At 34.7% G+C, this 144,179-nt stretch overlaps 8 protein-coding genes, 2 long non-coding RNA genes and 2 pseudogenes across 19 annotated transcripts; 7 read left to right on the top strand and 5 right to left on the bottom strand.

Annotated features, from left to right (window-relative positions):
* Window positions 1–20,923: 20,923 nt before the first annotated feature.
* Window positions 20,924–23,227, top strand: LOC145974176 (uncharacterized). The gene is made up of 2 exons (XM_083103999.1): window positions 20,924–22,353; window positions 22,555–23,227. Exons 1-2 carry the CDS (start codon window positions 20,924–20,926, stop codon window positions 23,225–23,227), a joined length of 2,103 nt encoding a protein of 700 aa, XP_082960125.1.
* A 21,931-nt stretch (window positions 23,228–45,158) lies between these two features.
* Window positions 45,159–47,250, top strand: LOC145974175 (uncharacterized; annotated as a pseudogene).
* Window positions 47,251–47,271: 21 nt separating this feature from the next.
* LOC145974174 (uncharacterized) lies at window positions 47,272–75,666 on the top strand. Its single transcript, XM_083103998.1, has 6 exons — window positions 47,272–47,473; window positions 47,650–47,898; window positions 48,687–48,800; window positions 50,090–50,322; window positions 75,162–75,321; window positions 75,563–75,666. The coding sequence occupies exons 1-6, from the start codon at window positions 47,272–47,274 to the stop codon at window positions 75,664–75,666; spliced, it is 1,062 nt and encodes a 353-aa protein (XP_082960124.1).
* Window positions 61,344–64,820, top strand: LOC145974567 (uncharacterized). Its single transcript, XM_083104465.1, has 5 exons — window positions 61,344–61,811; window positions 62,614–62,664; window positions 63,433–63,468; window positions 63,738–64,025; window positions 64,421–64,820. Exons 1-5 carry the CDS (start codon window positions 61,795–61,797, stop codon window positions 64,443–64,445), a joined length of 417 nt encoding a protein of 138 aa, XP_082960591.1. The 5' UTR covers window positions 61,344–61,794; the 3' UTR covers window positions 64,446–64,820.
* Window positions 65,688–67,138, bottom strand: LOC145974568 (SNAPIN protein homolog). Its single transcript, XM_083104466.1, has 3 exons — window positions 66,833–67,138; window positions 66,506–66,753; window positions 65,688–66,133 (listed from the first exon to the last, which is right to left on the bottom strand). The coding sequence occupies exons 2-3, from the start codon at window positions 66,655–66,657 to the stop codon at window positions 66,091–66,093; spliced, it is 195 nt and encodes a 64-aa protein (XP_082960592.1). The 5' UTR covers window positions 66,658–66,753; window positions 66,833–67,138; the 3' UTR covers window positions 65,688–66,090.
* Window positions 75,667–77,252: 1,586 nt separating the features above from the next.
* On the bottom strand, window positions 77,253–79,493 carry LOC145974173 (uncharacterized; annotated as a pseudogene). Its single transcript, XR_014439640.1, has 4 exons — window positions 79,286–79,493; window positions 78,708–78,940; window positions 78,291–78,457; window positions 77,253–77,648 (listed from the first exon to the last, which is right to left on the bottom strand). The product of XR_014439640.1 is annotated as an uncharacterized LOC145974173 (transcript).
* A 671-nt stretch (window positions 79,494–80,164) lies between these two features.
* LOC145974664 (uncharacterized) lies at window positions 80,165–86,753 on the top strand. Of its 2 annotated transcripts, XM_083104642.1 has the most exons (10): window positions 80,165–80,279; window positions 81,151–81,256; window positions 83,543–83,757; window positions 83,971–84,150; window positions 84,427–84,606; window positions 84,700–84,879; window positions 85,038–85,163; window positions 85,241–85,467; window positions 85,644–85,803; window positions 86,176–86,753. In XM_083104642.1, the coding sequence occupies exons 3-10, from the start codon at window positions 83,556–83,558 to the stop codon at window positions 86,307–86,309; spliced, it is 1,389 nt and encodes a 462-aa protein (XP_082960768.1). In that variant the 5' UTR covers window positions 80,165–80,279; window positions 81,151–81,256; window positions 83,543–83,555; the 3' UTR covers window positions 86,310–86,753. The 2 variants fall into 2 exon arrangements, with proteins under 2 accessions (XP_082960768.1, XP_082960769.1); XM_083104643.1 differs by lacking the exons at window positions 80,165–80,279; window positions 81,151–81,256 and having other exon boundaries at window positions 82,930–83,757.
* Window positions 86,754–94,037: 7,284 nt separating this feature from the next.
* LOC145974401 (uncharacterized) lies at window positions 94,038–103,827 on the bottom strand. Of its 7 annotated transcripts, XM_083104222.1 has the most exons (10): window positions 101,935–102,005; window positions 101,537–101,655; window positions 97,919–98,096; window positions 97,196–97,372; window positions 96,702–96,764; window positions 96,297–96,631; window positions 95,783–95,942; window positions 95,501–95,544; window positions 94,924–95,045; window positions 94,038–94,072 (listed from the first exon to the last, which is right to left on the bottom strand). In XM_083104222.1, exons 2-9 carry the CDS (start codon window positions 101,579–101,581, stop codon window positions 94,989–94,991), a joined length of 1,059 nt encoding a protein of 352 aa, XP_082960348.1. In that variant the 5' UTR covers window positions 101,582–101,655; window positions 101,935–102,005; the 3' UTR covers window positions 94,038–94,072; window positions 94,924–94,988. The 7 variants fall into 7 exon arrangements, with proteins under 7 accessions (XP_082960348.1, XP_082960346.1, XP_082960347.1 ...); XM_083104220.1 differs by lacking the exons at window positions 95,501–95,544; window positions 101,935–102,005 and adding an exon at window positions 102,524–103,827; XM_083104221.1 differs by lacking the exons at window positions 95,501–95,544; window positions 101,935–102,005 and adding an exon at window positions 102,632–103,827.
* On the top strand, window positions 102,520–104,402 carry LOC145974402 (uncharacterized). Of its 2 annotated transcripts, none has more exons than XM_083104225.1 (3): window positions 102,520–102,828; window positions 103,110–103,174; window positions 103,454–104,402. In XM_083104225.1, exons 1-3 carry the CDS (start codon window positions 102,563–102,565, stop codon window positions 103,510–103,512), a joined length of 390 nt encoding a protein of 129 aa, XP_082960351.1. In that variant the 5' UTR covers window positions 102,520–102,562; the 3' UTR covers window positions 103,513–104,402. The 2 variants fall into 2 exon arrangements, 1 of the variants encoding a protein (XP_082960351.1); XR_014439659.1 differs by having other exon boundaries at window positions 102,541–102,833.
* Window positions 104,403–106,059: 1,657 nt separating this feature from the next.
* Window positions 106,060–107,081, bottom strand: LOC145974729 (uncharacterized). Its single transcript, XR_014439777.1, has 4 exons — window positions 106,837–107,081; window positions 106,615–106,774; window positions 106,358–106,459; window positions 106,060–106,213 (listed from the first exon to the last, which is right to left on the bottom strand). It is a non-coding gene; the product is annotated as an uncharacterized LOC145974729 (long non-coding RNA).
* A 5,412-nt stretch (window positions 107,082–112,493) lies between these two features.
* LOC145974480 (uncharacterized) lies at window positions 112,494–114,294 on the bottom strand. Its single transcript, XR_014439703.1, has 3 exons — window positions 114,009–114,294; window positions 113,589–113,762; window positions 112,494–113,488 (listed from the first exon to the last, which is right to left on the bottom strand). It is a non-coding gene; the product is annotated as an uncharacterized LOC145974480 (long non-coding RNA).
* Window positions 114,295–124,198: 9,904 nt separating this feature from the next.
* On the top strand, window positions 124,199–125,869 carry LOC145974172 (uncharacterized). The gene has a single exon (XM_083103997.1). The coding sequence runs from the start codon at window positions 124,199–124,201 to the stop codon at window positions 125,867–125,869; it is 1,671 nt and encodes a 556-aa protein (XP_082960123.1).
* The last annotated feature ends 18,310 nt before the right edge of the window (window positions 125,870–144,179 follow it).

Here is a 144,179-nt window from a genome sequence, read left to right as displayed (position 1 = left end):
CCTCAACACTTTTATGCACAAAATAATGAGAAGAATCAATTGGTGTAAAGAAAACACGTGTTGTTTTCAAGAAAAAGTATATAAATTGCAACTAGCAGTTACATATTTTTTCTGGAAAAAAACTATGTTTTCTTTACATCAATTGATTCTTTCCATTATTTTATGCATAAAAATATTGAGATAAGATTATTGGAAAATGAATATTTTGAGAGATATTTTATTGTTTATATAAGATTATTATGTCATATTAAAGTACAAAATATCTATTCACTTTTTGATCATATACTATTCTTATTCTTTATGCTAAATATTGCAAGAAATCGATTTATATAAAAAAATTATAGTAGTTCTATTTAAGAAAAATAAAAGGAAAGTTTCCCTTTTGTTCCTTAAAAACTCCAAACATTATTTTTTTTGATCCATCAAATTTTCAGGTATCTTGTTCCATTTAATAAAAAAATTCAAGTTAATCTTTAGTACTGGCAAAGAAAACAACTTGCAACACTTTATGTAATACTCTGTATTATATATATATATATATATATATATATATATATATATATATATATATATATACAGGGTGACCCATTTTAACTTAGGCAGCCAAATAACTCGAAAAATAAGCAAGATAGAGAAAAATGTTTTAGACAAAAGTTGTATGGTTTCGAGGGGGCCATAAGATGGTATCATTGGTTTGACCTTGAAGAGTTATTTGAAGGTCACATAAAGGTCACCTTCAATTTCTTAAATGGAACCTACTATTTGTCATTGCATATTCTTGTAGCTTATCTCGATAGCTTTCCAAAACACTATAATTAAGTACCTTTTCGTTAAGTACTTTTTGAGTTATGAGGCTAATTTCTTAATTTTACATAAACCGTAAAATATCTTGTAAAATATTCATTTTTCGATTATCTTACCTTAATACTTTTACGTACAAAATAATGAGAGGAATCAATTGGTGTAAAGAAAACACATAGTTGTTTTTAAGAAAAAATATGTAATTTGCAATTAACAATTCCATATTTTTTCTTAAAAACAACTATGTGTTTTCTTTACACCAATTGATTCCTCTCATTATTTTGTACATAAAACTATTAAGGTAAGGTAATCGAAAAATGAATATTTTACAAGATATTTTACGGTTTATGTAAAATTAAGAAATTATTTCAACCCTCATAACTCAAAAAGTACTTAACGAAAAGGTACTTAATTATAGTGTTTTGGAAAGCTCTCGAGATGAGCTACAAGAATGTACAAAAATATATAGGATGTTCCATTTAAAAAAATTGAAGTGACCTTCACGTGACCTTCAAATGACTTTTCAAGGTCAAACCAATGATACCATCTTATGGCCCCCTCGAAACCATACAACTTTTGTCTAAAACATTTTTCTCTATCTTGCTTATTTTTCGAGTTATTTGGCTGCCTAAGTTAAAATGGGTCACCCTGTATATATATATATATATATATATATATATATATATATATATATAATTTAATCTATTTTTTGTTTTATTATATATTATAAATCAATAATTAACTTGTGCAATTTAATTTTTAGATGTAATCTAATTTTCTTATTGCTTACTTTAAAATGGATTTTAATATTTTATTTTCTTTTAAAATTTAAAACATGTTTGCAGTTTTTTTATTGTTTAAATTTTTAAATCAATTAAATTAATTTGTGCAATTTTTTATTTTTACATGTTAAATAATTTTCTTTTTGCTTAAATAATAATAGATTTTAATATTTGTAGTTTCTTCTTGTTTACATTTTTTATTATATTACAATAATTATATAACTACAATAACAAGATGTATTAATTAATAAAATAGCCTATAATTTCCAAAAATATCAAAAAATAATTTTTTTATCCATTTTCGAGATTACATGTATGGATAATATTGTATTCAATATTATATATTCAAGAAAAATTTATGTTTTTATAAAGACATAAATAATTGTATCCGAAGTTACATATGCAATATATGTGTGGTTTATTTAAGTCTGTTTTTTCTTTAGTAGTGTTGTTTCCCTTTTACATGATTTTTATGTATATGTATATATAATAATAGTATAGTATAATATAGTATATATATAATATAGGTAGATTAGTAAAAGCATAAAATATATAGTAGAATTGCTTCTCTTCTACATGACTGTACACACATACACACACACACACACACACACACACACACACACACACACACACACACACACACACACACACACACACACACACACACACACACACACACACACACACACACACACACACACACACACACACACACACACACACACACACACACACACACACACACACACACAGAGAGAGAGAGAGAGAGAGAGAGAGAGAGAGAGAGAGAGAGAGAGAGAGAGAGAGAGAGAGAGAGAGAGAGAGAGAGAGAGAGAGAGAGAGAGAGAGAGAGAGAGAGAGAGAGAGAGAGAGAGAGAGAGAGAGAGAGAGAGAGAGAGAGAGAGAGAGAGAGAGAGAGATACCATGGATCTTCTATGTATATACAGAGTAAAGATTACATTTGCACATACATATCATATGTCAATGTATGTCTATTCGATTAATGAAGTATATACATGAAATATATAAATGTATATACGATGTATATACTAAGTATATTATTTTAATGTTTATTTGATATGTAATTTATATACAGATGTACATACACAGTATGTACATACTAAATGTAAAATGTATATACAGAATGTATATACATAGATTGTACTAATCATGTGCATATGTATATACTATGGATCTATTATGTACATAGTTCCGGTTACATTTGCATATACTTTTCACATACATTGTATGTGTATTTGCTAAATGAGGTATATACATGGAATATACAATATACATAAATGTATATATACCGCATATACTATGTATATTTTAATGTTTTATGGGAAGTAAGATATTTGAGAAGGTATTAGTCGATAGATTGACAAACTGGATGGAAGAACACTCAGAGGCTAATCTAAGCCCGAATCAATATGGGTTTCGAAGGCAGAAATCAACTATTGACGCGATAATCGAATTGAGAGAGTTAATCGAACTCACACACAAACGAGACGGAGGAGTAGTTATAGCAATAGGCTTAGACATCTCTAATGCCTTTAACTCTCTCCAATGGGCTGACATTTGCTCGGCTATGAGAGAGAAGAGGTTCCCAGAATACTTACAACTAATTATCTATAACTACTTATCTAATAGGGAATTAATATATGTAAATAAGGACGGGAACATTGACTAGATCAGTGGAAGCAGGAGTACCCCAAGGATCAGTCCTAGGGCCCCTGTTCTGGAATTTAACCTTCGATAAGGTTTTAAGAGCTAATACAGAAAGTGGATGCCGATTGATGGCATATGCCGACGATACAATGATCGTAGCAATAGGTAGATCTGTAGAAAGCGCTAAGAGAAAAGCTACATTACAAATAGCACGCACAATAACACAGATAAAAGAGCTCAAATTATAAATATCTAGTTCTAAAATAGAAATAGTGATTTTCACTCCTACTAGGAAAATACCACCGGAGATAACTATCACGGTCGATAATGAAGCAGTCAAATCTAAGAGAGTTATGAAGTATTTAAGCGTGATACTGAATGACAAGCTCACCTTCAGGAAACACATGGAATACGTCGACAATAAGGTCACAAAGGTCACCAGATCGTTATGGCGCCTTATGCCTAACCTCCGTGGATCCACAGAAAAGAAGCGACATTTGTACGCTAATGTATTGGCATCTATTATTCTGTATGCCGCCCCTGTGTGGGCCTACAGGGCAATAGTTAAAGGCAAAGTACAGGATACACTTAGAAGACTACATAGAAATATATCCCAACGTATGATAGCCGCGTATAAGACGGTATCCCTAGATGCAGCGGCGATGCTATCGAGAATTCCGCCCTACCACCTGATGATAGAAGCTAGACAACGAGCTTTTGAAAAAATAAGAGATACTAAAATGGAAAATATGAGGAGTAAGAAAGAAGATAGAGAGATTATGAACAAAGAGAAACAAAGATTACTAGATAAGTGGAAGAAGTACCTGCAAGCAAGGCAGGAGCGCGCACGCGCGAAGCCATACTACCGATATGGGAACAATAGATTAACAGAAGACACGGGAACATGAGCTTTCGGCTTACCCAATTGTTCACGGGACATGGAATCTTCTACGCCTTTTTGAATAGGATTGGAAAGGCGAATACAGATATTTGCTCTCATTGCACCAGTAACGAAAGAGATACAGCAGAGCATACTCTTATAGAGTGCGAGGCATGGACCGAAGAGAGGAGAGAACTTTTAGAAAGAATCAACATCTCAATAGATAAACTTACCTTGAAGTCCCTGGCAAAAGAAATGGTAACGAGTAAGGATAACTGATCAGCGGCACACCGGTTTGCCGAAAAGGTCATACTAAAAAAAGAAAAACAAGAACGACAGTTCGAAGCAGAAGCGGAACCTTCTTCAGAAGAAGCTGAAATAGGAAGCGATTAACTTAAAATAAACTAATTAAAACATTCGTTCAATCATTCATTCATTCATTCATTCATTTATTCACTCATACATACATTCATACATCCATTCATTCATTCATTCATTCACTCACTCACTCACTCACTCACTCACTCACCCACTCACTCACTCACCCACTTACCCACTCACCCAACCAACCCACTCACCCAACCAACCCACCCAACCAAAGACCCACCCACCCACCCATCCATTCATTCACTCATCCATCCATTCATTCATACAAGCGTTCATTCATTTATTCACTCGATCATTCACTCATTCTTACATTCATTTAACATTCATTCACGCATACATTCACACATTCATACATTCACCTACCCACCCACTCATTCATACCTACACTTATCTCATACTTATCGGATAGACTTATCTATGATCCAAGATCATATGATCCTGAAGAGAGACAATATAAAACAAAGACATAAGGGTGGAGAGTAGGGTATAGAAGAAAGAGGAGACAGCGCATATACATGCGCTAGCCGGTTCAGCGGCTAGGTAGAATGCGCAGCGGTTCCCGAACTGGACAATAAGCGGCCAAGACGGTTCCGAAGGGTTTTAGCTGGTAGGCCTGGCCGGTCTGGATGGGCAGGCCGGGAAAGCCCAGCATAACCCGTTAGACACGAAGGGTCAGCTTGCCTTGAACGGCCGGCTGGCCCGTCGGACGGGGTATCCATAAGATGGATTTCCCCTCGAAAAAAAAGAAAGGATTAAACGGGTATGTGTTACATTCTGTAGGACAATTCACTACAGAGGTTTCTCTCGCAAAACCGATAGAATCGCGTGTAACGAATGCAAATTCTTCTCTCGATAACGGTATAATTTAATTAATTTCGAAAACCCATATTATGTACACCTTTCTATGACTTTCTTTAAATATTTTTTTGACATGCAAACCATAAACATCGATCGCATTCTCGTGAACTTGAAAAATCAATTCGAAAGAGATACATGTTGCATAGAAGTCGCGGAAGAGAAAGAATTCACGAGAAATATTTACACTGTATGTACAGAATACAGCTCCATTTGCGCTCTATCCGCGCGACGCGAGATAATTTGACTTTCCGTCTCTCCTACCGACGTTTCTCCCGTCGATGTGTTTTATTGCGGCAATAAAGGACGGATCGATATTCCGGTATATCAAGCGACGCGGTAGCGTCGCGACGCCAAGTACATAAAAAACAGGATCCGAGCATTGAGAGTCACTGCTCTCGACGCGGCGCTACCAAGTACCTTATCCGGAATTTCACGTCATGTAAACTTTCGATTAAGATATTTCTGAAACTAAGACCTTAAGCAAAAATCTAACTGCACTTTTATTATATAATGTGGATACAAGCTTTCGATTGCGACCAGTTTGAATAAAATCGGTGCAATCAATCCTGAGAAATGATGATCGCATATCAAAATTGTGACATTTTACGTTCTCCCGGATTTTCTTCAGTCTCATGTACGTATGCTCGCACGCACACAAGCAAAGCGAGTTTGTCAAGCGGCGTTCACATCGTGCGTATACGATTATACGGTGTGTAAAATGCTTTAACAAGATACAAATTATATGTTGTGTGAAGACGTGTGAAATTATTAAAGTATAGCGGAATAGTGTAACAAGGAAGAGGAGTGACACGTTAAGCAGTTAGGTTACTATTGTTTAAAAACACAGATTAATAATAAATAAATAAAAATGATAAAAATAAAAAAAACTAATCAATAAATAAGTAAATAAATAAAAGTATAGTACGGAACAAAAAAGAGAAGTGACATATTAAAAGTTATTATCAAGCGACACGGTAGCGTTGCAACGCCAAGTACATTTATTAGTATTATATAATAAAAACACAGATTTGTGTGTGTAACATTTAACAACAACCAAGTAGATTGTGAATTTTGTAATATTCATCAAAACGTAAATATGACGTGAAACATTAATCTGTTTAGACATAATATATTTTGACATAATATTATATATTAATCATGATAAAGAGAATAGACAGCTATCATTTTATGGAAAGTCTAGAAGAGAGTGGGATGAAACTCTTTTCCATCTTTAAGTGAACTGCAAATGAAAATGAATACTGAAAATAAACTTTCTCAAAAGAGATTGAGAGGATACTATAAATATTTATATCTAATTATCAAACTGTAAAGGGTATCGCATAAACTTTTTCATAACATGTTTTATTATATTAAGTACTGATCGCAACTTAGATTCATACATAATTTTAAATTTCAATCAACACTAAAGAAAATTGTAATGTAATAAGAATTGGACGTAACGTATAAACTTTATATATATACATATATATATATATATATACATATATATATATATATATATTTAACTGCGCAACCATAATTATAGTTACGTAGACATTCGTTACATTTGTCTGCGTAGACATAAATATAGTTACGCAGAAATATTCCCTACATGTATAATTATATATCAATATATATATTATATATATAATTATACATGTAGGGAATATTTTTCTGCGTAACTATATTTATGTCTACGCAGGCAAATGTAACGAATGTCTACGTAACTATAATTATGACTGCGCAGTCAAATATATAAATTTCTACACACACACATATGTATATATATATATATACATATATATATATATATGTGTATAATTATTGATATACAGGGTGGCCCACGTAAAGTGTTACAAATTTATATCTCGGAAATGAAGCAATTTAGAGAAAAATGTTTCAGATAAAAGTTGTATGGTTTCAAGGAGGACATAAGATGGTGCCATCAGTTTGACCTTGAAGAGTCACCTGAAGGCCACGTAAAGGTGACCTCCAACTTTTTAAATGGGACACCCTATATACTTTTACATATTCTTATAGCTCATCTCGGGAGCTTTACAAAACACTACAATTAAGTTAGTTTTCATTAAGTACTTTCCGAGTTATGAGGCTTGAAATCATTTCTTAATTTTACATAAACCGTAAAATATCTTGTAAAATATTCATTTTTCGATTATCTTACCTTGATACTTTTATGTACAAAATAATAAGAGGAATCAATTGATGTAATGAAAACACATAATTGTTTCGAAAGAAAAAATGTAATTTGCAATTAACAATTACATTTTTTTTTAAACTTTTATTATTATCTTAAATAAATATTTAATATTAATATTTTATATGATAATAGTAAAAGTAATAAATATTTTAAAAACACTTATTTAATCTAATTAATTTTTAAATAGATATACGATGTATGAATATCACACTCATTCATGATAATAATAATATTAATATGTTAAATGTTTATTATGTTTACCGCATTCTTCAATCGAACACATGATCGCGTTCGATAGCGCCAGTAGTACCTTACCCTACCGCAACCTACCATGACAAAAAACTGCTTGCAGTCGCCGAGTAATCGTCGCATTGTCGCGTCGTCGCTTCGTGTAGTAACGTGTCCGCGCGTGTTTCTATCATCGAGTGATTTTTAATCGCCAACAGTTATTATTCGACAGTGATTAATAGTGATTAGTGATAGAGTAATTAGTAAATTTCTCGTCTCATCGAGTGAGTAAATAAATGTGATTACGTTAAAGTTTATAAAAGAATACAGTTCATGAAAGAAGAAAAACTTTCAGTTAATAATTTAGTGTGGATTTCTTGTCTTTTGCAACGTGATATCTACGTTAAATTTGAGAACGTACGATCTATCGGAAAATTCATTTCTCCTTCAAGCAATTACAGTGATACATCAAAAGTCATCAAACAAGGTAATAATATCTATTTTTTGACGTTATGTGAAAACAGATCTCGGGAAGTCAGAGGGACAGTGTGTCAAAGGAAATTCGTGAAAAGAGAGGGGTTTTTAGTGGGTAGGGAGTACCGAGTTGGTAATTCGACTTGGTACTCGAGTCCCACATAACTCACTGGATCGACCGATGGGTATGCGTAAAATGCATTTTCCCCTCTCTCGTAAAAAAAAAAAAAAAAAATTACAGGTGAGTGAGCGAATGAGAGAGAGAGACAGACAGACAGAGAGAGAATGTATGTGTTCGCATGTGTGTCTGTATGTGTATAGCGACCAGCTGATCGCAGCAGGCGCCCCGCGTAAGCACCCGCGTCTGACGGTGAATCGCGCCACCCTTGCCTGCCTCTTGTATTCGACCCGTCATACTTTAACTACTTCCTTTAATAATTCAAAAACTAAGTTTCGGACGAAATTTTGCCAAAGGAAAAATTGTCTTAGAATGGTGTCAGGAATACGTCATTTTACAGACGAAAGGTTTTTCGGGATCACCCTGTATATCATTGTTTGGTTGTAAAGGGTATAGAATTCTTATCCTACGCTCCTGAAAAATAGGAGTAGGAAAGTAGGGATGAAACAGATTCGTCCTTGCCTTCCTGCGTGAGACACGACACAGTTGAGTCGGGAACACAATCTAGTCGAGATATATATATATATTGGAGTAATTGCAGAAATAAAGGGAGATCTTTTAGTTAAGCAAATATCAGGAGTAGTTTTCTGTAAGACCGTGCACCTATCTTCTCTATATCACTATTAAATATATAACAAATTGGCGACGAGGATGGGATCCTGATAAACAAATAGTGATTTGCGCGGGAGATAAGCGATACGCCACGTGGCCAAAAGAAAAGAGAAATAATCCATTTTTCTCTAATAAATTATGGCAACAAGTGGTGTTATCACTCGAGCAGGCAGTGTATCAGAAGCGAGTACCAGATTTATGAGTTGTGCAAAGGTGCAAAATGTAATGCAAATTGAAAATTTCAATCCGACTACACAAACATGGAAACGGTGGTTACAACGTCTAGAAGGTTCGTTCAAGGTCTTCAAAATAACGGTCTAAGAAGAGAAGGTGGCTTATTTGCTACATTATATTGGAGTAGAAGCGTTTGGAATTCTATGCGATCGTTTGGATCCGGACGATCCGTATGAGAAGACATTTGGAGAATTATGTAGAAAATTAGAAGAATTTTATGCGTCAGAACCGTTAGAAATTGCGGAAATATATACTTATCGCAAGCGTTTACAAAAGGATGGTGAGTCAGCACAGGAGTATATAGCGGCCTTGCAGAAACTTTCTTTACATTGTAAATTTGTAATTATTTAAAATTATTTAAAAACGGAGTTACACAATCAATTCGTTTTTGGGATAAAATACCCGCAGATTCAAGCTAGACTATTGGAAACTGTAGATCTGACAATGGAGTCAGCCCTTAATATTGCTTGCTCCATGGAAAAAGCAGATCAAGGGATTCATCAATTGAAAGAAGATCAAAAAGGATCAGGGCCCTTAGTGCCTGTGGACTACATTGGAACAAGAGCCAAATCCAAAAGGAAGGGGAAAGAGAAGGAACGCCAGAGGCCGGTGCCGTCCATGAAACCGGAAGCGAAGAAATCTTTTTCGTCGAAAGGAAATTTTAGGCACATGAAAAATAGTCATAAGTCTGATAAAATTGTTTGTTTTAAGTGCGGTAGAAATCATTTGGCGCCCTCCTGTTCTCTTCCTCGGAGTACTAAATGTTTGGAATGTGGCGGATTTGGTCATTTGAAAATAGTTTGCAAAAAGAAAGAACAAACGAATTATGTCGAGGACATAGCCACAGTGGACAAGGTATCCGAACATTTAAAGTTTAGGTCAAAATATACAGTTCCTCTCTTCGTAGAACAACGGAAGGTTTTGTTTGATGTAGATTGTGGAGCGGCGGTAACATTAGTAGGCTATAATTGGATAAATTCAAATTTTCCTAATTTAGAAATTTTTTAAACTGATTTAAAATTACGATCCTATTGTAAAAAGAATTTTGCGCCTATAGATTTTGTTGAAGTTAAGGTAAAAGATGTAAATGCAATTAGAAATTTAAATTTGTATGTAGTTAAATATGATAGGCAACCGATTTTGGGCCGGGAATGGATAAATCAACTACAAATTTTGAGTAAAGTGAAAGAAAGTTTAGAGGAAATTCAGACATTAAATTTAATAGAAGAGTCAGATAGTCGATTAAAGAATTTATTAGAGAAATATCCAAATTTAACAAGTGAGGAGTTTTCACCAATCAGGAAATGAAAGTCCATTTAAATTTGAAATCGAGTGTGCAACCAGTGTTTCTTAGAAGTAGACAAATTCCGTTCCAATTGCGAAGTAAAGTAGAAAATGAACTTGATCGAATGGAACAAGCTGGGATTTTAAAACGAGTAGAAGCCTCTAGTTGGGCAACTCCTATTGTTCCGGTATTGAAAGGAGATGGAAGCATGAGAATTTGTGGTGGCTTTAGTGTCACGGTAAATCCGTGTATTGTAGTTGATGAGCATCCATTACCGACCCATGATGAATTATTCGCCAAAATGGCGGGTTGTAACATATTTTCGAAAATAGATTTGAAGCAGGCTTACTTACAATTAGAATTATGCGAGGAAGATAGAGAGATTCTTACACTTAATACGCCTAAGGGCTTATATAAATGTAACCGGCTCATGTACGGGGTGGCATCAGCGCCTGCAATCTGGCAGAGAACTATTGAAAATATTTTAAAAGATATTCCGGATATTACTGTATTTTTGGATGATATTAAAATTGCAAGTATAAGTGAAGAAAAACATTTTGAAAGTTTAGAATTAGTTTTAAAACGTTTATCTGAATATAATGTCCGTATAAACTTAAAGAAATGCTCATTTTTGAAAGATCAAATATCATATTGTGGACATGTAATTGGCAAGTTTGGTATTAAGAAAGAAAAGGAAAAGATGGATGCGATAGATAAGTTATCGAGACCCTCGAATGTGTCGGAAGTTCGAGCTTTTGAAGGTTTAATAAATTATTATGGTCGATTTATAGAAAATTTAAGTGATATTATAAGACTGCTCAACGGATTATTAAAAAAGAATGTCCGTTTTAAGTGGACGCAGGAATGTGAAAAAGCTTTTAACTGGGCCAAGCAGGCTTTTTGTAGTGATAATATATCAATATCATTTAATCCAAAACTGCCAATTGTTGTAGCTACAGATGCCAATCCGTATGGAGTCGGCGCGGTTTTGTCACATAAATACCCGGATGGGTCAGAACGAGTAATACAATACGCTTCGCGTACTTTAAATTAAACGCAAAAGAAATACACGCAAATAAATAAAGAAGCGTATGCTATTGTTTTCGGAATAAAAAAATTCCATAATTTTTTATATGGTACTCATTTTACGTTGCTTACGGATAATAAACCGATTACACAAATTTTGAATCCACGTAAGGGTTTACCGGCGTATAGCGCAATGCGCATGCAGCATTACGCGGTTTTTCTTCAAGGTTTTGATTTTGATATCAAGTATAAGAAAACTGAAAATCATGGTAATGCTGATATGTTCTCTCGATTACCGATTAAAGAGAAAAGTTTATTAAATTATGATGCATTGGATATTTATACTATGGAAACTGTAAATATGTTGCCAGTTAAAGCTAGCGAAATTTGAATAGAAACGTCTAAGGATACTGATCTTGTGAAAATAAAAGAAGTATTAGAAACCGGAAAAAGTTTGAAAAAGTTAGGGTTACAGGATCACGAATTTGCTTTGTATAATAGAATATTATTGCGAAAAGATAGAGTAGTGATTCCAAAAACTTTAAGAGATAGAATTCTTAAAGAACTACATTCTGGACATGTAGGAATTGTTAAAATGAAAGGTTTAGGAAGAAATTATATTTGGTGGCGTGGTATTGATAAAGATATCGAAAATACGGTACAAAATTGTAAAGAATGTAGTCGTCACATGAATAATCCTAAACCAGTGTCATGACATCATTGGGAGCCTTTTTTTTTTTTTTTTGGTAACCCTGGGGAAATGCTTTATGCATACCCCCATCCTCGGGGGAGAGACGGAGATTATGCGGGACTCCCGGCTATGATCGCCAGTTTACCCGCTAAAACCCCAGGGGTGGCCTTCCGCGCGTCTGGAGGGGCAGGCGGGGACCCGGAACTAGCTGATGCAATTCATCAGCATCCCCGACTGGTCTCCCCTCCGCGCTTGGGACCCAGCGGTCTTTCAGTGTTGACCGCCGAGTCTCCATCCCGGGGGGAGGGCATTGCCCCTCCCTCTCCTTCCTGACTGTGGGCGGGTGGGGCAACGCCACCCGCCCACCTTCCTCGTGGACCCGCCTGGTCGCTTCGGGCCCCCGTCCTCGGCGACCGGGTCCAGAGGGAATCGCACGGAGGGACGCTCACGCGCGCCCCTCCATGCATTCCGCGGGGAGATTCTCGGTCCCTCCCATCAACTGCTAACTCCGCCCTTTGTTTTCGGGCTAGAGGGAGCCGTAGCTCCCTCACATCTCCCAACGCCGCTCTTATGACGCTGTGAGGAGGGGGAAGGGACTAGTCCTCTTCCCGCCTCCTCGCCATCCCTCTTATCATTGGGAGCCTGCGGAAGAACCGTTCCAAAGAATTCATATAGATTTTGCGGGACCATTTGAAGATTACAATTTCTTGGTTTGCGTAGATTCGTTTTCAAAATGACCCGAAATATATATAATGAAAAATATTACCGCGAAAGTACAATAGAAAAATGCCGGGAAATATTTTCGAGATTTGGTATACCGCGAATATTAGTAACGGATAATGGTAGAACGTTTATTTCGCAGGAGTTTCAAGACTTTATTGAAGCTAATGGAATTATTCATAAACGAACGGCTCCGTATCATCCAGCGACTAATGGTTTAGTAGAAAGATTCGTGCAAACACTTAAGCAAGGATTACGTAAAGTTAAATTAACGAAAAATATGATAGAAGAAAATGTTCAAAAATATCTTTTTCATTATCGCATCACTCCAATTCCAGAGTTAAAGAAATCGCCAGCGGAAATTATGTTTGGGCGAAAGTTGCGTAGTCGATTGGATTTGATTTTTCCTAAAGAATTAATAACAATGACAAATTTAAAATGCGATGATAAAACGAGGAATTTTCAGATTGGAGATAACATAGCCGCACGGAAATATTTAAATAAAAAAATTAAATGGCGTTTTGGCACGGTAGTTAGAAAGTTAGGAAAGATTCACTATTTAATAAAATTAGAAAATGGAAAAATATAGAAGCGACACATAAATCAGTTACGCAGTGATAAGTCTAAGAGTACAGAAATTGTTAAAGCGAGAGAGGAACTGGATGTAGCGTGTGACGGAGATAATGCTGTTAATATTTCAACCGAGGAAGAGACGGAGGAGAATGCGCCGAAAGAGATATTTGTAGAGCAAGAAAAAGAATCTAAGCAAAATGTAAATGTACGTCTTCGACGCAGAAGATTGGAATCAACTTATTTTAAAGATTAAATGGTTTCTTATTAGAGTAAGAATTTTTGTTTAAAAGAGGAAGAGCTGATATATATATCATTATGTTTAAGGGTGATATATATATCATTATGTTAAAGGGTGTAGAATTCTTATCCTACGCTCCTGAAAAATGGGAGTAGGAAAGTAGGGATGAAACAGATTTGTCCTTGCCTTCCTGCGTGAGACACGACACAGTTGAGTCGGGAACACAATCTAGTCTGTAACGATGCACCCCGTGCACCCCCTGAGATGCATCGTTTTCCCGGCATGCGATCCGCCGGAAGCTGCCGCCCGGCAGAACACCCGCCGGGCATAGGCAGGGGCGCGGTGCGCCCACATTTTTAAACAACCGCATACACGGCTTTAAGCCGTTAGGCTAAATTAGCCGGAAACCGCCGAGCGTCGCCGATGCGGCCCGAACCGCCGACCGGCGAAAACCCGCGTTCGGCGCACCTCCCGAACCCCTCCGAGCGGGCCCGACCGTACCGTTTCCCGAAATCCGTTCGGAAGGGGTAATATCGCCGCGCGTCGATGCGGGTAATTAGCCGATATAAAAAGGCCGCATTCGGCGAATTAAGTACATTTTCCTAGTCCGCTCACGCAAGTGAAGCATATCGAGGAAACCTAGACCGCTCCTAGAAAATAGCTTCAAGTCACGGAGGTAGAGCGAACTCTTCCTCCTTCGAGCTCTCTCGAAACTTGATTCGGCTTAATCCATCTAGACACTTTTTCTGACCGTATAAACGAACCCGAGCGCACTCCGGTTCGATCGAGGGATCTTGATAATCGGTCCAACATCCGACCGCCTAACGCCGGTGCATCAAATCTCGAGGTAGAGTGGAGAGCTACCTCGGACGAGTACTCTCGTCGGCACGGCGCTCCCGGAAATTTCCTATCTATACCAGGAATTATTTCTGCATTTCTAAGAAACACCTGTTCCGAAATTACCAGCTGATTCACGGAATCACACGTCTACGAAAGACGTATATAGAAAAACAGGGCTAGACCGACCGCCCAGACGCGTATATAGAAAAACGAGACGCGCTACGTCAAACGATCGTTGAACCCGCCGGATTGTAAACACGCGCGATACACGAAACATCTTGCATTGCGAACGCGACGTTATTACCGGATTATAAGAACACGAAACGTCTTGCATTACGAAAGCGACGTTATTATTGAATTATAAGAAACTCTCTCTGCATTCCCGAACAACGCGTTTCTTGCGTACAACCTCTCGTGCATTTATACCGTGCGATACAACCACGCATATATTCTTAACATATTCTTCGTCCAGCGAAAACCGTACAACACCACGCGTTTCGCACATTGTTATATACACCACGTGCAACACACATACACTCACATTGTAACACACACACACACACACATACATTGTACGAATTATAATAAACACCTATTCTTTTTTTTTACATTCATACACGCTCTCGCTTTTTTTTTTCTGCGACAACCGTACTCTGATCCCGACTCCGTCTATCCGACGGCGATTTAAGCGGAAATCGTCCGTGACAAGTCGATATATATATATTGTGACGTGACACTTGGCGGTCTGTCACAAGGATCGCGAGATCCGACCGGGAATGAGTTTGGGGCCTCGTTCTCCCCTGATTTAGGGAAAGAGCGGCTATTGGAGGCGAGATCAGACTCGCCTCCCTTGCGTAAAAATTTGTTTGTTGGCGTAATAATATTAGGTTTAAGCGCGGGCGCGATGGAAGACGCTGGTGGGATCTCATCCGGTGGCTCAACTTGAGGAAAAAGTCTAGGATGCAAGGAAACGGACGAGCGGAGGCGCCGACTAAAAGGAACACGCCAAGCTAAGTATTATTATCTAATTTCGTCAATAGGAAAGTCCACTTAAGACTGTCGCTGCCGCCCCTGTAAACATTCATATGCCCAGCAGGTACGGGGAACAATTGCGGGGAAGGCCAACCAGCGGATAAAAATTAACACTGGGACCCTGAGTCGGAACCGCCGGGACAGCGCTAAAGAAGAACATTATAAATAACGGCGAGCGGCTGCCGAAAATTATCCCTCCTGACGGGCCTCAACGAGAAGAATTATGAAAGATCAAAGAGAAAACGGGGTGCGACAAGCACATGTACGGTCCTGAAGGCCGCAGGATTAAATGGGCCACACGACGATCCTGAGGGTTGCGGAAGCGCCACAGGTGGCCTAGTTGCGCATTAATTCGCCGGCGTGATTCCGACGGGCCTTCCGCTCGTCACTGTTCGGCGGACCGGCGAAGGGAACGACGGCCCAAAAGAATCAATCCGAAAAGTGGATGCCGAGGGCACCGAGAACCGCGAGGAGTCACCGGTGAGACAAGCGACGACCCCATCTGGCCGTTTTTGTTGAATAATTCAGGTAGAATTAGCTCGAGCGACGTCGTTGCCGTATTGCTGCCGTCATTAAATTCATTGTGAGAATCTTTTTCTTGCGTTCTCGATATTTGCATCTTAAAGTACGACGGCCGGCCGGGAGACTTTGCTCGAGCTTTCGTAAAGTTAAGTGCCCTCTTTCCCAGTTGCGCGCCGACAGTCACTTTAATTGTTTGTAAATTGTTTGTACAATTATTACTACTGGCTGTAAATTTCTGTCCGTTAAAAGTATTGTAACCGAGCTCATACACACAAGGCGATCACGATATTCGATAGCTGGCAATTGCGTTGCGGCGTCGACTCGTGTATTCCCGAGTCTCGCATCCCATGTATTATATCATAGTGAGTAATCGTCCGCGTTTGATTTAGCGTGTCTTTTCTTAATTAATCGAGTCGTATCTAAATTCTTTTCGTTAACGTGTAACATACCGGTAATCGAATTCAATGTGCAAAGAATTCACTCATTCTGCATCCGGCTCTTTATTCTAATCTGATAATCCGTTATCCTCTTTCACGCAGGATAAATAAAATTAACAGGGCTAGTAGCGCGGTAATCATCATTAAAAATTTGTTTAAATTCCTGGCTGTCGAGACTCCGACAAGCCTCGCATAGCGCGGAATTCCAAAAACTTTCTCAACGCTTTTTGTCAACGCTTGGCGCGTGATACCGCGATGCTTGTGCCCGCATACCGGCCCGTTGCTGCCGGTGATAAAATAAAATCAATTGTATAATTTTTCTTCTCCATCTGGCCGCGCCGGCCTACTATCAAATATTAATGTCCCTATATATAATTATCCATGTCAAATATATTACAGCTTTTATTATTTTCATAATCTGTGTTATTTTCAGCGACCTTGCATTCTCGATCCTTCCTAATTAATTAAACATTAAACGGACCGCCCCTCTACCAGTTTCGATACGGGGCTAGCCGAGTGTCCGTCGCGATAGCTTTGAAACTCTTTTACTTTCTTTTGAGTGTCGTATATTATCGGAGGACTTTATTAGAGCGGTGCGTATTCCCGCACCTGGCGCCCATGCAAATGTAGAGTAGAAGTTTTGAAAGGAAATCGCGCCGAAAGTGTGCCGTGGGCCAATGTCACCGGCCACAATTGTCATCAGCCCAATATAAAAAAAGAAACGGTCGCAATATATATATATATATATATATATATATATATATATTGGAGTAATTGCGGAAATAAAGGGAGATCTTTTAGTTAAGCAAATATCAGCAGTAGTTTTCTGTAAGACCGTGCACCTATCTCCTCTATATCACTATTAAATATATAACAATTATATACTATAGAATTATTGTTTAGTAATCAAGCTCATTTTTCAAATCGTAAACTGACATAACGGTTTGCGATGTGATTGCTGGCGCGCGCGAGCTGGCTTTGTTGTATACATCTCTGAATTCGAGATTCGGCGATTCGGGGAAATAACAAAACACGATTGCCCGCTGACTTTCGAGAAGATTCTCTGTTTTCACCGTTTTAGTTCAAAAAGTGATATCTCACTGTCGGGAATCTTCTCGAAGGTTGAGGGTATATAATCTCGCGCCCTGAACGTTACCGGGCACTTCTCGTTCTTTCGCAGAGTTGATACGCATAGTGTATAATATCGATTTTCGCGCCGCGCGCTTTACAGATCCTTGCATCGTTATAGGAGCGGTTGCACTTCTTGCAACTTTTCCTTGCGCTTTCGGCAACGTTGTCTGACTGTGTGTCTTCTCGTGCATTGTTTTCTGTTATAATTGTAATTTTCGGACAATAAATATATACTTTGAGGGTGAATCCGTTTCTATTCGCCGGCAAACCGCGATTTTCTAACTCCGACTGCGGATTACGCGAGTGCATAATCGCACATTATTTGGTCCTTCGAGCCGGAGAGTTCTTTTCCGTCGCATTTTTTGGCATTGCGGCCGATTGTTCTCGCGATCTCTGTTAGTGAGTGGTGACGAGTGCCAGTGGAAGAAGAGGACAATGGAGAAATTGATCGATGCTCAACGGGAGCTTTACGGGCGCATCGCCCGCTCGATCGAGAACCTCCGCAAAGCCGGGGCCGCCAAGATGACGATCGCGCTCATTCAGTCAGCTATGCGGGTCCTCGATAGCAAGTGGGCCAAGGTTGAGGCCCAGCACGATCGCTTGAGAGCGGATTACGGCGATCGCTTAGAGGAGCACGACTACATGAAGGAAGATTTCATGGGAACGGTTGAAGCGGCGTATCTGCAGCAACGCGCGGAGCTTCTGGAGGCTGAGAGAGCGCTTGGCAAAGCGGCGGGCTGCGACGAGGTGAAATCGGCACGATCGGAGGCGTCGGCGCCTCGTAATGTGCTTCCACGGATCCAACTGCCACAATTTTCCGGGAGGTTTGAAGACTGGCCTGCCTTTCGTGATCTCTTTCGCTCAATCGTCACGGAGGAGGCTTCTCTGTCGAAGGTAGAGAAATTACACTACCTGAAGACCACCGTAAAAGGAGACGCCGAGAAACTCATTCGCGATCTGCCCTCGACGGAGGAAAATTTTGAGCGCGCCTGGCAAATCTTGACGGAGCAATTTGAAAATAAGAGACTCCTGGTGCGATCGTATCTGTGCGCTTTCACAGCGTTACCGCGGATGAAGTCCGATCCCGCTGCCGATCTTCGTCGCATCTTCCACGGCGTTTCTCTACGGTCGAAGCCCTAGAAGGTATCGGACGTCCTATAGCTAGCGGTACAGATCTTTTTGTACACTTGGTGGTCGAGCTCTTCGACGCCAAGACGCGCCGAGAATGGGAGAATTCTCTCGGAAAATCTTCCGAGCCGCCGTCGTACGAGGAGTTGCGTGAATTTTTACGAGAGCAACTGATGACTCAGGAGGTGCTCCAAGCCACCGTATGGGGATCGTCTGGGAAGTCCACCGAAAAGACTAGCCGCTCCGCTCGAGCAAACCATGTGAAAGGCCGAGGCACGGATTCCAGCCGTAATTGCCCGCTATGCAAAAAGGAACACTTCTTGGCCTTCTGCGAGCAGTATAAGCGGAAGAATCCTCAAGAGCGACGGGAGATAGTGACTACCCATCAGCGCTGCTGGAATTGTCTGGGACGGCATATGGTCGGTGAGTGCTCTTCTGCCAAAACTTGCAATAAATGCGCCAGTCGTCATCATACATCCTTGCACGAGGCGTTTTCAACCGTGATGACTGTAGCCTTACCGGCGGCCGCCTCGGAATCGACGCCGACGGTGCATGTCGCGAGGGAGCCTCTCGCGGAATGCTCTACGGTGTTGCTAGCGACCGCTCGCGTCTTGGTGGTGGATCGCGCTGGGGTCCGACATGCTGTCCGCGCGCTCGTCGATCCTGGCTCCGAGACGTCGCTTATAGCAGAATCATTAACTCAGTGGCTTCGTCTGCCGCGAACTCCCGCGTCCGTCGCGATCTTCGGTGTCGGTGGAGTCCAGACGGGATTCTCACGGGGGCGTGTCGCGGTCACGGTGGCCGCGCGAAACGGACAATTCTCGTTGGCGATTTCTCCGCTGGTGTTGCCAGCACTCTCCGTGTATAGCGGCGTCGTCGAGCATAAGTCGCGCTCCTGGCCGCACATGAAGGGCCTCGAACTTGCGGATCCGGATTTCTTCGCTCGGGACCCGGTGGAGCTGTTGCTTGGCGCGCACGCCTATGCTAGCATCGTGCAGCCTGACCTCCGTCAGGGTGGTCCTCTAGAGCCGATCGCGCAACGAACGCGACTCGGTTGGATATTGCTGGACGCTGTTGGAGCTGAGCACGCTGTTTCAGCCGTGACAGCATTGCAGTGCTTCCCTCTGGATGATCTATCTGCCGCTTCTGGGAGTGGGAAGAGCTCCCACGCGCCGACCAGCCTCTCTCTCAGGAAGAACAGGAGTGCGAGGACCATTTCAGGACGACTCATCGGCGTCTTCTCGATGGCCGATATCAAGTGCGGCTACCTGTCCGGCCGGAGTTACCGGATCTCTCATCAACACGAGTGACCACATCTCGAATGCTCGACGTGATGACTCGCCGTTTCGAACGCGACGGCGATCTCCGCACTTTGTATTGTCGTTTCATGAACGAATATCGTGCATTGGGTCATATGTCGTCTGCTTTGGCGGAGCTCTCCGCCGCGGGGACACGCGCTTGTTACCTCCCGCATCACGGAGTTCTGCGGGGTTCCGGAATCGAAGCGAAGATTCGTGTGGTGTTTAACGGGTCTTCGCGGTCAGCGGCGGGGACGTCCTTGAACGATTTCTTGCGCCCTGGCCCAAATCTCCTGCCGTCTCTTCCTGACATCCTAATGCGATGGCGGTGTCACCGATATGTGTTCGTCGCCGACGTGGAGAAAATGTACCGGCAGATACGAGTTCATCCGGACGATAGATGCCTACAGAGGATCCTGTGGAGGGAGGACAATCGAGTTACCGAATATTTACTGAACACCGTCACGTATGGACTGGCCAGCGCACCGTATCTCGCGATCCGAACGCTGCACCAGTTCGCGACCGATGAGGAGGAGCGATATCTTCTAGGAGCTGAGGTGTTGCGGCGGGACATATATATGGATGACGTACTTACTGGAGCAACGACCCTGGAATCCTGTTGTCACCGTCGGGAACAAGTGTCATCGCTGTGTATGGCGGGCGGTTTCCCCCTTAAAAAATGGGCGGCCAACCATGTGGCTCTCCTGGATGGCGTCCCTGCCGAGCACCAGTTGCGTCCTGCTTCGGACGCTCAGCTGCCTTCCGTCGATCATTCAGTGCTGGGCTTAAGGTGGAACCCGACGACTTCGCGCTAACAGTACGAAAGCCCTCGGGTGCTCCGCCGACCAAACGCTCAATATTATCACAGACTGCTCGGTTGTTCGACCCTCTGGGTTGGTTGGCGCTAATTATCGTCCGCGCTAAACTTTTGATTCAAGCAGCTTGGTTACAGCACTTGGAGTGGGACGCTCCGTTGGCCACTGAGGAGGCCGCCGCGTGGACGGAACTTGAGGAGGAGCTTCCACTACTGGAAAAGATTCGATTGCCACGGTGGTTCCGGAGCGAACTTCCAGAATGCTCCGTCGAGGTCCATGGCTTCTCGGATGCCTCAGAGCGAGCGTACGCAGCCGTCGTTTATCTGCGGGTGGAAACGGAGGGTCGGCCTTGTGTCTCTCTCGTGATGGCGAAAACGAAGGTCGCTCCGTTACGGCGGGTCTCTCTCCCGCGCTTAGAGTTGTGTGCTGCTGCGTTACTTTCCAGATTGGCGGAACATGTAAGAACGACGTTGGAATTGGAATCAGCCCCCGTCTATCTCTGGACGGATTCAACGGTGGCGCTCGCCTGGATCCGTGGACACCCCGCTAGATGGACGACTTTCGTGGCCAATCGAGTGACCGATATTCAACGGACTAGCCGTGAGGCTAAGTGGCACGTACCGGGCCGCGACAACCCGGCGGACTGCGCTTCTCGAGGAGTGTCCCCTCGGGAGCTTCTGGGACATACTCTCTGGTGGCGCGGACCGAGCTTTCTCGAGGGGAGCCCCGCTACCTGGCCGACTGAGACCGCAGTGAAGGGCGTCGCGGAGCTTCCAGAAAGGAGAACAACACGATGCTTTGCCGCAGCCGAACCGCGGGAACCGGAGGAGCTCGCCAGGTTCTCCTCTCTTCAACGGCTCCTCCGCGTGTCGGCCTGGATCTGGCGCTGGCGACGGCGGCGTACCTGCTGCGGAGGCGACGACCCTTCTTTATCGAGGAGTGCATGCCTGGATCCAGGGGAACTGGACGCAGCACTACTGAAATGGATCCAAGTTGTGCAATCCATCGCCTTCAGGGGAGAACTAGCTGATGTTCGCGCTGGACGACCGTTGGCGGGGCGAAGCTCCCTTCGCCGCTTTACCCCGGTGCTTGATGGCAAGGGCCTCCTTCGGGTGCAGGGCCGAATCGGCCACTCTCTTTTCGACCCTGATCAGCGGCGGCCGATAATCTTGCCACCGGAATCGCACTTGACCGGTCTGATCATCGACGCCAACCACCGACGCACTCTACACGGGGGAACCCAGGCCACCCTAGCGGCAATCCGCCAGCGATATTGGATACCCCGAGGTCGACAGTTGGTTCGCCATCATATCCACCGGTGCATTCCATGCGTTCGATGGCGGCGGCCTGCCCGCAACCGATGATGGGAGAGCTGCCGCGAGCCCGGGTCGTTCCTAGCCGGCGTGGATTTCGCCGGTCCTATTTGACTGCGGACTTCCAAAGAGCGCGGCCAGAAGGCCTACAAAGCCTTTCTGGCTGTATTTGTATGTTTCAGCTCCCGAGCCGTTCACCTGGAGGCAGTGAGTGACTACTCCGCCGAAGCCTTCCTCGCCGCTTTCCGCCGTTTTGTCTCCCAACGCGGGATGTGCCAGGTGGTGTATAGTGACTGTGGTACCAACTTTGTCGGCGCAGATGCCCAGCTTAGGGCCCTTTTTCGAGTAGCAGGCCGCGAGAACCAGAAGGTCATTAGTCACCTTTCCGACGACGGTAGCGTCCTCTGGTCCTTCAACCCACCTGCTGCACCCCACTTCGGAGGACTGTGGGAGGCCGCGGTCAAGGCGCTTAAGCATCATCTGCGTCGAATCGTCGGAGAAACGAAGCTCACGTTCGAGGAGATGAGCACCTTTCTTGCTGAGGTTGAGGCTTGCCTAAATTCGCGCCCGCTCCAGGCGCTGTCGGATGATCCTGAGGATTTTAGCGCCCTCACTCCCGGGCATTTCCTGATCGGGGGCCCCACTGACGTCTCTACCCGAGCCGTCTCTTCAGAGCGTCCCAGCGAACCGACTGACTCGCTGGAGGCTGCTGCAGCAAATGCGGGATCATCTGTGGCAGCGGTGGTCCCGCGAGTATCTCCAGGGTCTGACTCCGCGACCAAAGTGGTGGGCCGTCAAAGACAATCTAAAGGAAGGCCAGCTATGCCTCCTGAGAAACGAGGCGACACCGCCTAGCCGATGGCCTCTCGCCCGTATCGTGCATTTGCATACTGGAGAGGATGGTCACGTCCGCGTCGTGGATGTGCGGACAACCGGTGGGAGACTCACCCGTCCGGTCGTCAAGATCGTCCCATTGCCGACCGCAACGGCGGACGATCTGGAGTCGCGATAATTTAAGTTATCACCTCGCCGCAAAAAAAATGGGCCCTTTGCTGTCCATATCACGAGACATATTGTAAATATTGTAAATAGCATAAACCTGTAAATAATAGTTCCTCGACTTCATCGACGAGGCGGGCGGGATGTTTAGTAATCAAGCTCATTTTTTCAAATCGTAAACCGACATAACGGTTTGCGATGTGATTGCTGGCGCGCGCGAGCTGCCTTTGTTGTATACATCTCCGAATTCGAGATTCGGCGATTCGGGGAAATAACAAAACACGATTGCCCGCTGACTTTCGAGAAGATTCTCTGTTTTCACCGTTTTAGTTCAAAAAGTGATATCTCACTGTCGGGAATCTTCTCGAAGGTTGAGGGTATATAATCTCGCGCCCTGAACGTTACCGGGCACTTCTCGTTCTTTCGCAGAGTTGATACGCACAGTGTATAATATCGATTTTCGCGCCGCGCGCTTTACAGATCCTTGCATCGTTATAGGAGCGGTTGCACTTCTTGCAACTTTTCCTTGTACTTTCGGCAACGTTGTCTGACTGTGTGTCTTCTCGTGCATTGTTTTCTGTTATAATTGTAATTTTCGGACAATAAATATATACTTTGAAGGTGAATTCGTTTCTATTCGCTGGCAAACCGCGATTTTCTAACTCCGACTGCGGATTACGCGAGTGCATAATCGCACAATTATAGAACTATAGAATTATACACACTTATATATAATTATGTACATAGATAATCTTTCTCTGCATAACTTGTATGAATAGATTACTTGTAGGAATAATTTAGATGTTTTGTGGAAGTAGGAAAAGAGTAACATCATATTTGTAAAAACTGGAAATATATTTTGAGTTGTGGGAGGATGGACTATACAGGGTGACCCATTTTAACTTAGGCAGCCAAATAACTCGAAAAATAAGCAAGATAGAGAAAAATGTTTTAGACAAAAGTTGTATGGTTTCGAGGGGGCCATAAGATGGTATCATTGGTTTGACCTTGAAGAGTCATTTGAAGGTCACGTGAAGGTCACTTCAATTTTTTTAAATGGAATACCCTATATATTTTTGTACATTCTTGTAGCTTATTTCGAGAGCTTTCCAAAACACTATAATTAAGTACCTTTCCGTTAAGTACTTTTTGAGTTATGATGCTTGAAATAATTTCTTAATTTTACATAAACCGTAAAATATCTTGTAAAATATTCATTTTTCGATTATCTTACCTTAATACTTTTATGTACAAAATAATGAGAGGAATCAATTGGTGTAAAGAAAACACATAGTTGTTTTTAAGAAAAAATATGGAATTGTTAATTGCAAATTACATATTTTTTCTTCGAAACAACTATGTGTTTTCTTTACACCAATTGATTCCTCTCATTATTTTGTACATAAAACTATTAAGGTAAGGTAATCGAAAAATGAATATTTTACAAGATATTTTACGGTTTATGTAAAATTAAGAAATTATTTCAAGCCTCATAACTCAAAAAGTACTTAACGAAAATGTACTTAATTATAGTGTTTTGGAAAGCTCTCGAGATGAGCTACAAGAATGTACAAAAATATATAGGATGTTCCATTTAAAAAAATTGAAGTGACCTTCACGTGACCTTCAAATGACTCTTCAAGGTCAAACCAATGATACCATCTTATGGCCCCCTCGAAACCATACAACTTTTGTCTAAAACATTTTTCTCTATCTTGCTTATTTTTCGAGTTATTTGGCTGCCTAAGTTAAAATGGGTCACCCTGTATATGTATGTTGATAATGCTGCCTTATAAAATAATATTTGTTATGATACGCAACAAACTTTTATGATAATTATTATATTATTATTATTTACTTATTACATACATATCTGTTTAAGTTATTTCTAATTTATAACTTCTTTTTTTGCTTTTAGATCTAGTAATGGCTAAATTTCTATTTTGTTTAAGATGTAATACAATGACAGAATTGCAACATGTCTTATCATTCAATTACATCTGAACTTCTAAAACTTTCTTTTATTCTTTATACGTGAAACAAAATTTTATTTTATAATAAAGAATAATGCAATAATAATGAAATCTATAATAGTAAATATGTAATGATAAAAATTGTTAATTAAATCAATAATAATTTTGACTTGTATTATATAGTAATATAGTATACAGGAACTAAAAGGGACAAAATAATTTAATACCTACGGAAAAAATACGTATTGGTGCGAATACGTATAAAGTTATTAGTGGAATTTTTCATGAAAGTAAGAATATAATCGACATGGACATTACACAAACATTGTACGTACTAAAAATACCGAATGGCAATTAATAAATGATTTAGTAATATAAAAGTGTAGTTGGCCTCGAAATGCTAAAAATGCATATATATTTTTTGGAGAAAAGATATAAATTTTACAAAAAGGTGTGAAATCCCTCTTAAAAAAACCTTACAAAGGTAAAAAAAGTACGCCAAGTACATAAAAAATATTCCACCTTGTATGCAACAAAACGTTTATTAAAAAAATATCGCTAAAAATAATTTATAAAAATTTTTCCTCAAAAAATATATATAACTTTCCTAAAAAAGAAATCAAAACTAAATATGAAATCAATAATTAACTAGCCAAGTACATTAAAGCAATTGATAGGATTTGTAATTTGAAATAAATTTATCACAAATTCTATCTTGCATTTATGTATTATAGATTCTCGACAAAATGAAAAATATTTTCAAAATAAGTTCAATCACTTTGTATGATATACAAAAATACATTATTATGTGTGATCCAAATAAATATTTGTACAATATATGAAATAGCACTAATATATTGCGGGTTTTACATTAGATTACAAATAGTAAGTCATAAAATTATTTAACACTTACTGCAATAACATCAATTGTATTAATCGCCAATTTTGAATTTAAAAGAGAAAAACTAATTGACTTGTTTTAAGATCATAAGTTTTACTAAGTAGACCTGGAATTAAAAGATTTAAAAAAAGTTACATACAAAAATTTTACCCGAGTTGTATTACAATTGACACATTTTTATTATTATGAAATATTTAAATTTAAAAATTAATCATAAGCTTTGCCAAGTAAATTCGGAACTAAAAAAATTAAGACCAAAACGAAAAATTGACGTGCTCGGGTCACATTATAATATAAATAATTTTTTTTACAAATTTACAAATATACATAATTTTACAAAGTTTGCGAATTATATACATGTAATTAATTTCAATTATAAATTAATACGACCCGAGCATGCCAAGTTTTTGTAAGTCGTTTTGGTCTTAATTTTTTTAGTTCCAAATTTACTTGGCAAAGCTTATGATTAATTTCAAAATTAAATATTTCATAATAATAAAAATGTGTAAATTGTAATACAATTCAGGTAAAATTTTTGTATGTAACTTTTCTTAAATCCTTTTATTTTCCTAATTCCAGGTCTACTTAGTAAAACTTATGATCTTAAAACAGTCAATTAGTTTTTCTCTTTTAAATTCAAAATTGGCGATTAATACAATCGATGTTATTGCAGTAAGTGTTAAATAGTTTTATGACTTACTATTTGTAATCTAATATAAAACTCGCATTATATTAGTACTATTTCATATATTGTACAAATGTTTATTTGGATCACATATAATACTGTATTTTTATATATCATAAAAAGTATTGAACTTATTTTGAAAATATTTTTCATTTTGTCGAGAATCTATAATACATAAATGCAAGATAGAATTTGTGATAAATTTATTTCAAATTACAAATCTTATCATTTCATATTTAGTTTTGAATTTTTTTTTAGGAAAGATATTTTTTGAGGGAAAATTTTTATAAATTATTTCTAGCGATATTTTTTTATTAAACGTTTTGTTGCATACAAGGTGGAATATTTTTTATGTACTTGGCGTACTTTTTTTACCTTTGTAAGGTTTTTTTTAGAGGGATCCCATAAAACATTAAAATATAGTTAGTATATACAGTGTATGTACATTTATGTATATTGTATATTCCATGTATATACATTCTTGATAGAATTTACATACATAGGATGTGAAATATACGTGCGAATGTAACCGGAAAAATATACATAGAAGATCCATGGTACATACATATGTACATAATTAGTACATGCAATGTATATACACTTTGTCCATCCATTCTTTATACATGTAACGGGCGGTTTTTCGTGTACCGCGGAAACGTAATTATATGGATAGCCGTCGGATCCAGGTGGCGGAATCAATAACTCGGTAACGCGGAAATGTGTGTGCAATAAGTCTTTATTGTTGCCAATGTAAATGTACAAATGTGTTGTGTATGCGCGTGTATATGTGCGTGTATAATTGTATATGTACAGATGCGTTGTGTGGATGTGAATGTGTATGCGCGTGTATAAATGTATATGTACAGATGTGTCGAGTGTGTGTGTGTGTAAATGTACCGATTATTTCCGGGCGCGATGCACTCGTCCGTTTCCCGGTATCGGCGCGTTATCGCTTTCTTGCGACTCGTCGGGCGTGTTTTTGTCGCGGTTTTTATGCACGGTTCGTAGCGCTCAGCTGTTCGGCTTTAATTCGGTCGGCTTTAATCTTATTTACTATTCGGCTCGTCTCTTGTTAATTCCCGGATGGATTGCGGGTTTTTGGAAGGCGTCGCGACGCTAGCGAGCGTCGGAGGCGGCTCTCGTTCCACCTCGTGAAGGCGCGATGCCTGATAAGGATCTTGGTTCGGAGGCGATTTCACAGGCGCCGATATCGATCGGCGGAGGCAGCGTTCTCACTACCTTCTGGCCTTGTTATTCTCGCAAGGATTTCTCTGAGCTGCTTTGCTTGCCTTCGGACTAGCTAGGCGCTTGAGAGGATCGCAAGAATCTGTCCTGTTATGCCGTCGAGAGCCCGTTTTATACTCGGCTAATTACCCGCGCCGGCGTATTCGGTAATTACCCCCACCGAGCGGCGGTAAAAATCGGAGCGGTTCGGGTCCGCCCGGGGGAGTTCGGGGTGCCGAACGCGGGTTCTCAGCCGCCGGTAACGGCTCCCGACGGTAGTCTCTCAATAGTTGAGAGTCCCTGCCCGGTTGTTCTCTAAACGTTAAAAAATGGGCGCACTGCGCCTCTGCCATTGCCCGACCGATGTTCGTCGGGCGGCAGCTTCCGGCCGGTGTTCGCCGGGAAACGATGCATTCGGGGGTGCATCGTTACATACATATAAGTACATACTATGTATTCGCAGAAAGTATATATATGGTATGTACATATATGTATGAAGAGTGTATATACTTCTCTGTATATAGATGGTATGTACATATATGTATGAAGAATGTATATACTTTTTTGTATATAGATGGTATGTACATATACGTATGAAGAATGTATATACTTTCTGTACATACATTCTTCATACATATGTACATACCATGTATATATTTTCTACATATACATTCTTCGTATACATATGTACCTACCATGTATATACAGGGTGATTCTAAATAATTTTATGCTTTTGCAAAAACATAATCTTGACCGAATTCTAAGACGATTTTTCTTTTGGCAAAATTTCATCCGAAGCTTAATTTTTGAATTATTAAAGGAAGTAGTTAACGTATGACGGGTAGAATACAAGAGGCAGGCAAGGGTGATGCGATTCACCGTCAGACGCGGGTGCTTACGCGGGGCGCTGCGATCAGCTGGTCGCTATACACATACAGACACACATGCGAACACATACATTCTCGCTCTGTCTGTCTGTCTGTCTGTCTCTTTCTCTCTCTCTCCCCCCCCTCTCTCGCTCATTCGCCCACTCACCTGTTTTTTTTTTTTTTTTTTTTTTTTTTTTACGAGAGAGGGGAAAATGCATTTTATGCATACCCACCGGCCGATGCAGTGAGTTATGTGGGACTCGAGTACCAAGTCGAATTACCAACTCGGTACTCCCTACCCACTAAAAACCCCTCTCTTTTCACGAATTTCCTTTGACACACTGTCCCCCTGACTTCCCGAGATCTGTTTTCACATAACGTCAAAAAATAGTTATTATTACCTTGTTCGATGACTTTTGATGTATTGCTGTAATTGCTTGAAGGAGAAATGAATTTTCCGATAGATCGTACGTTCTCAAATTTAACGTAGATATCACGTTGCAAAAGACAAAAAATCCACACTAAATTATTAACTGAAAGTTTTTCTCCTTTCATGAACTGTATTCTTTTATAAACTTTAACGTAATCACATTTATTTACTCACTCGATGAGACGAGAAATCTAATGACTCTCACTAATCACTATTAATCACTGTCGAATAATAACTGTTGGCGATTAAAATTCACTCGATGAAAGAAACACGCGCGGACACGTTACTACACGACGCGACGACGCGACAATGCGACGATAACTACTCGGCGACTGCAAGCAGTTTTTTGTCATGGTAGGTTGCGGTAGGTTAAGGTACTACTGGCGCAATCGAACGCGATCATGTGTTCGATTGAAGAATGCGGTAAACATAATAAACATTTAACATATTAATATTATTATTATCATGAATGTGTGTGATATCCATACATCGTATGATATCTATTTAAAAATTAATTAGATTAAATAAGTGTTTTTAAAATATTTATTACTTTTACTATTATCTTAAATAAATATTTAATATTAATATTTTGTATGATAATAGTAAAAGTAATAAATATTTTAAAAACACTTATTTAATCTAATTAATTTTTAAATAGATATCATACGATGTATGGATATCACACACATTCATGATAATAATAATATTAATATGTTAAATGTTTATTATGTTTACCGCATTCTTCAATCGAACACATGATCGCGTTCGATTGCGCCAGTAGTACCTTAACCTACCGCAACCTACCATGACAAAAAACTGCTTGCAGTCGCCGAGTAATTATCGTCGCATTGTCGCGTCGTCGCGTCGTGTAGTAACGTGTGCGCGCGTGTTTCTTTTATCGAGTGATTTTTAATCGCCAACAGTTATTATTCGACAGTGATTAATAGCGATTAGTGATAGAGTCATTAGTAAATTTTTCGTCTCATCGAATGAGTAAATAAATGTGATTACGTTAAAGTTTTTATAAGAATACAGTTCATGAAAGAAGAAAAACTTTCAGTTAATAATTTAGTGTGGATTTCTTGTCTTTTGCAACGTGATATCTACGTTAAATTTGAGAACGTACGATCTATCGGAAAATTCATTTCTCCTTCAAGCAATTACAGCAATACATCAAAAGTCATCGAACAAGGTAATAATAACTATTTTTTGACGTTATGTGAAAACAGATCTCGGGAAGTCAGAGGGACAGTGTGTCAAAGGAAATTCGTGAAAAGAGAGGGGTTTTTAGTGGGTAGGGAGTACCGAGTTGGTAATTCGACTTGGTACTCGAGTCCCACATAACTCACTGCATCGGCCGGTGGGTATGCATAAAATGCATTTTCCCCTCTCTCGTAAAAAAAAAAAAAAAAAAAAAAAAAAAAAAAACAGGTGAGTGGGCGAATGAGCGAGAGAGGGGGGGGAGAGAGAGAGAGAGAGAAAGAGACAGACAGACAGAGAGAGAATGTATGTGTTCGCATGTGTGTCTGTATGTGTATAGCGATCAGCTGATCGCAGCAGCCGCCCCGCGTAAGCACCCACGTCTGACGGTGAATCGCGTCACCCTTGCCTGCCTCTTGTATTCGACCCGTCATACGTTAACTACTTCCTTTAATAATTCAAAAACTAAGCTTCGGACGAAATTTTGCCAAAGGAAAAATCGTCTTAGAATTCGGTCAAGATTATGTTTTTGCAAAAGCATAAAGTTATTTAGAATCACCCTGTATATTCTTCATACATATATGTACACTGCTCGTCATTAATTTATTCCATTTTTCTAGCGAGTTTATAGAATGTGTTACATATTCTATAGATTATTTCATAAAATAACAAAAGATTAATAACATAATTTGTACTTTTTTTTAATTATTTGCTTTTTTCATAAGACAAATATTTATTAAACATATATATATATATATATATATATATATATATATATATATATACAGGGTGACCCATTTTAACTTAGGCAGCCAAATAACTCGAAAAATAAGCAAGATAGAGAAAAATGTTTTAGACAAAAGTTGTATGGTTTCAAGGGGGCCATAAGATGGTATCATTGGTTTGACCTTGAAGAGTCATTTGAAGGTCACGTGAAGGTCACTTCAATTTTTTTAAATGGAACATCCTATATATTTTTGTACATTCTTGTAGCTCATCTCGAGAGCTTTCCAAAACACTATAATTAAGTACATTTTCGTTAAGTACTTTTTGAGTTATGAGGCTTGAAATAATTTCTTAATTTTACATAAACCGTAAAATATCTTGTAAAATATTCATTTTTCGATTACCTTACCTTAATAGTTTTATGTACAAAATAATGAGAGGAATCAATTGGTGTAAAGAAAACACATAGTTGTTTCGAAGAAAAAATATGTAATTTGCAATTAACAATTCCATATTTTTTCTTAAAAACAACTATGTGTTTTCTTTACACCAATTGATTCCTCTCATTATTTTGTACATAAAAGTATTAAGGTAAGATAATCGAAAAATGAATATTTTACAAGATATTTTACGGTTTATGTAAAATTAAGAAATTATTTCAAGCATCATAACTCAAAAAGTACTTAACGGAAAGGTACTTAATTATAGTGTTTTGGAAAGCTCTCGAAATAAGCTACAAGAATGTACAAAAATATATAGGGTATTCCATTTAAAAAAATTGAAGTGACCTTCACGTGACCTTCAAATGACTCTTCAAGGTCAAACCAATGATACCATCTTATGGCCCCCTCGAAACCATACAACTTTTGTCTAAAACATTTTTCTCTATCTTGCTTATTTTTCGAGTTATTTGGCTGCCTACGTTAAAATGGGTCACCCTGTATATATATATATATATATATATATATATATATTGTGACCGTTTATTTTTTTTTTATGTTGGGCTGATGTTAATTGTGGCCGGTGATATTGACCCACGGCACACCTTCGGCGCGATCTTCTCTCAAAATGTAAACTCTAAAATTGCCTGGGCGCCAGGTGCGGGGATACGCACCGCTTTAATAAAGTCTCTCAGTACATTATATAATTTTCGACACTCTACAGGGGACCAAAGAATTCGAAAGCTATCGCGACGGACACTCGGCTAGCCCCGTATCGAAATTGGTAGAGGGGCGGTCCGATTAATTTTTAATTAATTGGGAAGGATCGAGAATACAAGGTGGCTGCACATAAAACATAATATTCTAGTAACAAGGATTAATATATTTAACATGTAAATAAGTTTCAGTAACAGACAGATTCGCGTAGAGGTAGAATGATTTTATACAATTGATTTCAGATTATTAGCCGGCAGCGACGGGCCGGCGTTCGAGCGCGATCACCGCGGTATCACGTGTCACGCGACAGAAAGAAAGCGTAAAAGAAAAGTCCCGGAATTCCGCGCTAAACGAGACTTGTTAGAGCTTCGGCAGCTACGAATTCCACGAATAACTTTTGATAATGAGCACCGCGGTGTCGATTCCTTTAAGGACATCCGTCTTTCGTTAATAGAAATAATTAATTATAAAAATGGATCCACTCGCCGCGCACGCAGTTGACAGAATCGATTAAAGAGGCGAGTCGATTATACCGATCTACTACATTAATGCCAGGATCAAGCGACTGCGGACTGATATACAATAAATAACTACATCAAAACGCGAATAATTATGCACGGTAATAACGTGTCAAACGACGTGAGCCTCGGAAATATGCGAGCCGACGCCGCGACGTAGTTGCCGGCTATCGAATAGCGCAGTCGCCTTTATGTGTGTGAGTTCGCTCGCCGAAAATTATAACTAACAAATTTATGTTACAAGACAACGATAATTATACAATAAAAGACAATTACGCTGACTGTCGGCGCTGAACCGGGAGAGAGGGCACGTGCTTTAAGGAGAGCTCGAACAAAGTCTTTAGGCCGGCCGTCGTATTTTAAGACGCAAATATCGAGAACGCAGAAAAACGAAATTCACAATAAATTTAATGACGGCAACTATACGGCCCCGACGCTGTTCGAGCTATTTCTACCTGTACTCTAAACCTGAAGCGGCCAGCTACGGTCGACGCTCGTCTCACCAGTGACTCCTGGTGCGTCTCCGTCCCCTCGGCATCCACTCTCTCGGATCGATATTTTTTAGAGGGCCGTCGTCCTCTTCGCCGGTCCGCCGAACAGTGACGAGCGTGAGGCCCGTCGGGAGTACGCCGGCGAGTTAATCTCGACTCAGGCCACCTGTGGCGCTTCCGCTACCCTCAGGATCGTCGCGTGGCTCACTTAATTCTACGGCCTTTCGGGCCGTATTCATTTCCGTCGCGCCCTGTCTCTCTGCCGGATTCCTTTTAATTTTTATTTAGCGGCGCCCAGTGCGAGGGATTTCTTCGGCAGTCGCCCTCCGTTGATCTCTGATTGGATCCGTAGCGCTTTTACGGCCGATGCGACTCCGATTCGGGGTCCAGGGTTTAACGTCTTCCTCTGGAGTGGGATCCCTCCCCTCAGTTACTCCTCGTACCTGTTGGACATTCAAAATCTTACAGGGGCGGCAACAACGATTTTCGGGCGACTTCTTTACCCGGAGCATGGCTGAATCATGCAATGATACTTAACTCGATGCACTCCGGTAGCTCGGCACCTCAGTCCGTCTTGCTTCCTTCCTATCGGGACGTCTTCTTCCTTTTGAGTCACCGGATGAGATCACGCCCCCTATTGCCTCGCTTATACAAAATCGCAAAAATCCTTATCTCTAAAAAAATCGCAGGGAGGGCGAGTCTAATCTCGCCTCCAGTAGTCGCTCTCTCTCTCTCCCCAAATTACGGGAGGACGAGGGCCCAATATTTCCTCTCGGCCGGATATCACGATCCTTGTGACGGACCAAAAATGTCACGTCACAATATATATATATATATATATATATATATATATATATATATATACCCAGTCAGCAAAGTCTGTTCAAACAGATTTTGTCAATTTCTGCTACAAATTTTTATCGACAGTAAGATTGCAGATTGTATAAAAAATTTGTTATATCAAATAATGATAACAGAATGTCAGCAGAAATGTTACAAAACTTGCTGACATAATTTGATAGCAGAAACTGAACAGGATTTATTTAAAATTATCATAGCAGATTGGTGGCAGAAATCGAGCAAGATCTGCGCAGTTGACACAGTTTGATAACAGATTGGTTGCAGAAACCGAGCAGGATCTGCGCAATGAAATTTGATATCAAATTCTCGGCAGATATCGAGTAGAGCCTGCTGATATAACTGACGGCAGATTGATGGCAGAAATTGAACAGGATCTGTGCGACGCAATTTGACAACAGATTGTCGGCAGAAACCGAGCAGGATCTGCGCAATGAAATTTGATGTCAAATTATCGACAGAAATCGAGTAAAGCCTGCAGATATAACTGACGGCAAATTGATAGCAGAAATTTAACAAGATCTGTGAGGCGCAATTTGATAGCAAATTGATAACAAAAATCGAGCAGGATCTGCGCACACAATCTCTGATAGCAGATTGACGGCAGAAACGGAACAGAGTTTGCATGATTCGATAGTTCCTTCACTTACCGCTACGTAAGCTGTACTTTCTCGTAATCTAATTTCTGTCAGAAATATATATAAAGTCGCGAATATGAATAAAAGACTAAAAATATAGTAATTATCATTTTAATTTCTATCACTTTAATTTCTGATATCTGATACAAGCAGATGAGATTCAAAATATTAAACTGATTGAAATCAATATGATAAATGGAAAATTATTCATGTACTGCCTATTTGAGGCATAAAGCAAGAATTTAATTCTAAATAAATTACATCTCCAGTTTTACAAGTTACATTTACTTTTATCATTTGCTTTATTATTAATTTAATTAAATTAAATTAGTCCTTCGCTATATGAGATATAACTACAATATAACATCCCTAACAGCACATGATATCTTACGAATATTCTATATTCATACTGTGAATATACGTACTGTACGTAATATGTGGAGAACATCTCTATAATATCTCTCGTAGTATATTATTTCTCGTATATTCTCAGGATATAGTTTTACTATCTTTCATAGTATATTACTAGTCGTATATTCTCAGAATATACTTTTGATTTACGCACTTATTTATTAGCGGATATGTATAGCAATGCCATTTTGGATATGTAATTTCCGGAGCTGGCGCTGGTCTCTTCCCTCTTGCTAATGATAGCACGATAACGTGATACAGTTAAGCACGATAACGTGATCAGTTATACTTTAATCGCAGGTAATCCTTTTCATTTCTTTAAAAATATATCAAACATAATAGATATTTTATAAGAGATATTTCCGCATGAAAGATTTTTTAAATATTTCTTTTTCATATTTGATAATTGACACAATAAAATATTTTGTTGGAAATTAACCTCAAATTTGATAATCGCATATTTAAAACTTGTGTAATTTATCGTAAGTTTATATTTAATATATATTAAAATACTTGTTATATTATCTACACAATTTCTATACAATTCTTGTATTTTTGCAAATCGTTTTCTTTAAATAAAAATCTGCATACATAGTGGCATGCATATTCGCACACGCGCATACATACACACATATTAATACAGAGAAACTTAATAGAACACAAGAACAACAAGGACTCAACACGTGTTTAAAAAAATTTAGAGTTAAGAGGATGCCGGAGTCGCAGCCGAACTCCGACGGGTAGGCGCCCTCATTTTAACATAACTAAAAGTGTCGGTACATTACCAACACTTATAGTTATATTACCGACAGTATTTTCTAGAATAAAAAGACATGCATATTTTAGAAAGAGCAATGTGAAAGCTTTTCTTTACATTGTGTTTATTGGAACAAAAAATATGTTGCATTTTCACTGCTCTATCGTCTCGCACAAGCAACGATTTTAGAGCATAGATCTATCTTTATTGCGTACATATTTAAACATAATTCTAATATCATTGCTCTCATTTAGCTATGTTTCTTTATATATATAATAAAAATATATTGTGAAAATATTTATAAATATTATATACTTATAAATTTTATGAATACGATATTACATCAAACAATTTGCATAAAACATTTTATATTGTTAGCTTTTGATTATATCGATTTAACAAATGTCATGCATAAATTGTAATTTGTAGAAAGTTATATGCAAATATCCTTCTTATTGTATATACAGAGTGTCGCAGAGTACTATACATATATAAGCGCTTGTGAGGAGCGCAGTAAATTGAAGAAAAAAGTCCCATAGCATTTTACGATTTTCGCAATAATAGAAATTATAAAATAAATAAATTATATAATAATATTAAATAAAATCGAACGAATGTGTATCTACGTGTGTGTGTGTGTGTGTGTGTGTGAGAGAGAGAGAGAGAGAGAGAGAGAGAGAAACGCTCGACCGTTCGAGCTATTGCATGGTCCAGCGTGTTAGGCTTTTCGTGCGTCGGCACGTGACAAGGGGAAGAATAGCGGGACATGCCGTTGTCATTCGTTACGTCATCGCCACGCCGCGCTGTCCCTCCCCTTGCCGCGCGCCGACAAAATGCCTAACACACTGGATAATGCGACAGCTCGAACGGCCGAGCGCTTCTCTCTCTCTCTCTCTCTCACACACACACACACACACACATATACACACACACACGTAGATACACATTCGTTCGATTTTATTTAATATTATTATATAATTTATTTATTTTATAATTTCTATTATTGCGAAAATCGTAAAATGCCATGGGACTTGTTTCTTCAATTTACTGCGCTCCTCACAAGCGCTTATATATGTATAGTACTCTGCGACATTCTGTATATACAATAAAAAAGATATTTGCATATAACTTTCTGCAAATTACAATTTATGCACGACGTTTGTTAAATCGATATAATCAAAAGCTAACAATATAAAATGTTTTATGCAAATTGGTGTAATGTCGTAAAATTGATAAATAATATAAATATTTTCATAATACATTCTTTGTTTCAAAAGCATCGAAATGATAGATTTATATCGATAATATAATAGGTTTCATCGTCCATTTCCAGACGCAACCATAATATATATTTTTTTCGTCTCTCCGATATATGCAAATGAGATATTTGTACTGAGGCGTCTTTTTCTAACGATATTCATTAGAATATTGTGATCAGATATGATAAATGTAAGATATATGAATAATTTATCACTTTGGAAAAGGCAATTTACTTTCTGCTATAATTTAAAAAAAATGTTGCTTTGTACATTTCACATTATTGAAATATTTTTCTTTACAAGGATTTCCTTCTAAGACTATAGTTTATAGTAGTGTAGGGAAAGCCGCAGCATAAATTTCATAGCATATGCTATCAAGTTGAAACATTTCAAATATTATATTATTTGTAGGCAACGGCAATAAAAGTAATTTTTTTTAGGCACCAATAGACCACACAGCCGGGTAAGCTATCGTACATTCGAAGCTTGGTGTTATCAAAAAAATCGCCAGCGATCAGTATAATTTGCTCAATAATTTGTTAGCTTTTGTCGCTATATGACATGCTACAATTATATAAGAATTATCGCAATATAATATAGCACACTTTCAAAATAAGAATTCTCTTATAACGTGTAAAAATCGGTTCAATGATTCATTTTATCTGGATTTTTATTCTTATCAAATATGCCTTTTAGTTGAGGCAGTGTCTTTATGATCTCTGAATTAAATTTCGTTTAAATTTCGCTTCCAGAATGCACAGGCAAATCGTATCTGATGTAAAACATTTTTGAAAGTAACCAGCACACAAATTAAGATCGCTTTTCGAATTTTTTTTGAATAACCAACATACAAATTAGATCGCCTCTGGATTTTTTTTTCAATAATCAGCTCACGAATAGATCGCCTCTGAAATAAATATTTTAAATAACCAAAGCGCACATGCAAACCGCATCTGATATGAAATATTTCTAAAAACAACCAGCCTACGAATAAATTGCCTCTGGATTTTTTTTAATAACCGGCACACGAATTAAATCGCCTCTGGATTTTTTTTCAATAACCAGCACACGAATTAAATCGCCTCTGGGTTCTTTTAAACCAGCATACGAATTAGATCGCCTCTGAAATAAATATTTTAATAACCAGAGCGCACATGCAAACCGCATCTGGTATGAAATATTTCTAAAAACAACCAGCACACGAATTAAATCGCCTCTGGATTTTTTTTCAATAACCAGCACACGAATTAAATCGCCTCTGGGTTCTTTTAAACCAGCATACGTATTAGATCGCCTCTGGATTTTTTTTTAATAATCAGCTCACGAATAGATCGCCTCTGAAATAAATATTTTAATAACCAGAGCACACATGCAAACCGCATCTGGTAAAATATATAATCTGTACGTGTGTGTGTGTTTACATATATATATATATATATATATATATATATATATATATGTGTGTGTGTGTGTGTGTGTGTGTGTGTGTGTGTGTGTGTGCGCGCGCGCGCGCGCGCGTGCGTGTGCGTGCGTGCGTGTGTGGGTGGGTGGGTGGATGTGAGTGTGGATGTGTGTATGTATGGACGTATGTATGTATAAAAGTGACGCGAGAGTTACATGAGGAAGCGAGGTAATAAGAACGAGCGAAATAACAACAAAAGCGAACGAGGTAGAAATAGCAACAAGGATTCGAGCTCGAGAATCGGATCTTTCTTTCACACTATTATTTTCCTCTCGCTCGCATCTATTACTGTCTCGCTCGCTCCTATTATTGTCTCGCTCGCATCTATTACTGTCTCACTCGCTCTCGATTCTTGGGTCCGCTTATCTTTTCGAACTGTCTATCACGATTGTCAAGTGTGACGGAGAAAACAAGACCATGAGTAGAGAGCGAGCGAGATGACCTATCATCAAAGAGTTCCGAAGTCTTACAATCGGTTTCTTCGCTTCCTCTATCCATTCCGAATTCATGAAAATGTAAACATCTTATAAAATAAAAATTGAAACTTTTATTTTTAATTTCATCGGTTTGAAAATAATTTTAATGAATTAATGAGATTTTTGCGATTTTTGCGAAATGATATTAAACACGACGTAAATCGGATAATTTTTAATTAGTCTGATAATACAAGTTTTATAATTATATATTTAACTAAATTTATGCGATTTATATCGTGTTTGATATTATTTTAATCGCAACATTCTCATTATTCTTTTAAAATTACTTTCAAATGAATAAAAAATGCATTTTATTTTCTAACATGTATTCGTGAATATTATAAATAAAGTCTCATGTAAGAGACTTCGCAATGTTCAACATCGGAAACTTTTTCGTTATTTATAATAATTTACGACTTTAAATTGCCATAAAGTAAAAACTAAAACTTTTATATTTTATTTGATCTTTTTTGATAAAAAGGGATTAATGAAATTTTTCCGTTTAAAATGACATCAAATACAATATAATTCGGATAACTTTTACTTATTGTTATATAAGTAAAAGAATGTATCTAATTGAAAATTATTCGAATAAAATGTTGGGTTGTTTAATGTGATTTTAGTCGTAAAAACCATATTAATTCTAAAATATGTTCAGTAAGATAAATTAAGTAATGTAAAAATTTTAGTTTCTAATACATTTTCAATGTTATCAATTGTGATGTTCACATGACATCTTCTGGTACATTTAAATATGTGAAATAAATAAATAAATAATTTTAATATGTATAATAAATTAAAATAATTTGTTTCACTGCACAATATATAGATCATTTAATATTAATTATATCGACCATATTTAGACCAGGAGACGTCATGTGAACACCACAATTAATAACATTGAAAATGTATTTGAAACTAAAATTTTTACATTACTTAATTTATCTTACTGAATATAATTTTAGAATTAATATGATTTTTACGACTAAAATCACATTAAACAACCCAACATTTTATTCGAATAATTTTCAATTAGATACATTCTTTTACTTATATAACAATAAGTAAAAGTTATCCGAAATATATTATGTTCGATGTCATTTTAAACGCAAAAGTTTCATTAATCCCTTTTTATCAAAAAAGATCAAATAAAGTATAAAAGTTTTAGTTTTTATTTTATAGCAATTTAAAGTCGTAAATTATTATATTATAAATTATTATAAATTATCATAAATAACGAAAAAGTTTTCGATGTCGAACATTGCGAAGTCTCTTACATGAGACTTTATTTATAATATTCACGAATATATGTCAGAAAATGAAATGCATTTTTTATTCATTTGAAAGTAATTTTAATAGAATAATGAGAATGTTACGATTAAAATATCAAACACAATATAAGTGGCATAAATTAAAATATCAAACACAATATAAGTGGCATAAATTTAGTTAAATTTATAATTATAAAACTTGTATTATCAGACTAATTAAAAATTACCCGATTTACGTCGTGTTTGATATCATTTTAATCGCAAAAATCTCATTAATTCATTGAAATTATTTTCAAACCGATGAAATTAAAAATAAAAGTTTCAATTTTTATTTTATAAGATGTTTACATTTTCGTGAATTGCAAATGGATAGAGGAAGCGAAGAAACCGATTGTAAGAGACTTCGGAACTCTTTGATGATAGGTCATCTCGCTCGCTCTTTACTTATAGTCTTGCTTTCTCCGTCACACTTGACAATCGTGATAGACAGCTCGAAAAGATAAGCGGACCCAAGAATCGAGAGCGAGTGAGACAGTAATAGATGCAAGCGAGATAATAATAGGAGCGAGCGAAACAGTAATAGATGCGAGCGAGACAATAATAGGAGCGAGCGAGACAGTAATAGATGTGAGCGAGAGGAAAATAATAGTGTGAAAGAAAGATCAGATTCTCGAGTTCGAGTCCTCGTTGCTCGTGTTATTTCTCGTTCGCTCTTATTGTTATTTTGATCGTTCTTATTATCTTCTCGCTTCTTCACGTAATTCTCGCATCACTTTTGTACATACATACGTCTATACATACACACACTCACACACACCCACACTCTCACTCACACACACACACACACACACACACACACACACACACACACACACACACACACACATATATATATATATACAGGGTGACCCATTTTAACTTAGGCAGCCAAATAACTCGAAAAATAAGCAAGATAGAGAAAAATGTTTTAGACAAAAGTTGTATGGTTTCGAGGGGGCCATAAGATGGTATCATTGGTTTGACCTTGAAGAGTCATTTGAAGGTCACGTGAAGGTCACTTCAATTTTTTTAAATGGAATACCCTATATATTTTTGTACATTCTTGTAGCTTATTTCGAGAGCTTTCCAAAACACTATAATTAAGTACCTTTCCGTTAAGTACTTTTTGAGTTATGATGCTTGAAATAATTTCTTAATTTTACATAAACCGTAAAATATCTTGTAAAATATTCATTTTTCGATTATCTTACCTTAATACTTTTATGTACAAAATAATGAGAGGAATCAATTGGTGTAAAGAAAACACATAGTTGTTTTTAAGAAAAAATATGGAATTGTTAATTGCAAATTACATATTTTTTCTTCGAAACAACTATGTGTTTTCTTTACACCAATTGATTCCTCTCATTATTTTGTACATAAAACTATTAAGGTAAGGTAATCGAAAAATGAATATTTTACAAGATATTTTACGGTTTATGTAAAATTAAGAAATTATTTCAAGCCTCATAACTCAAAAAGTACTTAACGAAAATGTACTTAATTATAGTGTTTTGGAAAGCTCTCGAGATGAGCTACAAGAATGTACAAAAATATATAGGATGTTCCATTTAAAAAAATTGAAGTGACCTTCACGTGACCTTCAAATGACTCTTCAAGGTCAAACCAATGATACCATCTTATGGCCCCCTCGAAACCATACAACTTTTGTCTAAAACATTTTTCTCTATCTTGCTTATTTTTCGAGTTATTTGGCTGCCTAAGTTAAAATGGGTCACCCTGTATATTGTGTATATGTATAACTTACACAGAATATTTTCTACGTAACTCGTTGTAACGCTGTTTTCCCGCAGCTTGTTACGCGTACGATTGTTACGCCGCTGCGTGACAGCGAGTATCTATGACGCGGAATTCGAGAAAGAAAACAAGAATGTAATGCTTTAATGTGCGCGTACATGTATACTGAAGTAAACTATTACACGCAAGATGAAAGAGAATGATGGTACGAGATTGACTCTCCTTGTCACACAAACCGACTATAGCGCCGTCTGTCGCGATAGCGAGCAACTAATCTACTGCTCTGTTTTACTCTTGTATCGCAGTCTCACACTCAACAATATGCATGAAAATTTTGCGTACCGAAATTATTTTTACTACGATTCTAAACTCATTTCTAAAAGTTTATTTATATTCCTTCATGCAATCTCTAACAGAAAGCTATGTTATTTTGTACATATAAACTGCAACATTTTTATATTAAGCAAGTTTTGTTACGGGTTGACGTCAGAAGCTGATAAAAAAACTGTAATTTTTCAATTTTTTTTGTTTTTGACATAAAACTAGTAGGTTCCTGCTTTGTTTTTATATATACTTTAATCGTGGAGAAGGAATTATAATTCTGTGCAATCAATAAAAAAATTTCGGTATGGAAAAAAATAATCGTTTTGTCGGTAATCCGGCATCCTCTTAAATTATATACTTTATGTTGCAGCGTTGCCATAACAGTGAAAAGTTCTACTATCTGCAGAATTGGTAATAGGATTTTGTGCCCCATAGGCATACAAGCGCACATAGCTGGGACACACAACAAGGAGTAAGTAATATGATCCATAAAAAGATTTACATTTTTCATTCTTTATGTCTTTTGTCTTCTTTACATTCTTGTGTACTTTCGATACATTTCTATCGATTTGATTGCCTACCAATTTGGTACATCTTCGATTCATTATCAATATATAGAATGCATTTTATAGACATGAAATTATTTATAACGATTATTTATTGAAGTTACATTATATTTACAAACACATTTTTGAACATAATTGAAAATATTAATAGAAATGCTCTTATTTTTAAATTAGTTGAAAAGAATGATGATAAACATTTAACATGTAACATTGCTTTAAAAATCTAGTTAATATTTTGTCTTATATACGCGTTTTGTGTTTGAGTTGTTAAATATGTATTAAAGATTTATGTGTGATTTATTGAGTTGTTAATTATGTATTAAAGATTTGTGTGTGTGTGTGTGTTTATTTGCATGTGTATATATTCTTATAAAATTTTCATTATGTTTCAGCGTTGCCAACAGTGCGAAGTTCTGCTATTTGCAGAATTGGTAATAGGATTTTGTGCCCCATAGGCATACAAGCGCACATAGTTGGTGGCACACAAAACAAGAATATACATGTGTGTGAAATACATATGTATGAAATATATATGTATATATACACATATATATACAGGACACAAAGTGAGAAGATACATATTAATATTAATTGGATTCTGGAACAACCAAGTAAGTTTTATAATATGAATTATAAGTTTTATAATTAGATTAATTGTTAGTTTTTTATTTCTATTAGTTTTTTAGAACGGTTCAAAATTATTAAAAGTTTATTTATATAAATTTACGAGGGGTAAACCGCTGAGGGCATTGCGGTGTACAGATTTGAGGCATTACTGGGCATTGCTTGGGCATTACTTGGGCATTATTAGGTTTTATTGAAGTATTAATGCGTATTATATACGTTATTAAAGTATTATTAAGTCTTTTCTTCCAAATAATAATTTTAAATTTATTAAAATTTAAATTATTAAATTTTAAATATTTAGCAGTAATGCCCAGGAATTGGGCATTAGTAGGCATTAGTGTACATAATTTTGATCAGCGGTTTACCCCTCGTAAATTTATTATGACATGAAATTGTTTTATATTAGTATTATAATTCTACATATAAAATAATAAAAGAGAATACATACATATATATTTTCTCCTCCCTTTAAATAAAAACTTTTAAAGAATTAATAGTAAAAAAATTTTATGTAGCTCACAATTTTCTGAAAATCTATTTTTTAATTTTCTTAAAAAATATTTTATTTAAATAAAATATTTGAAAATTTTAATATTATTTCTAACTTGATTTTGTCTTTAAATTAAGCATTAATATAGCATATTTGTAAAATGTGCTACATTAATGCTTAGTTTAAAGAAAGAAACTTAGTTTAAAGAAAAAAATCAACTTAGAAATATTAAAAATTTTCAAATATTTTATTTAAATAAAATACTTTTTAAGAAGATTGAAAAATAAATTCTCAGAAAATTTTGAACTATATATAAAATTTTTTTACTATTACGTTTTTTTAAATTTTTATTTAAAAGGAGAAAAAAATATATATGTATTCTCTTTTATTATTTCTCTTTTATAGTATTTCTCTTTTATTATATATAGAATTATGTTAACAGAAATATTTTTGCAATGCTGCATCACAAAAATTTTTTATAAGAAAAAAAATTTTACAACAAAATTACATAAAAATAAATATTTAAAATTTATACATATAATAATTATAACAATATTAATAATATATATAACAGTACATATTATATTATAATATTAATAATATTCAATATAAAATTACACATAAAATTAATGTTTTAATATATTAATAAAGCAGAATAGTTAATACACACAGTAAAAATGGATAAAAAGCGGTCAAGGAAAGACGCTGCATGTGTATCAAAACGACATTTAAAAAGACTAGCTATACAAGAATCCGAAATTGTTTGTGATGCTTTATTAAGCGGGACTACAGCATTATCATATAATAATGTTAATTATCAATATACAGAACATTTAGAAAATGCTTCTACAGTTAATTCAGATATGATAAATCAAACTGCTGAGAATGTTGTAACTGAAGATTATATTGTTCAAAACAAAAATAATGATATACCAAATTGGCAACAATCTTCCGTTAGTGATTCTTCTGAATCGGAAACTTATTTAATATCTGAAAAGGAGAATATAACAGATGACAATTTTAAAAGTGATCTTGCTATCTGGGCTGTACAATATCAAATTTCGCATACGGCTCTGAGAGCATTACTTCAGAGACTAAGGAATCATTCATGTTTTTCATCATTATCTTTAGATGCCCGTTCACTTTTAAAAACTCCAAGAAAACAAGAGCTGCGTACGGTAATACCAGGAACATATTACCATTTTGGATTAAAAAAATCAATAGTTAATATATTTACCTTCATAAAAAACAATGAAACAGTTGATAGTATTAAAATAGCTATTAATATCGACGGATTGCCACTTTCAAAGTCATCACAACAACAATTTTGGCCTATACTTGGTTCAATTCTTCCATATAATACTGTATTTGTTATTGGAATTTATCATGGAATGGAAAAACCGGCAAATGTCAATGATTTTTTATCAGAATTTGTGAACGAGGCTACAGAAATGTGCGAAAATGGAATTTATATTAATAGTCATAATATACAATGCAGAATAGAAGCTATGTGATACACCGGCAAAAGCATTTGTTCTGTGCGTAAAAGGACATTCCGGATATTCTAGTTGTACTAAATGCACAACAGAAGGAGAATATATAGGAAATCGTATGTGCTTCCCACAAATAAATGCACTATCTAGATCAGATGAAGATTTTATTCAAAAGATTGATGACAATTATCATAAACCAGATATAACATGCAATTTATTAAAAATTCCTCATTTCAAGCCTGTTACAAATGTTCCACTGGATTATATGCATCTAGTGTGCTTGGGAATAATGCGTAAATTAATTTATTTATGGCTAGATGGAAAATCTTATTATTGGCTACAACATAGAGCCGTTGAAGAAATATCTACATGTTTAACAATTCAGTTGAAGCCATCAATACCTATGGAATTCGCAAGAAAGCCGCGAAAACTGGATTATGCAAAATTATGGAAAGCCACGGAATATAGATTAATACTGTTGTATATGGGTCCATTGGCTTTTCAATCTATATTAAAAAATAGTGTTTACATCAATTTTATGACACTACATGTAATTATTAGAATATTGTCTTCAATGGATTTAAATGATGAATATCTATCTTATGCATAAGATCTAGTTTCTTTTTTTATTAAAACATTTATCAAACTTTATGGAGTGCAAAACGTATCGCATAATATTCATAGTCTTATACATCTCATAGACGATGTCAAAAAATTTGGATCACTTGATAACTTCAGTGCATTCAAGTTTGAGAACTACATGCAAGTGTTGAAAAAGTATCTCAGAAAAGCGGAGAAACCTTTAGAACAAGTCATACGGAGATGTATTGAAAAAGAAATTAATTTAAATACATCATTGACTGATTTGTCAGATTCTGTTTTGATACACCCAAAATTAATTTCATTACATAATGATGGTCCACTTTTACCTGATTGCAATAATCCACAATATAAAATCCTCAAGTACAACGGACTTACATTTAAAGCTGGAATGCTGGCAGATAATTGTTGCGGTTTAAGATGTGGTGCTATTGTATGTATTCAAAATATTGCATACTGTATAAAAAGAAATATTCCTGTTATTATCGGATGCGAATTTTTGGAAAAAGAAGATTTATTCAGTGTTCCTTGTCCATCTTCGTTGCTTGGGATTTATTCTGTAAAATCATTCTCAGATTTAAAATCATGGCCATTGAAGAATATGATAAAAAAATATGTGAAATTGCAATGCGAAAATAAGTGTGCAGTTTTTCCATTATTACATAATGAAACATAATTGATATTTCTTACAAACAGAATGTCCGATAAATTTTATGCAATCGTCGAATTCGAAGATGGACTGCAATTAATACCAAATAATTGGTTAAGTGGAGACTTAACAAAAGCGTTCTGGCCAAACTTTACAAATAACAAGCGATATGATAAAGCGGTAAAACTTATGGAAAAACCGGAATGTACTTGGTTGGAACACCCCATTCGAAAAATATATGGAACATCTTGTAAGCAATGTTATATTTTTTTGGAATACATTATTGCAATTTTTTGCATGTAAATTTATTTTGATCTTTTAATAATATAAGAAAAAAATATGATTTATTAAAAAATGATTTGTTAAATATTATAAAATTTTTATTTATTAAATTACATTAAAAAAATAATATATTATTTATTTTAGATAACTATGCAATAGCAAGGAACAAGTTGAAAGAGGCCGAGGAATTATCAGACATTAACTCCGGCACTGAAAGAGAGGAAAATTTAAAAAAAACAAAAAAAGTTAGAGCCGTTAAAACAATTGACGAATCGAGTGAAGATGAATTGTCTGAGGAAATGGTAGCATTAGACATTCCGAAATTTCCAAAGCATTTTATAACTGCAGAAACCAACAAAAAAACGTTAAAAATTACAAATAATATACAAAAAGGTAAGCATGATTAAACAATAAAAATGACAATAGATTTAAACAAGATGACATTTTAATAAAACGCTGATTTATAAATTACAGATTTTAATTATTCTAAGATAAACTATATAAAGAAATCGCAAACAAAAAATAAATGTACTGAAGAAAAAGGAACAGATGATTCTTGTAAGTATGATGTCATCAATTTATTCAACTATATTGTAATATTATAATAATAAAATAGTATAATAATAAAAATATTTTATTTTAGATTATCTACATTGTGATGAAGCAGACGCAGAATCATTTGATGTTAATAACACTATCGAATTAAAAAATGTGACATCAAATCCAATATTGATTTATGAGCAAGGTATGCAAGTTTTATTATTTTATTTTAGTTATGACTATTTATGATGTATTTTGGAATTATATATATACATATTTTATTTTTAAAGATTTTTTAATTTAAGATTCTGATTTTTAATATTAAAATTATATTGAAATAGTACGACAGAAACATATGACAGAAACATTATTTTTAGATCTGAATTGCAATGAAAATTTATCTAATACGGAACAATCATTAGTTAAGGAAATTAATGGAAATGTGCCAACTCAAGTAAACAAAAACCCATTAAATTCATTTATTAATAAGCAAGGTACAATGCACATAATTTTATCTATTTTAGTTACTTTTATTTTGTATATATTTTATAATTACAATCTTTATAATTTTGGCTTAATATTTTTCAATATTAAAATTATATTGAAATAGTGAGACGAGATAAATCTTTTATTATATTTAGGTCTCCATTGCAGTGAAAATTTTGATGTATCTACAGAATCTACAGAATTCGAGAAAGATAATACAAATGTTCCGATCCGCCTAGAAAAATCAAATCCATTGATTAATAAACAAGGTACGATGCAAGTAATTTTATATTTGTTTAATTATGATTATTTATGATATATTTTACTTAATCATAGCATATATTTTACCTGATATTTTTCTGTTATTTTTATGTTAAATATATACATACAGAATTTTACAAACATTTTATATTTTATTTATACATATTTCCCACATATATGTGTGTGTATATATATATATATATATATATATATAGATAGATAAAATGTAAAAAATATGCATAAATAAAATATTAAATGTTTGTAAAATTTCATATATACAGGGTGACCCATTTTAACTTAGGCAGCCAAATAACTCGAAAAATAAGCAAGATAGAGAAAAATGTTTTAGACAAAAGTTGTATGGTTTCGAGGGGGCCATAAGATGGTATCATTGGTTTGACCTTGAAGAGTCATTTGAAGGTCACGTGAAGGTCACTTCAATTTTTTTAAATGGAACATCCTATATATTTTTGTACATTCTTGTAGCTCATCTCGAGAGCTTTCCAAAACACTATAATTAAGTACATTTTCGTTAAGTACTTTTTGAGTTATGAGGCTTGAAATAATTTCTTAATTTTACATAAACCGTAAAATATCTTGTAAAATATTCATTTTTCGATTACCTTACCTTAATAGTTTTATGTACAAAATAATGAGAGGAATCAATTGGTGTAAAGAAAACACATAGTTGTTTCGAAGAAAAAATATGTAATTTGCAATTAACAATTCCATATTTTTTCTTAAAAACAACTATGTGTTTTCTTTACACCAATTGATTCCTCTCATTATTTTGTACATAAAAGTATTAAGGTAAGATAATCGAAAAATGAATATTTTACAAGATATTTTACGGTTTATGTAAAATTAAGAAATTATTTCAAGCATCATAACTCAAAAAGTACTTAACGGAAAGGTACTTAATTATAGTGTTTTGGAAAGCTCTCGAAATAAGCTACAAGAATGTACAAAAATATATAGGGTATTCCATTTAAAAAAATTGAAGTGACCTTCACGTGACCTTCAAATGACTCTTCAAGGTCAAATGATACCATCTTATGGCCCCCTCGAAACCATACAACTTTTGTCTAAAACATTTTTCTCTATCTTGCTTATTTTTCGAGTTATTTGGCTGCCTAAGTTAAAATAGGTCACCCTGTATATTCCTAATATGTATATTTGAAAAACGTTCAGAAAACATAGACAAGATAACATTCTCTAGGTGATTTCTAGATTATTTTTTAAATATGTCTGTTGATATAATTATAATCATATAAAATATTTGAAATGTATTTTACAGACTTTGAAAGGTTTCAACGATTTGTTATTCACAAACTTATAAGCTTAGAACTAAAAATTAACTCTATTGAGAGATCTCAAAAACTTATTTTAGAAAAAGTTTCAATTAGAACTTTTGATACAGAAGAGAAGGAAATCATAGATATCTTTCAAGATTTACCATTGAAAAATGAAGATGATTTACAATCAATGGAAACCAAATTAAGCAATAATACACTTTATCGAAATCAGATGGTGAGTTGAATATATTGTGTCTCAAAATGCGTTTATTTAATAATTATTTAAAAATCAAATATTAAATTTTTGTTTAAAGATATTTCATAATTTTCAATAAACATTTTTTATTAAAATGTCTATGAACTTGTTTGTCTATTAAAATGTCTATCTTGTATTAACTTGTGTGTTTATTAAAATGTCTATTAAGATATCTATTAAATGTCTAATAACTTGTTTAGAATATTAAATAATATATGTATATTTAATAACATATGTGTATTTTCCGCATGTGTTTATAATTTTTTTACTTTGATATTTTGTTACATTTTTTTACATATGTAATTTTATTAAATAAAGTTTTTATAAGTAGTGATACTAGGAGAGTTCTAACCCAGGGGCTCCGAGGGGGGGTGAGGGGCGAGGGGGAACCGCGGCGCGGGAGTGACGTCACGCGGGGGGGGGGGTGACGTCGCGCGGGGAATGACGTCACGTGCGGTGGATGACGTCACGTGCGGGGGAGTGACGTCACGCGGGGGGGCATCACGTGCGGGGTGGGTGACGTCACGTGCGGGGAAGGGGGATCCGCGGCGCGAGCGATGGACGAGGTGGTCCGCGCGGGTAGGGGGGGATCCGCGGCGCGAGCGATGGATGAGGGGTTCCGCGCGGGTAGGGGGGATCCGCGGCGCGACCGATGGACGAGAGGGTCCGCGAGGAGAAGGGGGATCCGCGGAAAGAAGACGGTGGTGTGAGAAGAATAGCGCTACGTATGGGAAAAGGATAGCGCTAAGTGTGTGTGAAGAGGACAGTGTGACAAGGATGGCATCAATATGTGACAAGGATGACATCAACGTGTGACAAGGATGGCGTCAACGTGGGACAAGGACGACGCATTGTAAGATGCTGCATAGGTGGGAGAAGGACAACGCAAAGGTAAGTGAGTGAGTGAGTGATAGCGACGAGCATATGAATGAGAGAGAACGATAATATCGCGAACAACGCGTACGAAAGAGAACGATATTGCAAGAATAACGCGTGCGAGAGAGAACTATAATATCGCGAGACTTAGAACGATAATAGCGCGAGAACAACGCGTGCGAGAGAGAATCATAGCGCAAGACAACGCGCACGAAAGAGAGAATGATATCGCTATACTTACAACTAGCGCAAGAGAGAGAACGATAGCGCGTACAAAAGAGAGAACGATAATAGCGCGAGAACAACGCGTACGAGAGATATCGCTATACTTACAACTAGCACAAGAGAGACGCAAGGGATGGGAACGCAAGGAGAGGCGAGTAAATAATCACATTCTTTTTTTCAATCAAAATTTATTTTAAAATGTGTGTAATACAATTGTGTGTGTGTGTGTGTGTGTGTGTGTGTGTGTGTGTGTGTGCTTAATATGTAATATATAATAATAAAAGATAGATATAGAATTTAAAAAATATAATAATAATAATAATAAAATAAAAATTTAAAATATAAAAAAGATATATATAGGGGGGGGGGGTTGATGCGCCGGGCTAAAAGGGAGGTCGCTCCTAGAAGGCTAAGGGGTCGATGTGCCGGGCTGAGGGGGGCCGCTCCTGGAACAGAAAAAGACATTTGAATAGTTTTTTAATAATTTATTTTAGAACTTTTGATGTATTATAAATTGAAAGTTACTTACAATACTTTCCATGGCATTTTCCATTCACCGTTATACAATACACACAATTTATATTTTGATGCAGATTTGGATTCACATATCTGTTTATCCTCTCGTCGACCATTCATATCATCACGTAAACTCTAAAATCAAACATATTAATTTTAAGTGTTTTAAATTTATTACACATCGACAAAAATATTTTACCTTCAACGTTTCCAATTTCCGCCGTAGTATATTCTCATGATCATCTTCTTCCAATTTTTCAAAATCTTCTATTAATTCGAGATTTTCACGCAGTTTATTTCCAATACAATTTACTTTAGAATGATTAGGTTCTATATTGAAACATTTACATCCATGATATTTTGCAAAATCTCGCGCACATATTTCTCGAGCTAGAAGAAATGTCCTCAACGAATTTGTGCGAGGTTTTTCCAAGCCGAGCTCTTGATGTCTTATAAACTGAACGATTGGAGTTTCCAGATTCTTCTTTGAAAATTGTTCCCGCTCGTATTGAAGTAATTCTTCATCATCACTAGTCCGAAAATGGAAATCAGGTTTCCCATCGGATGATTCCTCCTCCATTCCTCTCTCCTCTCTCTCTCTCTCTCCATCTCATCCATTTCTCTCTCTCTTTCCATCCAATAATCATCATCATCCGTATCGTCATCGATGATAATAACGTCGTCTTCAGCCATTGCACTAACGTAACACAAGACTAACGAAACGCAAAGACTAACGAAAGAAATAATATTCTAATGTCGCAGGCTCCTCTTCATTATATATCTTTTAATATCTTTTGTCTCATTTCAACTAGAGCATCACGTCTCATCTACCTCAGCATTTCTCTACATCTTTAGCGGAGCGTGTTGAGAAAAGTATAACTATTCTTATTCGTATGGAAGGAAAGAATTAAAATCACAGATGGAATAAAAATAATTATTTATTGCACGCATCGTAAAGAATATCATTTACAGCGCATGTTAATAATTCGCAATCGATTAATGATTCGCTGTTAAAGACATCACTATCGCGTATCGTTTTTACAGCATCGCATACAGTAGTAATATTGTTACGTTGTAATACAGTTTCAAATTGTTTAAATTTTTCATTCACGAGATACGTATTCTCACATAACCAATTATGCATATGATCGATACAATTTTCAAAATTAAATAAATGTAATAATGTCGGTGGTTTCATGTACAAAGAATTGTCACATAATGTGAGTTTTACAATTTTCGATTGATACATTTCGATCGATAAATCTCCAATCCTTAATAGGAGAGCAGTCGATTGTAGAAATTGTTCAATGTCTGCTTGCTTCTGCATCAACAAATTCCACGTTGAAAAAGGTAACACTATTTGATTGCCTCGATTATCGCCGAGAATCAGTTCCACGTACGATACAGCTCCAACGCTTATTCCAATGTCCAAATACTTGTACGACGTTGGGGTTAGAGCGTATCTTCTTCCAAGTATGCGAGTCGCACGACAAGGCTGAATGCTATAAAAATATATAAATTAGATCAATATTTAAAAAAAATTAATAAATAAAATTTTTAAACGATCGAAACTTACGTGTTACATTTTTGCTTCTTACACGGTGGAGTTTCACCGTTTCGAATCGGAACGTAAAAATTCATGTTGATTTCTTCAGCGAACCTTTCACACGCGTGATTGATGCAATACTGATCGTATTAGAATTAATATCAATTCAAATAGTATCGCAAATTGCAATGTAGAGGGGATTATTGCTGACACGACATTTTAATTTCCTCTAAAATTTTGTCGCGCCGATGTACGGCTGCGATGACATCATCCCCAGAACAAAGATTTAGCTGAATTCGCTAAAATCGAGCGCCGATGTACGGCTGCTCCTGATGCAATCACGTTAGATTTTTCAAATGTACGTGACAAAACGCCAAAAAAAATAACCGTCAAGGTTAAAATGTGTATCACCCCTAGACAAAGATTTAGCTGGATGTGCTAAAATCGAGCGCCGATTTACGGCTGCTCCTGATGCAATCACGTTAGATTTTTTCAAATGTACGTGACAAAACGTAAAATTTTCAAGGTTAAATTGCACATCAGAACAAAGATTTAGCTGAATTCGCTAAAATCGAGCGCCGATTTATGGCTGCTCCTGATGCAATCACGTCAGATTTTTCAAATGTACGTGACAAAACGCGAAATTTTCAAGGTTAAATTGCAGATGCTATTCCGGGGAATTTTTTAAGATGAAATCATTCTAGAATGTTCGATGATATGCACGAGACAGTATATAAATCGTGATAAAGAGGCACACCCCGCCAGTATTTTTGCTAAAGTACATCCAGAACTATCATTAGGAAGCGCATTTCGCAAGTGTGTGTTACAATATGGAGGAACAAAATTTGCGAGAGCAATCCACATTGATTGATTCGCTGGAAGACTACATTGTGTGGGAGCAACGATGCGACCAATACATCGAGTCGTTGGAAGAGCAAAGTCGCATCAAGCGACCGCGATTATCGATCGGAAATCGACAATCGCTGATTGCTCGGATCGCGCGCCTCGAAGGGTTGAAAAATTCGGTACGTGGACGTTTCATACACGCGGGTGCCGGATGTAGCGCGCGTCAAAATGGACTTGTGTGGCGCGAGATTGATACGGCGTTCGGGAGTCGCGTATCGACTGGTGCGGTATAAACTATAATCACATCGAACCTCGCCAATTTCTCGATATTTAACGGTGAATTCGTGGCTGGGGATAAACGCGCCAACAAAAGTATCAATACGAGAAACTATGAACTCTTTCGCACATCCGATTTACGCGAGTGGTACGAACGGCGCGTTATCGAACCCACCCTAGCGTCGCTGGAAGAATTTCAGAAACGCGACAGCGGGTGGGCTTTGTCGCGAATACTAAATTTAACTGTAAATATAAATAAGTATAATCCTATGCGTGCGGGATGTCACATCAAATTACCGCGGAACATTATGATGAAAAGGGCGGTGATTAATGTACAATCCAGAGACAATGCATGTTTCGCGTGGGCAGTGGTCGCCGCCCTATACCCCGCCGAAAGAAAGGCGGAACGGGAATCATCGTACCCGCATTACACGACAGTGCTGAATCTCCAGAACATTGAGTTTCCAGTGACAGTGAACCAAATAAAAAATTTTGAACTTGCCAATGACATTTCTATAAATGTGTACAACATCGAAGACAAGAACAGCATTGTCCCGATGCGTCTTTCGCAGCAGAAGCGGGATAAGCATATCAACTTGCTGTACATTGAAGACGACAACAGCGTCGGACATTTTGCATGGATTAAAAATTTATCCCGGCTCGTGAGCTCACAACTGAGCAAACACAACGGTCAAAGATATATCTGCGATCGGTAAGTTTAATTTATATTATTTGAATAATTATAGGTTATACACTTTGTTATATAAATCTTTAAAAAATTTTTCTTTTACAGATGCCTGCATTATTTTAATTCAGACGCCAAGTTGCAGTCGCATACGGTCGACTGCGGAAAGATGAACGATTGCGCTGTCCGATTGCCGAGCGATAAGGACAAGTGGCTATCGTTCAACAATTTTAATTGGAAGGAGCGGCTTCCATTTGTGGTCTACGCCGACCTGGAATGCGTTCTGGTCAAGATGGATGAAGAACAGCGAAATTTGCGTCAACATCACCAAGTATTTAGTATAACCTATTATGTACATTGTTCGTACGACGAATCGTTATCGGCGTACCATTCGCGTCGTAGCGCCGATTGTATAGCATGGTTCGCCGAAGACCTCAAAAATTTAGCGTTACGTGTAAAAAATATTTTAAAAACAAATGTCCCCATGGTAAATTTGACGTCCGAAGAGTGGGAGAAATTCCATAGCACCACTCAATGTCATATATGCGAAAAACCGTTCGTGCAAGACGATACACGCGTTCGCGATCATTGCCATCTGACCGGGCGGTACAGAGGTCCAGCACACTCAAATTGTAATTTAAATTATAAAGAATCTTTTTGTATTCCCATAGTTTTTCATAATTTATCCGGTTACGATTCGCACTTTATTATCGAGGAAATAGCCACATCGTTCGAAGGGAAAATCGAGTTACTTCCGATAACTAAAGAGAAATATATTTCGTTTACTAAAAATGTTTGTATAGATGAAGAATCAAAAAATCATGTAAAATTACGTTTCATCGATTCATTCAAATTTCTCGCATCGAGTCTCGACAAATTGGCATCATTTTTGGACAAAGACAAACTCAAAATTTTAAAATCAGAATTTCAAAATTTATCAACCGAACATTTCAATTTGTTAACGCGAAAAGGTGTATTTCCGTACGAATACATCGATTCCGTTGACAAGTTGCAAGATACATGTTTACCACCGCGCAAATCGTTTTACAGTTCCTTGACCGGCGAAACTGTATCCGAGAGCGATTACGCGCACGCCGAGAACATCTGGACGCGATTCTCCATTCGGACGCTAGGCGAATATAGCGATTTATATCTTAAAATTGATGTCTTGTTATTAGCCGATATTTTCGAAAACTTTCGAGATAAATGTATCGAAAGTTACGGACTCGACCCCGCGTATTACTATACTCTCCCCGGATACACGTGGGACGCCATGTTGAAGCATACGAAAATTACGTTCGAGTTGCTTACTGACATCGACATGGTTATGTTCATCGAACGTGGTATACGCGGCGGTCTGAGTCAATGTTCGGGTAGATACGCTCGCGCTAATAACAAGTACATGGAGTCGTACGATCCATCAAAACCATCATCGTACCTGATGTACTTTGATGTAAATAATTTGTACGGAAAGGCAATGTGTCAACCGTTGCCCTATGCCGATTTTCAATGGGTCGATGACGTGTCCAATTTTGACGTATCATCCATCGCGCTAGATTCGCCTACAGGCTATGTCCTCGAAGTGGACCTCGAGTACCCGCAACATCTTCACGATGCGCACACTGACCTACCGTTTTGCCCGACACGCGACAAACCACCTGGCAAGCGGGAATTCAAACTGCTTGCAACGCTATACGATAAGAAGCGTTACGTGATACACTATCGCAACCTGCAGCAGTGTACGCGTCACGGTCTTCGCGTTACAATAATACATCGAATTTTACAGTTTTCACAATCTCCCTGGCTTCGAAATTACATAGAATTAAATACACATTTTAGAACATTGGCTAAAAATGATTTCGAAAAAAATTTATATAAATTAATGAATAATGCGGTGTTTGGTAAAACGATGGAAAATGTGCGCAATCGTGTCGATGTTAAGTTATTAACAAAGTGGGATGGTCGGTACGGCGCAGAGGCGATGATCGCGAAACCAAATTTCCACAGCAGAAGCGTTTTTTCAGAAAACTTAATCGCTGTGGAATTGCGTAAACTCGAGGTGAAATTCTACAAACCGATTTACGTGGGTATGTCCATACTCGACACATCCAAGACATGTTTGTACGAGTTTCATCACGAGTATATGACGCCAATGTATCGCGACAAATGCCGGGTAATGTACACCGATACGGATAGTCTCATATATCACATTGAGTGCGCGGATGTGTATGAGAATATGAAGTGTGATATCATCAGATTCGACACGAGTGATTATGCGGTGGATAATGTGTACGGTATACCGCTTGTAAATAAAAAGGTACCGGGTCTAATGAAGGACGAAAACAACGGTGCCATAATGACCGAATTCGTCGGGCTCAGAGCAAAGATGTACGCGTTACGAGTGAATGGGAAAAAGGACACAAAGAAAGTTAAAGGTGTCAAGAGTAACGTTGTCGCGAGAACGATAACGTTTGACGATTACACGCGGTGTTTAAACGAAGAAATTGAAATGACGCGTCAGCAGTCGTGTATACGATCTAAATTACATCAAGTATACACGATCTGCGAGACGAAAATTGCTCTGAGTCCGTACGACGATAAGCGGTATATACAAGCGGTACCCAAAACCACCGATACGTTACCGTGGGGACATTATAGAATACCATTGTAAATAAATGTATATTTTGTTTATTATTAATTGTATATTTTGTACATAACCATGTATATATTTTTATATTTTATACATTTTATATATTTCTATATTTTAATAAATTTTATATTTTTTATACACATATTTTATATATTTTAATAAATATTTATAATACATTATTTTTATGTATCCAAGAGTTGTATGATTTATCCATTCCCAACCATTTCACGTATACGTCATCACCCTTTTCCCGCAAAATTTTTTTCACGAGATATACGTCGGGATTAGCGACGCGTTGTAGTTCGTATTCGTAGAATCCTCCAGCGACGGGAATCTCCACGCGAATCTTCGAGTATGAATGTCGCGGGATTAGTTTTCTGCACCTCGACAATCTTAAAAACTTCGGTCGTCCAATTAGGCGTTAAACCTTTTTCAAAGATGGTCTTGTATTTGCTCACGCGTACAGAATCGCCTACTTTAAATTTTGTCGGAGCCGCAATTTTTACGTTGCTATACACCGTATTTAAAAGTTTTTCGGCGATCGCTGGAGTGACGTCGGCAGGTCTCATACCGATGGTGCGATGTTTTCGCGTATTGTACTCTGCAACGAGTCGAGATAGCTCGATCCATTTGTAATTTCCGTTGAGCGTAAACATTTTCCACATATTGTTTTTCAAAGTACGATTGAATCGTTCCACGACCGAGGCTTTCATAACGGAATATGTCGAGTAATGATTAATGTTGTGTTTCTTCATGAGTTTCTGCACACTCACATTGTAAAATTCTTTTCCTCTGTCGGTTTGAAAATTTTTCGGACACCTTTTATCATCTCCAATAATCTTTGCGATTGTTTCGGACATTTCGTTTCCGCTCTTACTCTTGAGCGGTACGGCCCACGCATACTTGCTCAACACATCGATAACTGTGAGTATATATTTATGACCCTTGTTGAGTCGAGAGTACGAACGCATGTCGACCACGTCCGCCTGCCACAGATCGTCGTATCCGCGTACAATGACGCGTCTTCGTGGAAAATTTCTTCTCGCCGGAGCATGTAATTCCTCGACTAGTTGCCGCTTTTCGGAGGTGTTTTTCTTCTTTCGCACGTTTGATCGAGGCATAATTACTATTGCAATATTAGTATGTCTCGTTTACTGTGTCGAGTCAGATGTTGCATATCTCAGCACATTCTTTATCTCGTCCATCACTATTTGTCGCGCCTGCACGTTTGTTTCGAGCGCGATAATTTTTTGCTCAATTTCTCCCTGTCGATCTCTCAAAAGTTTATCCACGTATCGTTTGTTGACGGCGTCAGTATCAGCTTCCGGTTGCGCTACGCGTTGAATCTTGCGCGACCTTGCATCAAAGCCTGTAGTAGTCTGGCAGAGAGCGTTATCGCGAACGTAATTTCTCAATAATCCATTCCATTGATAGTACAAATTATTCGACGTTCCGAGCGATAATCCAAATTTATTAATCGACATTTCGGTACCGAGAACATTGAACGAATGACACGTATCGTCGACGCATAGTTTAATTTATAATAATGTCGGCCTCGCGAAGTTCTTCGATAATTGACAAGATTTCATTGTCGTGAGCATTGTTGCCGGCTCGACGCGAGGTGTCCAGCAATCGCAAACGATCTACCAATTCGTTGGGATCGTTCCAATGCACGTAATCGATCATGTTGTCGCTTAGCGTCATGGTTCGCGATGCGTCTATACCTCTTCCCACCTTTCTATCGGGGAATAATGGTGCAATTATATATTTGTACTTGTATCCTTTATCCCTAAAAAAATTACCCTTTTAAAAAAAAGGTAAAAAAAGGTGCTAAGTCCGCGTAAAAAACAGTATATGTATTTGCAAAATAGTGTATTATTAACTGTAAAAAACTATTGTAAAAAACCTGTCTCCAAAATAGTGTTATTTTAAAACTGTAAAAAACCTATCTTCAAAATAGGATTATTTTAATCTACAAAATAGTTATTTTAATCTGCACAAAATAGTGTTATTTTAAACCGTAAAAAATTGTTCTACAAATTATTTTAATTTTGTGTAAAATTGTATATCCTACAAAAATAATGATATCAAAAAAATTGCGCTAAGTGAAAATAAAAACTTATAAAAATATTTTAACCAAAAGAAGTTATATAAAATGTTGTTTCAATTTTCTACATTATATCCTAGAAAAATGATGATATCCAAAAATTACGCTAATTGAAAATAAAAACTTAAAATATTTTAACTAAAAAAAATTGTACAAAATAATTGTTTTAATTTCCTACAAATAATATTAAAAAGTTGCGCCAACTGAATAAAAATTTTCACTATAAAATATACATTTCTTTTTTATTTCCAATATTAAAAGAAAAATGATATTAAATGAATTGTAATATATCTATTATAAAAAAATCGTTGAAAATATGAACAATCATATACATTGCAATAATCATATGCATATATCCTGAAAAGTTTAATTGAAAAAAAAAAAAGGAAATGATAATACAAAATACAAAATTAAAAATTATTAAAAAAATTAAAAATTAGAAATTAATAAAAAAAAAATAAAAATTTATATAAAAATTAAAAATTAATACATATAAAAAAATTTTAGTTAAAAAACTTAGCGCTGCTAATTTCATTAGCACATTATTCAACGTAGCAGCGCTAAGTTTTTTAACTAAAATTTTTTTATATGTATTAATTTTTAATTTTTATATAAATTTTTATTTTTTTTTTTATTAATTTCTAATTTTTAATTTTTTTAATAATTTTTAATTTTGTATTTTGTATTATCATTTCCTTTTTTTTTTTTCAATTAAACTTTTCAGGATATATGCATATGATTATTGCAATGTATATGATTGTTCATATTTTCAACGATTTTTTTATAATAGATATATTACAATTCATTTAATATCATTTTTCTTTTAATTTTGGAAATAAAAAAGAAATGTATATTTTATAGTGAAAATTTTTATTCAGTTGGCGCAACTTTTTAATATTATTTGTAGGAAATTAAAACAATTATTTTGTACAATTTTTTTTAGTTAAAATATTTTAAGTTTTTATTTTCAATTAGCGTAATTTTTGGATATCATCATTTTTCTAGGATATAATGTAGAAAATTAAAACAACATTTTATATAACTTCTTTTGGTTAAAATATTTTTATAAGTTTTTATTTTCACTTAGCGCAATTTTTTTGATATCATTATTTTTGTAGGATATACAATTTTACACAAAATTAAAATAATTTGTAGAACAATTTTTTACGGTTTAAAATAACACTATTTTGTGCAGATTAAAATAACTATTTTGTAGATTAAAATAATCCTATTTTGAAGATAGGTTTTTTACAGTTTTAAAATAACACTATTTTGGAGACAGGTTTTTTACAATAGTTTTTTACAGTTAATAATACACTATTTTGCAAATACATATACTGTTTTTTACGCGGACTTAGCACCTTTTTTTACCTTTTTTTTAAAAGGGTAATTTTTTTAGGGATATCACTCTTTTTTGTACTATATGTTAAACATCTTTAAATAAATGAGCAAAGAACCCGCCACCACCCCCGTCATATTTCATTAAAATTCGACGGTCCTCTTTGCTTACTATATAGATATTCAGATCCTTCAAACTTCTTTGCTATTCTTATTGCAAAAATAACGGATAATTACAAATCAATATGTCATTAGAAATCTACATTTATTATTCACAATTAATACTTATAAATCCATTAATGAATAATCGTTGCTTTGCTTATCTAATTTATCATTGAATATATAAATGGAACGGAGAAAAAGTGAGTTATTTTCCACTTTTTACAATGGCTAATCGCAAAAGGTAAGCATGAATATAAATACATTATATATATATATATATATATATATATATATATATATATATATAAATTTTATTAATATACAAATAATAGATAATATTGGTTAACCTTTATTTTAATCTTTTATCGTAATACACACATTATATGTTGCACGTGTGATACATATTATAAGAAAATATTAAAATAAAGATAAACCAAAACGTTATCTATCATTTTTATAAAAATATTTTATAATTTATATTATATATTTTCACTTCCAATAAAAGATAAAAACAAAAATTAATCACTTATCTATCATTTCTATAAAGGTATTTTATAATTTATTATTTTATTATTCTATTATCTTAATCTTTTATTATAATGCATATGTATTGCATGCACAATACTTGGCTAATCTTTATTTTAACCCTTTATTATAATACATAAAATATATGTTATACGCAGAAATACATATAGTTATTCATCGCAATAATTAATGATTATTTTAATCCTTTATTATAATACATTTGTATTGTGCACGCAACATATAGCAATATAAATGCATTACAATAAAAGTTAACTAAATATTGTGCACGCAACAAATATGCACAATAAAAGATTAAAAATATATAAAATAATAAAATATTATAAAAGATCTTTATAGAAATGAAATAGTTTATCTTTATTTTAATTCGTTATTGTAATATGTATATGTTGTGCATGCAATACATATGTATTACAATAAAAGAATAAAATAAAGATAAACCAATACGTTTTCTATCATTTTTATACAAATATTTTATAACTTATATTATACATTTACAGTTCCAGAAACGAAAAAGAACCAGCAATTAATGATAATGAAACTCACAAAAGGTAAGCAATGATTATTAATAATATCTATAAAGATATTTTATAATATAATTTATTATTTTATATATTTTATTTCAATCTTTTATTATAATCTTCTATTATATATGTTTCACGCATGATACTGTTTAACTTTTATTTAAATGTCTTATAATTCATATATGTATTATACATACAAATACATATAATTACTCATCGCAATAACTAATGATTGTTATAATACATATATATTACTATATGTTGCATGCGCAATACAAATACATTATAATAAAAGATTAAAATAGACCATTAAAATTAAAACTAACCATTAGTTGTTGCGATACGTAACTATATGTACTTCTGCGTATAACACATATATATGTATTACAATAAAAGATTAAAATAAAGGTTAACCAAGTATTGTGTGTGCAACTCATATGCATTACAATAAAGATTAAAATAATAAAATATATAAAATAATAAAATATTATAAAATTTTTTATAGAAATGATAGATAACAATCTATTATTTCATTATAAAAATGTTTTATAATCTATTTTAATATTTTATTATCTTAATCTTTTATTATAATGCATATGTATTGCACACACAATACTTGGTTAACTTTTATTTTAACACTTTATTGTAATACATATTGTAATACATATATATAATAAAAATATAGAAATATATAATAAAAATAGATGACAAAGAATTAATTTTTATTTTAATCTTTTATTGTAATACAAAAATATTTTATATTGTACAATATATTTTATACATTTCTATTTTCAGATCTAACGAAAAGGAAAATGAAGAAAATCCTAAAAAGTAAGTGTAACACATTATATTATTAATACATATGCGTAAGAAATGATAGATAACAAGGGAATAAAAATTTATTTTACTATTTTTATTGTAATTCACTTATTGTAATTACTTATTTTTTATTGTAATTCATATTTGTGTTGCACACACAATACATATATGCATTACAATAAAAGATTAAAATGAAGATTAATCATTTATTATCTATCATTTCTACTATCATTTCTAAACATATTTTATAATATATATTTTATATGTTTCCATTCTTTCAGAACCTACAATATGGAAGAAATGGAGCCAGAAATTGAATTGTCGTCCTTTTTACGTGTTGAGGCTGAAGCGGCTTTAAAAGAAAATGTAATACTTAAAAAAAAAAATACAAAAATTAATGGAAACACAAAAATTAATGGAAACACAAAAAGAATCGCCGCCACCAACGATGGCATCACTACCACCGCCACTGCCGCGGTCAACGTCGTCACCGCTGCCATCGCCGTCAGCGTCGTCACCGCTGCCACCGCCGCCGTCGTCACCGATAACGACAGCGGGGCAAGTAAGAGGTAAATAATTTTGAATTATATAATTGGCACGTTAATTATAAAGGAATCAGCTAAATGAATCAGCTATGTTAAAAGTTAATAAATCTATTACATTTTCAGATTTATGAATTTAACATTGCCCAAAGTATTTTTAGCCTTCTATAGAATTAAAATTTGTATTTTCATGAATTTTTGTGTCGTATAAATTATATTTTACAAAAAAAATTTTTAATTCACAAATAATTATTTTTATATTTTAAAAGGCTAAAAGTATTTTGCGTAATGTTAAATTCATGAATCTGAATGTACATATATTAAAATTAGATTTATTAACTTTCAATATAGTTAATCCGTGCAGTTCTTCTTTAAATATTATATTCAAATAAAATAACATTAAAATATTTCTTTTATTGTAGAACAACCGCGTGCACGATGGGCTAGAGCGGGACGGTCGAGAGGACGAGCCCGAGGCCGAAGTTCCAATCCAAGAACCTCAGCCCGTTATAGAAATAATATTTTTAATTTTTATTAATATTTAAATGTGTATGCGTGTGCGTGTGTGTGTGTGTGTGTATCATCATAACATAGAATATTTTTTATAAATGTGTCTTTTTGTTTTTTCTTTCTATGCTTTGCACAAACTACTTTTTATTTTTCATTTCCTTTTGCAAAGCATAAGCTATTTTTAATTTTAAAAATTTAAATATTCTACGTTATGATGATATAAAAATATGTTTGTATATGTGTACATGCGTGTGCGTGTGTGTATGTAATATCATCATAGCATAGAGTATTTATTTTTTCTTTCTATGCTTTTGCATAAACTACTTTTCATTTTTAATTTTCTTTCGCAAAGCATAAGTTATTTTTAATTTTGAAATTTTGAATTTCAATACTCTATGTTATGATGATATAAAAATATGTTTGTGTGTGTGTGTGCGTGTGTATATGTGTGTGTGTGTGTGTGTACATCATCATACATAGAATATTTTTTTTTATAAATGTGTTTTTTCGTTTTTTCTTTCTATGCTTTGCATAAACTACTTTTTATTTTTAATTTTCTTTTGCAAAGCATAAGCTACTTTTAATTTTGAAATTTAAAAATTCTATGTTATGATGATTTCTTTTAAAATCGCTTCAGCCTCAACATGTAACGATGACGATAATTCAATTACTGACTCCATTACTTCTTCCATGATTAGTTTGTGCGTGTGCGTTTGTGCGTGTGTGTGTGTGTATCATCATAACATAGAATATTTTTTATAAATGTGTCTTTGTTTTTTCTTTCTATGCTTTGCATAAACTACTTTTTATTTTTCATTTCCTTTTGCAAAGCATAAGCTATTTTTAATTTTGAAAATTTAAATATTCTACGTTATGATGATATAAAAATATGTTTGTATATGTGTACATGCGTGTGCGTGTGTGTATGTAATATCATCATAGCATAGAGTATTTATTTTTTCTTTCTATGCTTTTGCATAAACTACTTTTCATTTTTAATTTTCTTTCGCAAAGCATAAATTATTTTTAATTTTGAAATTTTGAATTTCAATATTCTATGTTATGATGATTTTTTCTTTCTATGCTTTTGCATAAACTACTTTTCATTTTTAATTTTCTTTCGCAAAGCATAAATTATTTTTAATTTTGAAATTTTGAATTTCAATATTCTACGTTATAATGATTTTTTCTTTCTATGCTTTTGCATAAACTATTTTTCATTTTTAATTTTCTTTCGCAAAGCATAAATTATTTTTAATTTTGAAATTTTGAATTTCAATATTCTATGTTATAATGATTATATCAATTGCAATAAAATGAGCATTATATTTTTTCAATGCCATTGCTAGAGCTGTGATGACTATACCAGAACCACTACCTATTTCTAAACAAATCACAGGTTTCATCGCATGCAGAATGTCTAAATCTTCTTCCAAATCATCTATTAAAAGATACGAATCCTCAGAAGGATCATAAACTGTCTTAAGTTCTTCATCTGATAAATTAACTACTGGAGTTTCCATAAAATTTACGGTGAAAATTGTAAGAAATTTCTTTTATAAAACTTGCAAAGTAATCAATGTTAAGTAATAACAATCCGCTGCTTCAGCTCTATTTGACATATCCTATAACAAAGAGAATAGTTATGCATAAAAAATAATACTCTTCGCAACTTTTGTACGCAACTTGTAGTACATGATAAAAGCACAATTTTTTATAACATTCCAATAATTATATATGAAAATTGAAAATGATTTTCAAAATGCTCAAGAATTCTTGTAAAATAGGTAACAATAAGATATATATGTCGCTTGTGTAAGTAAATCGCAATTTTTTATCGTTACAATTCGATGAATAAACATATATTTTGCAATAAATAGTACATACTGTGAAAGAAATATAAGAATAATAAATATACGTAAATTTGCAAGAAGAAACGCGAAAAATAAATGTTACTATTATTGCATGCGCGCTGAAAACAGAAAACTTGACGTCACCTTGTGGCGCGAATTCTCTCGTCCAGTTGATCCACCGTAAGTTTCAAGAGACTCATAAGACCTTCCGTTAATGCATCCCGCGTCGGATTTTCGCAAAAGTCATCTATCTTGTCGTCGATAGATGTATTGTCACTCGCTGTGTCCACGTCCATGTTATAGCTGTAGTGAAGTAGACACTACCGTGTCTCTTGATATATATATATATATATATATATATATATATATATATATATATATATATATATAATCTGAAATAATAATATAGATACAATCTAATCTAAATATATAAATGTTATATGTATATTATTAATTATTTTATATAATTACCTGAAGTGACACACTTAACCTTTTACAACATATTTATAAGCACCGTTAACGCCACAGAGCGCTACTAATGCTGCGTCGCGTGAATCACTGCTAGCGCATTCTTGTGGCAGACGTTGGAAACGTATTTCTGTATTTTCTTTGTTACGTTAAGAGGAGTTGATGACGACCATGACGACGTTTCTTAATCGAAATTTTCACATTTCAGACTTTGCATCATGATATCTCCGTTTACAGAGCACGTAGCGCAAAAATAAAAACACTTTTATTATTTAATTTAAACCCAAGCTATCGATTAATTCTACTAAGAACTCGATCCGTTGAGCGGTTATATGAGAAATAAAAATATCGAGTTATACTCTCAATCCGACTCGCGTAATAATACACGGAGTGCATTTTTTGCTTACGCTGGGACTTAGCAAAGACACTACCGTGTCTCTTGATTACTTTTAATAGGATTATTAACTTTGTTGTCACGTTTATGCGCATTTGTTGCTTTTAATATACTTTGATATTTATACAAATCGTCTTGAGTGTATTTTTTATGATTGGGAAATTTTCTAAAAATCAAATCGTAGATACCTTCGGTTCCCGTATATTTTATTCCATCGATAATTATATTATCTTCCATGTCCACATCGAAACGTTTATCACCGAGCATCATTCCTTCGCTGGTAAATTTAACACCGTAGACGTAATCCATACTCTTATTTTTATCAACACTCATGATAGCTCCTATATATTTTTGCGCTAGTGGACCAAAATGATCTCGGAACGTTTTCTGACCTTCGGACGTTTCTAATTCGTGTCGGACCGATGTTACAAACGAATCGGGCGTGGTCTCGTAAATTTCTTCGACGGACGGGGATGGCATTGTTTGACGCGGTTGTACTTTTATCGGAGTAGAAACAGTAGCCATATTAGAAAATTGTTTCCTTCGTTTTGATCGATTCGGTGTCGAATATATCGGCGAATCGTTTATCGGCATATTTATCCGTGCTCGCTTTATTCCTTGCTTTGACTCTTTTATTTTTTCCTCGTGCTTCTCTCCGAACGTCAAACTCAATGGCTCGATTTTCGGCGCATCAGATTCCACAGTATTTTCGACAAGCTGTTTTAAAAGTTCGGTAATTGGCTTAAATTGCCTTTCCAATACAACGTCTTCCTCCATTTTACCAGTTTTCAAAGCACGATATTTTTTGCGAATTGATTCGCTCATTTTTGCAATCTCTCTCGCAATCTTTTCACGATCACCGTTCATGATGCTCGATCGATGTGTCGATGACGACTGATCGCTTTACGGTATCGCGAAATCATTAAATCCTCTTCTATATCGTCCATTGATCAACATGCTGTCTTTATTAATGACTACGAAACCATATTTGCGTTGCCAACATTTCTGACACAATGCGCGGAAATCGTCGTAAGACATGTCGGTATTTACATGATCGTTGTACACATGTTTCAAGTTTGTGCCGTCTTGTTTAAATAAAATCAAAAGATTCGCATTGTCGCGTATAAAATGCTTAGGTATCTTGGCGTACGTTTGACAAAGATAGAAACAGTCGACGCTCGAGTGTCGACCCATTGCAAAGTACTCTCTTATCGTATCTTGCTTGTCACATGCCACGTCATCAAAGATAAAGATGGAATTCGGAAGCGCCTCGCTCGGTGGAATGACATCGCTGTTATTAGAGAATGTAAAATAACCAATTTCGTCTATAGGTGCTAATAAATTTTCCAAGTATCTATATTTCGGTTGTTGAAGCGATTTCGAGTATACGTATGTACACGTTCTCGAAACGTACACCGTACGGACTTTCTATCAAACTAATCAACATGTTTGTCTTACCGCAGTTGAAGGGCCGCAAACGATACTGCGTATAGTAGTCGGTAGCATGTTTCCATGCTTGCGTACTTTTTTCTCCGATATTAGTCTATCCTCGAAATTTGATATTTTGATTATCCGCGCTTGTTGCACGAACCGCATGTTTTCTCTTTCGAATCAATTTTGCGAATGATCACGAGGGGGGAGACCTATTTATAGAGGTGTCTCAACTCGAAACCGTTCAGTATCAAAATGTTTCTCCTTCTGTCGGATGAAAGAGACATTTTCCAGCTTACCGCCGAACAACTGCAGTATATCCCAAAGATTGTTTTACTGCAAAATTTTGATGATTACGTGGAACGATTGTGGGACAAGCTTCCAGAATATATAAAGACTGATTCGGAGGTTCGACAATATCGTTCGTACATGCGACATTACAATCAGCCGTGGCAACGAACACATATCGACGGTCCGCCACCGTTAATAAAAGATTGCTACGAATGTCAGCGAGAATCGTAAAAGGTAGCGGTCTCTTAAATCGTGCGATAAACGCGCTTCCCATCGAATTACATATTCCCGGTTATCAGTTTTGCGGCCCGGGAACTCGATTAGAGAAACGATTGGCTAGAGGCGATCGAGGCATCAATCCATTGGACGCCGCTTGTCGCGAGCACGACATTGCTTACTCGCGAAGCAACGACCTCGGTCAACGACACGTCGCGGATCGCATACTAGCTGCAAGAGCGCGAGAACGCATTACCGCGAGGGATTCGACTCTTGGCGAAAGAGCAGCCGCTACGACTGTTTGGACGGCAATGAAGGCAAAGACAAAACTCGGCATGGGGATGAAAAAGCCATCGACGACAAAGAGGAGGAAAAAACGAATACTTCCAGTAGCGAAACGCGGTGGTATTTTACCACTTTTACCGTTGTTGGGAGTTGTCGGTTCTTTGGCCAGCGGTGCGGCGGGAATCGCAAAGGCGGTAAACGATAGCAAGGCGACGCAACGTCAGCTGGAAGAGTTGCAGCGTCACAATCGCGCTATGGAAGGTCGCGGACTTTATCTCGCTCCGTACAAGCGTGGACAGGGATTCTCAACAAAGTCTAAGAGAAAAAAAAAACGTCGAAAAAACATTAAAAATGCCTACGGGTGCGACAACTAACGTGCAATTGGAACAATTGGCGAAACGTATGCACATATCTTTCTTTAGAGGTGTTTTCATGCGCAATAATTTACCGATAAGCGGTGTACGACGAAACGAGAGCGGTATCGTCAATTTGGATGACGTTGATGGTCCCGGTACTCATTGGGTAGCGTACGCAAAGAGGGGAGATCGTGTCGTATATTTCGACAGTTTTGGAAATCTTCGACCACCCAAGGAACTTGTGCGATATTTCGGACGAGTGAAAATTGAATACAATTACGCATCTTATCAAAGTTACAATCAGAGCATCTGTGGACAGTTGTGTTTAAAATTTCTTCAAACAGTCGACGATCAATTTAAAGCCTAACAATCCATCGTCACGACTCAGTATTCGTTCGACATGTCACTGACACTTACGTTGACTGGTAGAAGCAGCGTTCTCGCTGTAAGCTATTTTCCCGCTATAGATTTGACCGATGCCGATTACGAGCTCGGATTAACTGATTTTGAAACTTATCATACGATTCCGAATGTAAATTTTTCGAATAATAAATTTTACTTTGGCAACGTCGACAAGGAAATTACGATTCCCGAAGGATCGTACGAATTGCACGCTATAAATGACTATCTCAAACGCGCAATTTTGCAAGATGAACACCTTTCCAGAGATGTTGAAAACGATTATGATGAGGAATATCCAATAGCGCTCCGCGCCAATCATAGCACGCTAAAGAGCGAAATCAAATGCGCCTACAGAATAAACTTTACCAAACCCGACAATGTAGGATTCTTGCTTGGATTCTCGTCGAATCGTATATTGCAACCTCGCAAGTGGTACGAATCGGACGAACCAGTTAATATTATAAAAGTAAATATTATTCGTATAGAATGTAACGTGACTACTGATGCGTACAGCAATGGCATGCGCGTACACACGATACATGAATTTTCACCGAGCGTACCGCCAGGATATAAGATATCGGAAACGCCGGCACAGATCATTTATCTGCCGATCATCGTACGGAGCATTACGGATTTAACGATACGTATTGTGGATCAAAGAGGTCGATTGCTCGATTTTCGAGGAGAGGAAATTACCGTAAGATTGCATATACGGCGGCGACAAACATAGTATGCTCGTGCTGAACGAAACGGAGCACGCGAGAGACAATACCTTTACGAGGGACAATACTATTGCGGTATCGGGTGACAATAATAAGATAGCCGTTAAGAAGAAGCTGAGCGCGTTGAATCGTGAATTTTTAAAATCATTGGGATTCATCGTGCGAAAAGAATGATTGATATTTTGAATATCGCAGGTGAGCCAGTCTTTGACGATCGCATCGTCAAGATTGAGACTCATACATACAATCCGTACGCCAATACGACGCTTGGATACAGCGATGAGATACGAATACCTATACAACATCAGGATTTGTACACGTTACCGTGTGAAAGCTTTCTTTACATCGAGGGAAGGTTTAATGTGCGTAAAGCGAATGACGAAATGAAGGTTGTATTGGGAAACAATTGCGCCGCATTCATGTTTGATGAGCTTCGATATGAACTCGATGGAGTAGAGATTGATCGCAATAGAAATGTTAGAAATGTTGGAACTTCAACGCTCAAAAATTATGTCTCTCTAACGCACCAGAAAAGTATAAACTTGAAGAACGCTGCGTGGGATTTGACCTACAACGGTGACAAAAATTATTTCAACTATTGTGTACCGCTCAACATGTTGCTGGGATTTTGCGAAGATTATAAACGCGTTGTGATTAACGCTCGTCACGAATTGATTCTGATACGTTCGCGCAACGATAATAATTGTCTATTCGGACATCCATCGTCGGAAGCTGAGATTGAATTACTCAAGATACAGTGGCGTATGCCTCATGTAATATTGAATGAGATTAATAAATTGTCGATGTTGCGAATGTTGGAAAGCGGACGATACTTGAACATGAGTTTCCGATCTTGGGATCTATACGAATTTCCTCTGCTGCATAGCACGACTAAGCATTCGTGGACCGTGAAAGCCGCCTCCCAGCTAGAGAAACCACGATACGTGATCTTTGCACTGCAAACTGGTAAAAAGAATTCAGTGTCACAAGTTGTTACATTATTCGATGACTGCAAATTGACCAACGTTAAACTCTATTTAAACTCGGAATTTTATCCCTACGATGATTTAAATTTAGATTTTGAAAAAAATAGATTCGCCGTCCTATTCGATATGTACTCTCGTTTTCACAAATCTTATTACGGATGCGATAACAGCACCACGCTATTAACTATGTATTTCAAAGTTTCTACATTGCAGTCCTCTCGTCGGTCATTGATTGCTCGCGACAAAACGAGTCTGTCAAAACTGCTACCGTGGACGTGAGAATAGAGTTTGAATGCAGGGAAAATATACCGGCGAATACTACCGCCTATTGTCTCATCTTGCACGATCGGGTTGTCGAATATAATCCATTGACCAATGTAGTTCGCAAAATTACATAAGTCAGCAAATATCCCCTCCATTGCATATGAAAAAATATAAAAGATTGAGATGTTTGACGATCGACATCAGTCTGCGATCGGATCTTGTCATCATGGCTGTGCCAACGTTTGTGGATCTACAAGGATTTATCGTTGGGAAAAATTTTGTCGTGAAGGAAGCTGCGGTTCTGAGAAAGGGATCCGTACTTTCTCATTACATTTTTACATGTCCCGAACCATGGCACATGCTCACAAAATCTGAGAGATGTCAGGTTTTATGGCTGATGAAAAATCACCATGGATTATCGTGGAATGATGGACACGTTTTATATTGGAAGTCGAAATGTTTAATTACAACGGCGATGATGGGTGTAACGGGGGAGGATGATGATGCGTCATCTCTCGTGTACGTTAAAGGGCACGAAAAACGGCAATGGTTAACCGATATACTGGACAATGATGCGAGAAACGATGTGATTATCGAAACTTTGGATGTAGACTATGAGGATGTAGCTTCTTTAAATAAGTTAGATGTTAAGAATACTATGCGTTGTGAAAATCATGTAAAGAATTGCGCTTTACAAAATGTATTTAAGATTTATAATTGGTGGTTGAAAAACCATGATTCTTCGAATCCATATTTATAATAAATTGATGCGATATATTTTTATCGTCTTTCTTATTCTCTCCATTCTTTCCTTTTCCTTATCTATGTATGTGCGCAGTATCGTGTTTCCGAACGTGACACAGCTGCCACAGATATTGTATTTCGATACTACATTGTGGTACATAATAAAACATTTAAATATTTGTTTAATAATTGAATATAGTTTTGCGTTCAATTACCGTTCAATTCCGTTCTATTACCGTTCAATTCCGTTCGATGACCGTTCATTTCCGTTCGATGACCGTTCAATTACCGTTCGATGACCGTTCAACGAGCGTTCGTTTCCGTTCGACGGGCGTTCGATGACCGTTCATTTCCGTTCGACGGGCGTTCGTTTCCGTTCGACTGGCGTTCAATTACCGTTCAATTCCGTTCGATTACCGTTCAATTCCGTTCGATGACCATTCATTTCCGTTCGATGACCGTTCAATTACCGTTCGATGACCGTTCAACAGGCGTTCGTTTCCGTTCGACGATCGTTCGTTTCCGTTCGACGGGCGTTCGTTTCCGTTCGACGGGCGTTCAATTACCGTTCGATAGCCGTTCGACAGTCGTTCGTTTCCGTTCGATGACCGTTCAACGGGCGTTCGTTTCCGTTCGACGATCGTTCGTTTCCGTACGACGATCGTTCGTTTCCGTTCGATGACCGTTCAATTACCGTTCGATGACCGTTCAACGGGCGTTCGTTTCCGTTCGACGATCGTTCGTTTCCGTTCGACGGGCATTCGTTTCCGTTCGATGACTGTTCAACGGACGTTCGTTTCCGTTCGAAGATCGTTCGTTTCCGTTCGACGGGCGTTCGTTTCCGTTCGATGGGCGTTCAATTACCGTTCGATAGCCGTTCGCCAGTCGTTCGTTTCCGTTCGATGACCGTTCGACGGTCGTTCATTTCCGTTCGATGACCGTTCAATTACCGTTCGATAGCCGTTCGATGACCGTTCATTTCCGTTCGACGAGTGTTCGTTTCCGTTCGACAGTCGTTCGACAGTCGTTCGATTATTATATTTTTATTTTCTTATTATATACTTTTTCTCTTATATATATATTATTATTATATTATTATTAAATATTATTAAATATTATTTTATTAGACACACACACACACACACAATTGTATTACACACATTTTAAAATAAATTTTGATTGAAAAAAAGAATGTGATTATTTACTCGCCTCTCCTTGCGTTCCCATCCCTTGCGTCTCTCTTGTGCTAGTTGTAAGTATAGCGATATCGTTCTCTCTCGTACGCGTTGTTCTCGCGCTATTATCGTTCTCTCTTTCGTACGCGCTATCGTCCTCTCTCTTGCGCTAGTTGTAAGTATAGCGATATTGTTCTCTCTTTCGTGCGCGTTGTCTTGCACTATGATTCTCTCTCGCACGCGTTGTTCTCGCGCTATTATCGTTCTAAGTCTCGCGATATTATAGTTCTCTCTCGCACGCGTTATTCTTGCAATATCGTTCTCTTTCGTACGCGTTGTTCGCGATATTATCGTTCTCTCTCATTCATATGCTCGTCGCTATCACTCACTCACTCACTTACCTTTGCGTCGTCCTTCTCCCACCTATGCAGTATCTTACAATGCGTCGTCCTTGTCCCACGTTGACGCCATTCTTGTCACACGTTGATGTCATCCTTGTCACATATTGATGCCATCCTTGTCACACTGTCCTCTTCACACACACTTAGCGTTATCCTTTTCCCACACGTAGCGCTATTCTTCTCACACCACCGTCTTCTTTCCGCGGATCCCCCTTCTCCTCGCGGACCCCCTCGTCCATCGGTCGCGCCGCGGATCCCCCCTACCCGCGCGGAACCCCTCATCCATCGCTCGCGCCGCGGATCCCCCCCCTACCCGCGCGGACCCCCTCGTCCATCGCTCGCGCCGCGGATCCCCCTTCCTCGCACGTGACGTCACCCCCCCGCACGTGATGCCCCCCCGCGTGACGTCACCCCCCCGCACGTGACGTCATTCCCCGCACGTGACGTCATCCCCCGCGTGACGTGCCCCCCCGCGTGACGTCATCCCCCGCGCGTCGTCACCCCCCCCCCCCCGCGTGACGTCTCCCCGCGTGACGTCATCCCCCGCGTGACGTCACCCCCCGCCGCGGTTCCCCCTCGCCCCTCACCCCCCCCTCGGAGCCCCTGGGTTAGAACTCTCCTAGTATCACTACTTTTATATAGTCTTATCTTTGTAATAATTTCAGATTAAACAATTAGCCCGTGTCACATGCCAAGATCTGAGAACTTCCTGTGTACGTCTTATGAAAACAATGTGTACAAACGAACTGGCAGTGAATTATAGTTGGTACGGTGCAAAGAAAAAAGAAAATTTTTCTAAATTACACATATGCAAAGTTATTATGGGTAAGTAAAATAAATTTAAAAATCTTTTATTATTGAATACTAAATTATATATAATTTTTGTACAAATTGAAAAAGACAAATATTCATAATATTTATTTATTAAATTAGAATCTTTAACTAAAATGTTTCAAATGTTTATATTTTTAAAGATCATTTATATAAATTATAGAAATCGAGCGTGCACATTTTTAAAAAACAAAATTATTTTATTTATTAGTAAATAATGAAAACATTTTTTCAGCTGCAGCAAAGAAATTACATACAAATGCTACAGATGAAGAGATTTCAGCTCCCATAAAAATATGGTTGGCCAAGGAACATCTGCAGAGGCAAACATTAAATTAGTGAAAAATGAGTGCCAAAATGATCAAATGAATTTTCTTGAGTTTTCTTCTTTATATATACCTATATATGACTGATAAAGTTTTATAATTTACAATATAAAGTAGATAATATAAAGTATAATATAAAGTAAATAATATTCAAAAGATTATTAAAATAGAAAAGATTACTATATAAAAAGGTTATATATAAGTTTGTTATTTTACTTAAAAAGTTGCAATATATATTATGTAATATATAAAAATATGTGCAATAATATATATATATATATATATATATATATATAATAAACATTTAAATAAAAATATTTTATGAACAAAGTGTTGATATGTACCATTGATATACAGGGTGACCCATTTTAACTTAGGCAGCCAAATAACTCGAAAAATAAGCAAGATAGAGAAAAATGTTTTAGACAAAAGTTGTATGGTTTCGAGGGGGCCATAAGATGGTATCATTGGTTTGACCTTGAAGAGTCATTTGAAGGTCACGTGAAGGTCACTTCAATTTTTTTAAATGGAATACCCTATATATTTTTGTACATTCTTGTAGCTTATTTCGAGAGCTTTCCAAAACACTATAATTAAGTACCTTTCCGTTAAGTACTTTTTGAGTTATGATGCTTGAAATAATTTCTTAATTTTACATAAACCGTAAAATATCTTGTAAAATATTCATTTTTCGATTATCTTACCTTAATACTTTTATGTACAAAATAATGAGAGGAATCAATTGGTGTAAAGAAAACACATAGTTGTTTTTAAGAAAAAATATGGAATTGTTAATTGCAAATTACATATTTTTTCTTCGAAACAACTATGTGTTTTCTTTACACCAATTGATTCCTCTCATTATTTTGTACATAAAAGTATTAAGGTAAGATAATCGAAAAATGAATATTTTACAAGATATTTTACGGTTTATGTAAAATTAAGAAATTATTTCAAGCCTCATAACTCAAAAAGTACTTAACGAAAATGTACTTAATTATAGTGTTTTGGAAAGCTCTCGAGATGAGCTACAAGAATGTACAAAAATATATAGGATGTTCCATTTAAAAAAATTGAAGTGACCTTCACGTGACCTTCAAATGACTCTTCAAGGTCAAACCAATGATACCATCTTATGGCCCCCTCGAAACCATACAACTTTTGTCTAAAACATTTTTCTCTATCTTGCTTATTTTTCGAGTTATTTGGCTGCCTAAGTTAAAATGGGTCACCCTGTATATCTTTATATAATATCTATATTTCTATCTATATATATGTATGTATATCTATATTTATATCTATATATGTATATCTACTTAATAGTATTAAAAGGTATGATGACTGAACACAAAATTTAATTTTGAAAATAATGTTTGTTTATTGTAATACATAAAAATATATTTTTTTATGTTAAATATTTATATACATACATATGTTGTATGATCCCAGAATAGATGAAAAGAATTAATATATTTTTTTATCAATATATACCATATTTTATTTATTTTAATTATATAATTGCAATATTGCAACAAAAACTGCATATTTTTTAAATATTTTAAGAAAATTAGAAATTAAAAAATAAAAATGCATCATTATCTAAACAATAAGAGAATTATTAGATATAATAACTAAAAATCAAATTGCATAAGTTAATTCTGATTTATAGAATATATATATAAAGTAAAAAAAAACAAATTATATATACTGATAATTATATATACTGAAATAATAATACTTAGATATTATTATAGACATTATAATTTTTTTGTTAATAAATCAATTTTCGGTTCTTTCATTTGTTTGTGGAGGTCTTTCATCTGTTTGTGGAGTTCTTTCATCTGTTTGTGCTATATTTTTATTTTTATTATTATTATTGAAACGATCTTTGCTTATTATTATTGAAACGATCTTGCTTCACTAGCCATACTTTTATGAAACATATTATTTCCGAATCTGTGGCCTCTTGAGTCTTCTTGTTAAGTCGTACAGCAGCTATAAATATTTTTATAAATTATTATAAAAATTATATATATTATATATTGTATATGTGTGTGTGTGTGTGTGTGTGTGTGTGTGTGTGTGTGTGTGTGTGTGTGTGTGTGTGTACACATACAATATAATATATTACATATTAAAGAGTTTTATATATTTATATTTTTAAAATTCATATTCATTTGAACATATTTAAAGTGTAATTATACATTCAGACTAATACTTTGTTTTCTTCACTAATTTTATACACAATTTAAAACTATATTTTTTTATCTTAACTTAATTTGTATATAAAGTAAACTTTTATATAAACTGAATTAAAATTAGAGCCATATTTTAATAAGTATAATAATATATGAGATATAATGCCGATAAATAAAAGATATCAAAACATGTATGATGCTCGAAAATATATATGTTATGCTCTCAGTACGAAATTCTATTGCATAAAAGATATTTATTATGATACACAAAACATTTTACTACTACACGTTTTAGCTAATAGATATTAAAAATAAAAACTATATCGAATGTATAGTAACCTATTCTTAAGAGAGAATTATAATGCGTTAATAAGAATTACAATAAATTATAAGAGAATAAAAGAAAGACATTTTATAAAAGCAATTTAGTAAAACTTACAGAAAATACTCGACGCCACAGCTAAATTTTTAGCTTCTAAAAGCTTTCTTTTTTTTAGCTCCTTCCCATGAATAATCCATACCAACTTCGTTAGTAAAAACGTGATACATAATCCGTCGAATAACTTCTTTAACGTTGCATCCTCCTATACGACTTAAATTTTTAGCCTAACATAATATAAGAAGATGGTCATTTAATTATTTATTTACATTATTCAACATAGTGTATATAATTTTTACAGATATTTTTAAATATAAAAAGAGTTAAATATATAAAAATATCTTAAATATACAAAAATATCTTGAATATATTACAAATTACAGATATTCAAAAAATTATCAATATTCAAATATAATACTAATTTTTTGACACTATTTCTTTTTTTATTTACAAGATAAATATATTGATTTTTCTTACCAATATTGTTTTATTTTCTCCAGAATTCATTAGCCAATCTTCTAATCGAGCTACGGAATCTTCATTTACAGGAAATGATTGAATAATATCGGGAACATTATTATTACACGTAAATGATTTTTGTGATGATTTTTCATCTGCTGTAGCTTTTAGTAGAGCATTAACTGTTTCAGAAATATCATCCACTTTTAAATTGAATATGTGTAATTCTCTTAAAACACGTTTTTCAAATGCTAAAATAAAAATTATTATAAATATTGTAATATAGTATAATAATATTTTTTCCAAGATCTATAACTTTAAGATTATATATTTATGTGTATTGTATTACGTCTAAAGGTACGTCACGTAATTGGGAGCTCTAGTGAAAGAAACTCGATCAATATACAAAATAAAACATACATTGTTGTCTTAAAGAAAAAATATGATTTTGCGAGCAGTACAAATTTTTTCTTTAAGAGCTATTGTCTGAAATATTTTTTCTATCTTTAACACAATAAATGCTAGATCTCATCCCAATTTGTGTGTCGCACTTTGTATATTATGGTAAATTATTAAATGTAAAATATGAAATATACCTTTCTCACTATTTGGTTCACAAGTCGAATCAAGTTTACGATTTAATGCAGTTTTTAATGCAGTATTACTAAAAGCAAAACTAGAAGTAGTACCAGGAATAATTACATTATTAGTACAAGAAGTAGAACTAGTAGTATTAGAAGTAATTATATTAGTATTAGTTCTGTATTCTAGATTATTTTCATTAGTATTATTTTCTACTGTCATCCCTAGAAGAGAAAATGTAAATTAAATATATAATGCTATATAAATATTAAGTTAAAAGTATGTATTATCAACAAAAAATATATATACATTCTGTGTGTGTGTATATATATATATATATATATATATATATATATATATATATACCCAGATAGCACTGGACGTTCCAGAGATGTCCATTTTAAATCCAGTTTATATCCGCACGTCCACGAACATAAAATGGACATTTAAAGAATATCCGTTGTTGGAATTAAAATGGATGTCCTATTAGCAACATCTTTTAGATGTCCAATTTATGTTCGCATTTGGATTTCTTATTTATATGATTTTTTACTTAATATTTATTACGTTTATTATATATTTTATATTATTAAAGCAACTTTCTTAATATACATCAATTTTTAACACAGATAAAAAGATTGACTAATCGTTTTTTTACAATTAATATATAAATATAAGTTGTCCTTATTAATATATAAATAAAAGAGCACACCCAGATAGCATATATGACTAAAAGACGACTAAAAGATGTCTGTTGGTTTTTTCTACTATTTGAGAAACATTAAAAATTATCAATCAGCATTTTTATCTTATTTGATAAAGATATTAAATTGCGCATGTGCGTTGCGTCATCTTTATCATATTTGGCACCAAAACTTGGCGAAACGCAAGGCATGAGAGATGATACGTATCTCATATGTTCTTCGCACATGTGCGCACGTGTTGAGTGGTGTCTAGAATATTACAGAAAGATATTTTCGAAGAGTGATAATTGTCGATTAAAAATAGGTAGGTGCACTTTTATTAATATATAAAACTTCTCTGTGTAACGTATCTCAATATTGACATTATCACATTGCAGTTACATACTTATTACAAGGTTATGTTGCAAATTTGTGCTCCTAAAAAATCAGTTGTTCACCTCAAATATGCATTTCTCAGTAAATATGATATATATTTATTATAACAAATAATATTTATTAGAATTTTGCATTCATAAAAATGCATATTATACGTATATATATTTGTGATATATACACGGCAAATATATATTCCATATTCCATATAGCAAAAAAGAATTATTTTATGTTATAATTTGCTATCATATGATATAACCATATAAATTATATATTAAATTATAAATGTTATATCATGTATGAGTAGGAAATTGCAACGAATATACATATAATATACATGTTCATATAATATACTTGTGTTTACTAGGTTCTCAATTTTATTAAAGCATATAAGATTTATTAAACGAACATTTATAAACATAAAATATAAATATTTCAAAATTATGGAAAGAGGAATATTAATAAGTTTTAATTACATATATTGATTATTATTATTTATATTAATCTTATTGTGTAACATTTATATTGTTGATATTATTATCGTTTAAATTTTATGAATGTTTATAATTTAACAATTTATATCTAACTTTAAGATAAAGTGTCACAGTTTAATTTAACACAAATATTTACACAATAATTATAAAACATATATAATAGTTTTCAGATTCCGTTCAGAATACTGAATTTAACAAAAAACATAAATCTTTATAATAATTAAATAAATTCGTAATTATTAGAAATATTTTAAATGCTCAATTAAAAAAGATACATAATTAAAATAATATTTTGTAATTATTTTTCAGATTGATGAAAAAGAAGTAAAAAAGTATTTTGGCAATAGTTTCGAATATATTTGGCAAAAGTTTCGAATAGATAACAGAGAGAGAGAGATTAAACGTAATATTAAACGTAAGTAAGAATACAATAATATTATATTAGTATTAATAATTATAATATTATAGTAATTTTAAAAGAATGCCAAAAATAAAACGACATTATTATCGACGAGCTAAGGAGATGTCAGATTCAACAATTAATATTGTGCAGAACATTTGTAATTCGACTTCATTAGAATGCACATCCTCAATTTCAAGTAGTAATATTTCATTATGTAATAGTGTAAACTCTATATCAAATAATTTCTTATTAGAACAGAACATCCATAGCAATAATTATCAATTAAACGATCTAGATAACCTTGAACAAGTACATAGCAATTCTAATTATTCTGAAGATAGTAACAATGTTTTAGAAACTGAGAATATAAATGACAGCAGTTTTCACATTAATGAAGTTAATGCTCCTGCATCTAATAGTCTTGTTGATAATTCGTCTAGTTTTAGTTTATGGTTGCAAGAATGGGCTCTTAAAAATCGTATTTCTCATGTTGCGTTAAATGAATTAATGGCAGCTATAAAACCTAAATATCCGGAATTACCTTCAGATGCTCGTAGTTTATTAAAAACTCCTAGAAAAGTAAATATACAAAACGTAAAACTAGGACAGTATTATCATTTTGGCTTAAGTAATTGTGTCAAACAACTTTTGTCGCGGCATTCTGTTCAACATTTGCAATTTGTTCAAGTTAATATTAATATTGATGGTCTTCCTTTATTTAAAAGTTCAAATAGTCAAGTATATCCTATTTTGTGCAATTTAGTTGAAAATTTCAATGAAGTAAATATTGTTGGAATTTATTACGGAAATGAAAAGCCTGCAGATGCAAACGTTTTTCTAAAAGATTTCACGGAAGAGGCCATTAATTTGACTACTTATGGTATTACAATTAATGATCACACTTATCCATTTAAAATTAATGCTTTTATATGCGATGTACCTGCTAAATCTTTCATTAAATTTACAAAAGGCCATTCTGGTTATTACTCGTGTTCGAAATGTACAGCAGAAGGGGAATATATTCGTGATCGCGTGTGCTATCCATATTTAAATAGTTTTCCTTTAAGAACAGATAGTGATTTTAGATTAAAGTTACAAATAAATCATCATACAGGTACCTCTATCTTAGAATCAATTCCTAATATTGATATGATAAAAGATTTTCCATCAGATCCAATGCATTTGCTTTATCTAGGAGTTGTCAAAAAATTAGTTGTCAAATTATGGAGCTTTGGGACACCCCGATCTAAATTATCATTTAATGAAATGTCTGAAATTTCGAAAATGTTAGAAATGCAAAAGATTAATATACCATGTGAAATTAACCGGAAAACACGAACATTATTTGAATGTAAAAGATGGAAAGCAACAGAATTCAGGACATTTTTGTTGTATACAGGACCTGTTGTTTTGAAATCTATTCTTAATTATAATAAATATATTAACTTTTTAATTTTGCATGTAGCTGTTACAATTTTGTCAAATTCTAAGTACATGAATTGTTATTTAGATTATGTTAAATCATTATTAAAATACTTTGTCGAAACCTTCATTATTTTATATGGTAAAGAAAATGCATCAAGTAATATTCATAACTTATTACATCTTTGTGATGATGCAATAAAATTTGGAACTCTAGAGAAATTTAGTGCTTTTCCATTTAAAAATTATTTGCAATCAATTTTAAAAATGATTCGGAAAAATGATAAAGTATTGGAACAAATTGTTTGTCGAATAAGTGAACAGAATTTTTATCTTAATGATAGTCATAAGCTAAAAGTAATTAATGGTAAACTTCATAATCTGCATTTTAATGGGCCACTCATCAATAATTTAAATTTACATCCAGATTTTCAGACATGCAAACAATTCAATAAAGTTACATTTGAAAATTATACATTAAAAACGAATGAACCTGATAATTGTTGTTTTTTAACTAGTGGAGCTGTTATAATTATTAAAAATTTTGTTTCCAATGATAAAGATATTTTTGTAATTGGACATAAATATAATTCACTCATTGATTTTTATGTTGAACCTTGTAAATCATCTAAATTTGGTATTTATTTAGTCGATAATCTCGGAAACTTAGAAATGTGGAACTTAGAGCTAATTGCATATAAATATTTGAAATTAAAATATAAAAATCAGTATGTTGTATTTCCTCTTTTACATTCAAATTAATCTATAATTAATTATATACAGTACTCTCTCTCTCTCTCTTTCTCTCTCTCTCTTTCTCTCTCTCTCTTTCCCTCTTTCTCTCTCTCAATGCACTTGTATACTGCTTTTGTTAAGTTTTCTAGTAAAAATGCCGGGATCATCGTGGACTGTCGTAAAATTTAACGACGAAAATTCAGTCGAAGCCGTGCCAACTTCATGGATTAATAACAAATATTGTTATTGGCCACCTTTTCAACGTGACAAAGTAATATCAGCAATTCGTAAAAATGAAGAAGCGGATATACATTGGCCTTTATATAAAGTGACCATTTTTCGAAACAGCACTTATCGTAAGTTGGATCTACATTTGTTAAAATTGTGATCTTATTCAGGATTTTTTAATTGACTAAAAACGTGTTATATTACAGATCTAAAGCGATTTATAGTCAATACATATATATATATATATATATATATATATATATATATATATATGTATGTATGTATGTATGTATGTATATATATATATTGATATAAATTAAATATTTATTTCCATTTTTTAGACAATTACATGATGGCGAGGGAGAAATGCAAAAGAGCTGAAGATACGTCAGAATTGAATTCTGAAATTTCTGCTGGCGAAGAAAAGACAAAAAGGAAAATTAAAAGAAGGAAATTTTCTTCTTCAGAAGATGATGAATGCTGCAGTTATAGATTCTTGCCAACGCCTCCGCTTTTGAAAGGTAAATTATAGAGATTTAAGTTAAGGTTTATTTATGTATTAATAATTATAAACATTTATTTTTTAATAATAAATGTATATTGTATATTTTTAAATTTCCGGGAATGATTATTTAATTGTAGTCATGAAAATATTAAAAAAGATCTATTCTAATTTTTTGGAGATTTTATGTGTATATATTATGTGTATATATACGTATATTATCTTTTTCGTTTTTGTTATTTCTAAATAAATGTTTTACTTTGTAATAAAAATATGTATTTAAATGTTTATATAGATAATTACGAGGCAAAAGAAAATGAAATCGCACATCAAGAAATTGCAGAAGTAACACACGCAAATAACATGTTTGCAAAATCACATTTGGAAGAGTCTTTTCAACATAGTCCATCTCTAATTGTAAGAAAGTCCAATCCATTAAAAAGCCCAAACATAAAAAAAGCCCAATCTATAAAAGGTTACGTTATTAACAATTAATAATTTTATTAACAATTAGTAATTTGTAATATTAAAAATTTTAAATAATAAAAGTATATAAATGTTTATATAGATAATTACGAGGCAAAAGAAAATGAAATCGCACATCAAGAAATTGCAGAAGTAACACACGCAAATAACATGTTTGCAAAATCACATTTGGAAGAGTCTTTTCAACATAGTCCATCTCTAATTGTAAGAAAGTCCAATCCATTAAAAAGTCTAAATATGAAAAAAGCCCAACCAATAAAAGGTATATGCAATTATTAACAATTAATAATTTTATTAACAATTGGTAATTTTTAATTAAAAATATTAAATAATAAAAATATAAATATTAAAAAATAATTATGTATATTTTATGTATCCAATTTGTTAAAATAATTTCATTACTTTACACAAATATTATAGGCAAACTGGTCGCTGTGCAGCAGGACTTTGAGGATAATTTTGTTGAATCAGAAGAAAATAACTTGACTAATATGAAGTGCACATGTCAGCTTTGTCCAATACACGTTGAGATGCAGAATAAAAATGGTGTATATTTTAAATTATCATGTACGTGTTTATACAAAATTATTTATAATAATTATTTATATAATTTTATTTTCCAGAAATATATTTTAAAGAAATAATTCGTCAACAAAATTATTTTAAGGCGCAATTGTGGCAAACATCTGAAGACATACGAGATTTAAAAAATATTGGACTAAATCAAGCTCTTTACGACACTCAAAGGCAGGAATCAGATTTTTGCTCTTTCACACTTCCATTAGAAACGGAACAACAATTAGAAGAAGTTGAACAATTTTTAAAAAATCAAACCAATTTTGAGAAATCGGTAATTGTTTTTATATTGAATATTTTTATCATTTAAATATAAAAATTTTATTTATTTTACTGTATATTTACTATACATGTAATTTAAATACATGTAAATATGTGTGTATGTAAATTCAAACACATTATAAGGATTAAAATTAAGATAACATAAAAGATAATATAAATTTATTGCAGGTAACACAAGCATCGCGTACTGGTGGCAAACATTCTTACGAATTTGTGAAACGAAATTTGAGCCAACTTTTAAGTAATAAATTGGCAGAAAAATACAGTTGGTTTGGAAGAAAACATAAAAAAAAATTCCATGAACTAAAATTAGCGGAAATGTTAATTGGTAATTAATATTGTCTAAATAATTTAATTAATTTTAAAGTTTTCATATGATTTTCCTGTTTATATTTCTATATTTACGGATTTTTAGTAATATTTATTTATTACGTTTTATTAAGATTTGACAGATTGCTTTATCAAAGCTAGTCTTTCTGATACTATAGAATATATGTATATCAGAAAATTTACAAACAATTTACAATTTACAATTTACAAACTTACAAAATTTACAAACCTTGATAAAGTACATAATGTTTGCGAAATAGTAAATAACTTAAAACGCAATAAATCGGAGAAAATAAATCTTTAGAAGTATAATAATTTAAAAAAATAATTTAAATTTCTATTTTTACTCGATATATATTCTACGTTTCAGCTGCAGGAGAAGCATGTAATACGTCGTTTACAAGAAAGGACATAGAAGAGTCTACACAAAAATGGTTACGTAGAGCAAAGGAAAGATCCGATGCAAATGAAAAAAAATTGCTGAGTCGAACACGTAACGAATAATCGTTAAAAAATACGTTAAGATTATAAACAAATTTTATTTTTTACAATTTTAAATTTTCTTTTCTTTTGTATGATAGCATGTACGATATATTTTATTTTTTGTTGTTTAACCCGTGCGTATGTCGCACAAGTGATATAGCATATCAAAGACATATGTATTGTTATGATTAATACGTTAAGCCACTATTTTTGTTTCGAGAGTACATTATTAATATTAGCCACTTTCATATGCAATATTATTATATAATATTTAATATTTAATATATAATATCATATGTAGCATCAATATTTTTGCTAGAAAGTTGTTTTTCAGTTAATACCGAATTTTATCGTATAATAGTAATATGCAATATTATCATAAAAATTATGTATTTTATGTTACATATTTTTCAATATAAAAAATATTTCTCATAAAATAAAAATAAAGAATTTATACAAAGATAATTTAAATGTTATTATTTCATTAAAATTTATAATATTTAAATTTAAATTTATAATTTAAAAAAAGATCCAAAATCAGTCCAAAATTAGTCCAAAATCAGTCCAAAATAGATTCAAAATTGGATATATCTTGGATATTTTGTGGATGTACAAAGTTGTGACAAATGTACATCTAATGGACGTTAATCAAATGTCCGACGGGCCTTACTTGGACTTTATATGGATATCCTAATGTCTAGAAGCGGACATTTATTTGACATACATTGGACATCCTTGTGCTATCTGGGTATATATATATATATATATATATATATATATATATATATATACAGGGTGTCATGGAGATTTTAGCCCATACGAAGTAAGGAGGTAGATTGGCTCAAATTAAGAAAGGACTTGTACTGCTTTGTGATATTCGCAATAATTAACGAAAAATTAAATAAAGAATATCGGCCAATCTGCGTGAGTAGAAGCGCGCGGCGACGAGAGTCGTCCCACTGTAATCCTATATTAGGCGCGCGGCGAAGCGATGGACGGATCGCTCTCCGAGACATGATGGTGGCGTGCGATATATCGCAATACCGCGCCGAAAAATGACCCGTCCTTTTAGTGGCGAGAAAATGATGCGCTATCATTTCCACACCACCTTGCGGTAGATAGCATGGTACGCTTTTTTTATAGTGGTTTCCCCCATAGGCCTATTCCACTCTCAATTTAAATATTTGTGAAAATTGTTCAAAATTTTACTGTACGCTGAATGTATCGTAAATGTAAAAAATTGATGATGACAGTACCTTCACAAAAATTGATCCGTGGTTGAAAATCCCTCGATAAAATGTGTTGCACACGTTGGTAATGATACAGACGTAATCCATTACACGTAAAGCGTGATGTACTGCGTATCGCGAAAAATCAAATTCGTGTGCCACATGACGCACGCTAGTTCCAGGATTTTCATAAAATGCTTCCAGAATCCTTTCTTCATTTCGTACACGAAGACGCACTGCTGGACCGGTTATCCCGATATTATGCACGATACCCAGTTTCACATAATTATTGCACAACTTGTAAAACTGTACGTTCACTTGGCTCTCGTGCACGCCCGGAAAATCATTCCACGTAAATTACGGCCGCGCGATAAGTATTTTCTCCCGCTAGCCCGTATATTCCTGCAGAATACACTTCATTTTCACTATTAATTTACTACGCGAACATAAGATTTTTACTAAAACCGTCTGAGCTCTCGCAGGCTGTTGCCAGAGTGCATACGCCAGCAGCACGCAACTACAGCTGAGCGGACATGCGAGTGTAAGCGTACGTGTGAGCTCGGCGCCTGCGCATTATGATTACACTCACATGTCCGCTCAGCTGTAGTTGCATGCTGCTGGCGTATCCACTCTGGCAACAGCCTGCGAGAGCTGAGACAGTTTTAGTAAAAATCATGTGTTCACGTAGTAAATTAACAGTGAAAATGAAGTGTACTCTGCAGGAATATACGGATATGATTGTGGCATACGGGCTAGCCGGAGAAAATACTTATCGCGCGGCCGCAATTTACGTGGAATGATTTCCCGAGCGTGCACGAAAATTAAGTGGACGTACAATATTACGTGTTATGCAATAATTATGTGAAACTGGGTGTCGTGCATAATATCGGGATAACCGGTCCAGCAGTGCGTCTTCGTGTAGGAGATGAAGAAAGGATTCTGGAAGCATTTTATGAAAATCTTGGAATTAGCGTGCGTCATGTGGCACACGAATTTGGTTTTTCGCGATACGCAGTACATCACGCTTTACGTGTAATGGATTACGTCCGTATCATTACCAACGTGTGCTACACATTTTATCGAGGGATTTTCAACCACGGATCAATTTTTGTGAAGGTACTGTCATCATCAATTTTTTACATTTACGATACATTCAGCGTACAGTAAAATTTTGAACAATTTTCACAAATATTTAAATTGAGAGTGGAATAGGCCTATGGGGGAAGCCACTATAAAAAAAGCGCACCATGCTATCTACCGCAAGGTGGTGTGGAAATGATAGCGCATTATTTTCTCGCCACTAAAAGGACGGGTTATTTTTCGGCGCGGTATTGCGATATATCGCACGCCACCATCATGTCTCGGAGAGCGATCCGTCCATCGCTTCGCCGCGCGCCTAATATAGGATTACAGTGGGACGACTCTCGTCGCCGCGCGCTTCTACTCACGCAGATTGGCCGATATTCTTTATTTAATTTTTCGTTAATTATTGCGAATATCACAAAGCAGTACAAGTCCTTTCTTAATTTGAGCCAATCTACCTCCTTACTTCGTATGGGCTAAAATCTCCATGACACCCTGTATATATATATATATATATATATATATATATATATATATATATATATACACACAGAATGTATATATATTTATAATGTATAATATTATACAATTATTTTATTTTATAATGTATATATATATATATATATATATATATATATATATATATACATTATAAAATAAAATAATTGTGTAATATTATACTCATGTTTTGTAACAAAAAATTAAAACATTTTGAGGAAAATATAATAAAGTAATTAATATTAGAAAATACGAAAATGCATTTTCGTATTTTCTAATATTAATTACTTTATTATATTTTCCTCAAAATGTTTTAATTTTTTGTTACAAAACATGAGTATAATATTATACAATTATTATATTTTTACTTACTATCGCTTGATGTTGGGGGCTCAGGATACATTATGTCATCATCTGATGAAAATATTTCTGATGTTTCAGATGATACTTCATATTCGCTTTCAGATTTCTTACACCGTTTTCTTTGTTTTGTATTACTTTTCTTTTTAAATCTTCAGTGTTGGAAGAAAGATTGTTTGTCACTCTTGCTTTATTAGCTTTTCGTTGAGCTACTTTATAGGTGCCTACAAAATCATATTTTAAATAAATAATTTACAATTCAATTAAAATAATTATAAAAATGAAAAATTAATACAAAGTGTGTTTCTAGTTAAAAATAAATTATCATAATAAGAGCGATAAATATAATTATTACTTCTATAATATAGTTGCTACATAAAAATATATATAAAAAAATTGTAAAATATAATATATGTAAAAGTGTATATAGATATGTATTATATGTGTGTGTGTGTGTGTGCGCGCGCGCGCGCGCGCGTGTGCGTGTGCGTGTGTGTGTAAATGTGTACTTTACCATAAGTGCCCAAAATACTACCCGACAAAAACAGTTACGTCACGTCCACGTCGAATTCACGTATTTTACGTGGCTTACGTGGATGCAGATTTATCCACGAATTTTCTACATGGATACTTTCTTTTTTCATCATTACATCGAGATACTTTATTCTCGAAATATCAATGTAGATTCCATGTGGATATTTCTATTGAAATTATGATTGATCAATCAACATGTTTATATATTATATGAGATAAATATATTAATAATATATTGCTTTATAGAAAAAGGAAACATTGTATATATTGATAAGGATTTTATCAATTAGAGACAGAGTGAGATTTTAAATTATATATATTTTATTACTATGCCAAAAATATAAATATTACAATGCTATATTTCAACGCTTTGAATATGTTATTGAATATATTATAACGCTATAGAGTGATATGACAGCAGTGATATGTTACAATGTTTCAGAATGGGGCATTGGAAAACAAACACTCATATTTGTAACTATCCAATTATTTTCTGTGTCTTTTTTAGGAAAAGGTAGTAATACAACTTTTTTTTAATATCATTTAAACACCATCTATGTAAGGATCCAAGATTGTTAACAATATATATATTTATACAACTAGAAGGAAATGGATAAGAAAAAAGATCTGATTTTTCTTTAAATTTTCTGCCAATCAAATAGGTTTCTTCACCCTTTATAATATTCTCTATTTTAATAACTTCATTAGCTTTTGTAAGACAATATGCATCAGCAGATTTTAAAGAGAATTTTTTATCTGACGTTCGAACTTTGTTATATTGCTCTTCTTGACAATTTAGAGTTGGACTCCTATGATGAGGTTGTTCAAATGATAATTCATTTCTAGAATAAGAAAGATGAAATGAAGAAATGGCTGCCTTTTCTATTACACGGCAAACTATTTGAGAAAGTGTTTTCCTTGGTGCATGTAGGAAATTCTTCATTTGTCCCAAAAAGCTCTCAAATTTAAATGCACTAAATTCTTCAAGATGTCCATGTAACTGGCAATCCTTAACAATGTGTATTAAATGATGAACATTATATACTATAAAACCCAGTAAGCAAGAAACATTAAATCAATCTTTTGAAACATTAATTTTATGTAAATTTTTGTAACGTTTTGATATGATGTTTTATAAATATTTTAAACATATTATTTTATAATATAGTATTTTTGAATATTAAAGAAACATCCCAAAAACATTATTTTAAATATTTATCAGTATTATTGTAATATATTTATTAATATTAAATTCAATATAGTTGCAATAATTTTAATTTATTACAAATTTTATATTAAGAATAACGTAATTGCAATAAAGAATTTTGTGTTGTTATAAATGTTTCTTTTTTAATATTATTCTAATGTATTTATAACTTACAAAAAAGAAATATATATATAAATATACATTTTATAACGTGAGTTTTATTATACATAAAGTGAGAGTAAAATAATGTTTTTATTAGTGTGATAAAAAATCCAACAAATGCATAAACAATGCCAAATTCTTCAACAATAAAATTATTTAAATAATATATGTTTTATAATACATGTTTGATAAAAATTTTTTGTGAATCGGCCGCTAGCCGATGTACAACATTTGTAGTTGCGCGCGCAGCGGCTACTTGGTTAGCGAGTGATACTTGCGCTTACGTAAGCGAATACACTGCAATATCATGTCCTGATTGGCTCAGGGCATGCTGGGAAGTGGGACTGCCGGCACCGGTACACATCGACATTAGTCGAGCTTTATCTTCCGTACATCTCTCTCGTTTGAGGCCGTCCAGTGTCAACAAAGAAAAAGTTTTATCTTCCGGATTACACGGACAAAGGACTGCTAAGTCGTAAGGTACGATCTTTTCTAATAATTCTAGAGTATTAATTAGATCGCAGTCCAAAAATAAAATTAGTTAACGTTAGTTCAAAGTAACGTGTAATTGTAGTCCATTGTTCCGTCCATTTTTTATAACGCATAGTCGTGTTCCGTCCATTTTTCGTAATGCAATCCACGTGATGTAAACTATAGATTTTTAGTACTGGCAGTAAATTCGAAACACGGCCAATGTATGAAGCAAATTACAATTACAGATTGTGCTCTACTACCCAGTAAGCAAAATATCATTAACCTAACGTTATTACAATGATATTTTCTAATGTCTAACGTTTTCAAATATGTAGTTTTTAATGTTGTATACAACGTCACTCTGAACAAACTTTGACCCAGATTTCGAAATATCGACAATGTTTCTATAATGTTTTTGTAACATTCTAATAATACTAAATAAATGCTGATTTAAATTTAATTTGTAACTATATTTTATCGTTATATTAACGTTAAATAATATTAATTCTAATATTTATGTGAAAGTGTTAATTACATTTTTCTATAACAATATTAATATTAACAAAATGTTTTCTATGATATATATACATATATATTCTAACATTTATTTAAAATTGTCATTAATATTTTACTTCTATTATAATTAACATTTCATTAACTTTTCATTTTTAGGAAGAAAATGGAAACATCAATATTATTATTATTAATATATTTTATTTCTATTATAAGTAATATATTTCTTCCACTAATTTACAATTCTTGTACACTTTTTATTTTTCAAGAAGAAAATGAAAACGTTACAATTTTAGAAATTTCAAATATAAAAAATTGTTTATATTTGAAACTTCTAAAATTATAACGTTTCTATTTTCTTCTTGGAAAATAAAAAAATGTGAAATTGTAAATTATTGGAAGAAATATATTACTTACAATAGAAATAAAATATATTAATAATAATAATGTTGATGTTTCCATTTCCTTCCTAAAAATGGAAAATATATATATTACGTACTTCATATATTATTGTGTTTATTTATTTTTTATATATAATACAATATATTTATATTATGTGTATGTATGTAGGGAGAGAGAAAAATATGAATGATGATAAGAAAATATCTGTAGAAAAACCTGTATTTATTTATTTCTATATATTTATCTATTTTCATATATAAATATAAAATTAAATTATATAAAAATATAAAAAGAAACAAACATCATTTTATGATATCACATAAATATTACACATTTATGTACCTAAGAGTAATGAAAATAAAAACATCTTAAAGAACAGATATTATATTCATTTGAAATATTTTACACCATGACAAAATTGTTGCATATAATGTCGCATATAATATCACAATCAGCAGAGGAGAGAATAAAGTAAAAAAAATTTGGTTTGAAACAATGGAATGACACTTTCTGCGTTTTTTTCGAAAATATATATATGTATAACCCTCTGTTATATACTATATAACATTTCTAATAATATAAAATAAAATTCTCTACTTTGTATTTAATATCAAAGTTCTACCTTGTTTTTACACATTCAAGTAATCTCTCATTTTCTTTTAAAACATATATTATTGAAAAAGGGAAATTGCCTATGTTTCCGGCGAACGAGCCTGAATTCAAGAGCTGTGCGAAAAAGAATGGAAGAGACAAACTATCATCCGCAATGCACGTATTGATATCATCGTTGCCATGGGATGGTATGCTTTCCTTGAATTAAAAAAAAAACAAAAGCAAACAAACAAATTCAAACAAACCAATTCCCTATCCATTGATATATGTTCTAAGCGTTTTCTCGGGAACAAAAGAAAAAAAGAAAAAAGAAAAGATCAATATATCTAACAGATTTTAAATCACAATGTCTAGCGATCTTTATAACGCGAGATCTATTTGCTCACTTTTAAGTCATACTGTCTTTGGTTTCAATAATTAAAAAAATACATATATCTCTAGTTATATATCATAAGCTAATAACTATATCACAGAGCTTGGTCATGGGTGCAAGCATATTTTGTCACGTTTCAAAATTAGATAATTTTCGCAATATTATACGTTAGCGTTAATGGAAACAGAGTTTACATTATTACATCAATATCGTTGTTGTTGCCAATCCTTTATTTCGTCTTGCAAAATGTATATGTCGGTGATTTACACATTCCACTCTTTCAATCCGAAATAAAACTGATAAAAATCGCTTCATAAAAATAAAAATGATGATGTTTCTAAAAAAATAAAAGTAACATTTAGTTATTAAAAAAAATTGTATTAAATTTTAACTAATTTAATAAATAATACACTTTTAGTATATAAAATCATCAAAAAATAAATATAATTATATCATAAATATAACCATATATTCAATAACATACTTTATTTCATAAATATATGTTTAAAATTTAAAGATTAAATTATAAATGAAGAGTTCATATGTAGTTCATGTAGAGTGTAACTGAAAAAACATAGAAGCACACACTATTCTGTATCAGATACAGAAACAATCCAAATCGAAAAATCCTGACTCATTTTTTTACCTGAACTTTTTTTTCAATGTTGTACGTTGTTAAGTTAGCTAATTAGCGCTTGACTGCAGCGAAAAAATAGAAAAGATAAGATGGTTCGCTACTCTTCGATTTTTCGTCGTTCTATCTTTCCATCCTTCCATCTTTTCCATATAGGCACTGACTTTAACATTGTATAATAACGAAAAAAAGATCAAACAAATCGAGAAATGGCTCAGAACTTTTCAATTTGGAGTTTTTTTCGTATCTAATCATGTGCTTCATGTATGTTGTTATATTTACATATTCTATATAAACTTCTCATTTTTGTAATTTAATATTTAAATATTTGTTTTAAATATATATTTATGTGGCATACAAATATGTTATTAAATATAGATGTATTCGGTTATTTTATATTTTATTTTATATACTGAAAGTGTATTATCTATTAAATTGTGTGCTTTTATATATGTTTTTTCATTAACACTCTGTATATTGGAATTATTAGATATCACTAGATATTAACTTATATTTTACTTATATTGTTTTTTTACTTATTTACTTATACTTACTTAAATTGTTTTATTTTTTTCAGAGGCGTTTTTTTTACGAACGTTTGCAAATCTAAACCATTCCATTACGTAATTTTCGAATTCTTTTTCAGTATTACGGGGATATGCTGCTGTAAAAGCTTCTAAAATTAGAAAAAATCAATAGATAAAAACAAAAGAAAATAAATAAAAAATTTATTGTATTATTGTAAAATTAAATATATATCTAAATAATATGTCTAAAACAGTTTAGAACACATTGTTATTCATACTTAATTTGTTATGATTAGGGCATGGATGTTCAGACACGGAGACTGAGCACGGGTTGAGAAGAATTACGTGCAATTGCGTGAGTTGGTGTGAGTGCCGTCAGAAGCGGTTGTTGTTGACGCGTCGTTCATACCAACTCGCACACAGCGATTTTCGGCTTATGCTCGAATGTCCGAGCCTTAGTTATAATATGTTGAGTATAATATGTTATATGTAATTAAATAAGACAAGTTACACAACTGAAAAATTAGTAATTAAAAATAAAAATAAGTAATTAAAAGTAAGTAATTAAAAAATAGAAAAATCATATCGATAATTATAAACTAACTTTAAAATAAACTAATTTTTGATTTGTTTTTCTTCCTTTGATTTCTATAAAACAAATCATATATATTTTTTAATCTAGAGATTGATAGCAGAATATACATATATACAATAAATACTTTTATTGTGTAGTACAAAATTTATTATAGTTACTATAATTATATACAATAGATTTTAAAATGGAGCAATTATAAATATCACAAAAATATATAAATGCATATATATATATATATATATATATATATATATATATATATATTTTTTTTACATTGAGAAATATACTTACTTTTAATAGCCGTCATTGTATATGTATCTCCAATCTTGAAATTATTTTTTTGCCCCGTCCACGAACACATGGAGGCTACATCATCGGTAAATATTGTAGTCAGTGTCCTTTTAACGAAATTTCTCTCATTTTTTCCACCAATTAATAATACTCTATTTATCTGTTAAAAAGTTGTTTTTGTAAAGCAATGTATACAAAATATATAAAGCTTTAAATTTTTAAAAATTCAATTAACTTCAAAAAATATATTATAGTGTTCATTTAGTTATCATTATTATCGAAATATTTTTTTTTCTATCAATAAAATTCCTTTAAAGAAGAAGTAGCGAATAATCCTAAGCGATTAATTAGAAATATATATTTTGAATTATATAAATTGGAGTTACGCTTTTTTTTATATTAATATTTTTCTGTAATATGATATAATACATATATCATATTTTATTTCAAATAAATATATTGATTGTGTATAAAAGTTTTATTTCATCAAAAATGATTGATGAGCATTACTTACTACTTGCGTAAAGGCTTCTTGATCTTCTTTCAATACATCCTCAAGTTCAAGGAAGTATTCGATGGAAGTTAAAGGAAAGTATTTTCCGATCTTATCCCTTACTGTAGCATCTTCCTTATAGTATTGCGCACTATTTATTTTACTTAAAATAACAGTTGTGGTTTCTTGGATTTGCAATAATGATTTTTCCTGTTTATTTTTCATACTTTCTATTTCAGTTTGAATACTTTTCATCATTACTTTAAGATTATTCATTTGAATAAGTACATTATTATTTTCTTCTTCAATAATTATTGGTATATGGTTGATGTTATTGTCTGTTAAAGTTATACTATCTGAAAAATAAAAAAATTAAATTAATAAATACAACATATTTATATTAAAAAAGTACATTTATTTTATTACCATCAGTATCTTCTACATCGGATGTAACGGACATCGAAGTTTGACTGCTTTCTCCCGATGAGCCTAAAAATTAATTTCTTTAGATAAAGTAACTTTACTAAGCGAGATATCATTAAACTAACAATATAAGCTTTCATTAAACTATAGAAACTTCATCGATTTCATTTTTTGTGCTTTTATATGATATCTAATATTGATTGCAATATATGAGTAATTTTATTAATATCATGTAATTACATATCTATTTATTGCTTTATCAATCTGTTTAATTTTTCTTATCATTTTTATATATTGTTTCTTTTATAAAGTACAATTCAGAAAATCAAATTAAATTTACAAAATTAAAATTTAAATTACAATTATTCATAAGCAGAGAACATTATGTGACTTGTTGAATATTGTCATATTAATAATAAAAAAATGATAAACATCTGTTTTAAAAATACATGTACCTAAATGAATGTAAATAAATAATTTAAAAACACACAATTAACCTGCAATATTCGATGTATCGAATTTCTTTTGTGACAAGATCAGTTTTGGAGGGCCAGGATCAACATAATCCTCAAATTTATTGTATCTGATTTTTCTTTTTCCAATTCTTACTCCATGTTCAGATTCAGATGAAGCGACAGCTTCTTTTTCGGCTTTCAAAGCTGATTCATAAGTATCTTTAAAAAAAGCAAAATATAATCACCATATGTATAATATTTATAGCTAGACCACAAATAAAAAAGACAATAACGAAAAACTTCAATTGTGTACAAGTATAAAATTTAGGTAAAGAATGGGTTGATGGGAGCCAAGCGTAGAAAAAAGACTCAACAATCTTGTTTGGGATTTTCGAACTCCCTGAAACAGACTGCGAAAAATATGGTACATACCATATTTCTCGTTCTCTTTTTCTCGTCTTTGATTGATTGGAAAGCTCATAAAAAAAGGACCAAAAAACGTTTATTAAAATAATAATTCAAATATTGTTGCGTTTAATTTCCGTGCTTGGTTCCCTCCTATTAACCTATCCCTTACTTGGAAATTATAAAAAAAAAAACAACTGTAATTTTTTATAATTTCTAATCTAAAAAGTATGTATTGAAAATCAGTAATTAAGAAAGTTTTCCTATGACCACTTTTTTTAAAGCTATTTTCGGTAACTTATTAAAAAAATCTATAAAATTAATATATCTATTGCTTTGCAATTTTAATTTTTTACTTACCATGTTTACTAAAAATATGGCATTTATATTTATGCCAATGTTCTTTGACCGCTAATTCTCTAATTATTGCAGTTCTGATATTTTTCAGACCTTCAGGCCAATAACAATAATTTGGTTCTACCAACCAAATTATAGGAACTACTGAAAATTCTGAATTATCAAATTGAACCACAGCATACTGAAACATAAAACGTTAATAATATATTATTATACAATTATACATTGTTATAACAAATATAAAAATATAAAAATAGTGCCTTTTCTTTTCATTATATAAGAAAAAGTATATTTAATAAAAATATATTTAATTGCATCGATAAATATATTTCTTAGAATCAATATTCTTAGATATACAATTTTAATCTCAAACAAAGAATTCATTTAAATGAAAAATTATAGAAAATATTTCTAATATTTATAAATTTAACATAAATTAAAATAAGTAAAAATAAGTCAGCTTCTTACCTTAAAATCAATCCGCATGTAATATTGATAAAAAGCAATTTTCTATTTTGAAAGCTTTTCTTGATATATTATCAGCAGAAGTAATATTTTCTTCATCAATTTCTTCAACAAAAAATAGTACTGTCCATTGGATTTTCAAAATAAGGTTTTATCTTAAAATATTTGTATTTAATATAAAATGTGCTATTCATTTGAAAAATATCAGTTACTTTTATAGGTTTATTATTTTTTAGTAGAAAATTACAATTTGGCTCTTTATTTTCTATTCAGAAATTCTTATAATGAATTGCTGAAAAGTTTTCTACTAATTTATTATTAATCAAACGAAGACCATCTTGTTTAAGATAAATTGTTTGTTCTGTCGTATGAGAAGCATATTTGTCAAATTCTTTAACTCTTTTTATGAATTGTGATAAAGGTTTATTTGATGTTTTCAACATCATTTTAATGTTATGCATATAGTTTTCAAATGGAAAACAACTAAAATTGTCCAATGAACCAAATTTTTTTACATCTAATGTTAAGTGAATGAGATTATGAACATTATGATTAACAAATTCGCGTCCATATAAGTCGCCAAATTCTTTTGCAAAATATATTAATAATTCATTTGCATAATCGATATATTTGTCTATCAAATCGTCACATATTAGTATTCGAATTGCGCAATGCAAAGAGAGAAAATGAAGAAAATATTGTTTTTTCAAAAAAGGTTTCATGAGCCATGGGCCATAATATAACAAGAAAGTTCTAAATTCAACAGCTTTCCATCTTTCAAACTCTGTTATTGGTCTAGGTTTTCTTGCAAATTCATGCGGAGTTGATTTGTATATCAATTTCAGCTTTTCATTAATAGCATCAATATCCTCTTTTATCAGACGAGTTTCTTGGTTGCCTTTAATCCAGAAACCTAACAAGCGTTTCATAACTCCCAGTAATATCAAATGTATATAATCCAGAGGAATATTCGTAACAAGGCCAATTTTTAAATCACATAAAACAGATTTCTCTTTGTGATAATCTTGATCAATTTGAGAACGGAATTCTACATCTGTTCTTAGTTTTGAATTTAGTTCTGGGAAAGTCATTCTATTCTTTACAAATAATCCTTCGGCCCAACATTTGGTACAACTTTGATAAGAGTTGAAATTTTTTACACATAATATAAAGGCTTTTGCAGGAGCATCGCAAAGAATTTTACTAAGATTTACTTTTAATATTCGACCATTATTTAAATGTAAACCTTCTTGCAATATTTTCATTTCTTCGGTAAATTTTTGCAAAAAAAATATTACTATTACCAGGTTTATTTTCTCCATGATATACAGCAATTGGAAATGGTCTAAGTTGTTTTAATTCGTCGATTTTTACCAAAATAGGCCAAAATTGACTACCACTACTTTTCGTTAGAGGAAGTCCATCAATATTAATTGATATGTTTATTTCAACTCCTTCAAAATTATTCTGTATTAATTTCATTAATATTGTTGATTTTAATCCAAAGTGATAGTATTTTCCAGGAGGTAGATTACTTATATGTTTACTTATATCTTTAGTTTTTAAAATAGTGCGTGCATCTGAAGGCAATGAGTTCAATTTTAGATATAATTTTAAAATTTTTAATAAATCGCTAACAGCAGTTAAAGCGATATGATGTTCAATTGCCCAATATCTCAGATGGTTTAAAAATATCTCGGTTGATGATTCCAAATTATGTAATAATTTAGTATTTTCATCAAAAGCACAAGAATTATTACAATGAAATGACATATTGCGTGAAATATTATTGGTTTCTATATAATTTTCTACAGTTGGAAAATTATTGATATTTGATCGCTCCAATGTGACAGACGAAGGAGCAGCAAATATTTTTTTCTTTTGAAGAAGTATTTTTTTTTGCATATTTTTGCCAACACGTTTTGCAACATTTCTGTTAATAATTCTTTTTAAATATTCTTCATTATGATGTTTTTTGTAGAACTAAAAATTACAATTATGCATATGTAAAAAGTTTGTCTTTTCACTCTATTATATAATGATTTTATTTAATATAACGGTTTAATTTAATTTATTTATTTGATCTTTCTAGTACTTTATTGAGTTTGGTCTTTCTAGTACTTTATTTGAAATAATAAAACCATAGACTATTTAAAAGTTATAATAATGGCTTTTGAGTTTGTAACGTCAAACGTAAAAATGGCAATAAAAGCTCAAACAGCACCACGTCTAAAATTAGGATATAAGACGTCTTTAAGATGTCTTTATCATATTATAAGACGAATTAAAGATGTTTTAAAGACATCTTAAAAATGTCTTATGTTCCGATTTTGGACATGATGCTGTTGGGGAGCCAAACGTAGTATAGAGCGAGTAAATATAAAGCGCATATAATAACATATAATTATTAATAAAATATTAATAATTATATGTTATTATATTAAATATTATATTTATAAAATATTAATATAAACAGATCTATATCTCAAATAATCTATATCTCCAATAATTATTATCACAAAAAAGAAAAAAGGAAACATAGAAAGCAATTCGAAATTTGTCAATGGTTTTCTTAACATGCATTGTAGTATATTTCATTTCAATGATGTTTTGATTAATTGTTTCTAATCAAGTAAAGAATAATGCATTTTGAAGATATCATAAACAAATTTCAAATTATCTTCTTTGTTTTTTTTTCTTTTTTGTAACAATGTTTATTGAAGTGAGGTATGGTTTGGAACCTGCTCCAATGACTATTACCAATTATATTTCAATAATTTTATTATGACGATTAACTGCGCTCCTCGTTTATTTACTTATTTTTATTTTGTTATTGTTATCGTGTTCTAATTTACTTGTAATTTACTAAAAATGATCCAAAAAAAGAAACCAAAATGTTTGCTATATAATTAAGTAAGTAAAGTCTACATAAAATTTATATATATTATATTTAAAGAAAAGGTTATACGCGATCTATTACTAATATGCTCATTGCCATTTTTACCTTTGTTTTATAAATATTTCATTTATTTATATATTCTAATTGTTAAAAATTTATATAATTTATATTTAAAATTAAAATATAAATAAGAGCAAATAAAAAAAACATTTACAAATTTTTAAGTTTTTTTTATTTAAAATGAAAAGAAATTTTACCTTATATGATTGACTCTGTTCTTCTTCTTGGTCTTCTTGATCCATGATTAAAAAATTTAATTATTATGTATTGTATGTATTTTTTTGTCTCAACTTCCCTCGACAGTAGTATATACCACCTGAAACATTTTAACACAAGTTGATATGAGCGAAGCAAAATCTAAAAGAATATTACAAAATAGTTGGTATGTATGTATATATGTAAATATGTATGCATACTATTTTCTCTGTATGCATAATATTTTTTACTCACTTACATAACTAAAGGCATGTTCCGATAAATACTACCAGTGTACTAAAAATCTATAATTCATTTAACGCATAATATATAATTATTCATCTACACTGGTAGTGTATATCGGAACATATCCCAAATATTGACATGATCTAATAATTACCTTTTTCACACACAATGATAAAGATGATGGAAGCTTTTCTCCCTTGTTCCTTTCTTGCGTTATATCTGAAACATTTTGTCACAGAGATTACCCAGTAAGCAAGAAACATTAAATCAATCTTTTGAAACATTAATTTTATGTAAATTTTTGTAACGTTTTGACATGATGTTTTATAAATATTTTAAACATATTATTTTATAATATAGTATTTTTGAATATTAAAGAAACATCCCAAAAACATTATTTTAAATATTTATCAGTATTATTGTAATATATTTATTAATATTAAATTCAATATAGTTGCAATAATTTTAATTTATTACAAATTTTATATTAAGAATAACGTAATTGCAATAAAGAATTTTGTGTTGTTATAAATGTTTTTTTTTTAATATTATTCTAATGTATTTATAACTTACAAAAAAGAAATATATATATAAATATACATTTTATAACGTGAGTTTTATTATACATAAAGTGAGAGTAAAATAATGTTTTTATTAGTGTGATAAAAAATCCAACAAATGCATAAACAATGCCAAATTCTTCAACAATAAAATTATTTAAATAATATATGTTTTTATAATACATGTTTGATAAAAATTTTTTGTGAATCGGCCGCTAGCCGATGTACAACATTTGTAGTTGCGCGCGCAGCGGCTACTACGTCGATAATTGGTTAGCGAGTGATACTTGCGCTTACGTAAGCGAATACACTGCAATATCATGTCCTGATTGGCTCAGGGCATGCTGGGAAGTGGGACTGCCGGCACCGGTACACATCGACATTAGTCGAGCTTTATCTTCCGTACATCTCTCTCGTTTGAGGCCGTTCAGTGTCAACAAAGAAAAAGTTTTATCTTCCGGATTACACGGACAAAGGACTGCTAAGTCGTAAGGTACGATCTTTTTTAATAATTCTAGAGTATTAATTAGATCGCAGTCCAAAAATAAAATTAGTTAACGTTAGTTCAAAGTAACGTGTAATTGTAGTCCATTGTTCCGTCCATTTTTTATAACGCATAGTCGTGTTCCGTCCATTTTTCGTAACGCAATCCACGTGATGTAAACTATAGATTTTTAGTACTGGCAGTAAATTCGAAACACGGCCAATGTATGAAGCAAATTACAATTACAGATTGTGCTCTACTAATCTCTGTGACAAAATGTTTCAGATATAACGCAAGAAAGGAACAAGGGAGAAAAGCTTCCATCATCTTTATCATTGTGTGTGAAAAAGGTAATTATTAGATCATGTCAATATTTGGGATATGTTCCGATATACACTACCAGTGTAGATGAATAATTATATATTATGCGTTAAATGAATTATAGATTTTTAGTACACTGGTAGTATTTATCGGAACATGCCTTTAGTTATGTAAGTGAGTAAAAAATATTATGCATACAGAGAAAATAGTATGCATACATATTTACATATATACATACATACCAACTATTTTGTAATATTCTTTTAGATTTTGCTTCGCTCATATCAACTTGTGTTAAAATGTTTCAGGTGGTATATACTACTGTCGAGGGAAGTTGAGACAAAAAAATACATGCTTGCACCCATGACCAAGCTCTGTGATATAGTTATTAGCTTATGATATATAACTAGAGATATATGTATTTTTTTAATTATTGAAACCAAAGACAGTATGACTTAAAAGTGAGCAAATAGATCTCGCGTTATAAAGATCGCTAGACATTGTGATTTAAAATCTGTTAGATATATTGATCTTTTCTTTTTTCTTTTTTTCTTTTGTTCCCGAGAAAACGCTTAGAACATATATCAATGGATAGGGAATTGGTTTGTTTGAATTTGTTTGTTTGCTTTTGTTTTTTTTTTTAATTCAAGGAAAGCATACCATCCCATGGCAACGATGATATCAATACGTACATTGCGGATGATAGTTTGTCTCTTCCATTCTTTTTCGCACAGCTCTTGAATTCAGGCTCGTTCGCCGGAAACATAGGCAATTTCCCTTTTTCAATAATATATGTTTTAAAAGAAAATGAGAGATTACTTGAATGTGTAAAAACAAGGTAGAACTTTGATATTAAATACAAAGTAGAGAATTTTATTTTATATTATTAGAAATGTTATATAGTATATAACAGAGGGTTATACATATATATATTTTCGAAAAAAACGCAGAAAGTGTCATTCCATTGTTTCAAACCAAATTTTTTTTACTTTATTCTCTCCTCTGCTGATTGTGATATTATATGCGACATTATATGCAACAATTTTGTCATGGTGTAAAATATTTCAAATGAATATAATATCTGTTCTTTAAGATGTTTTTATTTTCATTACTCTTAGGTACATAAATGTGTAATATTTATGTGATATCATAAAATGATGTTTGTTTCTTTTTATATTTTTATATAATTTAATTTTATATTTATATATGAAAATAGATAAATATATAGAAATAAATAAATACAGGTTTTTCTACAGATATTTTCTTATCATCATTCATATTTTTCTCTCTCCCTACATACATACACATAATATAAATATATTGTATTATATATAAAAAATAAATAAACACAATAATATATGAAGTACGTAATATATATATTTTCCATTTTTAGGAAGGAAATGGAAACATCAACATTATTATTATTAATATATTTTATTTCTATTGTAAGTAATATATTTCTTCCAATAATTTACAATTTCACATTTTTTTATTTTCCAAGAAGAAAATAGAAACGTTATAATTTTAGAAGTTTCAAATATAAACAATTTTTTATATTTGAAATTTCTAAAATTGTAACGTTTTCATTTTCTTCTTGAAAAATAAAAAGTGTACAAGAATTGTAAATTAGTGGAAGAAATATATTACTTATAATAGAAATAAAATATATTAATAATAATAATATTGATGTTTCCATTTTCTTCCTAAAAATGAAAAGTTAATGAAATGTTAATTATAATAGAAGTAAAATATTAATGACAATTTTAAATAAATGTTAGAATATATATATATATATATCATAGAAAACATTTTGTTAATATTAATATTGTTATAGAAAAATGTAATTAACACTTTCACATAAATATTAGAATTAATATTATTTAACGTTAATATAACGATAAAATATAGTTACAAATTAAATTTAAATCAGCATTTATTTAGTATTATTAGAATGTTACAAAAACATTATAGAAACATTGTCGATATTTCGAAATCTGGGTCAAAGTTTGTTCAGAGTGACGTTGTATACAACATTAAAAACTACATATTTGAAAACGTTAGACATTAGAAAATATCATTGTAATAACGTTAGGTTAATGATATTTTGCTTACTGGGTAGGAGCCTTCTAAATTCTGTGCCTTTATAATACTTCCAATCACTCAATCTGCGCGGCCTACGAGCAAAATCAGATGGAAAGAAAGATTTAAAAAAATTAGACAAATTATCTATTTTAAGAACAATATCAGTAGGCACCCAGTAAGCAAAAAATTATTACCACAACATTATTATAATGATATTCACTAACATAGTAATGTTGTCAAGTATGTAGTTTTTAACATTGTATGCAACATCATTATGAACAAACTTTGACACCGATTTAGAGGTTTCGGTAATGTTGAAATAACATTTTCTATGTCGTTACAAGTAATATTGCATTAATGTTGTTTTAACATTCTGATAATGTTTCTCATAAAATTAAATCAATAATAAAATAACATTAGTATCAACATCTACATAACTTAATATTAATATCACAATAATATTAATTCTAACATTAATTTAATTGATTTTTATTATTTTATAAATATTATATATACCATGTTTTCAATAATTTTTCAATATTAATAGAATGTCTAAATATATATTGTATTTTTGTATTTCTAAATATTATTTTTATCGTTTAATAAGGAATAATAATACAAATATATATACATATAAAGTACAAGAAAATATTTTTTTTATTTCTATATAATTAAATACAAAAAATGTATTATAAAATGAGGTACTTTTTCGATACCTAAAAAAATACTGAGAAACAAAAGAAAATAAAAAATATATCAAACTAAAAAAATACTCAAAAACATAAGAAAATATTAACAAAATATATAAAATCTAATAAAATATTATAAATCAAACTTATATTTGCCTCATTGCACTGAAATCAAACTTATATTTATCTCATTGCACTTCTTTGTAAATATAATAATATAAAATATAATTTAAATTAAATATTTTAATTCTATATTTATATCTTATAATTATTACATTTCTTCTCACTTTTCTTTTCCTGGAAAATATAAAATTCAATTAGTGACAAACTTATAATAATTCAATTTTAGTTTATGTAGTATACATTTGTAAGAATATTTGAAGTAATTAATTAACACAGAGAAACTGTTAAGAGAAATGATAATGTCTGGATTCAACATACTTTCTTTCTTTTGCTTACGGACGTTTACAAAACGAAACCACTCCATCACCAATTGTTCTAAATCTTTTTCCGTACTTCAGGGAAATGTTGCCTTAAACGCTTCTGGAATAAGAAAAACTTTTATGTTATATATGTAGCATAAAGTTCTATAGGCTTTTCTCAATATATTCCATCCGTTAATTGTAAAAAATTTAGAAATATAAAAAACAATTATAGATTCTGATACCACAACCAATATGTATTATAAATTTATTTACTTTTTATACTTAGCATAATATGAGTATCTCCTATCTTGAAATTATTTTTCTGTCCCGTCCACGAACACATACAGGCCAAATTATCATCAAATGTTACAGCTAAAGCTCTTCTAACGAAGTCTTTTTCATTTTTCCCACCAATTTGTAATATTTTATTCACCTAAAAAATGTTTAAAATTAAAACTATGTTTATATAATTTATTGATAAACGAATTTACTTACTACTTGCATAAAAGCTTCTTGGTCATCTTTTAATATATCATCAAAATCGAGAAGATTTTGAATAGAAGTTAAGGGAAATTTTTGTTTTATTTTATCATCCTTTAGCATAGAATATTCTTTGCCATATTGTTCACTATTTATTTTAGCTAAAATCAATTTTGTGGTTTCTTTAATTTCTGAAAGTGATTGCTCTTGTAATGATTGCGTTTCCCTTATATTTTTTATTTCAGTTTCAATATTGTTCAGTATCGTTTTCAAGCTTGTGTAAAATCTAAGTCTGTATTAGTATTTTCATTGTAGATTGTAATTGGTACATTATCAATGTTATATTCTGTTAAGATATTATCTGAAAAATATAGACATTTTTATAGAAAGATAAACATTATATGAAAAATTAAATATATAAATGTTTCTATTAAAGATGTTTTTTTACATAAGTCGCTATTTTTATTACCATTAATATCTTGTGAATTATTTAATTTAGAATTTTCATTGTCCTTATTCGTGTGTGTTGAAACTAAAAATAAAAAATATTTATTTTAAACAGGTAAACTTTTTTTTAGTATTCAACTGTGAGAGATAAAATTTTAAGTGCAATAGTTAAATTCATGGGACAATAATATAATAGTATGGCGCCCAATTTGGCCAATATGAAAAGCCTTAAATTCAACTCTTATCTGAAATAAAACATTTTCCGCAATACATATAATTTACGCTAATTATAAGAATAGAAAAAATTTTGGCCGTATATCGCTTAAATGTGAAAAACTAAATTATTATTTTATGTAGATTTAATTATTTCCACGTAAAAATATAGCAGCGATTTTTACTAGTTTTACAAATTTTGTTGTTTTAAATTTTGTTTTATATCCTATTTTATTTTATTTTATTTCTCATTATAAATTTTCTCTTATGAGATTTTTTTAGAAAATAAATCTAGATTAATATTATTAAATACATTTACATTTATTATTAATAAATTATTGTATATAATAAATATTTTAAAAATTTCTATATATTGTCTTTTTTCAAATAAAGTCAAATTCAACAGAAGTTTTTTTAGAAGACAAAACTTAATTCAAGATTTAATTTAATTTAAAATATATACACAATTAAGGGTTGTAAACACTCTTGAAAAAATAATCTATTTATCAACATAATTTCGATCAAAGAATATAGAAGCATATAATTTTAAAATTCGTGAAACGTTAAGATTAAATTAGTACAAGCAGTAAAACAAGTAATTCATATTTCTGAAAATGGAAATATGTTTGCACAAAAAAAGACTTAAAAATTAACCTGCAATACCTGATTTATGTGATTCCTTGGATGATAACAATCTCGGAGAATTAGGAAAACTGACATAGTCGTCATATTTATTATTTTTTACTTTTCTTTTCCCCATTCTTGATTCAGCCTCCTCAGATTCCGATGTAGCTACAATCTGTTTTTCTGCCTCTAAGGCTGATTCATAAGTATCTAATAATAAAAAGGAATTATAAATTACAAAATTCATAAAATAATGTGCATATTTGGTATTAAATAATAATGCTATATACATATAAATAATTTCCATTATATACATATAGAGGTAAATATAAATTCATATGAATGCTATATGAAGTGTCATAAAAGTCAGAAACAGATTTTTTACAAGACAACTGACAATTTTTATTAAAAAGAAAAAACTATACGTTTCGACCAACAATCGTGGTCCTCCTCAGGAATACATTAATTACACAGGCCCACAAGAAAAAAAAAGTACCCTGTGCTGGCGATCTGACTAGGCTAGTCTTATGTATTTTGGCCCGCTGAATTCGAATCTGACGTCAGAATTGCTCCATCACGTCACAGTTTTTTTTAAATCTCAAAAATAGACGAAAATTTCGTAAAAATCGACATTCTAGGGTAATAAGACTGCGCTTCTTGAAGAAAAAATTACCAAAATCATATTTTAATGTATTTTCAGACATTATAAATCCAAATCCGACCTAGAATATAAACGTTGTGCTCAATTTTTTTTTGTGCTCATTTTTTATTTTTTTTATTTTTTCAGGTTGTAACACCTAAAATTTACTGCAAATTCTACAGATTCTATTTATCAAGATGCGAAGATATTAAGATAGGTTTTTACCTCCAGATAGCACAATCTTTTTTTTCATGTACCTCTAGCGCTTTAAAGACATGAAAAGAGGTTTGTGACCTATATAAAGAAATTTCTGCATCTTATACGAACTCAACAGCTAGAAGCTGTAAGTTTCGAAAAAGTTTTTCTCAAAATTTGGACTTGGAGAATATAAGATTAATTCTTTCCAATATAAGATTTATGAATGAACTAAAATCAAATATGGAATACGGAAGATTGCTGCTTTTTCATGACAAATGTTAATGGAATCGATGGTATAATTGATGTGACAAATCGGATTTGGATTTATAATGCCAGAAAATACATGGAAATATGATTTCGGTAACTTTTGCCTCAAGAAGCGCAGTCTTACTACCCTAGAATGTCGATTTTTACGAAATTTTCATCTTTCTCTTTTGAGATTTAAAAAAAACTGTGACGTGATGGAGCAATTCTGACGTCAGATTCGAATTCAGCGGGCCAAAATACATAAGACTAGCCTAGTCAGATCGCCAGCACAGGGTACTTTTTTTTTGTGGGCCTGTGTTATTATATAAACAGTTATGTATAAATTGTCAAAGCTCATTTAAAAATATATGCGCTAAATAGACGCGTTGGAAAGCACAGTCTAGTTAATAATAAAAATTTTTATTAACCGGCTTGTGATTTAGACGTGCTTTCTAACATATCTTTTTAGCGCATATATTTTTAAATGAACTTTGACAATTTATACATAACTGTTTATATAATAATTAATGTATTCCTGAGGAGGACCACGATTGTTGGTCGAAACGTGTAGTTTTTTCTTTTTAATAAAAATTGCCAGTTATGTCGTCTTGTAAGAAATTTGTTTTGTTCATTACTTACTGGCGACATATAATATTTTAATTTTTTATATACACGGTGAGTCATTTTAATCTATAATCCCAATTATCTCGTTGGCAAAGCATGACAGAGAAAAAATTTTCCCACAAAAGTTGTTTGTTTCTTTGGGGGCCATAAGATGGCACCATTGGTTTGACCTTGAAGAGTCATTTGAAGGTCACGTGAAGGTCACCTTCAATTTCTTAAATGGAACCTACATTTTCTCATTACATATTCTTGTAGCTTATCTCGAGAGCTTTCCAAAACATTATAATTACGTTAGTTTTCATTAAGTACTTTCCGAGTTATGAGGCTTGAAATCATTTCTTAATTTTACATAAACCATAAAATATCTAGTAAGATATTCATTTTTCGATTATCTTACCTTAATTCTTTTATGTACAAAATAATGAGAGGAATCGATTGGTGTAAAGAAAACACATAGTTGTTTTTGAGAAAAAATATGTAATTTGCAATTAACAATTACATATTTTTTCTCAAAACCAACTATGTGTTTTCTTTACACCAATCGATTCCTCTCATTATTTTGTACATAAAAGTATTAAGGTAAGATAATCGAAAAATGAATATCTTACTAGATATTTTATGGTTTATGCAAAATTAAGAAATGACTTCAAGCCTCATAACTCGGAAAGTACTTAATGAAAATTAACTTAATTATACTGTTTTGGAAAGCTCTCGAGATAAGCTACAAGAATATGTAATGAGAAAATGTAGGTTCCATTTAAGAAATTGAAGGTGATCTTCACGTGACCTTCAAATGACTCTTCAAGGTCAAACCAATGGTGCCATCTTATGGCCCCCAAAGAAACAAACAACTTTTGTGGGAAAATTTTTTCTCTGTCATGCTTTGCCAACGAGATAATTGGGATTATAGATTAAAATGACTCACCGTGTATATCTTAAATTATAAAATCTATTATAATACAAGTATATAAACATTTCTTTTCATTAGCATCACAATTAATAAAATAATATTAGTGCCATAAACATGTACATACAATACTTTCCTGACTTTGTCAAGCATAATAATCTAATTTTACTTACCATGTTTACTAAAGATCTGACATTTATATTTCATAAAATTGTCTTTAACGGACATTTCTTTCACAATTGCGGTTCTAACGTTTTTCATTCCTGTAGGCCAATAACAATGATGTGATTCATCCAACCAAATTACGGGAACCACCGAAAAGTCTAAATCGTCAAATTGTACAACTGCATACTAAAAAAAAAGATAACAGATTACCGAAATATATATTTGTTTTTTACTTATTTAATATGTATAATTATTTTTTAATAAAAGAAAGTTTGTTGCGTATTTTGCGTAAATCTTAGGCAGTTCCACAAACGATGCACCAGACCTCTGATTTCTTATATTGTGCGGTGAATTCTTGAGAGACACAGAGTGATTCATCGCGTGTACTTCTTAGGTTATCAATAGCAACATTTTATATTACAAATAATCGAATTCTCACGGTAATAATCCAAAGATTAAATTCATCATTTTGACTGCTACTGAGTAATGTGATATATAAATCATAGTCAATTAAAAAAAAAGAATAAGAACAATCAACAAATACTAAATTTATATTAAATAATAGTTGTATTATATTGCAACAAGTAATTAATTTCAACTTACAAATCAGTCCGTGTGTAATATCGACACGAAACAATCATTTATTTTGAAAGCTTTCCTTAATATATTGTCAGCAGATGTGATATGTTCTTCATCAGTCATTTCAACAGAACCATACCAAAATATAGTACTTTTCATCGGATTGTCAAAATAGGGTGTTATTTTATAATTTTTATATTTGATATAAAATATATTATCAATCCGTAAAATATCAATTATTTTTATAGGTTGATTATTTTGTAAAATAAAATTACAGTTGGGTTCTTTAACTTCCACTCTAAAATTTTTATAATATATAGCTGAAAAACCTTCTGCTGATTTATTGTTTATTAAACGAAGACCATCTTCTTTAATAAAATTTTCTTTTTCTTTATTAAAGGAAGAATATTTATCAAATTCGTTTACTCTTTTTATAAATTACGATAGTGGTTTATTTGACGTTTTAATCATCATTTTAATTGTATGCATATAATTTTCGAATGGAAAGCAGCTGAATTTATCTAATGGGCCAAATGTCTTCACGTCTAATGTTAAATGAATGAGATTGTGAACGTTATGATTAACAAATTCGTTGCCATATAAATTACCAAATTCGTTTACAAAATACATTAATAACTCGTTAGCATAATCAATATATTTTTCTAATAAGTCTTGACAAACCAAAATTCTAATTGCACAATGTAGAGAAAGAAAATGAAGAAAGTATTGGTTTCTTAAAAATGGTTTCATTAGCCATGGACCATAATATAATAAAAAAATTCTCAATTCAACAGCTTTCCATCTATCATATTCCGTTATTAATCTAGGCTTTCTGGAAAATTCACGGGGAGTTGATTTATATATTAATTTTATTCTTTTATTAATAGCATCAATATCTTCTTTGAACAGACGGACTTTTTTATTTCCTTTAAGCTAAAATCCCAATAAACGTTTCATTATGCCTAATAATACCAGATGCATATAATCCAATGGAACACTTTTAAGGCTCCGGAGTAGTCACCGCGGCCATCTTGAAATCGTGACGTCATAAGCGAGAAAGGACACCCATATTTATATTGCGACTGACATCTAAATAAAAACATATTTGAATGAAATAAGACTACCAATCTCTTCAGCACACCTGTAAAAATGGACGGATACTAATCCTTTCCTTTCACAATTTATAAATAGCCGTAAATTGAGTCCGAAATGAAGCCTTGAAAATGCGAAAAAACACGCGATTTGACAGCTGTCGAAAGGAGAGGAAAATGTTACTTTCTAAAGTTTATTCCTTATACAGCTTAGTATCCGTCCATTTTTATAAGTTTCCTTAATACATTGCACACCACAACACTAGCACAAAGCAAATAATTATGAAATGGGACGCAACGTAAATTGGGCTGTCATTACTCGCTTACGAGGCCATTTTTCACGCCTTATAGTTCACCGATTTATAGCAGTGAGGCGCTGCATGAGAATTTTGACATGTGGGTAACGTGTGGGTAATATGTCGATACCATGTAGGTAACGTAGAAATATTTCTACATAATGAGGCCCTTGCACAATGCCAAGCAAGAGAAATAGGAATAGGGAAGAATATAGGAAAGAGAGAGAGGAAAGATATTATTTATTATAATGAAAATAATTAATATTAAAATCTATGACTTCATAAATCTGAGATATTTTATTAATATTATTATTTTATGTATTATTATAATAAAACTTTTATATGTATATATATTTTTTAATATTTTTTAATATTTTAATAAGTATAATTAAAAATAAAAACAGGCCCAGAACCAGGACGAGAGTCTGAGTGACCCATCCTCCCAACGCGTCCTCGTCCTCTCCATCCTCCTCTTCCTCCTCTCCATCCTCCTCTTCCTCCTCTCCATCTTCCACCTCTCCATCCTCCTCTCCAGTCTCCTGTACTGTCTCCTCTCCAGTTTCCTCTCCATCCTCCTCTCCAGTCTCCTCTACTGTCTCCTCTCCATCCTCCTCTTTTCACTCTTGTTGAGTAATAACTATACGTACACAGAAAACGTAGCAATTAAAAAATTAAATTAAATTTACAAAATAGAAATAATTTTAAAACTTTTTGTATATATTTAAAATTTAACATACTTTTTATTTCTTTCCTTTAATTTTGTTCCTCCTCTTTTCTTCTTCTTTTCCTTCTCTTTTCTTTCATTTTCTTTATCTTCGTCTTCATTAGTCGTCTCTTCTTCTATACTCATCTCATTTTCTTCCTCGTCCTTTCTTCTTTCATCTTTTCTTCCACGCTCTTTTTCCAATCTCCTAATTCAATCATGTCGTTTATTAAATGTTTTATTTACAGGACTTTAATTTAAAGAATACTCTAACAAAAAAAAGAAAATAATCTAAAAAGAAAACAATACATGTTACACACACACACACACACGCACGCACACGCACGCACGCACGCACGCACACACACACACACACACACACACACGCACGCACGCACGCACGCACGCACGCACGCACACACACACACACACATATATATAATAACACACAAACCTTTTTTTTCTTATTTCTTGTTCCTTCTCTTCCTTCTTCTTTCTCTCTCTTCTCTCTTCCTCTTTCTTTCTCTCCAGTTCATTCCTTCTTCTATCTTCCTCATCTTTCTTCATCCTTCTCTCATCTTTCATCCTCTCGCCTTCTTTTCTCATCATTTCTTTTTTCTGTCGGCTGGATCTATTTATATAATAAATAAAATTAGTATATAAATATTACGTCACTGCTTCACGTTATTTTTTATTACAGTATATACTCTGAAAGATTTTCTATTATAATATTGAAAGAATTATAATTATTATCCCAGCAAACAGAATATTACAGCAATATTGCGGCAATATTATAACATTGTAACAATGTCGTGGCAATATTACAACATTGCAGCAATGTTGCTGCAATATTCTGTGTTTGCTGGGATATAATTATTTATTATATTTATTATTCTACTATTTACGTATATATTGCATACTCACATGTTGTTTGCACCGCAGTAAAGCATCGACTGGTTTACACCAGTGATGCCAGAATGCCCACGCGCACATACACACACACATACTCGCCGCTTCTCGCCGCCTTCTTCGCTAGTTGTTTGTTTTCGTCGCGCGCGATATCTTATTACATCTTTGTGCGCTAAGTACTTTAACAATCGAGCGATCTAATAGACAGCTCAAGTTTTCGTTACTTTCATAATATTATTGATATTATGGAAACGCGTGAAATTAGTGAGAAAATGTGCGACGAAGATAATGAACGAATTTATGGAAGGAGGCGCAATACAAAAAAGTACCGATTATCATGCAAGCGGCTAAGCAGACGAAAATCGTCAATAAATAAAAGGTAACATTATTTTATTAATAGAAAAGAAAATAGAAAAATTACCGTGCACACTGTTCGTCATATAACCAAAGTAATGAAAGCCAGTGTACATCAATCACGGTAATTAATCTTGGTATCACGGATTTTGATGAACTTTTCTTATAATGTAGTACTGTCAGTACCGTAACTAGGGCGGTACCCCCGCACCGGGCGCAAACTTTAGGTAGAAATGAGCAGTCATTATAATAAAATAAAAAAATAAATAATAAATGTATTTATTTACATCAAATAAATGTTCCTTTTTAGTTGAAAAGTTTGTTTTTTATTATAAATATTTGGCAAGAGAGACGTAAACTGTTAAACTCGCACCGGACGCAATAAATAAATGTTCTCAAAAACGGTTGAGCGTTTCATCTTTTTGCTACACTACAGTACTCCTATACTAAAGTACTATACTATAAAAAAAGCTCATTAAATTTATATATATATATATATATATATATATATATACACAGGGTGTCCCATTTTAAAGGACCCACTCAAATATCTCAGAAACACTGCGTTAAATCGAAAAATGTTTCAAACAAAAGTTGTGTGGCTTCAAGGGGGCCATAAGATGGTGACAATGATTTGTCCTTGGAAAATCATTTGAAGGTCATGTGAAGGTCACTTCAATTTTTTTAAACGGAATACCCTATATATTTTTGCAAATTCTTGTAGCTTATCTCGAGAGCTTTCCAAAACACTATAATTAAGTACCTTTTCGTTAAGTACTTTTTGAGTTATGAGGCTTGAAATAATTTCTTAATTTTACATAAACCATAAAATATCTTGTAAAATATTCATTTTTCGATTATCTTACCTTAATAGTTTTACGTACAAAATAATGAGGGGAATCAATTGGTGTAAAGAAAACACATAATTGTTTCGAAAAAAAAAATGTAATTGTTAATTGCAAATTACATATTTTTTCTTCAAAACAACTGTGTTTTTTTACACCAATTGATTCCTCTCATTATTTTGTACGTAAAAGTATTAAGGTAAGATAATCGAAAAATGAATATTTTACAAGATATTTTACGGTTTATGTAAAATTAAGAAATTATTTCAAGCCTCATAACTCAAAAAGTACTTAACGAAAAGGTACTTAATTATAGTGTTTTGGAAAGCTCTCGAGATAAGGTACAAGAATTTGCAAAAATATATAGGGTATTCCATTTAAAAAAATTGAAGTGACCTTCACATGACCTTCAAATGATTTTCCAAGGTCAAATCATTGTCACCATCTTATGGCCCCCTTGAAGCCACATAACTTTTGTTTGAAACATTTTTCGATTTAACGCAGTGTTTCTGAGATATTTGAGTGGGTCCTTTAAAATGGGACACCCTGTATATGCAGGGTATATCTGAAATGATGCACTAAACTTTAGGAGCGTATTAACGAGGTTAAAGTAAGACTTTTTTTTCTTATGAACATGGATCCGTAAATGTAAAACTATCTCTAAAAATATATAGTTAAACTCTCTGTTGAATAAAGAATATTAATTTCATACATCACGGATTACATGATAAAAATGTGTAATCACATGAAATAATATGTCTTTGATACACATATTTTATACATAATGGACATTCAAAACAATAAGGAAATGCCTTCTAATCTTTTATCGAGAAATAGCTTTCATATTTAAAAGAAATGTCTCATTTAAAATAACAATTTTACAAATACAACTTTATAATTACAATTGAAGCCATTCTTTCTTTAAATTGTCTTGATCGAAGCCGTTGAGAGTTTCCGCGATAAAAGAAACATCGTTAAAAGATGTTTCCCTGTTATATAAAGCTATATGTGATTGCAATACTTGTAATTTATATAAAAATACAGGGTGTTCTAGACCACCCGTACACCTCTTATCTTTCAAAAACTAAGCATTTTAGAGAAAAACGTTTTCGACAAAAATTGTATGGTTTTGAGGGGAACATAAGATGGTGTCATTGGTTTGACCTTGGATGGCATCGTTAAGGTGAGGTCAAGGACACCTCTAATTTCTTAAATGGAACCACCTATTTTTTATTGCATATTCTTATAGCTTATGTCGAGAACTTTCCAAAACACTATAATAAAATATTTTTTCATCAAGTACTTTTCGAGTTATAAGGCTTGAAATAATTTCTTAATTTTACATAAACCATAAAATATCTAGTAAAATATTCATTTTTCGATTATCTTACCTTAATACTTTTATGTACAAAATAATGAGAGGAATGGATTGGTGTAAAGAAAACACAAAATTCTTTCGAAAAACAAAATGTAATTTGCAATTAACACATTTTTTTTCGAAACAATTATGTGTTTTCTTTACACCAATCGATTCCTCTCATTATTTTGTACATAAAAGTATTAAGGTAAGATAATCGAAAAATGAATATTTTACTAGATACTTTATGGTTTATGTAAAATTAAGAAATTATTTCAAGCCTTATAACTCGAAAAGTACTTGATGAAAAAATACTTTATTATAGTGTTTTGGAAAGCTCTCGACATAAGCTATAAGAATATGCAATAAAAATAGGTGGTTCCATTTAAGAAATTAAAGTTGTCCTTGACCTCACCTTAACGATGCCATCCAAGGTCAAACCAATGACACCATCTTATGTTCCCCTCAAAACCATACAATTTTTGTCGAAAACGTTTTTCTCTAAAATGTTTAGTTTTTGAAAGAAAAGGGGTGTACGGGTGGTCTAGAACACCCTGTATATTATTAACTCGTAATCTTTTTCTAATTTCCTCAGCAGCAGTGATGTAAAACTGCAAACAATTTTGTCGAATAATTGTAGTAACATTTGCATGTCCTTCTTTTACTAATTTACACAGATATTCTTCGCATTCTGGTCCCAAAGTTACATTATTAAGAGATTTGTGATTCTCTTTTTCGTGAAATGAAATATTTGTAAGTAATTGTTTTAACAATTCTGGTTTTAAAAAATGTTTGGAGATTTGTACAAGAAAATTAATGGATTTAGACTGTAACAGATGAATTCTAGTTTCATGAGCTTGGAAAAAAGCATTAAAAGAATTGAAAAAATTTAAAACATATTTTAAGAATAAATAATATGCTTTTAAATCAACATTTTCCATTAAAGATAATAAATATTCCACAGGTTTCGTTTTCTCGCTCACGACTATTTCGTTAAGAAAATATGTTATTGAATTCCATGACTCAAGAAGTCTATTAATACACGAATAATGCGAAAGCCATCGAGTATCACATAACTTCAAAATTTTACGATTCGTATCTTGGAAACATTCACAAAATTCATTAAAAATAGCTAAACGTTTTGGACTGCTATTAATATAGCTTGCAATTTTTTTCAGAAATTCTTCACAACATTCAGACATTTTAGCGCATGCAGCGTGTGCAGCTAACGCAACAGAATGACAAGGACATGCAAATGTTAATAAATTTTTGCATTTTGATTCGAGATTTTTTTTAAAAGATAAATGTTTTCCTGTCATGACAGAAGCATTATCGCATGACAGAGCAATAATATTTACAAATGGAATCTGAAGTTTAGTCATTTCTAATTGAAAAGCTTTAAATAATTTTTCTGCGCTACAATCTTTGGCATCGATATCAATTAATTTTATTAATTGCGTTCGAATATCTAAAGTTTCAGGATCAACATATCTAACTAGAAATCATCCATTTTTCATTAGTAATATCTGATGTCTCATCGATAAAAATGGAAAATCTCATATTTTGAATATTATTAACAACACGGTCCGTCTCAACCGAACACAAAACATTGGAAATTATGTTATTGCATTTTGTTCGACCCATATTCATGCTTTTCAAAACATTAGGATCTTTTCCTATGTCTTGAAAAAGACTGAGAATCTCTTTTGCTGTTTGATGAAGAATATTTTTTTCAGTAATCAGTGCTGCATATCTTATTTCCGCTATTTTTTTTCGCTCATCAAATATCAAAAGGGATTCATCAGTTTGCATATTTAAATCTTCATTCGATTTGTTCATTTTAATATTACTTTTTTCCGACTTTGTTTTATGCAAGTCGGATTCTGCGTGTCGATATATATGTGATAGAGTGCTGTCAATTGATCTATTACAAATAATACAATAACATGAACTACACTGAGAAAAATCGTTTGATTGTACCAATAAGACGTGTATGATTGAAGGCATTTTGGTTAAATCAAACAAGAATTTCTAGTTATCATGATAAGACTCGATTTTTTATAACTAGAACGTTTAATAGATTTTACTACTATAAAGATTTGGTTAGTATTTTCTGGTTGGATCTATAAAACTTCTTGTTATTATTACACTAACATAGACACTGCTCGCAGGGCACACAAAGAAAGAGCCGTGTCCGTGTACGCTCTCGGTGCTCGGTTAACTTCGGATAGTAGAAGAGCGATATGTCTGCGCTCTTCTACTACTCGAAGCTAGCCGAGCGCAGGCAGCGTCGCAAAACTGGCATGGTCGTGCATGCAGACGCGTGTTCGGGATATCAGATTGTACATTTTTGTAGAAGTGATATATGAAATAAGTATAATAGTGATAATAGTGATGGCTGACGAAAAAACGTCTTCTCTTCTCCGCCAGTGGAACTTTGACAAATACTTAGAAGTTTTTAAAGGTTAGTACAAAAGTTCATTTAGATTTTTGTAGTTATTGCTTTGTAACTACCGCATAGCATACAATGGCTGCGTTTCGATATTCACTACCAATAGTTTACGTAACGTATGCTATAGATTTTCAATACTGGCAGTTTATATCGGAACACAGCCAAGGTTTTGAATATGATATTTTTTAGATCAAGAAGTTGATTACGAAGCGCTTATTTGTTTAAAAGAAAAGGATTTAATAGGACATATACCTAAAGCAGGGCCTAGAGCAAAATTTTGTAAAAAACTTGAAGCTCATAAGTTTGCAGAACTTGAGGTAAATACAAAAAATTTACTAAGTATAGTCAAATATTTCCAAATGTATGAGGCATTATGTCAAGATCAATTTTATCAATTTTGGAATCAGAATATTTTAAATGTTTGTTTAGTGTTATTGTTTGGTACAAACGGTCGTCGATGTGTCACGACTGCACAATAGCGACGATCAAAATAAGGCATCATCGAGAGAATTCGGGAAAATTCGGCGGGAATCGGGCAATAACCGAAATCAGTGAGACGAACAGGCACTTCGCCTCGAGTCCTTGATCGACACACACATTTTATTAACTTCGTGCTCATTATATGTATTATACGCGCGGCTATCTAATTGCAACGACTGCGAGCTTCGTGATTCGAGCTCGTTTTTTCCACAATAAATCTTGTGAGATCAAGACTCGAGTCCTTACTGAATAAATTATATCCAGTATTCCCAGTTTGTCCTCGACAAACCGGCCGTTATATACCAGCAAATTTCAAACGAAATTGTGGACAAATAACTGGGATGTCGATAATTCGACGATACATTATATGGTCCTTCGAGCCGGATTCATCTTGGAGCGAGCGAGATCACGGAGTCTGCTGCAGCACGGAGGGAGCATATTCTCGAGGCGACTTTTGACTGACTGCATGTCTCGACCGCTGCACCTGTGAAGGTTGGGTGAGCTGTTCGTTTTCTTTTGCTGTGCCAATCATGCGTAATTGTGATTTGTAATTTATCGCGAAGGCACTCAAGATAAATCATGCCTATCGATCACAGTCCGCCGGGCGCGTCGGCGTCGGGCGCGTCGGCGTCGGGCGCGTCGGCGTCGGGCGCGTCGGCGTCGGGCGCGTCGGCGTCGGGCGCACCGGTGTCGGGCGCGCCGGGGGCTCGTTCGAGTGACACGGCAGCGTTTAGACGGCGTCGAGCCACGTTGAAGGCATCGTGTACGCGAATCGAAACATTTGTTAATAACGCAAACGCCGAAACGCCAGAATATATCGCGCACATAGAAGAAAGACGCATTCGATTGGATGCAATTTGGAGCGAATACGACGAGTTGCAATCGCGGATCGAAGCGATTGATAAACAGGAAGCGAGCGATCGAGTGATTTTCGAAGAATCATTTTATGCAGCGTGCGCGCAGATTCGGCATTTGACGCGGCCTGTTCCGGCGCAGCAGGCGGTGCGGCCGTGATCGGAGCCGGGCTCAGCGAAGTCCGTGGATTCAGCCACTCATATTCGTCTGCCGAAATTAAATTTGCCATCGTTTTCTGGCAAATACGATGAGTGGTTTCCACTTTGTGATACCTTCACGACGATAATTCATAACAATGACGCGCTATCAAGCGTTCAAATGTTTCAATATCTTAGGGCGTCCTTGACCGACGAAGCGATAAATATTGTCAGACCGTTGGAGATATCGGATCGAAATTATGATGTAGCTTGGAGCCTATTGAAGGAACGATATGACAACAAACGTGTTGTCGTTCAAGCTCACATAAAGGCGGTGCTCGAACTTTCGGCAATGACTAAAGAAAATGTGATCGAGTTGCGGCGGATGTCGGATGGCGTATCGAGACATGTGAGAGCATTAACCGCGCTGAAGCGTCCGGCTGATAGCTGGGACGACTTATTGATTCACATTTTGAGTTCAAAGCTGGATCCCGTTATTTCTCGCGAATGGCATGCCTCACTGAAGGGCTCGGAATTGCCCACATTAAAACAATTTTTAGAATATATTGCGCACCGCAGTCAAATATTAGAGTCCGTAGAGAAAGGAGCCGGGGATGCATCCGGTCGAATGGATACGCGTTCGCAATGTTCGCAATGTTCGCAATAACAAGCGCCAAACGGTATGCGCGGCAGTGGTTCGCAGCAGATGCAATTATTGCACCGGAGAGCATGCTATTTATGCATGCAGGGAATTCATCGCGCTTTCTGTTGATCGACGAATTGCCGAAACACGGCGGCGGGGTCTATGTCTTAATTGTTTGCGTGTCACGACTCACACAGCGAGTAAGTGTGTGTCGAGTGGATGCAAGACTTGCGGATTAAAGCACAATACGTTGTTGCATTTGCGACGGACGGAAGTAGAGACAAGGAATAACGATGGCGCATCGATGTTGGAGCGATCGTCAGGGTTTTCGGGTCGCGTAGCCGCGAGCATGCATGCGAGCGTTAAACGGAGCGATCGCGACGTGTTGTTGTCGACGGCGGTTGTTTATGTTTTGGATAGACAGGGGTCGCGCAAACCATGTCGGGCATTGCTCGACTCGGGTTCGCAGGCCAGCTTCATATCGAGCAGCCTTCTCGAGCGGTTGCAGGTAGAATCTCGTCCGATAAATGTTTCCGTTTCGGGAGTAAACGGAACATTGTCAGCGTCGAATCGAGTCGCCGGAATAAAGCTTCGATCATGTATGAATTCGTTCGCGACACGCTTGGAATGCGTGGTCGTGGATCGAATCACAGATAGGATTCCCGCAACTACTATTATGCGTCGAGCGTTTAAGCTACCATCGGGACTCGTATTAGCGGACCCGCGGTTTAACGTATCGGCGGGCATTGACATGCTTATCGGGGCGGATTTATTCTGGGGACTTTTATGCGTAGGTCAAATCGGAGCAACATTGGAGCATCCGATTTTGCAAAAGACGTTGTTGGGCTGGATTATTGCGGGACGCACCGGCGGCACTGCGCAATCGTTAAGTCGAATGAATGCACTGCACGTTGATTTGAGTGGGGCAGGCTTACATGAGAGGGTAGAGAAATTCTGGCGTGCGGAGGAAATAACAAGCATTCGCAGCACATTTACGATAGAGGAACAGGCGTGCGAGACGCATTTTTTAAAAAACGTGACGGTTAACGAGCAAGGTAGATACGTGGTTAAGTTACGTGGTGAAGGAAGATGTGCTAGGCCGTGTCGGCGAGTCGAGGGATATAGCTTTGAGACTCTTCTATGGTTTGGAGAAACGCTTGCGGCGCGACCCGGTGCTTAGGATCTCGTACATTGAATTTTTACGCGAATATGAGAAGTTAGGACATATGAGGCGGATTTCGACGCGAGATCGCGAGGAAGGGGTATCGATCTACTTGCCGCACCATGGTGTTATGAAGGGTGAAGGTCAGGATGCCAAATTGCGCGTAGTATTTGATGCGTCGTGTAAGACCAGTACAGGGATTTCGCTGAATGACGCGTTGATGGTCGGACCAACTATACAACAAGATTTAGTATCAATATTAATGCGCTTTCGCGCGTTCGCGTACGCATTCACCGCGGATGTGTAAAAAATGTATCGACAGATACTAATTGATAACTCGCAAAATAGACTGCAGCGTATATTGTGGCGGGGTAACCCGAACGCGCCGATTGACACATATGAACTACTCACGGTAACGTACGGAACGAACTCGGCGCCGTTTCTTGCGACAAGGTGCATTCAGCACTTGGCGTGGGAGCACGCCGCGGAGTACCCGCTCGGTTCGAAATGCGCGCTTCGAGATTTTTACGTGGACGATCTACTCACAGGAGCAAATACTATAGACGAAGTAGAACGCGTTCGGGAGGAAGTAGTTGAATTATTGAGACTTGGTCACTTCGAACTGCGTAAATGGTTGTCCAATTGCACACATTTAGTACGAAGGTTTGATACAAGGGCAAGGACCCTAAACAAAGACGCCGGAAATAAGGTTCTCGGAATCATATGGGAATCATTGGACGACGAGTTTCGCTTCGAGTATAATCGCGAGTCGGTATGTGAATCCATTACGAAACGCACAATACTTTCTGAAATTGCAAGCCTGTTTGATCCGTTAGGTTTATTGGGGCCGATAACCGTCGTGGGCAAAATAATTTTACAAGATGTCTGGCAGTCCGGGGTCGGTTGGGACGAATCGTTGCCAGAACATATTCATGAGAGATGGCTAAGACTGAGGTATCAATTACCGTTTTTAAACAAATTAAGAGTACCTCGATGGATAGGAATCGGGGCTAACGCACGAAGCCTCCAGATACACGGATTTTGCGACGCTAGCGAGCGCGCCTACGGAGCGTGCGTTTATATACGCAGAGAATCGGATCGCGGTTGCCATCAAATTAGATTATTAATAGCTAAATCGAGAGTCGCCCCGGTGAAAACGATCTCCATACCGCGTTTGGAGTTAAGCTCCGCGTTGTTAGCCAGATTGATCGAAAAAATTCGATCGTCGATCGACTTGTCGGCAGTGCGAATTGTACTGTGGACGGACTCCATGGTGGCGCTGTAATGGATCTCGTCTCTGGCGCGCAGGTGGACGATATTTGTAGCGAATCGCGTCGGCGAGATACAGCGCTTAACGGAAGGAGTAGAATGGCGTCACGTGCAATCAGCAGACAATCCGGCGGACGTTCTGTCGCGGGGAATCGGTTTATCAGAACTAGTAGAACATTCAATGTGGTGGAACGGACCGTCGTTTCTCGGGGCGGAGGAGGCACGCTGGCCGAATAAAGAGATCGTCGAAATGTCAGCGGAAGCCCCCGAACAAAAAAGAATAGCTACGACGGTGACAATTATCGAGCGACCTACGGTTTTAGAATTATTAGATAAGCACTCAAATATTGACAAGATATTGCGAATCATAGCATATTGCGTACGTTTTATCAAGGCGCGTCAATTTAGACATAATGAGGTGATTGTTTCTCATCGCGAAACAACAACGGCGTTGCGAATGTTAATTAGAATCGTGCAAAGAGAAGCATTTCGGGCAGAATATTGTGCCATGAGCGAGAGTCGGGCAATAGCTAAGTCGAGTAAAATTTTATCACTAGCGCCGTTTTTTGACGATGACAAAATTATTAGAGTTGGAGGTAGATTGCGAAATTCTGCATTGCCATACGACGCTCGCCATCCGATGCTGTTGCTAAAGAGTCGTCTTGCGGATCTCCTTATAGAAAGGGAGCACATTCGGAATATGCATGCAGGTCTGCAGGCCACAATGTGTGCCGTGCGTCAGCGGGTTTGGCCACTGGCGATGCGATCGGTAACATGCAAAATCCTGAGAAAATGTGTCATCTGCTTTAAATGTAAACCGATTGCATCGCAGGCATTAATGGCGGATTTGCTGAAGAGTCGAGTAACCTCTTCTAGACCGTTCGAATTCACGGGTGTAGACTATATCGGTCCGATATCTCTAAGGGAAGGCAAGCGGCGCAATGCTAAGATGCACAAGGCTTATATTTCTATATTTGTATGTTTTTCAACGAAGGCCGTGCACATCGAACTTGTAACCGATTTAACAACCGACGCGTTTTTAGCTGCATTAAAGCGGTTTATTTCGCGTAGAGGCAAACCGACATGCGTATATTCAGATAACGGTACTACATTTGTTGGAGCAAATAGAAAAATGAAGGAGTTTATACAATTGATAAATAGCAAACGATCACAAAATGCGATCAAGGAATTACTGTATTCCCATGATATTTCATGGAAGTTTATACCGCCCCACGCCTCGTATTTCGGGGGTCTGTGGGAGGCCGCCGTTAAGTCCGCGAAATTTCATTTATATCGAGTAGTGGGCAATGCAAACTTAACGTTGGAAGAAGCGCAAACGGTTTTGTGCGAAATCGAAGCAGTAATGAACTCGCAACCGCTTACACCGTTGAGCGAAGATCCGAATAATTTTTCATGTATTACACCCGGACATTTTCTGATTGGCACAGCATTAAACAGTTTTCCCACACCAGTTTTGACAGAAGAAAAGGAAGGTCGATTGTTGCGATGGCAGCGTGTCGAGCATATTCGTCAACACTTTTGGAGGTGCTGTAGTGCAGAATATTTGCACACATTGATGGAGCGTCAGAAGTGGAGGACGAGCAAGGGCGGGAAATGCGAGATCGGAGGGCTCGCCTTGATTCAGCAACCGGGACTGGGCCCTTTACAGTGGCTGCTCGGAAGGGTGGAACAAGTGCACCCAGGCGCTGACGACGTGGTCCGTGCAGCAACGATAAAAACAGCGCGAGGAAATCTAACCAGACCCATATCAAAACTGGCAATGCTGCCGTTGGAGAAAGACGATCAAGCCCGAAGAGAAGCTAACGACGATGGACATTCTCCGGATGATTAGCCGTGACATTCGCAGCGTGCTTGAAAAGGGTCCTTTCAAGGCGGGCGGGATGTTTGGTACAAACGGTCGTCGATGTGTCACAACCGCATAATAGCGACGATCAAAATAAGGCATCATCGAGAGAATTCGGGAAAATTCGGCGATTCTCGGGAATCGGGCAATAACCGAAATCAGTGAGACGAACAGGCACTTCGCCTCAAGTCCTTGATCGACACAGTCACATTTTATTAACTTCGTGCTCATTATATGTATTATACGCGGCGGCTATCTAATTGTAACGACTGCGAGCTTCGTGATTCGAGCTCGTTTTTTCCACAATAAATCTTGTGAGATCAAGAATCGAGTCCTGGGAATACTGAATAAATTATATCCAGTATTCCCAGTTTGTCCTTGACAAACCGGCCGTTACATACCAGCAAATTTCAAACGAAATTATGGACAAATAACTGGGATGTCGATAATTCGACGATACAGTTATATGCATTGAAACGATTTATATTGACATTTTTGTTTTTTTTATGGATGTAATTAATAAATAATATTTTTTATTTTTTATTTCATGTTGATGTGTGTATATGTATTTTCATATTATTAAAAATTATTAAAATATAAAATAATAATTTAATAAAAATAATTAATATATAAAATTATTAAAAATAAGGTATTATATTCTTAATTTAAAATTTTTTTATAATTTATTGGTAATTCTTTGTATATAAAATGAAACAAACACTTTATTATATTGTTAAGTATATGCTACACTTGTGTTGATAACCTTATATATTTTTAAATTCTCATTGAAGAGATAAAATATTTAGTTGTTAATAGTCATTTCTGTTTGTTTCAAATTTTTCTTAGGTTACTATTATTCCAGAAACACTATCCTTACTAGATGAAAATAAAGTTGAGACTATTGCTACAAATATTACGGAAAATGATTCATCCGAATACTTTCTAAACACTGATAACATTGACAGTGATAGTAGTGAAAATATTCCTTCTTGCAGAAGAATACAAGAAGAATTCATTGAAAAAAATTTTGTTCAGCTTAATTCTACACATACATTATCTAGTACCTCACATACATTACCACCTAAACACCAACAAACAACAAATGTAAGTGTTACAAATATAGATTATAATATAATCAAAGAAATTACTTGAAATGAGCAACAAACTAATTATATTAAAGAATATTTGAATATATTATGACAATTTAAAATTAATAAGAATACACGGTTATTCAAATAAGATTTCATTACTATGATTTAAAAAAAAAAAACATTTATACATATTATAATTTTATATATTTTCTTAATCAATATACTTATATATAAATTTGTATATATAAATTTATTATTATTATTAAATAATATTGAATTATTAAACATTAACTATACAATAACACTATAAATATAACAAGATGTATCCAGTAACTCGAAAAAATTAATTTTATTTTGTCTATTCCTTGTCATCATAGTTTTTCAAATATATGGACGTTTTTTAGCAAGCGACACAGGGGACACAGTGTAATACAATCATTCCGTGATGTATTGTTGCACTTTTTAAACGAACACGACGGCATTATAAACAAGGGTTTTTTTTTTATATTGTCGCGATGTTAAATAGTTGCGTGGCACGTGGCTGTTGCTATTGAGAAAGGTTATGTTAATATTATGTTATAATAGCTATAAGGGCTATATAAGGCAATGCCTTTTGCAAGATGGCGGAAACTTGGTGCTGCGCAGAACGTGACGAAAATACGTCCACGGAAAGAGCACACCTTGTTAGTTACACCATGCGTGCGTGTGTGTGTGCGTGCACATTCACACACACACACACACACACACACACACGCACGCACGCACGCACGCACGCACACACACACACACTGATCGCGTATAGCAGTCAGCTGATCGCGGCGAGCGCCCCACGTAATCGCCTATATCGCGCCATCCCTGCCTACCTCTCGTACTCGTTCCGTAATTAGTTAACTATTTTCCTTTATAGTTTAAAAACTAAGCTCCAGGCAAAATTTTGCAAGAGGAAAAATCGTCTTAGAATTCATTCAAGAATTTGATATTTTAAAGACAAATGTTTGTTCAGAATCACCCTGTATAACATGCTACTTTTTAAATATTTTTCGAATGAAATACCTTTTTTTACATGGGGAATGCATGTACGCATCCCCCCGTCAATTTTGGGAATATTGACGGAGGGTATGCGGAACTCCGGGAGTTTTCCTCCCGACTACCCGCTAAAACCCCATGGTGGTTTCCACGCGCACAAAGGGAGGAGGCCACGGGATCGCTCGCGCATACACACGCGACCCCCCCAGGCACGCATGACCCCTCTCCTCGCAGAAGAGAGGGGTCCCCTCCGTGTTGAGGCTGATGTTCGCCCCAACAGGTGGCACAGCGAGACCACTCAACTCTGCCACCTCCGACCTAGAGGTCGCATAGAAAGGGGCCCTGCTTCCCATACGGGACCCCGCGACCCCCGCGAAGAGGAGTGAGTGGAAGGGGGACCCCCCAAACACCCCTCCGCGCCTGGAGAGCGCGCCCCCCCACGGAGAGGACGAAGCGCGACACCCCGGGCCCAGCCGCACACCGAGGGGGGAACATGACTGCGGCTGCGATATTTACATGTGTCACACCGTCCCCGGGTTCGCCCTACCGCAGGGGCGACGCGGTGACCGCCGAGCGGTGCCCAAACAGAGCACCGCCCGCGCGATGCCCAAGTCTCAGGCTACTACCGAGGACCACGACCGCAGCCACCCACGCCCCCGGGCCGCACCAGGACCGGGAAAAGCTACGCCCCCCCCACAACAGGAGGCGAGGAACAGGCCGCCCCCCACATCGCGGCGCAGCAACAGGAGGGGGGCACAATCCCCCCGATACCCACCGCCATCCACAGAGTGCGCCCCCCCGCACCCCCCACAGAGAATAAAGACTGCAGCTCCCGAACCCTGTACCTCCTCGGGAACGGTCACTGCCCCCCTCTCCACAGGGAAGAGCGGGGAGGGCACTCCTAAGTGAGCGTAGCGCTCCCTCCGCGTGTGTGCGTACTCAGACGGGCTCGATGCCCGTCGCACACACATTTGGGCACTCTTAGTTTGCCGCCCCGCCTCCCCAAGGCCAAAACAGCAGCCAATGGCTAACTGAATCACCCCAGGGGACCGGGAACGGCTTAAGCCCCCCCACCACAACAAGGTGGTGCCCACGGGGGAGGCGAATGAAATAACCTATCTTTTAAGCCATACAAATATTTGAACCATTATGCCTCGTTGTGTTGTTAAAGCGTTGAAACTCTTCCTACAATAAAATCACTTTATCTTTGTTATGTTCCTATTTGATAATCTTATATTGCGCGCCATCGAAAAGGCGAGCAATTGATAGTTACGCGGTAGGCCGCGATTCGCGCTGAGCTTCCCGTTTTGATACTCGCAAGCTCGCTGTAGCGAACGGTCCGTCGGGAAGACAGGAGCACGTGGCGAATGCGAATAAGAATACTTATACTCTTTGTATCAGCAACTATATCGTGAAATATATCTCAATATATATATCGTGCAAGTTCTTGAGTGCAAGCAACGACGATCTCTTTACGAACCCTGAAACACAATAGTTGGCGACGAGGATGAGATCGTCGTGAAGAAATTGCAAATCGCTTTCTGGTCGGTGAGCGCCATTTTTTCCAGTATAAAGAGACTCGCCACGTGGTGGTCTTTCGTGTAGAAGAATTTTCTGGGACTTCCAAGAAGTAGAAGAATGCCTACAGACGGGGGAAATACAAGTGCCGGGGCTGGCAGAGGCATGGCATCGAATCCAGCAACTGAATCAGGTACCGTACAAGCACCTGTTTCGATTTCGAATCCTTTGAATGTGGATCCGTTTGATCTACGTCAGTAAACGCTTAAGAGATGGCTCCAGCGTTTAGAAGGCGCTTTCCAAGTCTTCCGCATTCGCGAAGATTCTGAGAGGGTCGCGTATTTATTACACTTCATTGGCGTAGAAGCTTTCGGTATTTTATGCGACCGCTTGGACCCGACGGACCCTTATAAATTAAATTACGCTGTGCTAATAAGTAAATTAGAAGAATTCTATGCCCCGGAGCCGCTGGAAATAGCGGAAATTTACGTTTTCCGAAAGAGAATGCAGCAGGCCGATGAAAGCACGCAAGCGTGTATGGCAGCATTGCAGAAATTATCGCTACATTGCAAATTCGGCACTTATCTCAAAACGGAGCTCCGAAATCAATTTGTCTTTGGTCTGCAAAATCAAAGGATTCAAGGACGACTTTTGGAAACTGTAAATCTGACTATGGAATCGGCGCTAAAGACGGCTTGTGCAATGGAGTTGGCGGAAAAAGGCGTCAACGAGCTGAAGTTCGAACTGGTAGTCGCGGTGGATTCCGTTGGAGTCGGATCCAAGATGGCGAAGAAGACAGCCAATAAAGGACAGGACAACGAGGGACCTACCATTCGATATGAAAAAAAGAGGAGTCACACTTCGAACGGGGGATCTAAAATTAGAAATAATGTAGCGTCGAATTCAAAAACTAATAAAATTATTTGTTTTAGATGTGGGCAGAACCACTTGGCGTCAGTCTGTACCCTCCCTCGGAGTATTAAATGTCAAGAATGCGGCGGATCAGGACACTTGCAAAAAGTTTGTAAGAAGAAGGGGCAGACCCACATGTTAGAAGTTTGCGCCGTGGAAATCGCTGAACATTCGAGCTACAGGGATAGATATACGGTCTCTCTTTGTCTTGAGCGGCGAAGCGTCGTTTTCGAGGTGGACTGCGGAGCGGCGGTTACCTTGGTAGCTGGAACTGGCTACAACGTAATTTTCTTAATTTAAAAATGTATAATACGAATTTGAAATTACGTACGTACCGTAAGAGAGATTTTTCATCTTGTGGCTTCGTAAAAGTTATAGTGCGAGATGTAGATAAAATGCGAGAATTAAATATGTATGTAGTCGGATGTGATAGAAATCCGTTGTTAAGTCGTGAGTGGATTAACCAGTTAAAAGTATTGGAAAATGTTAGAAAAAGTTTAGAAAATATTGAAAATGTCAATGCGGTAGTAAACGCCTCCCCTGTAGTCTTCCCCTGTACGCGAGCGCCAAATTGTAACAGACGGGATGGTGAGGAGGTGGGAGGAGGGTCAATCCCCCTCCCCCTCCTCACGGTGTCAGATGCTCGGCACCGAGCGAAGCGAGGGAGCTACGGTTCTTCAAGCCCAATTAAGGGCGGAATCTGTGATGAAGGAAGGGACCGAGACCCCTCTAGGAATGCATGGGGGTCGTCTGAGGACGGCCCCCAGTGCGATTCCCTCTGGACCCGGTCACCAAGGGCGGGGGCCCAAGGTGACCAAGCGGGTCCACGAGGAAGGTGGGCGGACGGCGTGGCCCCGTCGGTTAGGAAGAAAGGGGAGGGCAAATAAAAGCCCTCCCCGGGAAGGAGACCCGGCGGTAAACCTCAGACCGTCGGGTCCTATGCGCGGAGGGGATTCGCAGTCGGGGATGCCGACGTATTGCACCCGCCAGTTCCGGGTCCCCGCCTGCCCCTCCAGACGCGTGCGGAAGGCCACTCCTGAGGTTTTAGCGGGTAAACCGGCGGACCAACACTTGGTACTGCCGGGAGTCCCGCATAACCCTCGACCCTCCCCCGGGGACGAGGGTATGCATAAAGCATTTCCTCAGGGTTACCAAAAAAAAAGGTGTCGATGATCGAATACGAGTGGTGACAGTGAAGACGCAATCTGGCTGTTTTAAAAGAGCAGTAACTAAAGTGTGCCCTTTGCCTTTGTTAAATGGACATCAGATGGACGATCAGATTGTACCCACGAACTCTTAGATTTAAGTTTCAATTAAGCATTACGTTTATTCAGTCTATAATCAGTTATATCCTTTATCTGTTTAATTATTACAATTTAATTTACTTGTGTATCTATATGCGTTAATTCTTATATTCACTTATTACTATCGATATATTCTTTATTGAAAGCAGCCCTTTCAAGGTGGCCCGGTAATGTTAATTATTTAAATAACGCGGTTAACTTAGTTCGGCCGCGCTTCGTTACTATATGTTAGCCGGTAGATGGCAAGAGGAGAGTTGGTCAGTTAGAAGAAAGTAATATGGCGATAAGTAACGAACACGTGTAAGCGAAAATTGAATAAAGTTAGTTATTCCTCAATTCAGAACGTTTTTAACAAGTTACTTTACGGACAGGAACATTGAATATACGTTACAGGACGGGACAATCAGTTACACAGAAGTTCAGAAGGGAGTACCGCAGGGCTCTGTTTTGGGCCATTAATGTGGATACTAATGTATGACCTTGTCCTTAAAACAACGAAAGAGGAAGGTTGCGATATCATCGGATACGCCGATGATACAATAATACTATCGGTGTCCAACACATATGATGAGACCAATACAAGAGCCTGCATTCAGGCGGATAGAGTAATCAGCGAAATTAGAAAACTGGGCCTCAAAGTGGCAACGGAAAAAACAGAGACAATAGTCTTTCTTGGAAAGAAAGGAAAGAGACCGCCGAAGGAGGATACGATAAAAATAGACAAAGAACAAATAAAGATAGGACAGAAAATGAAATATCTGGGAGTAATATTGAACACAAAATTAAGGTTGTGGAACACTTCAGATATATAGAAGGAAAGATAGCCAAGGTGAAACGGGCACTTTGTAGAGTAATGCCTAACCTGAGAGAACCGCATGAAAGCAAAAGTAAATTGTACAGCAATATTATACAGTCAGTAGTGATGTATGGAGCACCAGTTTGGGCTGAAAGCTTTATTAAAAATAGGAAGATCCAAAAGCCGCTTGCAAGGACACAAAGATACATGGCCACAAGGATAATCGCGGGATATAAGACAATTTCGTACGAGGTGGCAACACTACTGGCGAGAACCCCTCCCTGGGAGTTAGTGGTGAATAAATATAGGAGAATGTATAGCAAGATAAAGGAAGCTAAGGAGGAGAGCACATGGACCAGAGAACGAGAGAAGGAGATAAAACAGGAAGAAGAGGAGGAATTATACAGGAAATGGAGAGGAAGAATAAGAGGAGAGCTGTCCACTTACCTGGTGGACAACTAAGGAAAGCGATCGAGGACTGCTTTCAGGAGTGGATAGAGAGGAAACATGGAGGGATGAATTATTACCTGACACAAATTCTAACCGGTCATGGATGCTTCAATTCTTTCTTGAGAAGAATCAACAAAGCAGAATCAGAAATTTGCTCGCACTGCGAGGAAGGTAGAGTAGACACGGTGGAGCACACGCTGAGCCGTTGTGAAGAACGGAATATACAAAGGGAGTGTATGAAGGAAAGATTAGCATGCGAGGTAAACTTAACTAATGTGCTGAAAGCGTTATGCGAAGGATAAGTGGGATAAATAGGTACGCGCAGGAAGTTATGAGCAGGAAAGAGAAACACGAGAGAGCTGAAAAACGAAGGTGGGAACAATTACAATCACTTGTATAAATATAGACAGAAGATAAATAAGTAACCAAACAAATAGTAATAATAATGATAAACACAAATGTACATATGTATAGAGTTAAGTAATATGTTAATAATAATAACTATAGTAAGGAGTAAGGTAGATTACACACACACACACACACACACACACACACACACACACACACATATATATATATATATATATACACACATGAACACACATAATAGAGTTGCTCGCGCGACCTTGCTTTTAAAGACTGCGTGAAGGCATACATACATACACACATATACACATTTATAGATAAGCGATAGTGCGGTATGCGCATACACTTGGATACATATATGCAGGCACGCGCATTCATTTATAGGCACACATACACACACACACACAGAGAGAGGCATACACACACACAGGCGCACATAGGCGTATATACACACACGCATGCGCACACTTATACATAAACTTATAGAGTTAAGAGAGAAGCTAAGTTAAGTTAAGTTAGGGTAAGCTGTAACGTTCCGGCTGACGCAGATACTCATGGAGCACGGCTGCTTCGGGGAGTATCTGCGTCGAATAGGCCGAAAACCCACCACTGCGTGCCACCACTGTGGGGGGTCAGTCGACACGGCACAGCACACTCTCGCCGATTGCCCGGCGTGGAGTGTGCAACGCTGTGCGCTGACGGACGTTGTAGGAGGAGACCTCTCACTGCCGGTCCTGGTCACTCACATGATAGGCAGTGAAGGCCGTCGTCTCCTTCGCAGAGGAGGTAATGCTCCTGAAGAAGACAGCGAAAAGAATACGTCGCCAAGAGGCGGCGGCGGCGGAAGAGGAAGAAACGGAGGAGGAAGACGACCAATTCTCCCCTCCTTCTCTCCCCCGTACGCGAATGCGTACGAGAGGAATTGGGGATCAACCTCCCCAGACGGGGAGATGAGGATAAGGGGGGCTGCAACATCATCGGGGGATATCCCCCCTCCAGAGCGCCTCCTCCATGTTTACCTCCTTCCCAACGAACGGGAAGGCAGGGAGACGGAGGGGGCATAGCCTCCTCCCCTCCCTTCGGTCGCAGTTCGCGGCTGCAAGATGCGAGGGAGCCATGGCTCCTTCAAGCAATATAGCAGAGGAAGATACGAAGGAGGGGACCGAGACCCCCCCTTATGGATGTCACAGCGCCGCCATTAATGGCGGCCTTGTGGACCTCCCTCAGGGCCTGGCCGTCGCGGGCGGGGGCCCGCGGCGGTCTGTGAAAGGTCCTCGAGGAAGGTGGACGACGTGGCCCCGTCCGCCCACAATAAGGAAGGAAGGGAGGGCAACAATCGCCCTCCCCGGGAAGGAGACCCGGCGACAAGTTCAAAGCAGTGTTGTCAGGTGGGTCAGGTTTTTCGCGCATGCGCGACAGTAATGGCGGCTAACCAGCGCTGTATCACTGGTACCTGGTATCAGGTATCACATGGAAGATTTGGCGGGCTGAAGGAAAGTTACTGTATTACTGTATTTTATATTATGCGTGTGTGTAAACACATGTGCATATATACGCAGATAAAAATGTGTGCCGTTGATTACTCGGAATAATTTTCTAAGAGAACATTTTTTCGGGCGACCAGCGGCACACCTTTTTGTCTGTATTAGATACTTCATTGAGGCCGTGTTCGCTGCGCATGCGCGAAAAACCTGACCCGCCTGACAACACTGGTTCAAAGTCGCCGGGTCGTAAGCGCGGAAGGGAGCAACAGTAGGGGATACCGATGAAGTGCAAACGCGAGTTCCGGGTCCCCACCTGCTCCTCCAATGTGCGCGGAAGGCCACCGCAGGAGTTTTAGTTGGTATACCGGATGCTATATTCGGGAGTCCAACATAACCCCCGCTCTCCCCCGAGAACGGAGGTATCCATAAAGGATTTCTCCTGTGACACCAAAAAAAAGGGTAAGCTAAGTTATCTGACAAATTAACAGATAACTAGCTAAATAACTAACACTAAGGAATCGAAAGGACGTTAGAGAAGAATGAGCGGAAAGATAGAAGGGTGTGAGGTAGAAAACCGGAAGGAGGTAGGGTACCAAGAATACAAAGATAAGGGTACTGAAGAAGATATGCAATAGCGGTTCTTTCGGTATCCTGTGGTTCACGAGGAAAGCATTACCCATCGATTCCGGGGGATGAGTTTAGTTGGTAGTCGGGAGTAGCCCGGAGTCCAGCAGTACCTGTAGGGCCGGAACCCTGCAGGTCTGCGTAAAAGCATTCCTACCTCCCTCCTCGCATGGTAAAAAAAAAGATTAGGTTGTGATCGGACGATGGAGAGGTTTCGTATTATTACAAGTCTATGAGGTTCCTACCTTGTTATTCTCAACGGTCGCCAGCTTGTTTCACCCTCCAACAAGCAAGGAATAGGTTTCCGGGATGGTAATCCTTCAATAGTATCCCCGGGTTGAGCACCACTGCTGTGGTTGTTCAATGGATCCCCAGGTTGAGCTCCGCTGGGTATTTTTCCACTCTGCGTCGCTGTGACGCAATTACGCAGGTATCACGTTATCACTACGTGATCACCGCGATGACCAAGATGGCCGCCGTTCCTGTTCCGACGTGTTATACGCACAACGCTTACTACGTAGTTCAAAGTCGACTAAGACGTTGCTCGAGATGTTCACTAATCCCTTTCTTTTCTTTTTGTTGCAGGTCGCCGCTGAATCTCTATCGGACACTGGACACCCACGAGAAGCTTCAGGATCGAACCCGAGAATAATGTGCGCAGCCGCTACGGGAAACAAGGAACAAAGGAAAATTCCGAGTACTCGCAACAAATTATTGTTACTCACTTTGTTTGAATAATATAATAAAATATATTTATTATTAAGTGGTTATACAATGTTTATTGTCGCACGCATTGTTCTACGCAATTTCTTATTTGCGAAGTTAATGTCTCCCGTTCTCGTACGGACTCTCGCTTGAACGAACTTGTCACCAGCCGCCGCGAAAAAGCTCTTTTTTACTTTTAACGTCGCAATTTCCGGACTACTACGCGCTCTTCACGAATTACGCATTTACCGTCCTTTGTTCTACGACGGACTCTCGCGTGAACGTACTCGCTTATTATCATCACGAAACGCCGCGCGGAAAAAGCCTCGACTGAGCTCTGCTCGCTCCATATACAGGGTGATCCAGAACAAACGTTTGTCTTTAAAAAAATAAATTGTCGAGTCTATTCTAAGACGATTTTCCCTTTACCAAAATTGTCTACGAGGCTTAGTTTTTAAATTATTAAATAAAATAGTTTGCGAATTACGGAACGAGTACAAGAGGTAGACAGGGACGGCGCAACTCACCGTCCGATACAGGCGATCATGTGGGGCACTCGACGCGATCAGCTGATTGCTGCACACGATGAGTGTAACAATCAGTGTGTGTGTGTGTGTGTGTGTGTGTGTGTGTGTGTGTGTGTGTGTGTGTGTGTGTGTGTGTGTGTGTGTGGTGTATTTATGCACGCGTATCCACACATGCACCGTACTCTCTCTCTTTCTCTCTCTCTCTCTCCCCCTCTTTCTCTCTCACTCTCTCACTCACTCACTCACTCACTTATTCTTACCTTAATAATGAGATTCTTCATACTGCTGATAAATAGCAGTGCCCAGTGTGTTGCACGATAATAATCGTCGTCGACGAGACGTCGTTTCTTCAACACGCAGTCTGACACATCGTCAAATAAGCGAAGTTTTTTCTTTCATCACTTTCGACACTTTTACAAATTTATTCGCGCACTTAATCACTCACGATTGATAAAAGGAGGAATTTACCAACGGTTACGGTACGAATTTAATAAACGGTTAACGCATTTAATTATTAATTACACACTCGATTAAAGAAACGCGTTAACAGAACGCGATACTCAATGCAAAGCGCGCGACGCGACGACTGACGACGAGCAGGTTAGGTTAGTACTAGCGCCTCTAGCGCTGCCAAACATAAACGTGTAGCATTACGCGCTAGTACTAACCTGACCTGCTTGTCGTGAGTCGTCGTGTCGCGCGCTTTGCATCGAGTATCGCGTTCTGTTAACGCGTTTCTTTAATCGAGTGTGTAATTAATAATTAAATGCGTTAACCGTTTATTAAATCCGTACCGTAACCGTTGGTAAATTCCTCCTTTTATCAATCATGAATGATTAAGTGCGCGAGTAAATTTGTAAAAGTGTCGAAAGTGATGAAAGAAAAAACTTCGCTTATTTGACGATGTGTCAGACTGCGTGTTGAAGAAACGACGTCTCGTCGACGACGATTATTATCGTGCAACACACTGGGCACTACTATTTATCAGCAGTATGAAGAATCTCATTATTAAGATAAGAATAAGTGAGTGAGTGAGTGAGAGAGAAAGAGGGAGAGAGAGAAAAAGAGAGAGAGTACGGTGCATGTGTGGATACGCGTGCATAAATACACCAAACACACACACACACACACACACACACACACACACTGATTGTTACACTCATCGTGTGCAGCAATCAGCTGATCGCGTCGAGCGCCCCACATGATCGCCTGTATCGGACGGTGAGTTGCGCCGTCCCTGTCTACCTCTTGTACTCGTTCCGTAATTCGCAAACTATTTTATTTAATAATTTAAAAACTAAGCCTCGTAGACAATTTTGGTAAAGGGAAAATCGTCTTAGAATAGACTCGACTATTTATTTTTTTAAGGGGATACCGAAGCGTCGGCCGAACTCATACGCGATTTTGAGCGCCGCCTTGAAAGAACTAAAAAAAATGTTACCGACGCAGTCGCATGAGAGCGAGCGAGATAGCGATAGGAGCAAGCGAGACAGCAATAGGAGCGAGCGAGACAGTAATAGGAGCGAGCGAGACAGTAATAGGAGCAAGCGAGACATCAATAGGAGCGAGCGAGACAGTAATAGGAGCGAGTAAGAGGGGAATAGCAGCGTGCAAGGAAAGGCTCGATCCTCGAGTTTTCTCTGCCAACTGCTATGCCTCTCTCGCTCGCTCCTATTACTGTCTCGCTCGCTCTTATTACTGTCTTGTTCGCTCCTATTATTATCTCTTTCGCTCGCTCGCTAAGAGACATTTGTTGTGTGGTAATAATAGTATACACTAACGCGTGATCTTTGTACATGCATCGTTTCAAATGGTTATAAAGAAACAACTTTTTTTCTCGACCAAAATTTCGTCGCAAGGCGAACATAATGTACAGGACTAATAGGCATATACAAAATGTGTGTAAACAAATTAAATTTGAGAAATATGTGTATATAATATAAACATCTAATGTCATATACTTATTTTTACCTCTATATCATAATTTTTCTTTTTATAAATGTATAGTATTATATATATATATATATATATATATATATATATATATATACAGGGTGATTCAAAATAACCCCTGTGTCCCTGAAATGACATATTCTTGAATCAATTCTAAGACGATTTTTCCTTCGGCAAAATTTCGTCCGAAGCTTAGTTTTTGAATTATTAAAGGAAGTAGTTAACGTATGACGGGTCGAATACAAGAGGCAGGCAAGGGTGGCGCGATTCACCGTCAGACGCGGGAGCTTACGCGGGGCGCCTGCTGCGATCAGCTGATCGCTATGCACATACAGACACACATGCGAACACATACATTCTCTCTCTGTCTGTCTGTCTGTCTGTCTCTCTCTCTCTCTCTCTCATTCGCTCACTCACCTGTAATTTTTTTTTTTTTTTTTTACGAGAGAGGGGAAAATGCATTTTATGCATACCCACCGGTCGATCCAGTGAGTTATGTGGGACTCGAGTACCAAGTCGAATTACCAACTCGATACTCCCTACCCACTAAAAACCCCTCTCTTTTCAGGAATTTCCTTTAACACACTGTCCCTCTGACTCCCCGAGATCTGTTTTCACATAACGTCAAAAAATAGTTATTATTACCTTGTTCGATGACTTTTGATGTATTGCTGTAATTGCTTGAAGGAGAAATGAATTTTCCGATAGATCGTACGTTCTCAAATTTAACGTAGATATCACGTTGCAAAAGACAAGAAATTCACACTAAATTATTAACTGAAAGTTTTTCTTTTTTCATGAACTGTATTCTTTTATTAAACTTTAACATAATCACATTTATTTACTCACTCGATGAGACGAGAAATTTACTAATGACTCTATCACTAATCACTATTAATCACTGTCGAATAATAATTGATGGCGATTAAAAATCACTCGATGAAAGAAACACGCGCGGACACGTTACTACACGACGCGACAATGCGACGATAATTACGACTCGGCGACTGCAAGCAGTTTTTTGTCATGGTAGGTTGCGGTAGGTTAAGGTATTACTGGCGCTATCGAACGCGATCATGTGTTCGATTGAAGAATGCGGTAAACATAATAAACATTTAACATATTAATATTATTATTATGTTAAATGTTTATTATGTTTACCGCATTCTTCAATCGAACACATGATCGCGTTCGATAGCGCCAGTAGTACCTTAACCTACCGCAACCTACCATGACGAAAAACTGCTTGCAGTCGCCGAGTCGTAATTATCGTCGCATTGTCGCGTCGTCGCGTCGTCGCGTCGTGTAGTAACGTGTCCGCGCGTGTTTCTTTCATCGAGTGATTTTTAATCGCCATCAATTATTATTCGACAGTGATTAATAGTGATTAGTGATAGAGTCATTAGTAAATTTCTCGTCTCATCGAGTGAGTAAATAAATGTGATTATGTTAAAGTTTAATAAAAGAATACAGTTCATGAAAAAAGAAAAACTTTCAGTTAATAATTTAGTGTGGATTTCTTGTCTTTTGCAACGTGATATCTACGTTAAATTTGAGAACGTACGATCTATCGGAAAATTCATTTCTCCTTCAAGCAATTACAGCAATACATCAAAAGTCATCGAACAAGGTAATAATAACTATTTTTTGACGTTATGTGAAAACAGATCTCGGGGAGTCAGAGGGACAGTGTGTTAAAGGAAATTCCTGAAAAGAGAGGGGTTTTTCGTGGGTAGGGAGTATCGAGTTGGTAATTCGACTTGGTACTCGAGTCCCACATAACTCACTGGATCGACCGGTGGGTATGCATAAAATGCATTTTCCCCTCTCTCGTAAAAAAAAAAAAAAAAAATTACAGGTGAGTGAGCGAATGAGAGAGAGAGAGAGAGACAGACAGACAGACAGAGAGAGAATGTATGTGTTCGCATGTGTGTCTGTATGTGTATAGCGATCAGCTGATCGCAGCAGGCGCCCCGCGTAAGCTCCCGCGTCTGACGGTGAATCGCGCCACCCTTGCCTGCCTCTTGTATTCGACCCGTCATACGTTAACTACTTCCTTTAATAATTCAAAAACTAAGCTTCGGACGAAATTTTGCCGAAGGAAAAATCGCCTTAGAATTGATTCAAGAATATGTCATTTCAGGGACACAGGGGTTATTTTGAATCACCCTGTATATATATATATATTTGAAAAATAAATATTTTATCATAATTGATATCTCAGACACTTTACACATGTCTACTTCATCTTGTACGTGGCTTCATTATATCATGGCTTTGCATATGCAAAATATGCAATAAGTAGGAACTAAATATGTTACAATGTTTTTTGAGAAATATGTATTTGTAACACTATATATCTAATGTCATACACTTTTCTTATTTTTATCTGTATGTAATATAAATGAAAATAAATTGTCTATTAGAAATACAATTAGATATTGAATATAAAATTATGCTTTTTTGTATTTTATACCATAATGAATGAAATTATTTTATAATAGCATTCAATATACATATTATTCAAATACATATATTTATTATTATTGTAAATACACGTATTTATAACTTTTTTCACACACATTATGGTATAAAATACAAAATAGAGATAATTATATATACTCAATACCTAATAGGTATTAATAAACAATAAAATAATAAACAATTTATTTGCACTTATTACATACAGATAAAAATAAGAGGAGTATATGATATTAAATATATATAGTGTTATATACACATATATATTTCTCAAATTAAACATTGTAGCACATTTAGTTTCTATTTATTGCATGTTTGGCATATGTAAAGCCATGATATAATAAAGCTTTGTACGAGATGAAATAGACGTGTGCAAAGTGTTTAAAAGATATCAAATATAATAAAATATTTATTTCACAAATATATATAATAATACTATACATTTATAAAAAGAAAAAGTTTAACAATTTATTTGTATTTATGATATAGAGGTAAAAATAAGTATATAACATTAGATGTACAATGTTATATACACATAATTCTTAAATAAATTTTGTTTATATTTATTGCACACATTTTGCATGACGATTCCTTCCGCACATGGCTTTGCATGGCAATAATTTTGGTCGAACAAAGAAATGCAACAGAATATGATTATATCATTTGACATATATATATATATATATATATATATATGTATATATATATATATATATATATATATATATATATATATATATGGAACGTCAATGTGTAAATATTAACAAAAAGAAATGTATAATGCCAGTACACATTAGATCGCCCCTGGCTTTATATATAATATATATAATATAAAATATATTTATAGAATATTTGATATATAGAAAATATATATAGAAGTATAAGAAATATATATAGAATGGGCCCCATCCATCGCCCATTCTCGTAAGACGCAATCATTATATTTTCGTCTTTCCGATTTGTTAAAATATTTTATATGTATATAGAATTCCTGTGAGAACGCAACCATAATGTAAGTATTATTTTCGTCTCTCCGAGTATAAAGAAATCAATAATATTGAGGCGTCTTTTTCCAATGATTCATTGGATTACCATTTTGGAAAAGGCGACAGTTCATTTTCTATAATATTAAAAATGTTGCCTCATATATTCCACACGATTGGAATATTTCTCGTTACATGGATTTCCTCCTAATGCTACAGTTGTAGTAAAAGCTGCAGCATAAATTCCACAACAAGTGCCATCAGGTTGTACTTGAACCTTTTCAAATATTATATCATTTGCACTTATTTGTGGATAACGACGATGAATGTAATTTTTTTCTTTATGCACCAACTTATCGTATGTACAACCGGGTAGACTGTCGTATATTCGAAGCTTGGTGCCGTCAAAAAATATACATCGCCAGTGATCACTGCAATTCCCTCCAATAATTTGTAAGCTTTTGTCGGTACGACTTGCTTCAATTATATGAGGATATTCTAAATATAACACACTTTGTATTTCAAAGTGAGATTTATTTCTTACGACGCGTAAGAATCGGTCTAATGATTCGTCGTTTATTTTGCTATGTACAGGTAATACATTATCCTTTACTAAATGAAAAGGAATAACCTGGTTATCGAGAAATTCTTTCTGTTTCGCTATGTCATCTTCAGTTAGTTCGTCTTTATTTTGTGAGTAACTAACAATTATGCAATCGTCATCTTGTTCCGCACTTGTCAGAGCGGTAACAGTAGCATTAGTTGCTTCTAATGATAAAACATTGGATTCGCAACATTGATTTTCTTCGACAATATTTTCGTCTATATTATATTGTCGACGACTTTTTTGACCAGTAATTAATTTTTTGGCTGCTTCTTGAGCTTCTATTATATATTTAGGATTTCTAATAGGCATATGTCTATTATGTCGACTATCCAAGATTTCAGGCAGCATGCAATCATGATAGAAACGTGTTAAAAAGGGCAGCATTTGAGTATTCCAAAATACATTGTCCCTATTAACACGTACTGTTTTTAAGCTTCTTGGCGTCTACACAGTAAAAATACAATAGTCTCGCTGCGTTATATTTAACTGGCCTTAAACTTGATAGAAAAATCGATGTTTTGGATTCATCTTATCTGGATTTTTCTTATCAAAAACACTTTTTAAATGAGGCAGCGTCTTTATAGCCTCTTCCGCTGTTAAATGTTCAGCTGATAGAGGACATTTTATTTCTACCAGTCCATTTTTATCTATAAGCCCGTCAGGAGAAGCACCCAAGCATGGATTTTTAACATCAATAAATAATCCGCAAGTTTTAATCTCCTTTTCCAGTATTTGGGCCAATTCTTTTTTTGCAATTTTCTCCCTCTCGCGACCATATTTCATAGCCGCGGTATCGATAGAGGGAGGGAACAAAATGTTCTTTACAATTGCGGCGCAAGATGTTGTCGGTCTCATGCGACATACGATTCCAAAATTAGACGCCGTTAACATTTCTTGTCTCAACGACTGCCACAAATCTGATTCACTTTGCTCCACTGTGTCACGTTCTATTTGTCTCCAATTTTTCCCATTTTCAAACAACTTTTCCAAATGATTTTGCCGAAGTTGCTCAAAAACATCGGATGGAAGATCTGGTTTTCGTGATTGTGGACCATAATAACTATCTGTTCCTTGTTCTCTTTTAAATTTTTTTGATCTTCCATTCATTTCTCGAGATTCTCTGATTTTTGCAACTTTTATTTGTCGTCGCTTTTCCAGAGTCTCGACAATGGGAGGAACATTTTTACCCATATTTTTATGTACTTCCGTGAGAACTTGTTGGGTATTATGTTGCACAATTCCTCCCGCAACTCTAGCATTATAGAAACCTCTGTTAGCAAAATTAATACGCTTTCCAGCAATTTCTTTGCAAATTATCGAATTAAATGATTCTGCTGGATTGTTGGTGAATTTCCGCAATAAGCTGTCGGAATATCCGCTCAAATAAACGATAGCATTCTTTACTTTCTGATAAAGACCGTGCTGTTCGAGAAACGGTACATAATTCTTCGTTTCATCACAGTCACTTATA

The sequence above is a fragment of the Camponotus vicinus genome, unplaced genomic scaffold (assembly GCF_025532165.1).
Source record: "Camponotus vicinus isolate PSW18456_S1 unplaced genomic scaffold, iyCamVici1.0 SCAF_7, whole genome shotgun sequence".
NCBI lineage: Eukaryota > Metazoa > Arthropoda > Insecta > Hymenoptera > Formicidae > Camponotus > Camponotus vicinus.
This window is presented reverse-complemented; position numbering and strand designations above follow the sequence as displayed.

What these genes read in the sequence shown, in the direction of transcription:
- LOC145974176 (XM_083103999.1), top strand. Translation starts at nt 20,924, where the DNA reads ATGGGCGGCCAACCATGTGGCTCTCCTGGATGGCGTCCCTGCCGAGCA. An exon ending in TGGATACCCCGAGGTCGACA is followed by an intron (nt 22,354 to 22,554) that starts GTTGGTTCGCCA and finishes TGTATGTTTCAG; the next exon opens with CTCCCGAGCCGTTCACCTGG.
- LOC145974174 (XM_083103998.1), top strand. Translation starts at nt 47,272, where the DNA reads ATGTCCGATAAATTTTATGCAATCGTCGAATTCGAAGATGGACTGCAA. An exon ending in TCCATTGATTAATAAACAAG is followed by an intron (nt 48,801 to 50,089) that starts GTACGATGCAAG and finishes TGTATTTTACAG; the next exon opens with ACTTTGAAAGGTTTCAACGA. An exon ending in CATATGCAAAGTTATTATGG is followed by an intron (nt 75,322 to 75,562) that starts GTAAGTAAAATA and finishes ACATTTTTTCAG; the next exon opens with CTGCAGCAAAGAAATTACAT.
- LOC145974567 (XM_083104465.1), top strand. An exon ending in AATGAAGAAAATCCTAAAAA is followed by an intron (nt 63,469 to 63,737) that starts GTAAGTGTAACA and finishes CCATTCTTTCAG; the next exon opens with AACCTACAATATGGAAGAAA. An exon ending in GACAGCGGGGCAAGTAAGAG is followed by an intron (nt 64,026 to 64,420) that starts GTAAATAATTTT and finishes CTTTTATTGTAG; the next exon opens with AACAACCGCGTGCACGATGG.
- LOC145974568 (XM_083104466.1), bottom strand. Translation starts at nt 66,657, where the DNA reads ATGGACGTGGACACAGCGAGTGACAATACATCTATCGACGACAAGATA. An exon ending in GAGAGAATTCGCGCCACAAG is followed by an intron (nt 66,134 to 66,505) that starts GTGACGTCAAGT and finishes TCTTTGTTATAG; the next exon opens with GATATGTCAAATAGAGCTGA.
- LOC145974664 (XM_083104642.1), top strand. Translation starts at nt 83,556, where the DNA reads ATGCCGGGATCATCGTGGACTGTCGTAAAATTTAACGACGAAAATTCA. An exon ending in AAAAGCCCAATCTATAAAAG is followed by an intron (nt 84,607 to 84,699) that starts GTTACGTTATTA and finishes ATGTTTATATAG; the next exon opens with ATAATTACGAGGCAAAAGAA. An exon ending in AAACCAATTTTGAGAAATCG is followed by an intron (nt 85,468 to 85,643) that starts GTAATTGTTTTT and finishes AATTTATTGCAG; the next exon opens with GTAACACAAGCATCGCGTAC.
- LOC145974401 (XM_083104220.1), bottom strand. Translation starts at nt 101,581, where the DNA reads ATGGATCAAGAAGACCAAGAAGAAGAACAGAGTCAATCATATAAG. An exon ending in CCATATTTTTAGTAAACATG is followed by an intron (nt 97,373 to 97,918) that starts GTAAGTAAAAAA and finishes CTTTTTTTAAAG; the next exon opens with ATACTTATGAATCAGCTTTG. An exon ending in AAGAAGCCTTTACGCAAGTA is followed by an intron (nt 95,943 to 96,296) that starts GTAAGTAATGCT and finishes ACTTTTTAACAG; the next exon opens with ATAAATAGAGTATTATTAAT.
- LOC145974402 (XM_083104225.1), top strand. Translation starts at nt 102,563, where the DNA reads ATGTACAACATTTGTAGTTGCGCGCGCAGCGGCTACTACGTCGATAAT. An exon ending in GGACAAAGGACTGCTAAGTC is followed by an intron (nt 102,829 to 103,109) that starts GTAAGGTACGAT and finishes AAAATGTTTCAG; the next exon opens with ATATAACGCAAGAAAGGAAC. An exon ending in TATCATTGTGTGTGAAAAAG is followed by an intron (nt 103,175 to 103,453) that starts GTAATTATTAGA and finishes AAAATGTTTCAG; the next exon opens with GTGGTATATACTACTGTCGA.
- LOC145974172 (XM_083103997.1), top strand. Translation starts at nt 124,199, where the DNA reads ATGTGGTGGAACGGACCGTCGTTTCTCGGGGCGGAGGAGGCACGCTGG.